General features: G+C 43.8%; 4 protein-coding genes across 4 annotated transcripts; 3 read left to right on the top strand and 1 right to left on the bottom strand.

Annotated features, from left to right (window-relative positions):
• Positions 1–11,671: 11,671 nt before the first annotated feature.
• Positions 11,672–12,661, top strand: MAS1 (MAS1 proto-oncogene, G protein-coupled receptor; the record flags this gene model as incomplete). Its single annotated transcript, XM_082480340.1, has 1 exon — positions 11,672–12,661. One exon carries the CDS (start codon positions 11,672–11,674, stop codon positions 12,659–12,661), a length of 990 nt encoding a protein of 329 aa, XP_082336466.1.
• A 15,248-nt stretch (positions 12,662–27,909) lies between these two features.
• Positions 27,910–90,069, top strand: IGF2R (insulin like growth factor 2 receptor; the record flags this gene model as incomplete). Its single annotated transcript, XM_082481140.1, is given in 49 exon segments — positions 27,910–27,918; positions 27,920–28,110; positions 36,067–36,200; positions 42,417–42,541; positions 44,243–44,341; positions 44,745–44,874; positions 47,319–47,439; positions 49,330–49,444; positions 50,974–51,136; positions 51,286–51,466; positions 52,747–52,850; positions 53,280–53,444; positions 53,746–53,886; positions 54,254–54,400; positions 55,305–55,436; positions 55,851–55,998; positions 57,221–57,398; positions 57,975–58,090; positions 58,512–58,677; positions 60,252–60,431; positions 61,478–61,579; positions 62,302–62,403; positions 63,067–63,241; positions 64,623–64,790; positions 65,850–65,993; positions 66,677–66,855; positions 67,220–67,307; positions 69,070–69,276; positions 69,663–69,793; positions 70,473–70,570; positions 71,398–71,534; positions 72,165–72,355; positions 73,014–73,140; positions 73,506–73,628; positions 74,634–74,896; positions 75,832–76,044; positions 76,961–77,110; positions 78,342–78,503; positions 79,018–79,225; positions 79,614–79,760; positions 80,224–80,458; positions 81,438–81,574; positions 82,595–82,709; positions 83,620–83,766; positions 85,197–85,381; positions 85,888–86,074; positions 87,165–87,329; positions 87,928–87,997; positions 88,424–90,069. Coding segments are annotated over 49 exon segments (7,503 nt in total). The 3' UTR covers positions 88,826–90,069.
• A 2,591-nt stretch (positions 90,070–92,660) lies between these two features.
• Positions 92,661–104,168, top strand: LOC309669584 (solute carrier family 22 member 2-like; the record flags this gene model as incomplete). The annotated part of the gene is made up of 11 exons (XM_082480303.1): positions 92,661–93,071; positions 95,258–95,361; positions 96,482–96,636; positions 98,814–98,982; positions 99,969–100,083; positions 100,189–100,295; positions 100,405–100,619; positions 101,056–101,164; positions 102,257–102,369; positions 103,458–103,557; positions 104,060–104,168. The coding sequence occupies 11 exons, from the start codon at positions 92,661–92,663 to the stop codon at positions 104,124–104,126; spliced, it is 1,665 nt and encodes a 554-aa protein (XP_082336429.1). The 3' UTR covers positions 104,127–104,168.
• A 4,552-nt stretch (positions 104,169–108,720) lies between these two features.
• LOC309670475 (solute carrier family 22 member 2-like) lies at positions 108,721–123,279 on the bottom strand (the record flags this gene model as incomplete). The annotated part of the gene is made up of 11 exons (XM_082481441.1): positions 108,721–108,787; positions 110,158–110,257; positions 111,240–111,352; positions 112,063–112,171; positions 114,066–114,280; positions 114,443–114,549; positions 115,098–115,212; positions 116,060–116,228; positions 117,456–117,610; positions 121,252–121,355; positions 122,869–123,279. 11 exons carry the CDS (start codon positions 123,277–123,279, stop codon positions 108,721–108,723), a joined length of 1,665 nt encoding a protein of 554 aa, XP_082337567.1.
• Positions 123,280–143,617: the final 20,338 nt, after the last annotated feature.

Here is a 143,617-nt window from a genome sequence, read left to right as displayed (position 1 = left end):
CAAATGCTGTTACCAAACCAGCCTATGAATAAAGAGGACAAGTCAATACTGTTTCTGGAAGCAAACTGATGACACAGCCAATATAGACGTTCACGCTGAAGCTTTGGCAAGAGTTACCACCATGTCGCTGTGGGAGCTAGAAATCCTGAACCTGGAGTCCTCAAGAGCAGCCTTAGTTTATGTGCAGGGGCTGAACTGTTACCTGGTTTACTGGCACTGATTTCCATGGCTTTGTGATGATTTACCACAGCTGAGCACCTTGTCCCATTTCTGTCGGTGGTATTAAGGGGAAAGTTGGAAAAAGTGGAAAAATAAAAAAAGCCAAGACCACTTGTTTTTACTGTAATAGAATCAAACTCTGTTCTTATTGTGTTAGTGAGGTTGGCGTGGTAGATTTATTCCTTGTATTTTTAATATTTATATTACTATGCTAGCTAAGCATCTCTCAGATTTGAAGTTATCCTCCCAGTGCTCCCATGTACTCCCATTGTGCAGAGGAGGAATTTTGATGAGGATGAGGAAGTCTGAGACAGAGTAAACACAGGCCTCATGATTTCTATCTTCAGAATCATTGTTTTGTACTCTTGCCACCCTTTAAAAATATCCTTTTGCAGAAAATATAGTGGCTTTGATATTTTAGGATTCTAGATCCACTCCGGGTATGCCTGATAGAAGCGGCAGTTCAGTGTTTTCATTCGGTGACCTTCTGGGTTTGTGCAGTAAACCTACTGCATGAGCTTGTTTTGCACTTGTGTTCAAACTGCATTACCTTGAAAAGTACAAATTATCTCTGAGTCTATATTTTGTCTTTGAAAAGAGATTAGTATTAGGAGCGGTTTAAAAATAATAGAAAAACTTTACTCAAAGGAAAATGTTTGGCTACTTGATGATTGAGATGAATGAGATTCTTCATTTTAAAAACTCAACATATGGGAAAAATCCTAAAGTATAAAGAAGTATTTCCCTTCTGAAAAGACGTTTTGATGCCCTGGTCCCTTTGATGATGTTCATCTCTGTCAGTCAGGTTCCCAATTGGACAGCAAGAGAAAAGAGAATTGTATTACAAAGTCCTATTCCATAGTGACTGCGGGAGGCTCAGTCCAATAAAGGAGAAATGAGACATGAGAAAATTGGGCTACAGTTTCCCTGCAGAACCACAATGCGATATCCACAATGAAATTTTGATTTTAAAATACTGAATTATTCCCTGGACTTTTAGACCACTTTCACAGTTCAGATGGAAATTCCTTTATTAAATCCTGGCATCATATAGCCAATACACAGCTCTTTCAGTCATGTCACTACAAAGCTCTTGTTGTTTACTGCGTATTATCTAATTACATCCACACACAGTAGTTACATTTGCAAGCATGCCATTAGACAACTTGTAAAGGTGTTGCCCTAAGGAGTCACAGACCTCTCCTGGACGAGTCCAAAGAGTGTTCAGAAAAGGTTGTCAACAATTCCTACGCCATCCACCTTGATTTTTTGAAGTACTGGTGCCTCCATACGTATCATCCTTTTAAGTAATTTTCCAATCCAAGGGATCCTCAGCACGGTAGCTACTTCTCTTGTGTAGCAGCAGAGGGCAGGGAGACAGGTGGACCACCAGACTTCAGCTGAAAAATCATGAGTGTTAGGTGAACCCAACGAAAGAGACTAAGGTTTCACAGTAACAGGCATCAAGGATTTTACTTAACCACCTATTCCTGTAGTGCAGAGAGCAAATGAAGAATAATGGCTAACTTCTGTGATAGGTTGGAAATGCATGTAGATTATGAATATGTGATACAGAATAAAAATAAAAAAGGGCAAAAGAAAGAAGACAGGCAGATTAGTACAATCAGGAGTAAGGATTATTTCATAGAATCATAGAGCGGTTTTGTTTGGAAGAGACCTTTAAGATCAAGTCCAACTGTTAACTTAGCACTGCCAAGTTACCACTAAACCATGTCCCTCAGCACTACATCTACATGTCTTTTAAATATGTCCAACAATTTCAGGGCAGTCTTTCTTACTAGGGCATGCACTTTACATAACTTAAGTCTGACCAGCAACTCTGTTTCAAGAAGGATTTGGACATCTGTTGATGGGAACAACACAGGTTGAAGGATAGAGCACCATGGTACTGACCCTTCTTTCATTATCAGTGACACAAAATGTCTTAGTCTATGAGAGGTAACTGGATATAATCACACCATCTTATCTCAACTTAAACAAAGTAAAAGCTAAATTTACTGGTTACTTGGCACTCAAACATTTTCTTCCAACCTTCTATCATGGGAAGCTCTGACTCATCTTTGTCACGCATCTCTCATTTTCTAATCTAACTTTTGCTTTGCACAACTAAAGCTAAAATGGTCTAAACTGCCTATGCTAGTTAACAATATATGCCAAGTTACTACTTCCATTCTTACCCTATTCTCTCCCCAATGGTTTCCTGTATTGTCTTACACATATAAAATGAAAATTAAGAATGAAAATACTGTTTCCTGTATTGTCTTACACTACCCAGCAGTGGTGGCCCTAATGCTGGTAGCTGGTGGGGCTGCCAGCAGGCAGGTGCAGTGTATTTTCTCTTTTCATGTGTGATGATGCTGGGTTTGGTGCTAGCATTTGTGCCATCAGTGACTGGCCCGAGAGGGAAATAAGACTCAGAATGATTTTAGCAAGGGTAGACTTCCCCTGGGCACAGACTCTACTGTCACCAAGGTATGAGCTGCTATCTGCTAATGCATGTTAGGACTAAAGGGTAGGTCTACGGACAGCTGAAGGGCCTCTGAAACCCAAGAAGAGAGGAGACCTCCTCACATTCAGCGTGGCTGAAGACAGGAACTGTCTGAATAAGCAATGCCAATTGCTCATGAAGAGGGAGATAGGGAACAGAATGTTGGTGAGGCTTTGCATGGGACTGACTGCTAATGGCTGAAGACTCAGATAGACAAAGTATAACCAAGAGCGGATCAGAGAACAGAAAGAAGTGAGGCTGGTTTGTGAGGAAATAAGACAGCTGCTCTGAACTTTATTAGGGCCCAGGTTCCCCCTCTTCCATGACTTGGTGCGAGGCAGGCAGAGAGCAGGAACGCATTTCCACTTGCAAAGGACACTTAATCTAAATCAATAGTTACAGAAATATGTTATAGAGATTCTTTGAGAGGTGAAGACTTGTGGGTTTTAGTAAAGATATGTATTCTTTTCCTTGCCCAAGTATACCTTTTGCATTCAGTTTTTATAACTTTAAAAATTTTATATTTTTTCCTTTCCCCCCCCTGAAAAACCACAGAAAGATGGGCAATAGGAAACCTTGTTCTTTTATATTAGTTCTTCCCAAGCTCACAGCATCACTAAGAGCTCCTCGCTTCCTGGTACTCTCCCTCCACTTCCCACCCCTCTCTAATTTGGGAAACTCCCTGCAATTGCTCTCTGGTTGCTTCTTCACTGGCACTGTGACAGGACACAGAGGTACAAGCTCAGATCCAGAACATCACGTGTGATGCACCCAGGCAGGTAAACGCAGCCACCTGGTATTGTATGAATGCATCTGTACAGCTTCTGTACCCAAACTGGCTGATTTCCCCTCTGGTTGTGGGGTTGCACAAGTGGAGCCAGCCTGGAGTTGTCCTCTCCCCCTGGCAGAATCGTTCCCAGGCAGCACACACCTCACCCTGGCACTGCGGAGCTGGAGCTCTGCTCCTCCTGCTGCGTGGCATTGCCCGTCAGTGCTGAGCCCTGGCACGCCACTGGAGCCATGCAGGTGGGAAAAAAGTAGGTGCATCTCAAGTCAGGAGCAGGAACATCTCCAAATCCTCCCATGCTCATGTGACAGTCAGTCCATGAAGTTACACGTCAACAATTCCTTTAATGTGCCGCTGGTTTGGGTAATGCGGTAATGGGCCAGACACCTCACTGTGCTTCCAGACATTTTCAGAGCCCTGCATGCTGTTTTTGGGCCCATCTACTCCTAGCTTTCTATCTGCTATTAACTACCCTTTTCTCATCAGCCTTTTCAGAGCAGAACCTAAAATGCATCCAAATCATCCAAAACCATCTCTGACAAAGAATAGAAAAGTAATCTGAAAATAGCTTTACCAAACTGTTTTAGGGGTCTGTGTAGTCCCACCAGTAACCATAAACTGCCCATCTCTCACTAGCCACCTTATTCTTACCCTAGATAAGGTTCTCCACAGGTTCTCAGAGTACACCTAGTTTTCAGGCCCTCTGCCACAGGCCCCACATCCACTTTTATAAACAACATGTAGTGGGTCTTAACCACCCAGAAAAAATATAATTAATTTACCCCTACCAACTTCAGTTGTCAATATCTCTCAGTAGGATTTCAGGTTTAAGCAGTAATCCTTGCTTTTGGAGATTGCTATTCCATGCTGTTCTCATAAAAACACAATCCTATGATTGCCAGGATTTTACAACTGCCTTATAACAACTGAGCAGCCACCAAGGAGTCTACATCCCAATCCTGATTCTGGACATAGTCTTCATAGAATCATAGAATGGTTTAGGTTGGAAGGGACCTTAAAGATCATCTAGTTCCACCCCCCCCTGCCATGGGCAGGGACACCTTTCACTAGACCAGGTTGCTCAAAGCCCCATCCAACCTGGCCTTGAACACTTCCAAGGATGGGGCCTCCAGAACTCGCCTGGGCAACCTGTTCCAGTGTCTCACCACCCTCACAGTAAAGAATTTCTTCCTAATACGCAATCTAAATCTACCCTCTTCCAGTTTAAAGCTATTACCCCTCATCCTATCCCTACATGCCTTTGTAAAAAGTCCCTCTCCAAACTCCTTGTAGCCCCCCTTCAGATACTGGAAAGCTGCTATAAGGTCTCCCCAGAGTCGAGTCTTGTCTTCTCTTCTTCTCTTCTCTTCTCTTCTCTTCTCTTCTCTTCTCTTCTCTTCTCTTCTCTTCTCTTCTCTTCTCTTCTCTTCTCTTCTCTTCTCTTCTCTTCTCTTCTCTTCTCTTCTCTTCTCTTCTCTTCTCTTCTCTTCTCTTCTCTTCTCTTCTCTTCTCTTCTCTTCTCCATACTGAACAACCCCAACTCTCTCAGCCTGTCTTCAGAGGAGAGGTGCTCTAACCTTCTGATCATCTTTGTGGCCCTCCTGTGGAACTCCTCCAACAGGTCCATGTCCTTCTTATGTTGAGGACTCCAGAGCTGGATGCAGTACTCCAGGTGGGGTCTCACCAGAGTGGAGTAAAGGGACAGAATCACCTCCCTCAACCTGCTGGCCACGCTTCTTTTCATGCAGCCCAGGATGTGGTTGGCTTTCTGGGCTGTGAGCACACATTGCCAGCTCACGCTGAGCTTCTCATTAACCAACAACCCCCCGAGTCCTTCTCCTCAGGGCTTTTCCCAATCCATTCTCTGCCCAGCCTGTATTTGTGCTTGGGATTGCCCCAGCCCATGTGCAGGACCTTGCACTTGGCCTTGTTGAACTTCATGAAGTTTGCATAGGCCCACCTCTCAAGCCTGTCCAGGTCCCTCTGCATGGCATCCTTCCCTCCAGCATGTTGATCACTCCACACAACTTGGTGTCATCGGCAAACTTGCTGAGGGTGCACTCCACCCCAACATGCATGTCACCAACAAAGATGTTAAGTACCAGTTCCAGTACTGACCCCTGAGGAACACCACTTGCCACTCAGACATGGAGCCGTTGACTGCAACCCTTTTGAGTGTGACTGTCCAGCCAGTTCCTTATCCACCAAGTGGTCCATTGGACAAATTCATGTCTCTCTAATTTAGAGACCAGGATGTCATGTGGAACAGTGTCAAATGTTTTGCACAAGTCCAGGTAGATGACATCTGTTGCTTTCCCTTTATCCACCAATGCTGTAATGCCATCTTAGAAGGTCACCAAATTTGACAGGCACAATTTGCCCTTAGTGAAGCTGTGTTGGCCACCAACCACCTCCTTATTTTCCATGTGCCTTAGCAGAGTTTCCAGGAGGATCTGCTCCATGATCTTGCTGGGCACAGAGGAGAGGCTGACCAGTCTGTAGTTCCCTGGGTTTTCTTTTGTACCCTTTTTAAAAATGGGGGTCATGTTTCCCCTTTTCCAGTCAGTGGGAACTTTCCAGTCTTGGATTGCCATGACTTCTCAAATATGATGGATAGTGACTTGACAACTTCATCCACAGATAAATCTCATCAGGTCCCATAGACTTGTGCACCTTCAGGTTCCTCAGATGGTCTCAAACCTGGTCTTCTCCTACAGTGGGCGGTACCTCATTCTTCCAGTCCCTGCCTTTGCCTTCTTTAACTTGGGTGGTGTTGTTAGAGCCCTTACCAGTGAAGACTGAAGCAAAAAAGTCGTTGAGTATCTCAGCCTTCTCCACATCCTGGGTGACCAGGTGTCCCGTTTCCTTAGTCCTCCTGTCTTCTTAGTCATAGAATCATAGAATCATAGAATCAGTGAGGTTGGAAGGGACCTTTGAGATCATCAAGTCCAACCATTAACCTACCCTGATAAAAACACCACCACTCCTAAACCATGTCCCTAAGCACCTCATCTACCCTTTTCTTAAACACCTCCAGGGATGGTGAATCCACCACCTCTCTGGGCAGCTTATTCCAATGTTTAATAACCCTTTCAGTGAAAAAATGCTTCCTAATATCCAATCTAAACCTGCCCTGACATAACTTGAACCCGTTTCCTCTTGTCCTATCACTTGTCGCCAGGGAGAAGAGGTCAGCTCCCATCTCTCTGCAACCTCCTTTCAGGTAGTTGTAGAGGGTGATAAGGTCTCCCCTCAGCCTCCTCTTCTCCAGGCTAAACAACCCCAGATCCCTCAGTCGTTCCTCATAAGGTTTGTCCTCCATTAGTCATTATCTTCTGTTTTCTTGAGTCTTAACTCCTACCGTAACCTTACTTTTAACTGTGGACAAATGATCCCTGCTGGCCTCAAAACTAGCTGGTGACACATACTTTCATCTTGCTTTGCAGAAGACAACAATAAATCCAGACCTCATGCCTGTTGCCTATATAACACAATCCACCGATTCCCACCTTTAGGGAACTGGGCATATGCTAGGATGATGGCTGACATGAGTAGGATAAAAGATGTCTAGGAAGTTCTGTGGTGGGTTTTGGGTTACAGTACCCTTAGCCCTAAGGTTTACCCTAAGCCTAACTCCTACTTTAATGATATTCTCATATCACCTATTGAGGAGTAACCATAAGTCCTTCTGGCTCTTCTAGTATCTGTAAGCCTTAATGGATCTTAAGACACTTATGACCTGTGCTTTTATCCCCATTGTGTCCCAGAGTCCTCTGTTTGCTCTCCATGGCATCCCAGAGCTCTCTGTTTGGGCTTTGGTCATCTTTCACCCCCTCAGATTTCCAGTGTGCCCCTCTATTAGTTGCTTGAGCCCAGCTCCTCAGTGCACACTCCTCCAAAACCTGAGCCCAACTCCTAACCTTTGTCTGAGCTGAATAATTATAGAATGAATTTCAGCTGGAAAGTCGTAATGACTGAATGACCATCAGGAAAAATTGCACAGCCTGAAAGTGCTGCCAAAACTCACCCCTTAGGGGTTTTTGTCATGGCTCGTGTAAGTATATAATTAGGAGATCTGACTCCCAGCTACACAGAGACTTTTTTATATACTGGCACCTGCATCAACCACATAAACCCCTCTAGTTTGGTTTATAAATCCTAGGTTGTTGAGTTTTGTTTAACAAATAAATTGTGAGTTCTTTTTGGGTTGCCTTCTGTTTGAAATTATTCAAAGGCTCAAAGCAAAATGATAAAAAGTAACACTGCTATCTTTGTACATACAGGATATTTGAAAGTGTTCATACATTCAATTTATATCCACTGCAAGGCTGCTCTGTCCCACCAGCTTAGTGTAGGAGAGAAAGTTTTTAGGACAAAATATCATTCATGTCACATCTTGCTCTGTATTCAGTTTAGATTGAAATTAACAGAGTATCTGTATTGTCCGTCATGTCTTTATTGTCGATACTAATTTCTAGTCCCAAGATCTGTTGGGGTTTGATGCTTTCTTATTGTAGTCCCCTTGTTCAATATCTGAATAGTTAAACTGATTCAGAAATAGTCCCTCCATCTCTTGGCAGCATCTGATATAAACACTCCAGCGGTGGGCAGGCGCGGAGTCCCCCTGTGCTATTCAACTTTCCTGTTACTCCTGAAGTCACCAAGGATAAATTGTGTTCGTGACCTATTCCCCTCAAGACCAGGTTTCACTGTGCTGCCCTGGCCATGTAGATGATGACTGACGGTGTCCCAGGGACCAGTGATGAAGGAGGTGCTCTGTGCATGTGACAGAGGTGCCAGAAACCACCCACCCCGTGAAGACACAGAGGCCAGGGCATCCCCCATTTCGGATTGCGTTTGCGCAGCAGACTGAGTGGGCTATGAACCCAGGTACATGGTCAATGTTGAAATGTTAACGTGTTCCTACAATGATTCTCCTCATTACTCACACATGTATCTCATTTTAAGGGAAAGGAACAGGTTTTTTCTTTTTCAGAAGTAGCTTGAAATTTTTGGTCCCATAGCTGTTGGACGTAAGGTAGATTACAGCTTAAGCCAACAAAAAGCAATTAGAAGTTGTTTTTATTTCACTCTGTTTCTTTCCTAACTTTATTCTGACCCTCCCTTTGGGGTCATTTATTTCTCACATCAGTTAGTACTTTCTCCCGTTTGGGGACTTGGTAGTTTTAGTGAAACATCTAAAGGAGAAGACCAAGCAAACTCTCTCCTTTTTTGGCTAAGAATGTTTGTTCTGCTAATATCTGAATATAAAAACAACCTAATACTTGGGGCAAAAGCAGGGGACATCCTCAGGGGACTTTTCAAAGAGTTTATCTGCTCCTAAGCCTATTTGAACTTTTCAGGCGAGACTGTTTAAATCTCAAGAACAGATTTTCACTTTGCATGGCTGTGGTTTTTTTTGGTAGAATAAGCTCAAGATACAGTTTTTACCAAGAGGAATAGATGTATGAGGCTAACAAAATTATGTGGCTATTTCCTTTCCTCTGTGGTTTCGTTCTTTCTGTTGTTTTTTTTTTTTTTTTTCATTCTGTGAATGACTTTTCTTCCCTTCTTTCCTTCCTTGTTCCTTCCTTCCTTCCTTCCTTCCTTCCTTCCTTCCTTCCTTCCTTCCTTCCTTCCTTCCTTCCTTCCTTCCTTCCTTCCTTCCTTCCTTCTCTTTCTTTTTTCTCACCTTCTTTTTCCTTTTTCTTTCTTTCTTTCTTTCTTTCTTTCTTTCTTTCTTTCTTTCTTCCTTTCTTTCTTTCTTTCTTTCTTTCTTTCTTTCTTTCTCTCTTTCTTTCTTTCTCTCTTTCTTTCTTCTCTATCATTCTCACTCTCTTCCTTTCTTGCTTTCCTGTTTTCTCATATTAAAAACCGGAAGACAAATTTACGAATCCACTTGCATTAATTTAGATGGCATTTGGTGGCACAATTCTAAATTGAGATTTTTCCTTCAGATCTTATCATCCCCAAATAGATTTCCTACTCACTTCGCGTTTGTTTGTTTAAACTATGTCTCTTGGTATTGTAGCAGCTCAGGACAACTTTCCATACACTGCCATTCAGTTCCCAGAAGAGTTAACTCCCAAGCTTTCAGCTAGATGACTTGCCAGTTACCGAGTGATGCCATTTGAAGCACAGCCTCAGATGATGTGCCTGGGGCCCTTTGCTTGGCATGCCTCAGACTTTTGGAGCAATGGGAGAACTGCACACTTCTTTTTGAGGGAGTCTACTTGCTCCCCCTCTTACCAAAGGCTAATGGTTGGCGAAGGTAACCTGCAGCTTCTTCAAGGAACTTCTGCAACAACTTCAGGGAAATCTGAACAGATCATGGATGTATCTGGAAGGAAAGGATTCTTTCCATTCTCATCTCTGAATGCTCTCACGTGGGAATGACCTTAGTAAGTCCAGAACTTTTTCCTCTTTGTTTTACTCTCCAAATACTCCATTTACAGAGAGATATGAATCAAGAACTTTCTGCAGTCTTTTCATACTTTGAGTCTTTCTTTCATACTTGAGTCTTTTCATGCTTTTTCCCCCCTTTCCTATTTGTTTTAACTCTTGAAGTAAGTAGCTTCTCCTCTCCTTTTCTCCTGTAAAGCTTTACTACACTTCCAGCAGCACAGTGTTTGAGCACCTTCCCTCTGCAGTTCTTGCAGAACACGGCTTTTGGGAGGCTTGCCACTCATTCTGGTCACTGCATTTACTTGTTGCATTCACACTCACTTCTCTACGACATTTCCAGCTATGTTGGTTCTTCCCTCCTACTGCGTCTCAGATGGTGGCACAGTCAACATGCAGGTGGGATCATCATTAACGTTTTTGTGCAGGTTTAAATGCCAGCAGGCCCTGAGGCTTCCCACGTAGTTTACTGAATGCTCTTTTTTAGACTGTGATATGCTGTCTTAAGAAGCAGTTTTGAACCCAGGAAACCCAGGGCTCAAGAGAGAAAATTTATGACTGGGGTGAATGGTTCTGTTTAAATAATCATTGCAAATGTCGCCCCAGTAAAACTTCTTTACCTTGCATTTGACGTTCTTAACCGCTTGAGGACATGGGTAAATTCTCATGATGGCTTGTTAATGAACAAGGCTGCTTATATGGATGAACCAAGTCAACTGGGCAGGCTTATTGCCAACACTTAGTCCCTGTTAACATCAGTAAATCAGCAAGGGTCCTGAATGTGACTCTATCATCACAGGGGCAGCCGGGAAGTTAACAGGGAAGGGGGCATGAAATGGTCCTATGAAAAGCCAATGCTGCTAATTCTTTGTTATGAGATAAAAGGAGACATACAAAAGGAGAACTTGTTCTGTAACTCAGCAAAACAACAGATAAAACCATTCTAACAATGGCAGGGAACCCGAACAACTATTTCTCCTCGTGACGGGTTGGATTTGTAATGTCTGCAGTTGTGTTAAGTGTTCCGAGTGTGTAAACATGGTTGAATTATGTTATGCTATGATAAGTGACACTTAAAGCTGGTAAAGAAATGACTGTCTCAAAACAGTGGCATTTCACTTTCCCCCCACCTCTGTACTTGGAGGTAACAGAATGCTGAGTAACTACATATTATTTTTACTTACTTAATTAAAGCCCTTCCTGGAGAAGTGACACTGGTACCATTTTTTTTTTTTTTTAAAAAAAACCAACCCAACTTATGAGCCAAATTAACTTGAAATACATATGTTTAACTTAAAATTGATGCCATTAGCTTCAACAGGAGCTAAATAGATCTGTCTGAGAACAATCTAGGGCTCTAACAAGAACACCAATGCTATCTGTGACCACTATATCATGAAACTTTGCAATACGATGGAGACATTGCTCCGCCAAGAGCTCTTCGAGGGTCTCCCTTCAGCTGTGGTTTAGTATTCATATGCTGAACCCCATAGAGACAAAAGCTCAGGATTTCTGCTAGCACGATGGGCTTAGCAATCTTTAACATTGTCAAGAGTAGTTCCAACTGGGTTTCAGCTAGCATCAATATATCAAAGCTGGTTTTCCTTTTGCTAAGGCTTTCAGATATGACCAGAAATTGAGGGTCCACAAAACAGAAAGAAAAGGGGGAGGGGAGGAGCACACAATGCTCACAGTATATTTTTATACATATTTGCAGAAGGAAGAGCTGTGCTATCCAAACTTGAGCTTTCCTCATGGATGAGTCAAACATAACGTTTCATCCCAGCGAAGGCACAGAGAACATCTCAATGCACAGAAACATTTCTACACAGGAAAGGGTCTGGGAGATATTGACCCCACTTTGGGTAATTATGATCATCTCCTTCCTGGGTTTTTGTGAAAATGGAATTGTCCTCTGGTGCCTCTGCTTCCAGATCAAAAGAAACCCATTCACTGCGTACATCACACACCTGTCCATTGCTGACATCTCCTTACTGCTTTGTACATTTATTCTGTCAATTGAGTACATTGCTGGTTTTGGATTCGCTTATGGCTTTTACTATTATATAACCACCACACTATCTATTGTCTTCCTTCTCGGATATAATACTGGTCTCTATCTCCTGACAGCCATCAGTATTGAGAGGTGTCTGTCTATTGTTTACCCCATCTGGTACCGATGCCGCAGGTCACAGCACCAATCGGCAATTGTGTGTGCAATTCTGTGGACTCTGTCTTTTCTGATGACAGTAGCCGAATACTTAACATGCAAAGATGACTCAACAAAGGAACAGTTCGACGATGGCAACCATTGCCAAGCACTGCTCATCTTCACATGGATCCTGACTTTCATGATCTTCATTCCTCTAATGATTCTGTCCAGCCTGATCTTGGTTATCAGGATTCATCGTAACTCCCTGAGACCTCATTCGTCAAAGCTCTACATCATCATTGTGGCCACAGTCATTGTCTTCCTGATCTTTGCCATGCCTATGAGGCTGTTGTATCTTCTGAATTACCACCACTGGTCGTCTTTGCTCAGCCAGCAGAACCACGTCACCGTTGTTCTCTCCACCGTTAACAGTAGCATCAACCCCCTTGTTTACTTCTTCGTAGGAAGCAGCAAGAAGAAGAGGTTCAAGGAGAGCCTCAAAGTGGTTCTTAGTAGAGCACTCGCTGATGGGTTGCGGCCGAGAAGCCAGGAAGTCGGCATGAGTTTGGATATAGCTGAAACAATTTTCTAAAGCTTAGGGGCTAAACTCTAGGGGCAAATAATTGGACTTGGAAGGTTTAATAACCCACTGCAAAACTAAAAGTATTTTTCTTCCATAGAACGTAAAAAGCGGTGAAATGGTACTGTTATCTTCGGTGGTTGAGCAATGGAAAAATATGACTAGAATAAAGATAACTTTTATTTGTATTTTCTTAATTATTCAAACACATGCTACATCCTGATGTGACTATGTCAGTCAAAGATACCACAGTGGAAAAGAGACAGGCCAACAGAGAATATAAAAAAAGGACACAGAAATATGTTATAAATAGTGTGACATTTATACAAGCACTGAGCACCCATAAATGCTATTGAAGTCATCAGGGCCTGTGTGTATTTGCATTTTTGAAAGTCAAACCCACTAAATGCAGGATTCACGTTACATACTGGGATTTGATTTCAACTGTTTCCAGCTTGTTTAAGTGCGCAAAAGAGCTGCTCCCTGGGGGAAACAGAGGAAGAAATCCACGTATGAGATTAAGTCCCCATACGTAGAATCATAGAATTATTGAGTGGTTAGAGTTAGAAGAGACCTTAAAGATCATCTAGTTCCACCCCCCTGCCATAGGCAGGGACACCTTCCACTAGACCAAGCATACAAACTCACAAACATATGGTGTAGCTTTGGTCTAGTGAGACATTTAAGTATATATTAAATGGTCAAGTTCCTCTGTGGTTAAGGGGCTACTTCAGAATGTGTTTTCAAAGTATATGTTGCGTAATTGTCAGTGACATCAACATTTCTCCGGGTTCTTGGATAATTCGGTACCTGACACATAAGAGAAGCTGGCAACATCGGGATGTTGTCAACTGACAGAGGGCTTTTGCCCTAATTATGAAGGGTGGGGCTGGCTTATCCCAAAAATGTCAGTGTTCCTGTAGGTTTAGTTATTCAAGGAGCCTATGAGAAAGTCAGCCCCAACGCTTGCTGTCCCAGCCACTTACTTAGTATTTAGCTGTTCTCTGGAGAATATATATTCCCTATATGGTCTCTCTGGTTTATAACAATCAGTTTTGGATAAATCGAAAAAAAGAAAGGTGCCTCACACAATGCACGACTGGGGCTATACCCTAGCCACACCATTCCAGCTGACTGCCTCCTTCTGTTGAATGCCAGGGTACCGGGGCTGGAATTTTGTGGAGTTTAATTCCCAGGGCTACTTGCCCAACTACAGCCAAGATGCAGAATGCAGAGGAAGACAACAGCAAGGAGGGGATGGGGCTAGGTCAGATTTATCACACAGACACAGAACATGGCGGGTCTGGGCACTTTCAAAGAGACATCTGGGAGATGCGTTTGCTTCTGGCCCCCACGGAGCTCCAAATTCAGCAGGAACTGAGACCTCCTGCCACAGGCAGAAGCAGCATTGTCAGCTTCCCGCCAAGTTTCCATTGGCACACTTAATAGCTAGCTGGGGAAAGAAAAATACAACCTACTCCTCCTTTGTTGAAAGATTGCCAGTCCTGGAATAAGGAAGATGGTAGGTTAAGACTGAGAATTGGATGGGAATTCACATAGAGAAGAGATCTCAGAAGGATAAATATTCCTTTTATGCACGTGCCCCTTTCTTCTTACATTAAAGTGTTGCAGTGTGTCACTCTAGAAGAGACTCAGGAAAAGGAAGAGGTTACCCTTATATCTTCCTAATTCCCTCACTCTGTCAAAACCTTTATCTATGACAGCCCCTCTACTTGTTCCAGTTTTTGTCCCAGCCCCTCTCTAGTCCCAGGCTAGTCACCTCTATCGATTCAGATGGAAGATCAGTGCAGGCTGCTTCTCCCTTACGGCAGTGATCTACTGTACTGCTGGGATGACAAATCAGCAGAGCAGATCCCCATTGCTGATGGTGAGTGCAGGATACGGCAAGCAGGTCCATGGACACCCTGGGAGGGTCAGGGGGAATGAGTGTCTGTGATGTCCACATACATGTGGCATGTGCGTGCATGCACCTGCTGGGGGCTGAGGGACTGTTGGGGAATTTGTCAACGCTGATAAATGCCATAAGCATGAATACTAGGGTAGATCTAGCTCAGAAAAAAACCAGACTCTTCTCTAAAGCCATTCCCTACCCTTACCTCAAGACCCTTTACAATAATCACATGCAGAACCAGAGAGAGGGGCAAAGTTGCAGAAGTATCTTCAAAACATGCTTCCGCTGTAATCACGCATGTAACCCAGTTCTCCCAAAGTGATTCAGGTGAGAAAAGGCATATTATTTACAGTGCTTAAACATACCCAGATTATTATGTCAGGTTTGGTTTCACGATCACTATGTGTGCAGCCACGGCGGTAGATCTGAAGAGGCAATAATATGCAGCAGGGAAATTTGGATGCTCATGAGCTGAACAGGTGCTCTAGGACTTTTAGCTTCTTACCCCTTTTCACCTGTGTCTGGCCATGCCCTCAAATGTTTCAGAATTTGGACAACTGTCCATAGATCAGTTCACAGACCAGACAAAATTAACATTCAACATGAGATGAAAATCCAGAAGGAAGAATAAGAATGAACAGCTAGCAGTTGAAAAATGATTAATATTTCCCAGTCCACAGATAAAAATATCTTAGGGATGTTCTTCTTTATCACAGTGCCTGATGACTCTTCTCTGTGCAGACAGGCTGCAGTACAAAGGGAACTGATAAGCATATTATTTCATGATTTAAAAAAATAAAAAAACAACAGGGAAAATGTGACACTTCATTTGTTGCACAACAAGAATGTGATTCTCCATCGGCTTACATTTTTAAAAACGATTTGCATCCGTGACAGAGGGTGAAATAACCCTGTGCGGATCAGGTGGTGTTAATAAGCACTTTGTAGTGGTGCACAACAGACAAGATTGTCTTGTGGGTAAAGTAGTAGCCATGGAGTTCAGAGGTCCAGATTCTGCTTTAATGCAGCTTGGCATTTAATTTTTCTGCCCCTCCCTTTCCTGCCTATAAAACGAGGATTATATTATTTTGTTTCCAGTGTTGTGCCTTGACATTTACACTATAGATACTTCAGAACATCAGCTAACTCTTGGTTATCTCTTGGAATGTCCAGGGCAATGACTCAACTTTGCTGTGCAGTGAAGACAAGGAATTGTTCATGTAAGAAATGCCTAGTATAGTGCTTACTTTATTAAAACTCTCTTTACCACACTTCTGTTCTACTTGAAATTCAACAAGGCCATGTGCAAGGGCCTGCACGTGGGTTGGGGCAATCCCATGCACAAATACAGGCTGGGTGGAGAATGGATTGAGAACAGCCCTGAAAAGGACTTGGGGGTGTTGGTTGATGAGAAGCTCCACGTGAGCTGTCAATGTGCGCTTGCAGCCCAGAAGGCCAACCACATCCTGGGCTGCATGAAAAGAAGTGTGGCCAGCAGGTCAAGGGAGGTGATTCTGCCTCTCTACTCCGCTCTGGTGAGACCCCACCTGGAGTACTGTGTCCAGCTCTGGAGTCCTCAGCACATGAAAGACCTGGACCTGTCGAGCAGGTCCAGAAGAGGGCCACGAGTATGATCCGAGGGCTGGAGCACCTCTTCTATGAGCACAGGCCGAGAGATTTGGGGTTGTTCAGCCTGGAGAAGAGAAGGCTTGGGGGAGACCTTGTAGCAGCTTTCCAGTACTTAAAGGGGGCCTAGAGGAAAGATGGGGAGGGACTTTTTATCAGGGAGTGTAGTAATAGGATGAGGTGTAACAGTTTTAAACTGAAACAAGGTACATTTAGATTGTGTATTAGGAAGAAATTCTTTACTGCGAGGGTGGTGAGACACTGGAACAGGTTGCCCAGGGAAGCTGTGGAGGCTCCATCCCTGGAAGGCCAGGTTGGATGGGGCTTGGATGGAGTAAACTGGTCTAGTGGAAGGTGTCCCTGCCCAGGGCGTGGGGGTTGGAACTAGATGACTTTTAAGGTCACTTCCTACTCTAACGATTCTATGATTCTATAATACTAATGAATGTTGTGGGATATAAACGTGTGGTCAGAAATGCAGAGGGGGAAGTCACCTCCCTCGGCACTGTACAGAGTATTTTTGCTGTCGTAGCTCCCCCCTGGGTATGGAGGATGACATGGAGAAGGTTACTGTATGGATTCAGGTCCAAAATGATGTGAAGAGTTTATGCAGCAGCTTTCCTCTATAACTCACAGACTTTGTGAATAACCCTTGTGACAGCAAGGGCAGAGGGGTGAGGAAGAACATACTGCCCAGGTTACTACTAGCCTGGAGCTTAGCCTGGGAAATCCTCTAAGGGAAGCCGAAATACTACCCAGTTGTACTGGTTGCTGACATAGAACAAAACCTCCCTTTGCTCCCTTTCCTAGCATGAGCACAATCCACGAGTGCACAGCATTTCCTGGTGTAATGCCTCAGGTCGCTTTCTGAGGGGAGGATAGGAAGGAGAGTTCAATTTCAGGGTCCTCCAAAAAATCCTAGCTAGATCTCCAGCAAGGTCCCAGATAATTTAATCCCCTGGGAGCCTGTGATGCTTGGCTCTGTATGCACCTGGGAGAGACTTCTTCCCAAGTCCTCCTGCTCTGCCAGTCTCAGGGGGAGGGTGGTTCACACACTGGCTTTTGCGAGCAGAGAGGTTCAGTATAAGGGATCACATATGACTCCTTGAGGTCCCTGTATCACAGATCCCTGATGAAATGATGCCCAGAGAGATTAGTTGAATCCTTAGCTGACTTTCATTCTCTCCATTCTGCAATTCTTTCCCTGCACTGCTTTCTTGACCTGCAAGAAAGCCCTTAGCCTGTTATGCTGGACCTGGGCTGTGTGTGTACTCCAGTCCTGGTGGTGGGGTGTGCACCCCTTCAGTACCTCCAGTGGGTACCAGGGTGAGAGACCCAGCTGAGTGCCCACCTCTCCTCCCCCAGCACTGCCTGGTTTCCAGCAGAAGAGACAGCTGCTGCCTGTGGCTTTCAGTTGCTCCTTTTGTTCAGGCAGTGGCATTCATGGCCTGCTGATATTGCTGTGATGATACCGGTCAGCAGAGGGTATTCTCAGATGGTACCCCAGTCAAGGGAAAGCAGAAAATTGGTGTCAGCTTCTGTGTAGCTGCCATAATATGCTGCCTGCCATGTGTGTGCTTTGCTGCCTCTCTTCCTAACTCCATGCAGAAATCATTCATTAAAACCCACTACTCAGAGCTTCAAGCTACCTACTCAACAGGAAGGCCAGTTTGATTTCCACTTGGTTGCTCAGGCGCTTATGTGATGTCCATGTAGAATTATTTTGCTTTTCTAGTTGATTCCTACAAGCCTAAGAGATGAAGCACCGGGATCCACATTCAAAGAAAAGTATTGTAGGTGCAAAACTCTGAAATCAGAGAAGAGGTACCGAAATGAGGTAGCCTGCGTGATTCTAATACTTCTGCCTTGCATATAATAATTCAATTTTTAATCATATGATTACAACCTATTTTTTTTTTCCTTACTGGACTCTTGCCTCATTAAATGCACAGACTGGACCTGCTGCTGGTATAGTAAATATTTCTAGAATAATTGCTTTAGTTGTTTAGTTGTTTTGGAAATATGGAGGGTAGGAAAGGAGAGAGAGCAGATGTGGCACTGTTCATCTGGCCCCAAATCCTATCTCCAGCAGTGGTCACAGGCAGATGCCTACAGAGAAGAAGAAACAGGGTAAACACATATCACGCTTCCCTCTTGTCCTCTCCAAGCCTTCAACAGTTTTCGGCTCAGAGACTTCCTGGTCTAGAAATCTTTGTATTTGGTAACTTTCAGTGGATTTCTCTTCAACAAATACATATGACCTCCACTGGAGGCCATACAAGTTTTTTGTGTCTTCAACACTCTGTTTCACAGTTTAATTAAATGTTTCCTGAAAAATATCCTCTTTTAGGTTGATTTGAACTGCCACTTCCTAGATATTTTAATGTCCCTTGTTCTTGCATTGGAAAAAACATCAGCAATCTGCTCTGACCAGCCTTTCTGTGCCACTTGTGATTTAACAGATTGCTTCTAACAGCTATTTCGCCCTCAGCTTCCTTTTTAAAAATAATTTCCTCATTTTTATGGAGCTCCCATCTTGACATTGAGTGCAATTGTATACAATTTGGTTGCTCCTGCAAGGATCTGGATGTATTATAGCAGCTACTGCCCCACCAATGTTTTGGCAGTGGCATTTTGAACCAGGTCCTTTACGCTACTTAGTCAAGTCAAGTCAGGGGATGCTTTTCTCCTCATGGGCCCCTGCACCAGCTGCTCCATGGAGAGTTGTTGACTACCTGAAACCGTCACCTTGGCCACATGCTCTGACATGACAGTCACTCTGCCTCGCATTACTGCCCTGTGCTCTGCCTTCACAGCATCTTTGATGTCCCTCAGCACCTTGGCTGGGCAGTCAGTGACACAAAACATAGAAAAAAAATGTATTTTTCTTATTCCAACTGGAATTTTAGTCCTTAGGTTTGAAATCTAGACTAACATGTTAGTTTGTTATAGTGATTTTTATCCTAAACTTTTTCCAATTTGCTATAATTATTCCACCACTAACACTGTCTACTTATCTTTATAGTTTGTACCTTAGTATTTCATGGTCACCCTGAAAGATTGTCCTCAAGGGTAGGAGAACTAAATTCGTACTTGGATTCTATCATTTTAACACCACTGAGCAAGAAGTGACACTAAGCAACTAATTTTGTTGGGTTTTTTTTTAGAGTTGGACAGAAAGTGTCTCTGTTATAGGAGTAACTTTAAGTATTTATTTATCCCTTTAAGAATTTACTTTATGACAAATATGGACCTTGACAATTGGACACTATAGCAAATAAATATTAATTTTAATGATAAATGGTAACAGATTGTTGAGTTAAAGAATAAATGAAAATATTTATAGAAGCAAGTATTTTTATGTATAAAGAGTCTACAAAGAGATGTAAAACTTTTAACAGCTATGTGCAGAAAATGGAGTGAACACCTTGGTGTTACTGTTCTGTCTCAGAACAAAAAAACATTTGCTTAAATGGATTGGAGGAGGGTGTTTTATGTTCTATGTTGTTGGTGGTCTATCTGGATTCATTTTTTGACTCAGAGTGACGTATGTGTTTCAGATATTACTTATTAATGTTATTTATAGGAAAAAAGTTCTCTTTATTACAAGTGGAGATTTTCAGATGAACACCTACTGTAAGCTCACTGAAGATACTCAATTACATACTACAGCAAAATGTAATTATTTTGGTGAAAATAAATATATACAACCAACAATTTTTGTTTTGGCTAACTGTGATTTTCTTTTTCCCTGGGCTTGGCCTGGAAGGGACCTGTCCCTAGCCAGGGGACAGGCTGGGCCAGTCAGACCAGTGCTGGAGCAATGAACGGTGTCTCTTGATAACCTTGGCACGGCTGAGGTCCTCTGCAAATATAGCTCTATTCTCTAACTATATTCTTCATTATCAGTTCTCTTTTGGTTCATTTATCTGTTAGCATATATCTCTTTGAGCACAACACTGGCCTCTGTTTCTTAGCAGCCTTTAGCGTTGAGAAACTTTTATCTGTACTTTTCACCATCCGGATTTGACATCACCTCCCAAAGCCCCACTTAGCCACTGCGTGTGCCACCCTGTGGGTCCCCCCTTGTTTAATCCCTGTAGCAGAAGACTTTAAGCCTACAGCACAGCTATTTTAAGTCCTTGGGCAGTCACAGCGAAATCTATGTCATGCATCTCTCATCTTTCTATCCATCCGGAGTTTCCCACTGTGTACTCCACTCACACTTCCCTTCAGTTTGATCTTTAGCATAAGACTTGTAAAATTCTGCAGAGATCAGATGCCTCCTACCCTGTCTCCTCAGTGACTGCAGCCATTACCTGCCTTTCTCACCATGCTCATGAGATTACGTACCTCCTGTAGCATTAGGATAACAAAACGCTTCCAGACAGACTGAACAAGCTTTCAGTACTGCTGCCCACCATCAAACACAGTATCAGTCCCCTCATAATTGCTTTGTGTGGAGCTGCAAGAAGAAAAGATGCAGAAAATCCCTCCAAGTAGTTTTACTGAAGGCTTCAAAGACAAATTAGTGCTGCCACGCCAGAGAGCAGCAGGTCCTCCAATATCTTTTTCAGAGCACATGCTCTGAGGCTCGAGTGCACATTAGAACACCATGAAGATGAAAGTTAAGGCAAATAATACACAGAGAAAATTATTTTCTCTCTTGTGTGGCACAAACCTTCCATCCTATTTTGGAGAGTACATGTTTTTTCCTAATATTACTTTATTTCAGCTGCTAAGGAAATAACTGTCTGGAAATATCAATATTTATCACTAGTAAATTTTCCATCACAGTGTTTATTCACTTCAGTAAGGCTGAACTGTAAGATTTCCTTCCCCATGATAACATTTATCATATTTTTAAATTTCATGTCAGTACATGAGAAAATAGCAGAAAAGTCTTAATGACAGTTGTCATTCCATGTCAATATCTGATGCATATTTCTTAGCACGTTCACTATCATATTTATATGTGTTCTGTTCATTTAACTCAGATTCTGACTAGAAAAAGGTAAGGAAAATCTGGATTACTTCCACTGACTCAGGTGTGGATATTACAGATTCAAAACAGCGCAGTTTAGAGTTCTCTTTCTTGTCTTGTGATCTACATGTGCAATCTATTATTATAATCTAATGTGAATCTTTAATTTGGCATTAGTCCTGTAATGTCTTAACTGGGCCTTCATATATACATTACCAGTGATAGTTATTTTTGTCTACCCTATCTCCTTCAGCAACTTGTGAATATATAACATATAGGGAAATGTGGTATCTATTATTAAAGAAACAGATTGATACTTTTCTTCTAAATGAGTAACCTTATTTCTTATTCTTCTACTTCAGATATCTTAAAATATTTTACAGACAAATATAATGGAAATAAAATGCATGTCTAGAAGACATTTAATATAGGCCTAAACATATTTATGAATGAGGCAATGAAAACAAATGTGTATAAATGGATGGAATATTCAAATAAGACAGGGTGATAGAAGAATCAACTGAATAAATTATACCACATATTTTAGTCCTCCACAAATAGCACATTATGCAAGAAATGTCTTCCGTAGCTTCTTTCCCTTGAGAGGAATACGAAGAAAGGAAATGTAGGTTGAGCGTTGGTGCTTTAAATGAAACTGATTTGGTCATTTCTCTGCTGTGTACGAAGTTTGCTAACTTAAGTGTGATGCTGAAGATGGCATTTTCATTTTAGTGTCCTTCAGTTACAAGGAAAAGAAGTCACACTACACAGGGCCAGGAAAAATGAAGCAAACCAGAAATTTATCAGCTACCTTGTGACAATCAAAATGGAACAGATGACAACTTATTGCCATACATAGCAGTAATGAATTACGTGAAATAACTCCTGAATTAGAAAAAAAAAGTTGCTTATTGTCTCACAATAAAAATACAACGTGATGGGGCACTAAGTCTTCCAGACGTAAGAAGTTTCATTTATTCACTTCAGGTCCACAAGAGATACCTGCAGGCTTTTGCCATGGCAAGTGGTCTTTACATCTCTTGTAGTAGCTTGCACATCTCACAGCAGAGGAACCACAACTGTTTTCAGCTACTGTAGGTGAGTGAGCAGGAGGCTATCTTTCCCCATTACCACATCCTTCTATGCTGAGCTGCAACTTAAACTGAGACAATCCTATTACGGATGAGGTCCCAGATGCAGGAAAGAGAAACGCTTCATCTCCAGAAGTTAAAAAGTGATTGGAAAAATCAAGTTACCAGACAGCAAAACATGATAGATTATCATATTTAGAAAGAGATGGTGTTATTTTTGGAGTACATGGTTAATGACAACAGATAACAGCCTGGGAGATTGCTGACAAATGTAAGTCAGGAGGGGGATAGAAGGAACTGTTAGAAAATAATTCTGAAATAACAAATACATCTGGGGACAATTTTGTTTCCCAAGCCTGTCTTACAAGTGGGGGCTGTGTTTGCTACCACTGCGCTTACATCTGCTGGTCTGACAGAATGCTCTCTGGGAACACAGCGAGGTCGGCATGAGCAGGTTCACGTTGCATGCCCGTCCAGTATTGGCACAGGTCACAGAACCAAAGGATGGTGGCTAGCTCAGATGGCTGTCAACAAGAGACCACAGAGACAAAAGCTCCTGGGAGAAGAATAGACCAAAGTGTGAAGAGTGTCACCGAAGTAAAAGTGCCTGGGACTGGGTAAAAAGGTTTAAAACACTGAAGAGTCTTTCACTCTACATTTACTCCCTTGGTAAGGTGCTTTGAGGTTAAATCATTAGAGATAAATTTCTCGTAGGTGCTTCAAATGAAACAAGATTAGCAGAGAAATCAAATCATACTCCTCTGACATAAAAAACTTGTGCTAGTGAAATTTCATTGTCTACCAATGAAAGTACCATTGGTTTACTCTGGTGAAGTGGTTTGTATTTTACAGTTCTTGCTCTACTCGGTATAACTCCACCAAGAAACCTAGGCCCTAGCTGGCGAATCAGAATTCATCGTTATAAAATATTGAGTTTTGACCCAAGCATAAATAGCCAAGAGTCATATTCCTTGAAAGGTAGACCAAAGATGTGAAAAGAGATGGTGGAATACAGAAAAGCTGCTACAGACTTGCTCAGGCAATGACTCAAGAACGGCCTTGACTATGGCCATCTTCTAATCTTCTAAGACACAGTACAAAACAGTGCCCTTTTCAGCACATACACTGAGTACAGCACGTAGGGACTTTCCCAACAAGACAAAGATTTCAAGTAAAGTCAATGCGTTTAGACAAAGTTGATATTCTTTCACAGTTTCATTGAACAATATCAGCTAGATTAGGAAATGTCATTAATTATCTCTCTAACTGCAGTGAGAAGCCTAAACCTCAGTCTGCGAAACAAGGTCATCGGGCACTGTTTTCCTCAACAGTCTTACTTTAAATTGTTATAAAGCAGGATAACTCATCATAGCAAATCAGGAGGTAACTCTTACCAAGTGCTTGCCTCCGAAAAATGCTACAGAGAAAAAAAACAGGGAAAAGTAGAAGCAGGACAGAAAAGGAAGTTAAAGGAATAGAAAGAATTAGAGAAACGGCAAAAGACTGAACAAGCAGCAAAAAGCACAAGGAGCATTCAGAAATAATGGCAACAGATGTAAGGTTAGGAAGACTAAACTTTAGGTGTAGGAAGCAAGTAAAAGGGAAGAAGAGAGAACCACCCAGTGAGCAGTGAACCTGTACTTTCTGAAGAACAGCAGAGCTCCACAGAAGAACCTTATGAAGTTTTCACAAGGTATAAAAAGAATTATTTTATTATGGTGTAGCTTACAGACAGCTAGAAATAAACTGTCTGGACCTCACTGCAGAGAGAATTTCCCCCAGTCAAATGTGAAAACAGCTCTGGATTCTGAAAGAGTTTTTGTTCCTATTTATCAAAAAGACAGAGATCAGATATGAGCGTTAACGGGAACTGAGATGATAACAGTAGAAACGAGCTGCCTCTCAGCCAGCCTGTACTGCAACAGCTGATACTGGCCACATGAAGCAAGAGCGTGAATGAGAAGAACATGAAATGATGTGACATTTGACACCTGGAAAGTTGCAAGGAAGAATCCTAGAGGACCTATGTGTTCATCACCTATTCATGATACCCTGCCTACTGAAAACCATCCATAACTTGGAAGCTTCAGCATGAGTTTCAGGTATACTGGGATTTACTGCACCATAACTAGCAGTCATCGTGCTGAGCCTCTCCCGAGGAAAAGGAAAAGGTAAGATTATGAGATTAAATTTCAAAATATTTTAACACTGTCCCATGGTATCCGGTTAGCTGAGATGCCAGTATCATTACACATGGGTGGTAAATATTTAAATTATTATTTATAAATGATACTCAGAATGAAACATTCCTGCCATTTGCAAAGCATAGTTTAGGATACAAAAATGACTGACACATAGCTTGCGCCAATTTCCGTGCATGTAGCTTCAAACATGGGAGAAATTCCATGGATCTTGAGAGAACCACTGGATCCCTAAGATTGTAAAAGTTAAGGGAAATATATAGGAAATGGAAACAGTCACAGGATTGGAGTCTGCATGCTTTGCATAGGATTGGAATCTGCGAACTTTTACTTTGTATTTTTATTTTAAAGTTATTTGTATTTACAATGTATATTTTGGTATTTATGCAGCTCCATAGCTATCCTTGGTGTGTTGCAACCAACTTTGATTCACTGTTAGGTTGATGCATATGTATTAGTACTGCAGATGAAAGTAGAATTTCTGGTTTTTTCCTTTCTAACTGGGATTGTTTTTCTGATGTTTCTATTTCTTTCCTTCTTGTTAGGTTACTGTTCACATACTTTTTTTCTGTATGCAAAGAAACTGCTCTGAAGTCTCTGAGCCTTGTGCAAACATAGGGGCCTGCACATACAAAGCAGCATGTGGAATGAAGAATGTAACTTGTATAAACTTCTTCATTCTTTTGTCAGTAAACAGCTTTGAATTAGCTCTTATCAGATAACTGAAATTAACTGTTCACACACTGCCAGGCCCTGACACTGCAGATCTTTATAGGCATTGTTAATGTTAGCAAGGTGAGCAGTCACATTGTCTTCAGTGGAGTCACTCACATGTTGAAATGTACACAAAGATCATCTCAGGAATAAAGCTGTTTGCAGAAACTCAGGTAGCTGATCAGACCAGAAGCTACAGTCATTCTGCCTGCACCGCTGTCTGCAGTGAATTTCCTGGTCAATACATTTTTAATTCAACTTGGTAAGCAGAGACAGAATTTACCAGTAAGTCTTATGTATTTGCACTGTTCTGTCTAGAGTGAGTGACGCTAGTACTGCCAGCAGGGCAGCAAAGTTTAAGAAACATAACCACAGAGGTAAGAGACTTGATATTCCTTTTGTCTAGTGCTTTTGTCTTCTTTTAAGCCTTTGAGTTCACACCATCAAGCTTGTCTTTAAACTATACAGGTTAGAGTCTTAAAAGCAGACAACTGGGATTCTTGAGTAATCAAATCTGGAGCTTTAAGCAATCCACTGAAGGCTAAAAGAACGAGAGTTGGCAATAACCCATCATATAGTAATAGAAAACTGCCAAGGACAACAGCATTTACCCAGTCCTTTTCATTACTTTTTTACTCAGGTTCTGAGCAAAGATAGATTGATTATTATTTCATGACACAACTCTCCTTCCAGCACAAAGATTGAAGGTCTTCCTCTCTTCATCAGCCGAGGACATTGCTATTAGGTCAGGCTCTGATAACTCTAAAAGCTAAGTTGCCACCACAGCTGAACAGACCAACCAATGTGGTCCCCTTTCGGCTCTACCTTCCTCCTCCTCCTCTCCTCTTGTACCAGGATTCATCGCTTCACTAAGCTGCTACAACTGCTGAGCCAGCAGAAGACTATTTTTTTTTTTTTTTTTTTTCAGGAGGTGATGTTTTTCTCTTGGACTCTTTACACAAGTACCAGCACATCTTGTGCAAGCAGACAGGCAGAGGGGACCAGAGGCCGAGGCCATGAGTGCGTGGCTAGTGGTGAGCTAGGCTTCAGCAGTAACTTCTGGCTTCTCTGCTCGGGTGAAATTTCACAGTAGCTAATGCTGATCTTACTCGGGGCCTCCTCCCCCCACAGCACCAGCCAAGCCTTCCTCTCCCACTTCTTGAGCTGGTGTTGGTGTTTTTACAGATACACAGTGAGCCATGTAAGTCAGGGGACTGATACCGCTGAAAACGCACACAGAACAATCACAATGCCATGTTAGTTTTCAGCCAGATCAGCACCTTTAACCAGCTAACTGCCCCGATGCAGAAGAACTAATGTTACTGGAAAGGAGGGAAGTGGAACACGTAACCAAGAGAAAGGCGGAGGAAAGGAGTAGATCATGGCAGCCTGGAATCAGGTTAAACTGCAATAGAGGCAGATCTTCAGTGCTGTCTTACTCCTTTGGATGTCAAGGAATGGGGCAAGAAAAATAGAAACTATTTCAGTTGCAGGCCTTTTGCATCTCTTTGTGCAAATGACTTATGTAAATCATTCATAATTAGTGATCAGAGTTTCTTCATGCAAATAAGACAGCTGTTTAATGACTGTAATTTTTATTTTTCTTTCACTCTCCCCACCTTTATGCCTCTTCCCACTCTCAAAGGTGCTTTTCTTCTTAACTGCAGTTTCATAAAAATGAAAAGCTAAGTCCCTCTTTTGAATCTTAAGCACCCCAGTTAAATTTTTCTAAATTCTGTAAATAATCTGTTGTACAAGCTCCGGGCCGGCTGGTTCTTCTCAGTAATCTAAAAGGCAGAGGTGGCAGGACAGTATCCTTCCCACTTCTCCCTGCCGGGGCTGCTGCCTTCTGCAAGCCTCCCCCCGCCCACCGTTTGAATCTGGGGATCGTTTCCACACCCCATCAGCAACCCTGCTGTAGTAATAATTCTTACAGCAACGCAACCAGCCACGTCGCTGCCATCGCCTCCTCAGTCTTCATCCCTAATGGGGTCTGGTCTCTCCCAAGACGTCACAGCACGTTTTGAGTGACTTATTTAAAACTCCACTTAACTTTGTTCCCAACAGTGTGTCTCCGACTCAGCCAGCCGCCGTGCCACCCACAGCGCATGTCACCGGCTGAGCCCCCGCACACCTAACCCCACCTGAGAGCCCGCCAGCAGGTAGCACGGCACAAGGCCTCCAGCCTCCCTCCCCACAGCACGACCCAGGAGAGGGACGACCCGTCCCCCGGTGTTGCCCGTGCAGCCGCCGAAGCCGACAGCAGCTCTGCGCCGCGCGGCCTCACACCACACCCGGTGGGACAGGGAGGGCAGGCAGCCCGGCACGCCCGTTTCCCGCTAGCGGCGGGCAGGTAGAGGCCGCACGGCCTGGCGGCAGCGGGGCCCACCGTGGGCGCTGGCGGCCCTGACGCCCCCGCCCCGGCCCTGATTGACAGTCACTGACTGACTGACTGGCCGGGCCGCACCACAGCGCTGCGGCCGCGTAACCGCCGTTCCCCTTCCGCCCTCCCCGCGCGCGCTCCCTCTCGCGGGGGCGGGGGCGGCGGCAGGTCGTCAGTGAGCGCGCCTCAGCACGTGCAGGGCCGGGAGTAGGGGGTGGGGTGGGGGGGGGCAGCGGGAGGCTCCACCCTCTCGGCGGTAGGGGAAGGGGCGCATCATGTGAGCGCCGCGCCCGCACATGACGGCGGTCACATGACCGACCGAGTGAGTGGGCGGGCGGAGGGGTGTCACATGACGTGCCCGCTGGTCGCCGGCGCTGCCTGACGTCCTGGGGCAGCCGCGTCCGCCCGGCCCGGTCCGGCCCATGGCAGCCACCGCACCCGCCGCGCTCGCCCCGCTCCTCCTCGTCCTCCTGTCGCTGCCCCTGCGGCCGGGGGGAGGCGGCGGGGCCTCCGCAGCGGCCCTGAGCGACGCCTACCGGGACCTGTGCAGGTGGGCAGCGGGGGGCGGCCGGCGGGACGGGACGGGACGAGACGGTGTACGCGCCAGCTGGCGAGAGCCTTCCCTCCCGCGGGGAAGGGCTGTAGCCGGCGGAGTGCGGGGCGAGGGGTCTGCCGGTGCCCGTGCTCGCTCCTGCCCTCCTCCGCGGGGCCGCCTGTGAGCGGGCGGGAGCTCAGCCCAGGGCGGGGGGCTCGGAGGGGCGGGCCGGGCCCCCTCCCCGGGGGGGCGGCGCGAGCGGGGCTTTTGGTCGCCCGTTCCGGTGAGGATCGGGCCGGGGAGCGCTGGGCGCGCAGGTGTTGCCAGGCGGAAGAGCGAGCTGGGTCTGTGGCGAGCGCGCCGCAGTGCTGTGGGAGGTCGGTGAAGCTGCGTGGGGTCTCCTCGGAGGGGGTGGGCTAAGGGGGGCCGGCGGCGTGGGGCAGTCTCCCGTGGGACCCCATCGCCTGTGACCGCCTGCGGATACAGGCAGCCTGCAGGTGAGAAGATGAAGGGACTCGCTCTGTTCAAGTTGCCTGTGGCCGAGGACTGCTGGCTTATGTCACTGTGTCCGTTCTAGTGTGAAAAAGCACGAAGTGTTTTGGAAGGGACGTCACTTGATACGCCTTTTTACTAATCATATCGCCGCATCCATTAAGTGACTTACAGGGGAGTTACAAAAGCTTTGAGAAATGAGAACTGCTGTGTGGAAATGGCACTATTCTTCATGTTTTGGCGTGTTCCTGCTCTGAATTCAGCCAGGAGTTTAGTCTGGCAATGATATCACGCTAGTCTTCATTTCTCTGGTGAGAAAATTCTATTCAGCCAGAATATGCTGTGGTACTTGTAGGAATACTTCATCCGGATGAATGGCATGGGGCGGGCACCAGTGTAACACAGTGAATGTGGCACTGAGGGCACAGGTTGGGTCACTGGAGGCAATGGGAACTCCTCTTGGTGGAATGTGGGGTATGAGAATGTTAAATGATGAAAAAGGGGAAAAGTAGGTTTGCTTGTGAGATTAGTCCATGAGGCTGGCAGAAAATGTTTTTGTCAGATCACCACCCTAATTGTAGAATTGAGGCAAAAATGAGAAACTATTTTATGGCTTCTGGAGGGAATTTAACTCCTTGGACTCTAATGTTTTTTTAAATAAACCCTACCCCAAATGACTTGATTCTCAAGCAGTTCCCTTTTTTTAGAATAGCATTAAGTCCTATCAGTGTATGTCTTGGTTTTGTTGCACTCTGGCTATCGGAATATTTGGGAGTGCCATTGAGAGACATGCAATCTCTTTTTGGATGCAAATTACTTAAGCTAGTTTCCTTTTGTTACTAGCAAGTGAAAAATAAATGTGAATAGATAGTGTAATTGGCAGTTTTCCTTTTAAGAAAAACTGCTTCAAAAACATGTGCTGTTGTGCCATGGTGGAGGAAAAAATGCTTTGAAGGACTTATGCCTAGTAATCTAGAATGAGTAATGGAAGAACAAAGAACTTTCAGTCTGACAGGTGGGAAGACCCCATGGAGATCGGTGGTGAAGTGTCATCTCGGGCACAGTTGCAGAAGAGCTACCAAGTGAGGTATGATACAGTTGGTAATGCAAACGCTTACACTACTGGCTGATGTCTCAGCCAAAAGATAGAACGTGGGTGTGCAGGACAAGTCCCTGACCAACTTATTTTTGCACTGCCTTGAGACAAGGTTTTGATTTGTTTTACAACTGTTAAGAAAACAGTGCCCTGACTTCTGTGTGGCCTGATAAGGCTGGTAAAGCTGCAGCAGCCTCCACGTCTGGTGTGTGAATGTCAAAAGGTGGGCAAGGAAGGAAAATGTTGGGGGTTAGAAGGGGCACTGACTGTCCCTTAAATAAGGGTAGGGCGATAGCCAAGTTAGGACAGCTGTCTTGCAGGGAGGAGGAAAAGTGTCAAAACTGGTTTGTGCAAGAACTGTGGCATGAGGCTACTTAAACTTGAGTTAGTGGTTTTCATTGCTTGTTTTGTGTAGCCTTACTGCTGGTATGCTCAGAGAGTCTGGGGAAAGAAGAAAAGCTTTTCTTCTCTGAAACTTTGTCAAACATCATGGCTTGTAGTGACTGGTTTCATCACGCTTTCTCCTTCTTTCTTGTGTGCTCAGACTGCTGTTGTGTGACTTGCAATTGGAATTCTCTTTTTATCCTCTGCATAGAGGTGTCTCCAGAATTGCTACAGTATGAGCACCTGGGAGAGAGTAAAGGGAACTGGTTGGACATCAGAAGTTACTAGCCAGTTTAGTCTCTTTCCTTGCTTTTCCTTCTTCCCGTTACATTTTTCATGTGACAACCCAGGAGAAAAATTCTGGAGTTAGAGTTAATTTTGTGAACTGTTCTTAAATCCATCTACTTTAAAAACAAAAGAAAGCTTGACAGTTTGGGTTCACCTTCCATGTAACATCAGGGAAGTTACTGTAAAACTTTCCTTCCCCTCTAAAAATTGCAGGAAATGTTTTGAGTGTGATGGCAGAGCAGCAAATACAAACTGCCTCCTCTGCCCCCTGTTTTGCCTGATAATCTACCCTGGATGAGAGATGATTTGATGGTAGGTAATGTTTTTGTCTATTGTGCAAGGATAGGAGTTGGTGTGTAACCTTTGTAATTTTTACACTTGTGAGTGGAAGGAAAACTCCTTAAACTATTGTATGGCACAGGATTGCTATTGTGCAGAATTTCCAATTTGGGGGTTGTAAGTCAAGTCTACGTTACATTTCATGCTTTAGTTTTAAATAACACAACTCATGCAGTTGGCTGTACGTACACTTTTGTTCATTCAAACGCTGTCATTTCAGCCTTTGTCGTGAAACCACAACTGTGCTCTTGCGTGCTGCTGGAAACCCTGGGTATAGCGTTCAGCTTAGCCTCGGTGAAGAAGCACGTGCTGAGTACAGAGAGGTGACCTTTAGGTGAACTTGCTCAGCTCTATTAAGTGCTTTGACATATTTAAGTGGGAGATGTCATAAATAAGTCATTACTGGACTTATTTGCATGTGTGCATGGCGGCTTCCCAGGAATGTGAAGCAACCATTAGAATGGCTTAAACGTGATTTCTCAGCACCTGAGCTTCCCATAGCTCTTGCGTACTTGAACTTCAAATTGCTGTCCCTTTTCTTATGTGTTCTGTAACGTGATGTAGTACATGGGGTTTAAAGTGTAGCATGAAAGGCCAAGTGTCTTTCGGATGGAGAAAGCTGAGCAGCTTGTGGCGTAACTGTAAGGCTATTGCGTATGATGCATATGCAAGAAAACTTGCCTGAAGACACGCGCTGCGTGATGGTTGGAAAAGGTGACAGGTAAGCTGGAGCAGAGCTAAGCATGAATAGGGATGCATTTAAAAGCTCTTGAAGCATAGCGATAGCTCTGTACCTTGTGCCATTCAAACTCTTATTTTCTGTAAGGAGAACTTGCTTTGACTTAGAGGTCTCTTTACTGTACATATTTGTGCTAAAATGTTAGCCACGTCTAATAGTGATTTCTGTGGCAAGTAGTGGATCTGAGCTGCTAGTTTCAAATTTGAAGTGGTCAGCTGGAAATTGTTCCTGAGCTTGCCTGCCTGTGATTGTGCTAGTTGAACTTTCTTTAAAAGAGAGCTTCATGTTTTAGTTTATTCTGCCATGTTTTCATAGCTGAGGAGCTGCTGAGGACAAAATCGTGTGGGTGCATAAGCGCATATGGATCAGCTTTCCAGCTCTGTGGTTGTAGGTTGCCTTGTCCTTCTGTGCAGCACCCCTTCACTGAAATGAGCCACCTCATTGCATTCACCAGAGAGCAAACACGTGTTTCCTTATAACTGTGTTTTATAGCTGTTAGGAGCAGGGTGTACTCTTCTTCCTAGCGGTCATCCCTCAGGTCAGAGTTTGGGAACCAGAACCTTGAGTGTGGTTGTGAGAATGGTAGCAATAGTCTTTCTGATGCTCTGTTACATTTGAAGTGGTTTGGTAGAGCTCAGACCTGGAAGTGGCTCTGGCATGGGGACGCACGTGCTGTGACAGCCATTAGCCATCAGCCATCTGCACCTCACCTGACTTCAATGCCTGAGCTACTGATTCACAAGGTAAACTAGACTTGCTTTTCCCTTTCTTGTGTTATTTTTTTTCCATGAGTTGCTTCTTCACTTTGTCAAAAAAAATGCAGAGTGCTCTTTTGATCTTACGACTTGCTGAAAAGTAGTTTGATCTTCGTTTTCATGCTGTCACTTCAGTGTCTTAAAAACAAAGCTGGGTAGCTGGAAAGGCTGACCTGCAGGCGAGGTTATTCCCAGTAACTCGTCTGGACCTTGCTTGCGCAACTGCTTTCGACAGGGGCCTGGCTCCCTGCCTCCCCAGGTGGGGAACTGGCCGGGCTCAGTCCCCTCTCTGCACACGTGTGCACGCACCTCTTGTTTTTGGCAAATTAATTTTGAGAGAGGGCAGTCCCTGGGTCCGGTGTGTGTTGGGCACTGGGGCCAGCAACACCAAGGGCAGGGGAGGAGAGCCTTCCCTGGGGGGGTTGATGTGAGGGTATCTTTCAGGCCTCTAACCGTGAGAGGTTGGGTGCAGGGATTGGGTTTACCTGGGAACAGGAGTCATGTTGTGTTTTCAGCAAAAGTAACTGTTGGACAGTTTTATTCATCTTAAACTGCACCAGAAATGGCTGCTTGAGTGGTGTTGTTGGCAAGGTAGCAGCTGTATTGAGCCCCCTGGACAGAGGGTGCATCACACCCCACCCCATGACTGAGGCTGTTGCTTTTTAGTACTGTTGGTATAACAACTCCCTAAACTAGCTCAACTGCATTGAATCTGGGATAGCTTATGCCCTTCAAACAAGATAACTTCGCCTGGCCCTGGCGAGGGGGTAATTACATGAGGCATCACCACTGGTGGTGGTGAATGCCAAGCAGCTGGAGGAAGCCGGTCTGCCGTGGCTCAGCCATGGTCAGGATGGGCAACGTGATTGCCAACAGATTGTTTCCATTATAGGATGCAGCGGAGAGGTCAGCTTGTATCTTATTGGAAAGTGGAGCACGTGCAACTTGAAACTATTCCCAGGCACTGATTTAATGCCAGGAGTCTTACTTGTGAGAGAAATAATTCTTGCTTTTACTGTGAAAGTGCATTTTGCATCTCTCTGAGAACAGCTGCTTAGGCTACATCCAGCCTGCTCTTACTCCCAATGAATAAATCCTGCCCTGTTCCTCCCATCTATTTAAAAAAAAAAGTCGCTTGAACTTCCTTGAAAGTAATACAACTCTGAAACTGCGTTAGATTTTTGTGTGCCACTGAAGTTGTGGTTTGAAACGTGATTAAACATGGGATTTCTTATTTCCTTTCTGTGGACTGGTTTGAAGGACTCCTCAGCCTTCCCTGTTCAGGGGCCTGTGAAAGGGCGGAGGGAAGGGCTGGCTTCAGGGACTGCTTTGCTTCTGTTCTGTAAGCTGCTCATCTTGTTTCTCTTTTGCTTCTGGCATGTGAGTGAGCTGACTTGAAGCTGTTGATTTCCTCTGTTTCATAACATGGAACTGGGAAAGCAAACCCCTTAATCTTTCACAGAGTGATAATTCTGTTGTGTTAAGGACTTAGATTCTCGTTCAGTTCACAAACAGATTTTAATTTGCAAGTTCTCTGGAAAAAAAAAACACACTGAAAAACACTCTAGCTTGATAAAACCTTTGCCTTAGTATTGTATGGTACCTTTTTGTCATCTTCCAAAACTAGTCAAAAAAGAGTACTGGAACACTTGGGAATTTTTCTGTGAAATGCTGACTTTCTGGGGCTTCATTGTGAAGAAATTGTATTTTAATTGAAATGTATTTTTCTCCTGGAGGGAAAAAACAGCTTTAGTCTTAATGTCTTGCTGATTTCAAAGCCCTTGAAGGTAGAGTCAGATTCTTCTAATTTTTTTGTGTGTGTGTGATTGTGTGTTGTCGTGCTTTCTTCTGTTCCTGAACTTTGGTTATTCTGTACTGTAGCTTAATTCTCATCATCATCCTGCATTGGGATTGTCTTTATCCACTTCAGAAATGCAAGAAACTGGCTCAGAGCACTGTCAGTGTGATTGTAAAATGTCATCTCTGCCTACTTATGAGGAAAGAATAATGACAAGTATTTGTCTAGTAGTGAGACACAGTCCTTGAATCTGATTAAAAAGTAATTTTATTGGTATTTTAGGTATGGCCTCAGTACCTGGTAAATTTTTATTTGAGCCTTTATATCCCAATATAATTAGGATATAAAGGTTTGTTTTTTTCAGTTCACAGAGAGAACTCCCTTGTAGCTGTCTCTAACTTGTTCCAGCCACTAGCAGACTGAAATTAATAAGGCTGATGTAGTATGAGGAAGCCAAGAACCTTGTAGTCAGTAATTAAATGGAAAAGTATGTGGCATCTTACTGCTGGCTCTTTGATTGGAGATGCGATGCACTGAATTTGAGAGGAATTCTCGGAGAATTCAAAATCTAGAGTAAAGTAGCTGAACTGCTGGTGCCCCTTCCTCACCCAGAGATTGGGCTTCAGAAGTGGAAAAAGAATGGGTTCTTCTCCTGGGGAGGTGTGTGGATCTGGGGTATCATAACATCAAGTGGTGCAACACCTATGAGCTGAAGGAAAACAAACCTTATGGGTGAAGCTTCTGGTCAGCTTCTAATTTCAGCTGACCAAGAGGAGTTGAGCCCCCTCGCTGGATTTGGTACTCGTCTGTAGATTAAGGCAAATGCTTCTACGGGTCGCATAGATGCATTAAACCTTGTGTGAGTTGTAAATAATGGGAATACTTAGTAAGTCACTGTGCTGTCCTCTGTTTTCTGTGATGACTCCGTATTAAATCCTACTGAAGTTCCCACCTGGGATAAAAGGGAAGCTGGAGAATCTCTCGTGCTGCAAAAATCAATACTGTCCAGGGGATTCAGGCTGCCCTTCTTCAGGGCCAGAAGAGGTGTAGCTGAGCCAAGCTGATGGCAAATGTTTACTGAGCTGTGCCTTTCGAACAGAGCTTGGCCAGAGCACTGCTGGTATGTCAGACTGTCTAAAGAGCTCCAGGCTCCAAATGCGCTGACCTGGGGCTGCCTCGAAACCGGGTGATGCTGTGTCATGCAGCTGACTACATCTCCCTGCAGTCTTAGTGCCCGCTGTGAGGGAAACGAATCCCTGCTCTACCTCTGAACTACACTGCATTTAATTTTTCTTTCTGTTCCTCTGATTTATTCCCCTTTGTATTTAGCCAGAGCTTCGTGTTCCTTTGTCAGTTTTTCAACAACTGGCTTTCTGATATGGCTGTGGCTAGCTAGTGTGATCTTTCACTGAGTCTCTTATGGATACCTCTGCTTGCTTTCCAGCTTCTGAAATTACCCTTCAGAAACTATCCTTTAAAAAAAAATAAAATATATATATATATATAAAATGGATAAAGGTGATAAAGGTGCAGCTCAGCCCTAGTGAGCATCATTAGCATCTCTCAGTCTGAATGTTGTGAGAATCTCAACCCCAATTTTGACTCCGAAGGTAGGTGGCTCCGCTCGGCTGCTGGCAGGCAGGATGTGGCTGGCTGTTCTATACCGCTTAGGCTTAGCACGCCTGCCAGTCTTGCTGGGTATTGATAAAGTGCAGTAGTGTGCAACCTGCCAAAGAGGTTTGAGAAGTTTATCAGGCTCTCAAGGAAAAAGGTTCACCACCTGTGATATACTTAGTCAGAGTGGCCTTCACAGAGATTTGAGGGTGAAGAATGGGCGGTTGGGTGTTCAAGAAAGGGGAAAATGGACCTGATAGATGTTCTTCAAGTGATTAAATCTGTTTTGTTCTTGTCCCTGATGCAGTAACAATTATTTCTGGTATTTACAGATATAGACCACGAATATGAAACTTGAGTTAGGGGTGCTCTTAGCTTTGTAACTTGGTTATTTCAGGGACTGGTGCCTAGAGGATGGCAGTGCAGGCAGTATGAATACTGACAGGCTTTTTTTTTTATTTTTCAGTTACACATGGGAAGCAATTGATACAGACAAACATGTGCTTTATAAAATAAACTTGTGTTTTGGTGTTGAAGACTGTGGAAGATCAAGTGCAGTCTGTGCATATGACATCAATAAGAAGAGCTATCTGTCTGTAGGTAAGTAAACAAGTGTCCTTCCTCGTAAGTAGTTCAGAGTCATGTTAATGGATGGTCTTATAACTATTGCAAACTTTGACATGTTAGCAAAGATTACTTTTTTTCCTTCACAGAACAGTGTAAAACCTTGTTGTGTTGTAGATTTACTGTGGAGACTTGGGAAAATGTGATCTGATTGCAGATAATCACCTCACAGGACAGTGAAACTTATCTTATGGTCTAGTTAACTTTAGTCTAGTGTGAAACTGTGCAAGACTATCTCAAGTAGAAATAAACACATTTACCTGTGGTGGGATATGCACTGTGTGCAACCTTGTTTGAAGCTTGATACTGAACACAGGATAAAGCTTGAGTTACAGCTTTAAACCACACCACAGCCTAGCCTAATGTTACATCAGCTCTTTGTTCAGGGTCAAGTTACTCTCTGTAATGAGATCTTGGAGTATTGCTAAGCTTCTGTGCTATTGTCTTTAAGTTATTACACACAGAAAGGAAGTCAATTACATGCAGTCCTCTGTTTTCAGTTACACTTGTCAAATCTGGTGACTGCTTCAGTAGTTCACAGATGTCCTTGGTATTCTGAGTAGTGGTGGACTTCTGCGTGCTGATCTAAATATGAAACTGGCATATTCCTATACACATGCTTGCACATGGCCTCATCAATCAGAAGCAGATTGCACTCTGAACAGTATTTGTGTGCTTATTTTCATGGATGCATATAGTTTTCAAGGTTGCTTCTGTGCTTCAGCTAATGAAACAATAATACATGAATACTGATGAGTTTTTCTGATAGTTGACTGTTACTTCTGATAGAATAAAGCAATAGCTTTCTAAAGAGTACTATCTCTTCAGACTGCCTCCTAGTTCTGCAGATCTGAAGTCTGAATTTAACATGCTTGCCAATCTTGCTTTCCATTGGCTGACAGCTCTTATGAGAAGCTATAAGTCTTCAGTAAAAGTGTTTGAGCATGAACTGCTGGAAGATGGTGAGAAGGAAGATGATTCTTGTCTGTGTGCAGATGCACAGCGGCTAGTTAGTCTCCATTCTCCCCACCCCTCTCCATTAACTGTAGAGATGCTTTGGTTTCAGGCTGTGGTCAATCAGTGCTTTTGAAACAAACTACTAGTGTTGTGACCCGGGCTTATAAAATCATTTGGTGCATGAATAAAAGTATATGTTGGTTCATGGCTGCAGTATATCCATGTAGTGCAGTATATCCAAGCTCCAGAGTTTTCTGGGATAACTGGTTAGATGCACGTGAGTTCAAACTGCAGTTGCATGTAGTAGCATCTTCTAGTCTGAGGAGCATGACATCTCAGTAGACCACATGATGCTGTTAATGTGTTTCTTTTCCAAAATGTATAGCAAGAATTTTGTTTCCTGCCAATGTGGATCTCAAGTCATACATGGTTGAGGTTTTGGTTGCCTGTGGATTACAAAAGGAAGCAGCAGCTGGGCATCTGTTTTAACCCTCTTTTTTTGAGTGAGACTAAATGTGGCAGGTTGAGGAAGCCTGTTCTCCCCAGGGAAGTGTGAGACCTAGAGGCTTGTGTAGGTTTTGTTCCACGCTCCTTGTGGAAAGAGGAAGGCGGAACAGAGCTCGGTGATGACCGCAAGCAGTATCAAATATTCCATTGTAAGCAAACCCCGAGTGTCTTGCTGCCTGACTGCTACTGGGTGGAAGAGGATTTGGCAACAATCATAACTTGGTCTTGCAGAGGCTGCTTGAACTGAATGTCAAGGGTTAGGCCCCAAACCCTGTTCAAGAAAGATATGTTTTTAACCACCCTGCGATAAATTAAGAAATCAAGGCAGTGTAGTTAAGGTATACTTTGAATTTTGCTTTGTTTTATTCATCAAATTGTCCAGGTTTTTTGTTTCATGGTAAGTCTGAGGCCTGCCATGCTTCGTCATATTGCCTCTAGTTGCATTGGAGCTTCAGCATTGTTGCAGATTTGAGATCATGCTAACGGATTATCAAGCCTCTTTGTCAAAAAAAAAAAAAAAAAAAAAAGAAAAGTCACTCTTATTAAGAAAAGAGGAATCTCCTTGATCCATGTCTAGGCAGCTGTAGACTCCCAGTGTAGGTAGATGCTAATTACCTGGAAGCTAAGCTGTATACCTGTCTTCAAGCAATCCAGCTGATATGAGATTATTTGTATGCCAAAGCTGAGTGCAGCTGAAGGGCTTTGATTTAGGGGAAGAAGGGCAATTTGTCAGCTGGTAAAACTTAAAGTTGTAAGACTTTTCAAATATGGGCTTAATCAGGTCTCTTCTTCATTCTTTCAGAAAGAAACTTTCACTGCAAACAATAGTTTTGCTTTTGAATATCAGCTATGCAAGAGGTCACAGCTATAGAGCTGGTTCTGTTTGTTGATCCAAGCTTTGATGGGGGTAAGGTTGTACACTCTGACTGTAATCAGTCTGTATCCGAGGGAAGCCTTGTGGCTAACATTAACTGTGTGTCAGTGTGATGTACCAGTGTTGGTGCTGAGACCCCAAAAGCCTCTCCTAGAAAAAGCTCTTCAGCTTCATTGGTTGACTTTAGAAATTTTCAAGGTGTAGGCAAATGCTTAGTTCTTGAACATCAGTGAGGATGGAAATGACGTGGTACTTATTTAACTTAGTGTGACACCTAGTGACTCGTGTGCCATTTAGCTGAACTACTACAGAAACTGCAAGCGGAATATTACCGTAGCTGTTTGTTAACCTGAGTGGTGAAATGTGCGCTTTGTCCAGCTGCAGTAGAAGCATGACGTGAAATGATAGCTGCTACCTAAAAGCCCCCTTCTTCTGGACAACCGGTTGGATATCTTCCATAATTGCCTTTCTCCTTCCAAACAGCTGAAGTCGATGAGTAAAAGGTGTTGTGGACAGTGCCTTTGGTACTGATTTAGCACAACTGTGTAACATCAAGTATCTGCTGCTAATTTTTGTGGCCTGTACTAGCTGATTTTAGTGTGTTACTTTGTGGAAGGAACGCACCTCTGAAGTCACGAAGACACATGAGTGATCGTTGAAGAGAGTGCTTGATGTTACGCAAAAGGTGGCTGCAGAACTGGTGCTCTGGAAGGAAGTTCACGGGAAGCTGATGGTGTGGGGGGATGGTTCATGAGACTACTTGCTCTGTAAGCAGTGGTGGGAAAGAGGCATGTGCCACTGAAGAGATTCTTGCTAAAACTTTTAGCAAGTTCCCAAACTAGTTTTAAGCATGCAGGGGGAGGAGGAGAGCATGCATATTGGCCTGAGGTAAACAAGATGTACTGGCTTAACTTGATTTTTCTTGAATATCACTTCAGCTGAGGAAATTGGAGTCAGCTCACACAGCCTTTAGAGCAATGTAGTGTGTTCTCAGTTGAGAGAAAACTAATGCTTACAGAGCATTGAGGCAAGTCCTCAGATGGTGCTGCTGTAAGTTCTGTGTTAAGTTGGGGCTTAAAACTGTGTACATTTGTAACCAGAGAGTTTTTAATCATGTGTGCATATAGGTACTATACACGGCTCTTTTGACTAGAAAGTTGTGTTGGCTTCCTTCTGCTAATGTAGGGAAAAAAAGAGGACGTTTTGCCAGCATCTTCTAAGCAATGATGTGATAAGTAGAAATCTTGCTCTCAGAGTAGCATGGAGCTCTTTGGTTTAAAAGGACTGCATAACGCCTTTTGTCAGCACCAGCGCTGGAACTCTTAAAACCTGAAAACAGCCTTTTGATAACAAGGGTGCCAGGAAACATAAAAGGCGTGAACCACTGACAGCCTCCAGGTGCCTGGAAGGTGGCACTGAACTGCAGTGGTAGTAACATGCTCCACCGTTGCAGGTTCTCAGTCTGTGCACATGCATGCATGTACAGGTTTAGTCTGCACTGCCATTCTTCTGGGCTGGCACATCTCCACTCTTGACCCTCCACCTTCTCAGGGGAAGGTATTGAAAGGTCTGTAATACTTGTCACCCTGGTTACGCAGGGAGTGCTGTGAATGGCTGCTTAGGTACGGGCACCTTAATGTGCCTTCCTGTAACGCATTTAGCGTTTAGGGTATTCCATCCCATCTGCCTCATGCTCAGTGTAAAAGCTGAGGGATCCAAGGGTCAGCTCTCTCTTTCTTCAATGGATGACATCTGAGGAGGACTCTGTTTGTTTGTCTGCCTTTGATCCCGATCCTGAATGCAGATCTGGAATCCAGTTCCCATCCATCACTGAGTCCACCCTGGGATTGCCCCAGTGCCAGCCAGTGTCATGATTGTCATCCTGGGAGCTTGATACGGTTTTGTATATATTTCATTATTTCTTTTTATTTTATTCTTAATATTTCCTTAAAGGAGTTTAGTTCCTTCTAAACTCAGAAGTCTCTTTTTCCCTCCTCTGCCTCTCTCTTTGAAGAGGGGCAGAGGGGAGCATCTGGGGTCCCCAGTAGCCTGTTTGGCCTAAAGCATGACACCACAGGTTCTTGTACCCTCTTCCTGCCCTGTTCACTTACTACTTCTCCTTTTGCTCTCAAGACTGTATTACTTGGGTGTAGTGTAGTTTCGCTTGCCTTGAGTAAGGAGATAACAGGCTGGGCAAAGTTCCAGCGAGTGTGTTTTTAAGATGAAACAACATCTGGCCTAGGCACAAAGCTGCTGTCTACAACGATTACAGACTTGACTTGCTTTCTCCCTGGTGTAGACATCAACAAAAATGGAAAGGGAGAAGCTGGTGAATACTTGCATTTTATAGCATTCTGTATGGTTCGGGCCAAAATCTTTGCAGAATTAAAATCTACTATCAAAAATGGACAGGGTGGAGTTGGCATGCTAGATCTAAGAAGGCTTGGGGCTTAGTGCTAACCAAAATAGGTTTGAGCAGGAACACTTCAGTGGCCTGAGCTGGTGCTTACTATGACTTGAAATGTGCTCCACCTTTCTCCTTCGTGTCAGCTGCTGTGGAGGAGGGGGATGCGCAGTGACGCAGCACTGACCCCAGCCTTCATGCAACATGCGAGCTGTGCTAAAGGGGGCAGGAGCTGCAAGGGGCCACATGCACTGAGGCAGGGCATCGGCGTTGGGTTTGCCTGCAGGCAGTGCCAGTACAATGGCTGTTCCCAGGTTCCAATGGGTTCTTTGTTAAGTGGACTTAAGATTAAGATGTAAGTAGAGCTGTCAATGTGCGCACAGAGCCCAGAAGGCCAACCGCATGCTGGGCTGCATCAAAAGCAGCGTGGCCAGCAGGTCGAGGGAGGTGATTCTGCCCCTCTACTCTGCTCGTGTGAGACCAGACCGGGAGTACTGTGTCCAGCTCTGGGATCCCAAGCACAAGAAAGACACGGACCTGTTGGAGTGGATCCAGAGGAGGGCTGCAAAAATGATCAGAGGGTTGGAACGCCTCTCCTTTGAGGACAGGCTGAGAGAGTTGGGGTTGTTCAGCCTGGAGAAGAGAAGGCTCTGGGGAGACCTTATTGCAGCCTTTCAGTACTTGAAGAGAGCTTATAAGAAAGATGGGGACAAACTTTTTAGGGCCTGTTGTGATAGGACAAGGGGTAATGGTTTTCAACTAAAGGAGGATAGATTTAGACTAGATATACAGAAGAATGTTTTTACGAGGGTGGTGAAACACTGACCCAGGTTGCTCAGAGAGGTGGTAGATGCTCCATCCCTGGAAGCGTTCAAGGTCAGGTTGGACAGGGCTCTCAGCAACCTGATCTAGTTGAAGATGTCCTTGCTCATTGCTGGGGGGTGGGACTAAACGACCTTTAAAGGTCCCTTCCAACCCAAACCATTCTATGATAGACTTTCTCTCGTATTGTGATGATGCTGTTTGTATAAATGGCTTAAAGGCTAAAAAGTTGACAAATAGAAGCTGGTGGAGGAAGGAGTGAATAGTGGTACTTGGAACTAGTTAGTAACAGTTTTCTGATGGAGTCCCTTGTTCCTAAGGCAGTGAGTAGTTTGTAGTGGCACCTGCTGGTGGGCTTCTTAACATTCAAAGTTTTGCTAAAAACCTTTGAGAAAGAAGTGTGATTAGAGATATCAAACACTATCTTAACTTGGATCTAGTCTTCCAAATTGCAAGAACTGCAAGGTCAGTTTTCAGTTGACTCTGTTCAAAGACTGTCTTCAAGTAGACTGGTATGTCTTATGCTGTTCAGTGCTTGAAATTAGAGCCTGTCTGTTGAGCTTCTGTGAAGGTGACGTATTGTGATAACCCTCCCTCACCCCCTTTTTTTTTTTTTTTTTAACCCTAGGTGACTTAAACTTGAAAACTTTTTCTAAAACTCTCCTGGAACTCAACACTACACAAAACTGCTTGCAGCAAGGCAGTCGGCACCAAATTCAAAGCAACATTAATTTCCTGTGTGGGAAAACACTGGTGAGTCTAAATCACGTGTTCTTATCTTCAATGGAAATGGCAAGTACTTCTAACTTGCTTTTTATGGATACTTGCTGTACTTGTGGAGGTACTAATTACTGAGCTTCATAGCTTAAGGAAGAGCCAGTTATGTTTTAGTACCAAATTAAGGCCATTATCTAGTATGGCTTTCAAAGTTCAGTCCCAGTAGAAAAACAATTGCAGCTCTGCAGCTTAGCTCTGATCACAGGCTCTTCTGGGTTTTTAATGTTTTTACAGGGATTGCAATGTAGTATTTCAATAGTGTAATATGGAGGAATGAGTCAACAGTGTACAGGGTGCTGTAACAATGAGAGCAATTGTTTAAATGCTGGCTGTGCCCAAGCTGTGGACCTAGCATGGCTGTTTAGTAGAACAACATTGAGGAAAATGACTGACCTCTGTTATGGGTCAGCATAGCTGACAACAGTAAGCCTTAGGTTTTGTCTGCCCGTAGCTGAACTAACAGTACTTATGTGTTCAGCTGGGCTTCTGGGGGAGTAGTTGTTTGTGAGAACCTGCTTAAAGCGTGAATGGAGATCCCCTAAAAGTTCCTAGGGGCCCTGTGTGTATGCAGTTTGCATGCTTTTGGGGTGACACCTTCCACACACTTAACTGATACCACAGCTTAGTGTTCTCAACAGACTGTGATCAGTTTACGTATTTGTATATCAGAGATAAGTATTTATTCATGCTGCTGTTGGCACTGATGATACTGTTGCGTACCCCCTCTTGGAAATCCAGCCAATTCAAACAAAGTGCCAGTTCAGCAGAGATCAGAATGCTTCCTGTTCTGTTTCAGCAGATGACTCTTTAAACTAAATTAAAAATTATTGCTCAACTCCAGCTATAACACCAGATCATAACGATCTTCAAACTTCTTCCAGTTAGTGTAGTTCTAACACCTACTCTTCATGTGACCTAGTAAAAGGATTTTGTAATAGTGTCTGGAACAACTTGTTTCCAGCACTTTTATGGCAGCCTTAAATGGGGAGGGAATCTGTTTAAATATGCTGAAGAGTTTCTAGCTGAGGTGATGGAGGGAGAATGGAAAAATCTGATTGTTGTCTCTCTTGAAGTAGAGACATCCAGTTGAGCATCCAGCCCTGAACTGTGATAGAACCCCCATCTTAAAATAGATACAAATGTGGATTAACATGAGCCTATAAAAATAAGTAGCTAAGACCAGAGGTACGCTATGTGTAGCAAAAGAGATTGCTAATCAGTCGTCTTTGTACGATCATACAGAGAACTGGTAAACCATGCGTTGCCTTGCTGTTCATCTATTTATACACATTTCTATTGGTGTTTTCTGTTCTAGTAACTAGATGTGACTGGTGCTTCTGCCAATATCAATTGGCATAGTGAGCACTTCTAAAAGATGTAGTACAATTACTGCATATTAGGACTGGCACATGTTAATTTGAGAATTGGTGCGTATGCAGACTGAGAAGGATTTGGCACCCTGTATCTTCCTGAGTTTACCAACAAAGCTGTTATTTAACAAACTTGCTGTTAACAAGTGCTATTAAGAAACTGTATGCCCTTGCTCTGTGACATGCTGTATTCTGTTTTTTTTTTTTTTTTTTTTAATCTCTTGGATTAACTTCTTGCTGTAAAATGTAATGTAAAATAAAACTGAAGTCTGTTTTCCAAAGAATTATTTTTTTCTCCTTTAAATAGGGTACCCCTGAATTTGTAACAGCAACAGAATGTGTGCACTATTTTGAATGGAGGACCTTTGTGGCTTGCAAGAAAGACTTGTTTAAACCTATGAAGGAGGTAACCTATGTACTATCCATGCAGAAGTTACTCTTCATACACCTTACAATTTTACTCTAACCACCTACCCCCACCCTGAACGAATCCCAACAACATCCATAGGCCTAACTCTTACATAGACATATAAAGCATCTATTGGAAGTGGGTGGAGCTGAGGGTTTTAAATAACTCTTCAACATTTTTTGTCATCTAGATGGTTGTATATAGCAAAACTCTTCTAAAAGCTACAGCAGAACAGTCTAACTTTGGATGCCTTATTTTAGTCAGCATGTCTAGCTTTCAGTATTTGAGCTTCCAGAAGTAAAACCTTTTCCACATATTAACCTGGCTTTATATATGCCTGTTCATGACTTCTCCCTACTTGTGTAGCGTGGATTGCATGTGTTTTTCGTTGTTGTTCTAGGTCCCTTGCTATGTGTTTGATGAAGATTTGAAGAAACATGACTTGAATCCTCTCATCCAAGTTTCAGGACACTACTTGGTGGATGATTCTGATGATGATTCCTTGTTCATAAACATCTGCAGGGACTTAGGTATGAATTCTTGCTTGTGTTACCTGTTGGTGTATAAATTTCTAGTAGTGTGGTTCTTTTCCAGTGCCTCAGTTGAAGTTGTCCTATGACCAGAGATTGGTATTTTAGGACTTGCGCTATTATTTCAAGCTACTTTTGATGACTTGAAGGCAGCTTTCTGTGAAGCCGAGTCTTACTCTCCAGCTATGGAGGTGTTCAGAGATATGCACCTTCTGGATGGGCAAGTACTGTTAGAAAAGTTGACTTAAACTGGACTGAGTGGAAGAGCTCAGCTTGTCTTGTAGCTGCTTCTGTTTTCTGCCAAATAGGACTGAGATGGTTCATAGCACTTCATGTGCTCTAAATTTATTACTTTGGGCTCTGGTTCAGGCTGTTGCTTAGTTCCAAGTGAGTGTCCAGAGATGCATCTAAAATAGTGTTTAGGTGCTTGGGTAAGTAATGGTGCACAGCTAGCACTTTTTCACGTCAGTTGGGAGCTATATATGTAAGGAATTAAACTAGTGAAATCACTCATTTGAAACTTGCTGAAAAGGCTAGTTTAGCTGTATACGCCAACTGTGTTTTTTACTCTACAGTTAGATATGTATTTTGTGCCCCTGCTAAGGTTTTAATACTTACAGTTTTAGTGGCAGGTCTATTCTTTTAAAAATACCATTAGTCTGAAATGTTTTGCTGGCAGCTTTGAATAAGTTGGTTTATAAGAAACAAAGGAGGGCAAACAAAACCTTCCCTGTGAGGAGGGGTTACCCATTACTTGAGTAATCTTCCCTCCCTGGGAAACTACAGGCCAGTCAGCCTCACCTCCATCCCTGGAAAGGTGATGGAACAGCTAATTCTGAATGTCATCTCTAAGCGTGTAGAGGAAGAGAAGGTTATTGGGAGTGGTCAGCATGGATTCACCAAGGGGAAATCATGCTTGACCACTCTAATAGCCATCTGTGATGGCATGACTGGCTGGGACAGAGCAGTGGATGTTGTCTGCCTCGACTTCAGCATGGCTTTTGACACGATCTCCCATTACACCCTCATAGGTAAGCTTAGGAAGCGTGGGTTAGGTGAGCAGACAGTGAGATGGATTGAGAACTGGCTGAATGGCAGAGCTCAGAGGGTTGTGATCAGCAGCACAGAGTCTAGTTGGAGGCCTGTAGGTAGCAGTGTTCCCCAGGGGTCAGTACTGGGTCCGGTCTTGTTCAACATACTCATCAACAACCTGGATCAGGGGACAGAGTGTACCATCAGCAAGTTTGCTGATGACAGAAAACTGGGAGGAGTGGCTGACACACCAGAAGGCTGTGGTGCCATTCAATGAGACCTGGACAGGCTGGAGAGTTGGGTGGAGAGGAACCTAATGAAGTTCAATAAAGGCAAGTGTGGGGTCCTGCACCTGTGGAGGAATAACCCCATGCAGCGGTACAGGTTAGGGACCTGGGAGTCCTGGTGGACAACAAGTTGCCCATGAGCCAGCAATGTGCCCTGGTGGCCAAGAAGGTCAGTGGCATCCTGGGGTGCATCAAGAAGAGTGTGGCCACAGCAGGTCGAGGGAGGTTATCCTCCCCTTCTACTCTGCCCTGGTGAGGCCACATCTGGAGTACTGTGTCCAGTTCTGGGCTCCCCAGTTCAAAAAAGACAAGGAACTACTGGAAAGAGTCCAGGAGAAGGCTATGAAGATGATCAAGGGACTGGAGCACCTCTCTTATGAGGAAAGGCTGAGAGACCTGGGTCTTTTTAGCCTGGAGAAGGGAAGACCAAGAGGGGATCTTGTCAATGCTTATCAATATCTAAAGGGCAGGTGTCAAGAGGATGGGGCCGGATTCTTTTCAGTGGTGCCCAGCGACAGGACAAAGGGTGATGGGCACAAACTGGAACATAGGAATTCCATCTCAACATGAGAAAAAACTTCTTTACTTTGAGGGTGATGGATCACTGGAACAGGGTGCCCAGGGAGGTTGTGGAGTCTCCTTCTCTGGAGATATTCAAAACAATCCTGGATGCATTCCTGTCCACCTGCTCTGGGTGAACCTGCTGTGGCAGGGGGGTTGGACTAGATGATCTCCAGAGGTCCCTTTCAACCCCTATCATTCTGTGATTCTGTGATCATTTTGGTGTGGTGGAAAAAAAAAATACTTGACACAATTCTAGAAGTTCTCAAAGCCTTATGCATTCAGCAGCTGTACTTGCAACTGGAAACTAGCTACAGCTGCTTTGGCAGGAAGGATGAATTTGCTGTCCAAAAACAGGGCAGCATGAACTTCCCCCTGTATCACAAGCACTTCAGGTTTTGTCTTGCCAATCTGATGTTTCAATGTAACCTGTTTTAAAGGTATTTTTAGAAATTGTAAAGCAATGAATGGTAAGCGAGCCCACAGATAAAATGGCAAGATACTTCAGGTATAGGAGGGCTTAGCAACTGAGTCTTATATTCTATGTTCTGTATTCTATAACAGGAATTTCAAGTGGAGAGACCAGAAACTGCCCAGCTGGTAGTGCTGCTTGCTTGTTACACAAGGGTCAGGCGTATGATGTTGGCCATCCACGGGAACAACTGAAACTTCATGACAAAGACAGGTATGTAATTTTTGTGGTGATACTTCTGTGAACACTTCTTAGTCATCTGGGCTGAAAAAAAGCAGTCTTGGTAACAGATGAATCTTCTAAAACTTAATATTGATACTACTTCAATTTTGAAGCATTGGCAGAAAAAAAATTCTTCAAATACTGGCAGGGCAGAGTCTTTCAGGCATCCTGTTGTACTGACATAACAGATCAATTTTTCTTCTTCGTTTTAAAGAATTGCAAAACTCTCAGATGCGAAGGATGGTTGCTGCTCTCTGCTCACAGGCAGAAGAGTGAGATCTGACCCCGTCTGCCTTCTGTCTGAGGGCCCACAGGATAAATGCACTTGGCACTCTGGGGGTTTACGCACTATATTTGGCTTGCTCTACTGCCCAGGAGTACTTTACAAGTTCATGGATGTTACCCTTCTCTCTTTTTGCATTAATGAATTCTTAATAGGAGAAATAGATAAGCACTGCAAGGCTTGTTGTTCCTGGTGGCAGCAGAGCTGGGATTAGGAGAATCTGTTTCCTTGATGCTGCCCCTGTTGTTTGCTGCCTTTGGTGCTGGAAGTAGTGTGAAAGGAAAACAAACAAACAAAACCAAAACTGTCGTACCCTTCCCCCCCCCCAAAAAATACAACCCCCAAAACCCCAAACCAAACCCCAACCCCCCCCCCCAAAACACACCAAACCCACCACCTAAACAACCCAATGGGGCTCAGGGGGCTTGCTTAACATGCCAGTCTTTCTGAGCTTCAGGTCATCTGAGCCTGCTTGCCTTGTCTGTAGGGTCAATAGTACCCTGCTGACACCTGCAGTATTCTTTCTACCTCAGATGCAAACCGAAGAAAACAAGTGGAATAAACCAGGTTAATAACAGGGTTGTTTCAGTGGCAGGGTTGTGGATTTTCTTTTGGCTTACAAATGAAGTTGTTAGTCCTTTGTTGCAGGGTTTTTCCCCAGCATGAAACAAGTGTGTGAGGTGTTCTGTAGCAAGGCAGAAGCTTACATCTGAGGAAGCACAAGCTTGTTCTCGTGTTAAAGTGCAACTAGTACTCTATAAAAGTGCGTGGTGAGAAAACTTGATCTTACCCCTGCTAGGATTGAAGAGCTTACCATTGCTTGAGGAAAATTCACTGTATGTGCTCAATCAGACTAGGGTGGCCTGGGAGGAGAGCAAGATGATTGTGTATGTGTCCAGGACAGTTAGAGGTGTGGCTAACCTGAAGCCAGGCTGTCACCCCTCTGAGCTGCTGTTTTCTGCCTGTTAGACTGTGTAGGGCAGTAATGCTTAGTTGGAAAGTTGTGTTGGTCTCCTCGTTTTCTCATCCAAGTTGTCTTTCTATTTGTTTCTCCCTGTCAGATAGTTACCATGTTTTGTTCTCCTGCTCCTGCCTTGTCTGATCTGTCCCAGTTGCCTTGCTTCTGTTAATTTGCTAATGAGTTCATCTTTTAATTCTGGGGGCAGAATGGAAAGAGATTATATGTATGGAGGTGGTAAAGTATAGAAATGTGGTAAAACATGAGTGGCTATTACTTCCAAAACTTGCAAGTGTCTATCGCATCTTCTCTCCAGCAGTTTGAGAGCAAAGTTAGAGTGTTGTCATGACTATCAGCCAAGGTCAATATGGGTTACAAGGCACTGAGCAGAGTCTTAACTGAGGTGCAGGTGGATGCTGTATGAAGTAATTTTGCTGGCACTGTCTTAATCTTTGTTTTGGTTAACTGTAAGATTAAAGGAATAAAGACCTCCATAAAAGTATCTTTCAGGAGCGGGTCTACTTTGGTATGTCCTGCCTGGGTATCTAGCAAAGGGCGGATGTCCTTTCAAAAATATCCTTCTTCTGTACAGTGTATAGTGTCTTAACTATATTTTTGGTTTGCCATTTTCTGTTTCTAGGCTGGTATTGAGTTATGAGAAAATATACAGTGATGACGAAAAGCCCGACTTCTGCCTAGGCCATAACCCAGCAGTGACGATCACTTTTGTGTGCCCATCAAAGAGGGGAGAAGAGGTAACTTTGCTGCTTTAGTTTGTTAAACAGTTGGTCTTTAACTTTTGTGTGCATTATCTTCTGTTTTTATTGAAGGCTGAAGGGAGCAGAAATTGTCCTAGTTTGCAGCTTGTGAAGAGCATAGGAATCTAAATAAATTCTAGAAGACTTTTTGAAGAGTATAAGAGATAAACAAGAACTTGAAACTTTCCCGGGGTGTGTTCTTTCTTGTTTTGGTGAATTGTTTAGTCCTTTCCTGGGTTCAAAGCTTTCCTCTGAAAACAGGGCAGAGTTATACAGTGTTAATTTTTGGCCCAGAGCTCTGCTTGCTGATGAGCACTCTTCCATCGTCAGTCAGCCTGGGCATGCTTACAACTGTTGCCTGTAACTTGTTTCTTTATTAACATGGCCTTCCTCAGGGGAAAAAATAGCTAGCAAGTGTCACTGTGTAACAAAAGTCTCTCATTTACTAAGTAGGCTCGTGTACTCCTGTTACCTGAAAGTAAAATCTGTACTGTTAAGTAGCAGCTCAGTTTTTGCAGGACGCAGTTTTAGCCTAGCTTCGGTGCAGTATGATGATCACTTTGATGTGACGCCAGCCACCCACAGCCCTTAAATTGGGCCATAGTGGCTATTGCTAATGCTCTGCTATTTTATATCATGATGCTTTTTGTTGCAGGTCAGTGAAGGAGGAGCTCTCCTCTGGCTAACTTTTGGTTTAATGTTTTGTCTCTCATATGACCTAGATAGGTACCATGCTTCATCCTCGTTGCTGCAGAAACAAACCATAGGCCTTTCTCTGCTGTTGCTTTGTAACACTTCACTACAGCTATGCACTAATGTAGTATGAATAGTATTGCTAATGTTACACGTGCCTGTAACTTACCTGATACTTTACCTGTGTATCCGCCTGGTTTAGTGGGTGGCAGAAATAAAGATTTATGAAACAAGGTGAGCTTCTAAATGTTTCACTTTAAAGTGAGGAAAAACAAGACTACTCCTCCTCCCAGAGGTGCAAAAATATTTCACTACAGAAAATGTGTCTGACCAAACTGTTGGCTAAAGAATTCTCAAATGTCTTTCAGTCCTGATTTGGACTGAGGGAATCGAAGTTGCTAAAACACCAGTGTCTAAGAGACTGCTCTGCCTTCGGAGAACACTGGATCTCTTCTCCCTTCTTTGAGGACTCCTCTGAAGCAAACACCATCCAAGCTGTGCTTAGCAGTTTGGGCTTATGTATCTCTGCTTTGCCAACATCTTAAGGGAAAGTGCCTTTTAACATACTATCACTGCTGCTGACCTTCTGCTAATGCCTGATACTTTACCTCTCTTTAGACTTCTACTTTGCCACGTCATTAATAAGAGCTGTTTTACTTTCTTTTCAACACCTATTTTTGAGAGGCATGAGACAATGTTTGCAGCTATTAAGCAATTTACAGGTGAAGTTAGTCATTACTGACCCTAAATGAATGTGATACTGTTGCTTTAAACATTCTATTTCAAAGAAGTCTCTGTACTTGTAATTTAAATTCTGTTCACTTCTCTATCAGAGTGCAGGTCCCAAACTCACGGCAAAAACAAATTGCCGGTATGAAGTGGAGTGGGTTACTGAGTATGCCTGTCACAGGGATTACCTGGAGAGTAAGACCTGTCTTCTGACTAATGAGCAACATGATATCTCCATTGATTTAAGACCACTGACTCAGCTTCCAGGTAAGCTTACTATTTTTCTTTTGTGGTGTGACTAGGCAGTTTTCCAGTTCCATGTCTGGAGACAGGAAAAATGTCCTGTATAGATACTTGGCTTTTTGCATCTGTTCTGTTGTGTTTTAGAACACTTTTTTTTTTTTTTCCTTATTTAGATTATGTCACACCATATTTTGCCAAAGATGACAAAGAGGAGTATTACTATTACTTGAATATATGCGGGAAAACAACTGCAGGTAACTGCAGGGACAGCACAGGATACACTTCATCTTGCCAAGTAAAATCTTCAAATAACCAGCAAAAAGTGGCAGGAAGATTTGAGAACCAAACCCTAAGGTGTGTAAGGGTTCTTTAGCCCTGTTAACTTGTCTGACTGACTGATCTTTTATTTCCTAATTTGATGCCCTTATTTGTCATGTAGGCAATATTTGATACAAAGCACAAGTGGTTTTGCTCAGTTTTGCATAGAAAAACATTAACAGTATACCAGGATAGCATTAGCGAATGAAGGAGCAGATGGGGTTGGTAGAAGCCACTGCCTAGACAGGGAAGAAACTTTCATCAACTTTGTTGTGAGAGTTGCAGGTTGTGCTGTGTCACCTCTTGCCCTCCTTGTGTTTTGCATGTAAAGTGGCATCAGGATTGGATGTTGTAGAAGCTGTCCTCAACAAGACGGCATCTCTGCTTCCTTTGCAAGAGCATGCATTAATCATATCCAAGACTACTAAGCCCAGGATTTTATGATTATTATTATTATTTTGGGTTTTTTTTTTTTTTTAAGAACTTCAGGATACGCAAGTGGCACACTGGGACAATAGTTTGCATGAGATTGCAAAGCAGAGATTGTTCACCTAGATATGGTCTTCCATTCTGTTTGTAAGCATGTGACAGACTTGTCGGGCTGATCTTCCAGGAAGTATGACTTCTTCCACCTGCAAAAATAGCCATTCAGTAAACTAATAGGAACAGATAGTCCACCTTTGGAGACAAGGAGGCTGAGGGGCAACTTCGTCGCTCTCTACAGCTTCCTGAGGAGGGGAAGTGGAGAAGGGAGGTGCTGAGCTTTTCTCCCTGGTGTCCAGTGATAGGATTTGTGGGAATAGTTCAAAGCTGTGCTGGAGGAGGTTTGGACTGGACTTTAGGAAGCGTTTCTTTATTGAGGGTGTCGTCAAACACTGGAACAGGCTTCCTAAAGAAGTGGTTGATGCCCAAAGCCTGTCAGTGTTTAAGAAGCATTTGGACAATGCTCTTGATATCATGCTTTAACTTTTGATCAGCTGTGAATTGGTAATGCAGTTGTACTAGAGGACTATTGTAGGTCCCTTCCAACTGAAATGGTCTATTGTAACTGAAAGCACATATATTCTATTCTATTCAAAGCTGGAATAGCTTTAGAGCATTCTTCAAACTTTATACACATTCATGAAAAGTAACCAGAAAAATCAGCGGATGCAAGCCTTTGTTGCAGTAGAAACAGTATTAGTGTTGACCAAGCATTTTTTTTCCCTTTGAGTGAGACAATTATTAAATAAACAAGAGTGTGGCTTCTGTTATGTGAAGAGCACTGTGTGACTGTCTGATGCCATGTTTCTCTCTAAAACTGACTTTTCACTCAGATATTCTGATGGGGATCTCACTTTAATTTATCCGAATGGGGATGCATGTAGTTCCGGCTTTCAGAGAATGACTGTCATAAACTTTGAGTGCAATGAAACAGCAGGTGAGTTTAACAAGCTTTGACTTTGCTCAGGGTTTGACTTCTGTGCTTGCTAGTAGACCTTATGTTCAAAGGAATGCATGCTTTGAGCCACAGCTAACGCAAGGAATAAATAGTTAGAGTAAGCACTAATTTCTATGGCTGGCACGATTGTTTTGTGCTGTGTAGTGGCACTGCTATTCTAAATTTACACTGGTGATCAAGAATATTGAGGTGTAAAGAGACTTATTTCTTAGCCAACTGTTGGGGAACCCACCCCCCCCAAACAAAAAACCAACCAAACAAAAAAACCAACCCAAACCACAAATGCAGGTCCTGTGCAGCAAAAGGATTTTTGTCTTCCTTGCTTATTGCCAGTCCTCAAGTCTCCTTGCTTTTCTCCTCTTCTCCCACTGGAAACCTAACATCTGTTTATCCATCTTCAATGTTAAGGAAATGATGGTAGAGGAACTCCAGTGTTTACTGGTGAAGTGGACTGCACGTATTTTTTTACTTGGGATACAAAATATGCATGTGTTAAAGAGAAAGAAGATCTCCTTTGCAGAGTTGCTGATAAGAAGAAACACTATGACTTGTCACCTCTGATCCGCAGTTCAGGTATGGCAATGAAAACTAGCTTTCAGTTGCTTTTGTCCTGAGTACACATGCGATTCTTTAGCTGAACATTAATCAGTTTTTTGCTATTCTTAGTGAATTTCTGGGTTACTGGTGTTCACTTCCCTCATCCCAAAAGGACTGAGTGCCATATGAAAGTAGCCATATCCATGACTATCTTGGTTGCTGTCACCTTAAGTGGTTTTATATGTGGGTCCTTTTTTGTGATAAAAGGTATTTTGGCATGGAGAGGCTAGAACAATTAAGCCAGGTGACTTGTTCTTAATGACCCCCTTTATTTCAGAGCTAGCCCAGAACTGGGAAGCTGTGGACAGCAGCTTTTTGGAGGTAGGGAGGAAGCGTTATTACATCAATGTCTGCCATAAAGTGCTGAAGAGAGGAGGAGCTTCCAGCTGCCCAGATGATGCTGCTATTTGCTCTGTAGGTGAGTCTTTTTGGTTGTTTGTGGTTTTGTTTTTGTTTTTTTAAAGGCTCCGAAGGTTTAGCACTTCCTCTGCAAATGGAGTTGGCTGCCCTGAGCACCTTCAGTTATTTGAGGAAAAAAAGCTTAGGAGCATATTGCTCTTGTGCTCCCAAAGACCATAGAAGAAATGATGGAAGTAGCCTGTTCTAGTTACACAATGGTATTACTCTCCTCCAGGGTTTGCAGCATGGTTTTGGTGAGGTTAAAAACAAACTCCTAATCACATGCTTTCTTAAGACTTTTCATTTGGCTAGTTAATATTCTCTTAATAGTGTAAACTTCACTTCTTCCCAGGGAAACAAAAGTGATGTATTTACTGTCTTTACAGATAAACAAAACAAGAGTAAGAATCTTGGAACATTTGTATCTTCTCCTAAAAAGGTTGGAGAAAATATTCAACTTATCTATTCAAACGGAGACAGCTGTGGTGTTAACAAAAAAATCAAAACTGTCATCACTCTAGTGTGCAGACCAGGTGAGAATATCCACACCCTGTTCTCTGATCCAGTTAAAACCTGGAGGTCATTTAATACACCCAGGCGTGAGTGCAGAATATTAGCATGTGCCTTTTGTCTTTTATTTCCTTCTATGCAAAAGCTGAAACTTTGCGGTTTATTTACTAGGATGATAGCAGTGTAATTGCAGGTATTTAGCTCTGTTCACCTTTTATACAAGTACTCTTTAAAAAGACCATTGAGTAAGTTTCTTGAACTAAGATTCTCCCAAACATGATGAAAGTGTGTTTAAAGCTCCAGAAGTACCTGGAAGCTATACAAAGGACTTTCTATCCCTAGATTTTCTTGATGGGAAAGACTGGTTCTGAACTGAGGTCGGATACTTTAACCTTCTTTTCTAATAAGTATGTTTTGTGTCTAAACTGCTTTCAGTTTAGAAAGGCAGAAGCATTTTCAGAAGCTGATGTTGTTCATCTCCATGTAATGGCCCACTATAACCATCTCCCAGGGAAATACAAAACCTGTATTCCTCTCCCTCAGCCTGAGGAAGCTGTATCCTCGAAGTGTGCTGGCTGTTAGGATTAGGTTAGGTTATGCGCTGCTTCCTAATAAAGCTGTTGCTTTGTAGCAAAACACCAGGTTTGCGTATCAAAGCAAACATTTGTTTTTTCAAGGAGTGCTAGTACTCAGAAACAGACTGAGCAGTGCATCTTCACCTCTGGGCTAAACTTATTCTGGGGAGGAGGATGCAAAGAATTTGTGCAAGGAATTTTTGGTTCTACTTTAGTCCTCGTTTTCAGGAGAGGTACTTTAACAGTTAATCTTGGTCTGCTGTCGGGGAGGAGTTAGTGTTCTGAGGCTTGAATTTGTAGTTCCTTTTGGCAGCCTGACTGTACGTGTAACACATTGCTCTTGTGATACCAGGTGATCTAGAAAGTGCTCCAATCTTGATGTCTGAGGGCGAATGTTCATATGCATTTGATTGGTATACTGCTGCTGCGTGTGTCCTGTCTAAAACTGAAGGAGATAACTGCCAAGTTTCTGATCCTCAGGCAGGTATGTATTTATGTTCAGCAAATTGAAAGGTCACGAGGGATAGAACTTGTGTCACAACACTGAGTCTTTGCACAAGAACAAATCGAGTTCAGCCTAAGTCTAACCAACCACAACATTTGAGCAGTGGAAGTGCATTTGAGTGTGGAAGATCAGAACAGCACAATGTTAATATTCTCTTAGTGTGTATGGAGGTAAACAGGTGTAACGTGCATTTTATTCTACTAAATATCTCTGTATAAGAAAACATGCTTTTAGTATGTCCAAATTGTTTCTGGAACAATAATTACATGGAAGGAGATGTATTTGGGGGAAACGAACTAGCTGTGTTTGGTACAGCATACATACTGGTAGAATCAAAACCTGGGAGACATGGCAGGGAAAAATTAAACTGATAGTTTATTCCTTCCCGATTAGGCTTCTCTTTTGATTTATCACCTCTGGCCAAGAACAATGGGCACTATATAGTTAATACTACTGAATACTTGTTTTACATAAGCATCTGTGGCAGTGTGCCGGATGAGTTGTGTCACACAAAATCAGCAGCATGCCAAATAACACAAAGGTGAGTAACTAGTTCTGTTGTTCGTAATAGAAGATCTCTTGTTGCATGATGTGTTGTCTATGTGTAGCAGTGAACAATTTGCATGTAAAATAATTACTCTGTTGCCTGTAATAGATTCAGGTAATTTGCATGTAAAATATTATTTGGTAGTGCAGTAATTATACTGCCAGCTCTTTCAAGCAAAGTGCACGCAGACAGACACACGTAATCTTGCTTGAGCTAGTTTTTGAGATTGAATGAGTGTGTCAATTGCTCCCCCTTATGTTTCCCATAGGGACTGTAAGCTGTAGATTAACTGCTGCAGCTGTATGAAGCCAACCCCCCAGTTTGGATTCAGGGTCAGCTAGGTTCCAAGAGCTGGCCTAAAGAAGCACTGCTGTGCTTGGGGTGGCTGCTGGCTGCCTTACACAGAGGTGGAACCCAGAGCTTGGATGTTGCGCTGTATTTCCATTACTGAAAGTGCTGCGCAGGCGCAGTCCCAGTGTCTACTGCTACTCTAACAGCATCATTGCCGTTATCTTCTACAAGCTATGTCTGAGATTGGTATCTGTACACTTCAGGTTCCAGATCAGCCTGTTGCCAGAGATGGGGTACAGTGTAAACACATGCAGCTGTACTTGAGCTGGCTCTATCTGAGTTATTCTCCAGCCAGAGAGTTCACTGCAGACACTAAAAACCTTCTTCAGGGGAAGGTGGTCAGGCTAGATCTGATAGAGCCAGTGTTAAGTCAGAGTAAAGAAACGTCCCTGAACCAAAGCTAGTCCCAAGCCAAGAGCATGAGAAGGCAGTTTTCGTCCCTGAGTGAGAAGATTTGCTCTTGTGCAGTGCTAGGTCTTCACTGTCCACATGTATTTGCGTGGAACCAGTCTGAGCCCCGCATTAGGGTGTCTGCAGTTTGAATTCTGATCTGGAGAACAGATACTTGATATTTCTGTCACTTCTCTGGAGAAGGACATATTGAAGTTTTCTGGTTATCTAAGCAAGGTACAACTTCCTTTCCTTTTCCAACAAGGATACCTGTTCATGTGTTAAGTTTCCTTTTGGCAGCATTCTATTCATCCCAGCTCACTTACTTACATTTGGGCAACCTTTCTTAATTCTTTTGTCTTATTGTGGTGTCTTCTATAAACTAACCTGTGTGCTTGCTACTTGTAAGACTTCTCTTAGGGAGAATTAATTTTTTCATACTGCTTAGTGTCAAAGCCCACTTTTTCTTTTCTAGTAAGGATCAGTTTTGGAGTCTTGGACTGCCCAGTTCCAAACTTTCATATTATGATGGTCTGATTCAGTTGACCTACAAAAATGGTACAGCATACAATGATGAGAAGAAAACACTGCGATCTACCCTTATAACTTTCCTGTGTGACCATCAGGCTGGAATAGGTCAGCCTGAATATCAGGTAAGAAGTTCTGTATGAAGAAGGGAAGGATCTCCATCCCAAAATCCTGACAATAATTGCTGCTAGGCCAGTGCAAGCACAGATTCATGGATGGAAATATCCAGTATCTATAAAGCAGACCAAAAGAAATAGTTATTTCTCTTGGTATGTCTGCCTCTTGTTGCAGCCGTAAAGCTTGTTTTCATCGTGGAACAGCAAGCTGTTCACCCGGATCCAGGTTCTTACTTCACTCTTCTCTAGTCTCCGGGCTGTATAGTTACTAGTGTTTTTGATGTATTTCTACCTGAAAAAAACAAACTGGCTGAGAACTAACAAGTGGTAGGACTGTGTCCTGTAACACAACAGACAGCAGTTAACATTGCTCTAGTTGCTCTGGTTCTGCTGTTTTGGGGAAGAGTATTTTTGGTGACCCAGTAAATGACAAGATCTACAGCAAAACAGACCTACACAAATCAGTCTGAGAAGGCATATCCCAAAACCAAGGGGAAATAACAAGCTTAACATATAAAGGAGTAGCTATGAGTCACAAAGTATTCTGCGTGGAAAGCCTCACTGATGTATTCTGCTGTTTCTTAGATAGAAGATAACTATACCTACAACTTCAGGTGGTACACTGAATATGCTTGTCCTGAAATGCCACTGGAATGTGTTGTGACTGATCCCAACACCATGGACCAATATGACTTGTCAAGGTAGGAAGGTAACCCATTACAACATAACTTGGCTATGTCTAGTTCAGTGTTCTGGCTGATAGCTTAGCATGGGATGAAGTTGCTTTCCTGTGTAGGCAGCACTAGAAACTTCATCTGTTGTGACAATCTTAACTGCGCATATCTTGAAATGAAGACAGTATTTCCCTCTAGTACATTGACTTGCCTCCTAAGATGTAAGTTGACTTTTGGGGATGGTTTTGCTTAATAAAAACTTACTGCTTTGTCAACTGCGTTCTACTTCCTAGGAGTGTTCTTTTTAATTGTAATGCTTGAAAATGAGGGGGAAAAGTTACTCTGAAATGCCTTGCAGTTGCTCTGTTTCTTGAGACTGATAGAGAAAGCTAGAGAGAACCTGTAAAGAACGTGTGTTCTTAGCAAAGAACTTTCTCTTCCTGCTCAGCTTAGCAAAATCTGAGAAGAGAGGTGAAAACTGGTATGCCATGGATAATTCAAGCCCCGGTGAACGCAAGAAGTACTACATAAATGTCTGTCGACCACTGATTGCTGTCCCAGGATGTGACCGGCGAGCATCTGTCTGTCAGATGGAATATCATCGGCACGATCATGTGAGTAGCCATCATCCCAGCTGAGAGCTGGTTTACAAAGTGAGTGAGATTAAGGGGTATTCAAGATAAACGCATGAATTCTGTCTTCTTCATGCAAAATACAGTGGTATTCTGTGTATCCATAACGCTGGAATAGTCATTGCAGAATTGTAGACCTCCTGTCCACCTCTTCAAAGACCAAAGCTTTAATTTTTACAAGTGTACCAACATTGCCTTTGACATGCGTGATTCTTTGTCCTGTGTTGCAGAGGCAGACAAACTGCATTTCTTCTGTGTAAACTGCAGAGAGTCTCAGACTGCTAGCATTGCTTTAGGAACAGGCTGCTCTCCTGCATAGTCTATCTTGCTTCTTGCTTGTTTTAGATTGAACTGTGGGAGAAATGTGTTTAAAGATTCTTTGTCTGCATGTATCCCCTGCCCCAAGCTTTCTTTGGCTTTGAGGAGTAGATAAGGTAGAAGTTGCAAAGTGTGTGTGTGTGTGTGAAATAATATATTAAAAAAAAAAAAAAAAGAGGTGGTGGTTATGGGCTTCTACTTCTGTATTTCCCCTGAAGTGTAACAATTTATCCTGGGACTGTTTGTGCTGACATGCTGGATGGATGCTTGGCCCAAGACCTGGCTTCAGTGCTGCTCAAAGCTGTAGGGAAAGTTGAACTAGAGGCTCACCAGCCTGTCCTAATTCCCTCTGTAAAATGGAGAGAACACCTTCCCTCCATGTTGTTGAAGAGGATGTCTGGGTGACTGAATGTGTACATCACCGTCATGGCACTTGAGCTAAATATTACTAGTACCCTGTGCTTGCGTTAGTCCTTCTTGTGTAAGGCTATTTTACATGTGGAGACACATTAAGGTTTTGTTACTTCATTGTTAAGACACTGGAGTAAAAAAGTAATCCCATTGGGTCAGCCTGCGAATGCAGAGGTTTGTTTTTTAAAAAGGGGGGGGGGGGGAGGGGGGCAAAAAAAAAGCTGAAATTGTTGTGGACAGAGCTGCTTTGGAGGTGTATTCTTCTGTTTGTTGCTGTCGCTAACTTAAAATAGCTTCTTAAAAATAGGAAACACCAGTTATCTTGCAGAAATGAAGACTAATTTGGGCCTTGGTAGTAGCACCTACTGTTGTTCTAATGCTCAGTTTCTGCTAGTGCTTTTTGGGCTTTGCTAAGCATGGCGGGTCCCTAAAGTAGATTCTAAGAATATCTGAAAATCTGGAGGCTTCCACATACTTTGTTTTAAAGATCTGTAAAACTTAAACTCTGCTTACTGTGCATGAGACAAAGGCCTCCCTAAATTCCGAAGATGTGTAACTGGTGAGATGAAGACAGCTGTTGTGAGGCACTACAGGCAACTTATTGTACTAAAAATAAAAGCAACAAAAGCCTAAACCATGCCTGGTTGTGAAACTTAAGTACAGAATGGGGGAGGAATTTAGGGGGATCTCTATACCCTTGTGATCTTCAAAACTCTCAAGATACCTACCACAATAATCTTGTATAGAGGTTATCTTCTTCTTTTTGACTGTATCTCTAACTCCTCACTTGAGTTTAGAATTGCTGATGTGCTTTTCTTTATTTCTAGGTTTCTTACTCTGAAGTCACCTCTATTAGTAATCTTGGTGTTGCCAGCAAAGAACTAGTAGTTGAGAGACCTGGACACATTTTTCTCACCTATGCAAATGGCTCTGTGTGCATTGATGCTGATGGAAAGAAAACTACTTATACCACCACCATCCACTTCATCTGTTCCAAGGGCACTCTTGTAAGGACAAATGATCTTTCGGTTGTTGTTCCATCATAGTAGGTTTTCTATCATATAATGTGAAGCGACATGAAGTTGTATCATGTATAGCAGATTCATGACAAAGGAGACTTCTTGAGGACTTAAAGTTGTAAAAACAAAGTTGACTTAGATGCTAGAGAAGTGTGTGTCTCAGTCTGAATATTGTATCATAAGCAAGAACTAGTTAACAACTAACAGCCTCAGTGGACAGTGATATTTCAGACTAGTCTAATTAGCATGAAATATACACAGGGACTTAAGACTGAGGAGTTATACATGCAAACACTGCAGACCCTCTTAAGAGGAAGAATATTGAAAAGTGTATCTTCAGACTTAGGTTCTACGTCCTCTGTATCTCGTTGATTCTAGAGGAGTCTTTAAATCTGTAAAACTTTTGCTGGTACAACTCCACATACTGAAGTTTAAGACCGAGGGGATCGTTAGACTGAAGCTTGCCTAGACTTGTTCTTGCTGGCTGGTGAATCTGCAGGTCTTGCTCCCCTTGCTCCCATGATCATCAGCCCAAGGTGTACGGTGAAAATCTGTTACTTCGAGCAGTTATGAACTGCTTTGCTTTTGCCTGAAAACACTGAAATGAAGCATGTATAATTAATACTCCTGGTACCTTGTTACCTCAGCTAACAGAGTTTTATGTTGCTAGATTTTTACCTTTTTCTTTTTTATAGTGGACTATGCATTATACCCCAAAACTCTTCAAAGCTTAGACTGAGACAAGGTCTGGTTATGCAAGTCTAGATTCAGTATTGAATTTAATCTGAATATTTGGATGTCAGAATCAGTTCTTTGCTAAAGCTTAATGACAGGCTAAGTGTTTAGCTAGACAAAGTTTTCAGTGGTGACCTTCAAAATAAAGAGGGGAGAGGGAAGTGGGGTGGGAATTGTGTGCATTTGTAGTGAAGTCTTCTAAAAGAACCTAACAGTTTCTCATAAAGTGGAAACTCTTAACATGAGAAGGTGTTGGCTGTTAAACTTATTCTGGTCTTCTCTCTGCAATCTGTTTACAGAGTAGCAGCCCACGGTTTATAGCTATTCAGGAATGCGTGGCCACGTTCTTATGGGAAACTGAGGCTGCTTGTCCAATCAAGGAAACAAAAGATGATTCTCAGGTGAGAGAGGGGGATGTAATTGTATTAATAGACTCAAATACTTTTTTTGTTTTCTAACACTTCTGGCTGCTGTGTTTAAGTGACTCTCAGAGCAGACTAACTACAGCGAAGTCTGAAGTTGATCATGATAGAGTCTTGGGATATTTTATTGCTTTCTTCTTGAAGTCTTCCTGAAAAGCGTAACTTCTGACCAAAGTATTCAAGTGCTTTCTCTAGAGAAAAACTTATTTGCTGTGGCACTGAATGTTTCATTCTCTTAAAAGGTTGCTAATAAAACTAAGTTTATATATAAGGATATATAATGTCCTTGTTTGTGTACAGATCAACAAATAAGTTTGGGTTTTTCTGTATATTGAGGTACTTAGGTGCTTCTACTTTACAGGTCTCAACATAAACACATTAGCGTGGGAAACAACCCTCAGTTAAAACTTCCTTGCTCTTAGCTAATCTGATAGATGTCATCAGTTAAATTGCACTTTGATATGTTGGTATGCGGCTGATGTCAATGGACAACTGCGCAAAAGAAATGGATGAAGTGTTGCTACTGCCAGAGCTGTATTCTGGTTGTCCAAATTAAGTTGCTGATTGGTACACAGGCTAGGAATATGTGTAAATCGCTACTTTGGCTCTTTAAATAAGTTAGAAGTAAAACTTGAAAAGAAGAAATGCAGAAGGAGAAAATAATGCTGTTGTAATGTTTGTTTGTTTGTTTGTTTTTCCAGTCCTGCTCTGTGCGAGATCCAAACACTGGCTTTCTGTTCAATCTGCAGCCATTAGCTTCTGGAAAAGGCTATATGGCTACTGGCATTGGGAAGAAGTTCTTGGTAAGAATTCTGACTGTACAATCTGTTGCTTATGGGTCCTGTTGTTGCATTTTCCAGTTTTGCTTAGTGAGCAAGTGGAACTTGACTCAATCCTTTTATGAAATTTGAGTTGGCAGGAAAGTACTGTGCTTGAGGGGAGGAATTGAAGATAACTTGATTAACCTCTGATAGTCTTAAAAGCATTGAACTTCTGGTTCTTAGCAAACATAAGGTAGCCACACTTTAGAGGCTATGCATGGCTTTCCAGTTATGGACACTGTTGCATAATACCAGTTTATCTTATGGTGCTGAAGAAATGGACAGTGGAAGCCTAGAGACAGATTTGATCTGTCCATATCAGTGTTCTTAATGTGATGTGCATGTATCAGTACTCCTAGGCTGTCCATAGGTACTACCATAGTGATTTTTAATCTAAGAATAAACTTGCTAAACAGCATTCTGTGCTTCTGGTGGGGATAATTCATGGACCCTGTAAGCTGAACATTAAGGATATTGTTCCTGTATTATGGTTGGTTGTCTTACAGTCTAGAAATGACAGACATTTCATGCCGTTTGAAATAGTTCTGGACAAGTGACTTTTACTGATGTAGAAATGGCTACGTGGACCTAATTTTTCTGATGCAGTTAATACTGTGTACACCCACATGTTTTCAAAACTTCTAGCTAAACATTTGTGGACCTATGCCAGACTGTGGTAAAATCAATGGCAAAATAGCTGCTGGATGTGAAGCAGAAAATCTGACATCGGTGAGGCTGGTGGAACTGGACAAGACCCTGTATCTGTCTGGTGAAGGGTTTCTAACTCTTACCTACAGAGGTCCTCTTCGTCTGCAATCAGGTGAGTTCAGGAAATATGCAGTGGAGATGGATGCTGATATTGTACAAACTTTCTGTGAATGGTCTTTGTTCCTCCCTTTGTTCATGTACTACAACCTGCTGGGCTTGGTGATCACTTAAACTAGTTCATATGAAAATTTTAGGAAGAAATCAAATCATGCAGAACGGTAATGGCTTGGTTTCCAGTAATAGATGTGCATTTCAAAAACTCCTGGAAGCAGACCAAATACAGTACAGGATTTTTTTCCTTGCTGAGTAGATGAAAAAATATTGCTGCTCACTAGAAGAAATGGATAGTCAAATTGGAAACAATTGTCAAACAAGCAAAATGAACTCTGGCTCTTTTTCTAAACGTATTCATTGCTTCAAGGTTCAGTTTAATGAATAATGTTCTCTAAAGTTGTTTCATACCTGAAAGATCATTTTTTTTGTAAGTTTATACTCTCTTAAATGGAAGTTCTTGAATAGGGGTTCTAGTACCTCATGTACTAGACCTACTTCATGAATTTAAGACTGTTTTGCAGATAAGACTAATGAAAAATGTATATCCAACTCCTGGATTTTATGTGATCTTCAACTGGACTGAAACTGAGTTTTCATAGAAAGGCATATGACACCTTAACAGCAAAAGGTTTTTAGGAAAACAGGATTTTGGATTCAGGAGCCTCAGATGATCCTGAATGTTCGTCCTCTGTACGAATTGCTATGTTGATATCTCTTATTTTCCCAGTTGTGATGGTTTCGTACCTAATATGCAATGGATAACAAGTGGTTGAGCTCTCATTTATTTTGCTTTGAGAGCTTCTACCATTCTGATAATACTAGGATACATTGATGACAAATACTATTTATTCCCTCCCTTCCCCCAATTCTACCATTTCTTGTGGGCTGTGGAAGGGAGGACTCAACAGAACTTAACATATGCTGCTTAAGTAGTATCAGTGTTACTTGTTCTGCAGTCACTATGCTGAACTTCTTACAAACAAAACCCCCCAAACCAGAATTTTGCTATCTGTGATGTAATTTAGAGGTTGCTGGTACAGCTGACTTGACATTTTACAGGTTTTCTGTTTCTTCAAATATATCATGTCAAAGACCTAGGAAGCCCAGTTCAGTGAAGGTAATGATGCTCTTGAAATGTGTCAAGGCATTCTGGTCCCCCATTTGGAGACGGCTGTGGCTGCTAAGCAATTTAGCACAGGTCTCTAAAGAAGGCTTGTGTGTTTCCAGTTAAATAAGCCCCCATAAACAATAAGGTAGTGTTTTCATTGAAGCGGTTAGCAATAAGAAGCTGATAGAAAATTTTGAAGTCAAGTGTTAGCTTGAACTTAAATTCAAATATTCCCAAGTGAACCAGCAGCAGATAAGTGTTTCTTTTACAGGAACATCAGACACGTTCACGGTGACTTTCATTTGTAATGATTCATATCCTGGAGAGCTTAAGTTTGTGCGTGAAGAGATAAACAGTGTGCTGAACATCCATGATACTTTTTTTGAGTTTCACACGGCTCTGGCCTGTGCTCCTGCTCCTGTAGATTGCCAGGTTACAGGTAAGTACCTGGAATTTGGGTGGACTCTGTCAAACAAATGTTGGAAGGATTAACTGAACAACAAACTTCAGAGGGCTTTAAGAATGCCTGTTGTGAAGACATTTGTAAGACTTGAAGTCTTCATAGAAGTAGAGAGGGAGAGGAGGTAAGTTGTTTGAAGCAGGCTTAACTTACGAAGACAGGCAAGAAGCGAATGTGGAACATAGTGGTATACGCAAGAAACAATTGCTTTGAAAACTTTTAATCCTTATCGTGGCTGGATGCTGCTTCAGCCCAGCTCTGAAGAAAATGGGTTACTTTGGTACCGGCCTCTGGAAAAATGCACCTGTGAATAGTGGAGTAGTTACTTGTGGGAAGTAACTGTCACGGGAACTGTTGTGGTTTAACCCCATCTGGCAGCGAGGACCATGCAGCTGCTCATGCAGTTCTCCCCCTTCCCCCTAAAAGGGGAGGGAGAAAAGGAGGGGAAAGGGAAAAGAAAAAAAACAACCTCATGGGTTGAAATAAAGACAGTTTAATAGAACAATAACAGAAAAGGAAAATAACAATAATAATAGTAATGACACAAGTCAGTCTCGCCACCCAGTGAACTGGTACCTTTCCAAACAGTGATGGCGGATTCTGGTTTCCCCGGCCAACCCCCATTGATATACCGAGCATGATGTCTATGGTACAGAATATTCCATTGGCCATTCCATTGTTCTGCCTATGCTCCTTCTCAGCTTCTAGGGGAAGCTGAAAAGAGTCCTTAAAGTATAAACAGAGCCTAGCAACAACTAAAACAACATGTATTATTGACATTCCTTTCACAGGAGTAATTAGAAAGAAAACTAACTCTTTCCCAGCTGAAACCAGGACAGGAACTCTGTTCTATGCTTGGTGTAGCATCTTTTTTTATGGAAACAGTACCTTCTCTCAAAGGATATCTAATGTGATTCTGAGAATTACTTTGAATTATGTGTACTCATAAGTGAAACTCGCATCATTTCAAACCCAATACCACTGCAAGTATCTAATAGATCATCTTTCAACTTACTGTATGTACCACATCTCTTTCAGATGCTGCTGGCAATGAGTATGACTTAAGTGACTTGAGCAAAGAGGGTGAACCATGGGTTGCTATAGACACTTCAAAGGAAGCAAAGAAGCGAACGTTTTTCTTGAATGTCTGCAAGCCTTTGCCCTATGTGCCTGGATGCCCTGGTAAGCCAAGTGGGAAGCATTTCTTAACTTGTGACTTCTGATGCGAGACCTTATATGCAAAATGACATTCCTGGTTATTTTAGTAGGATTTATTGAATCCTGCCCATTCAGTCACTGAACTTGCATAGACATGGGTGAGGTATGTCAAGGGTATAGTAAACAGACTTTCTCAAACTGAGAGCAGTCTTAATGCTCACCAGGACTTTTGCATTGAGATGCGTGGGAATGCATTTAGGAAAAATGCATTGAGGGCAGTATTTGACAGTGCCTTCTATTTTATTTTATTTTTAAAGAAGAAAGGAAAGTTAAATGCTGTTGAAGCCTCCAAACTGAACGAGTCCAGAATGAGAAGCTTATGCCATGTCTTATTGCACTTCTAGCCAATTTATTTAACCTGTTGCTGTAGTCTTCTATCAGTCTGTGGGAGCAGATAAGTTAGTATAGTTTAAAAGATTTCAGTGAATGCAGGACAGTAACTTGTTCTATTCCTCAAAGACTTTAGGTACACAATGTCTCTATTTATGAAAACACTTCTGTTGTGTTCTGCTTCAGGAGTTTGCGACAGTCTGATTTAATGCTCAAAGGTCTCTTTTAAAGCTACTCCATTATGTTGTTTTACAATAAAGTTAACTCTAGTCGTCAAAGCTTTGAGCTAAAATACAGGCTTTTGCTTTTTCCTGTAGGTGGTGCCATAGGATCTTGTGTGAAATACACTGACAGAAGCAAGAACCTTGGAGTCATTCAGATAAACCCGCAGGCAGCTACTGATGGGTCATTAAGCATTATTTACTTGAATGGTGACACGTGTAAAGATAAGCAACGTTATTCTACACGTATAATCTTCCAGTGTGATCAAACAATGGTAAATTTCTGTACCAATTGCTGTTAATGAGGATTTTAGAGCTTGGACTTATTCTAACAGAATAGACAGTGTTTATTCCTCTTGGAACGGAGAGGCTGGTTCTAAAAAGTAATTATCTTGTATACAGGCTTTTCCTTTTTCTCTCCTTACAACTGCTTTCCTGAGCCCGTAGAACACAACAGTGAACTCTGTGATGGAATTCTGTGAGCCACCAAAAGCAGCTCTTTGCTGAAAATGAGTACTGAAATTTGATAATAGATATCTTATACTGTGCAACTACAATTAAAAAGGATTCTGCATGTACATTTTGTGACTTGCAATGTAATTCTGAGTAAGCCTCCTTCTTATGGCTCTTTTTCTGTAGGGATCGCCGGTGTTTGAGCAAGAGGACGACTGTGAGTTCGTATTTGTTTGGAAAACGTTGGCAGCGTGTCCTGTTCACAAAGCAGAAGGTAAGTGTAGTTGTTTGAGCTTTAAAACATCAAACAAATCTGTACAAGAAGTAAATACTTAGTGAAGCTATGTTTGTTTCTTGCCCTGTGAACCTTCCTGTAAAAAGTGCCGGTTTGTGGAGGGATGTCTCTTCTGAGCTTTAAGCCAATTAGGAGTCACATCTAACATTAAAAGTGAAATTTAGAATGACAGGCAAATGTACTTCTCTATCTAGGGAAAGAAGATGAAGTATTAATGCTGTCTCTGATAAATCACAGTGCTACCTTGTTAAATCACAGGCAGACTTGCTAGTGTCTTGAAAATCTTAAAGCGTCAGGTTTCATGAGAGCACAGTTGATCCTATGCCTGGCAAGCTGTTCCCTGTCTCCTCACTGAAGACTGAAAGCTATCCTGTAAACTTGTCCTTGATAAACAATGGGGGAGAGGCCAGCAGGAGAGTATCAGAGTTTACAGTTGACTCCGGGATGTGCAGGAAAGAATCACAGGTTCTAGTTCTGGTACTAAGTTGCCTTTTAGATGGGAAGTTGAATGTGCAGGTATCTTCTCTGCCCTTGCAGGCTTTGTTTTGTAACTTTACGTAATGCCTTACAAAACATCCAGACTTCCTGTACAGGATCTGTCGCAACAGTCCTAGACATTGAAACTGCCAGTGATCTCCCGGCATAGGAGGAATGTTTACAAGCTACTGCTCTGTAGGACGCAATTACTGTGCAGGATGCCGGTGACAAGGGTTGTGGTTTTGAAGGGAGGGAAACTGACGGCTTGTCTTTAGCTCGATACTAACTTGTTGGATGATTGAGGGGAGTATAATAATCATGTGATACAATCTGCTGGCTTTTTTTAAAGCTTCGGAATATTGAGCAAAGGGTCACATTAAAACTGATCAGCAGCAAAGTTACTGATGTATATTGGCTGATGAGACTCATGAAACTACTTTTTTTTTTTTTTTTTTTTTTCCCCCAAACCTTTTCTGTATATATCTTGGTAGACTTGTAAGCTGTAGCTAGCATTTCCTATGATCAATTATTTCCTAACTCGGCAAACTTCATAGCTGTTAAAAGAAGATGCAAGACTGACATCTAGGACAACTCTTTCTTCGGCCTTGTGACCTCACTGTTCTTTCCAGATAATTAAGCAAGTGCTGGACTTAGTCTCTCTGGTTCTGTACTTAACCTTCAGCATGGCTGAAGAAAGAACCTGTGAGGCCACTTTGAGGTAGTTTTTGACCTACAGTGTGACTTTTTTGCATGTTGCTTTAGTGGCAGTTATAAAAGAAGTGTTCCATTTGTAGCTTAGTCTCGTAGTTGTAGATATTGGTGACTTGCCAAAACCAGCTGCTTCGCTGGACTAAAATGGTTCTTCAGTGTTGCTGCTATAAAGTGCCAGCTATTTATTTTTGTGGCCATAAGCCTTACTTGTCTTACTTGTCTTACTTATGGGCACAAGTTAGAACACAGGAAGTTCCGTTCAAATACACGGAAACAGTTCTTTACGGTTCGGGTGACAGAGCACTGGAACAGGCTGCCCAGGGAGGTTGTGGAGTCCCCTTCCCTGGAGATTTTCAAGACCCGCCTGGATGCAGTCCTGAGAAATGTGCTCTAGGCAATCCTGCTTTAGCAGGAGAGTTGGACTAGATGATCTCTAGAGGTCCCTTCCAACTCTGATAATTCTGTGATTCTGTGATTCTGTGATTGTCCTAAGTGTATTTGGCATGGCTCATAATATTAAACTATATTTTAAATTCTTAACTTCTCTTTAAAGGAGAGGATTGCCAGGTGAAAGATCCAAGGTATGGTCATGTTTATAACCTGAAGCCACTTTCCAATAAAGACATAAAAGTGAGTACAGATGAGTATGACTACTACTTCAGAGTTTGTGGAGAAATAACAGAACCTTGCAAACCAGAGACTCGCAACGTGTCATCGTGTCAAGTAAAGAAGATGGACAATGCTTTCAGAAAAGTAGCAGGTATACCACTTGATCGGAAGGAACTTACAGAATGGGAAGATTAACCAGGGTGTAACTGAAGCTACTATGTGGTACAAGAGGGGTTCTTGCTGATCTCCTACACCTTATGAGATAAAGCGCCCTACCACTCTTGCTTCATGTGCAAATAAAATGTCATGTATGTAGTTATCCTGACACACAATTAGGAATGAGTTCAACCCTACTGTACTGGAGTACAATAATTCAATAACTGGGTCACAGTTTTTAGAGTAAGGTTGAGGTCTTTCTATCAGTACTTTATTGTGCGTGTTAACCGCTGTGTAGGCAACCCTGTTGCCAGAGGCATTACTGCAGTCATGTGTATTTACTGGATTAGCTGTTTACTTTTCTCAACTCTTTGCTTCTAGGCTTGCTTACAGAAAAACTGACTTTCAAAAATGGTTTAATAATGATTAATTACACCAGTGGAGAAAAATGTCATAAAATATATGAACGATCAACTGCCATATTATTCTATTGTGACAAGACTACATCTGAGGTTAGTTTCAAAACATGTGCTTCCTGTATGTACTGTCTGCCAGAGTTGCCCTCTGTTTAGTGTGTGGGAAGCGTGAGGTGAAGAACATGAACTAGCTTCCTTCAAGGACTACCTAATCACTTACAGATTAGGCAGGAGACTGAAAGGTCCTGTGAGGTAATCAAAAAAGGAATGTTTTGAATTTCCTATTTATACAAGGTACCTTTGTCGTGCCCCGGGAAAGTCAGGGCATGTTGTTCCTTTTAGCAAAGCTCTCGGAGATGTTCTTCCAGAAATAACAGCCATTTCTTTGTAAGAAATAAAAGGTATGAGGATGAATCTGCAGGAAAGCAGGTATTACATGACCAGACCAAAATAAGCTGGTTACTTGCTTTTAGTATCTCTCTCTGTACTTGTGCTTTCCTTACTGTTCTTAAACAATGGTACCTACAGTTACTTTTGCTCTTCCCCTTATTTCATGGAAGAGGCAGAAGCTCCTAATGGCTGCCCTTTTATCAGAATTGTGCATGTGGATAAGCTCAGGTTTGAGAGAAGCCATGCTTTCAGCTGGTCAGGGGCATAGTGTGGCTCGAAGATAAGTACAAGTTCCAGGATCTTCTTGAAACAAGGCTGAGACATTTGGGTAGCTTCAGTGTGTCTAAACAAGAAAGTAAATTCCTTTTGTATTTTGTTCTTTCAGCCTGTATTTTTGAAGGAAACTCCAGATTGCACCTACATGTTTGAATGGCATACTCAGTATGCTTGTCCACCTGTTAAATCTACTGAGTGCTCCTATAAGTAAGTTGTTTCCACAAACTTAAAATGGAGCTGTATGATGACAGAAACAAATACAGCCTTATTGCAACTCCGTGTAATACTGCTGCTTTAGCTATTGTGTTTTGACTTAGTAACCAGCTAACGTGGCATTCAATGCAATGTATTTTAAGTAACTTTTGCAATTTGTACTTTCTAAAACCACCATCGCTGAAGAAAAATACTTTTTGATCTTCTTCTGGGGAGTAAGCTTAGTATCAAAGTAAACTGTTGGGTATGCAGTTATTGATGACTGATCTCTGAGTGTGTTGCTTCAAGTGTCTAGTTATTATTTAACCGGGTAATTTAAACAAGAATACAACTGCTGTGTGTTTGGAACTTCCACCAAACAGAGCTCCAGGAAAAAGTCATCTATTTCTGTCACAGCCAAGTATTAGCTCATTAAGATATGATAAGTGGGGTCAAATGTGGCTAATAATCTGCCCAGAGTTTTAACATCTGGCGTCATGATAGGTTTCTACCCTAAGGTTAAACATTCCACCATAATTAACTGTGCATTTGTGCTTGCTGTGCACTGAAAACCTACATACTTCAATGGAAAGTCAGAATTACTCTTGTATTGGCTGAGGGCTGACACATACAGTTACTGTGGGGACGGCTGGTGCAGTGATGTATCTCTGTACTGAATTTGAGGTTTGTAGGGAGCAATGAGTATCATGCAGAGTTCTTTTCCAGCATGATGCTCTGCCTGTAGAGTTATTAGGTTAAAAGTTACTGCATTAACTTCAGAATTATAATAACTTGCAGTTTTTTAAATTACTCTTAATTTGAATACTTTGTCTTTCTTACAGGGATGATGAAGGAAACTTCTATGACTTTTCATCTCTGACGCGGCATAGAGAGAATTGGGAGGCCATTGCTCTATCTGCTTCTGCACAGAAATACTATATTAATGTCTGCAAGCCCTTAGTACCATATGGTGCTGCACGTAAGAGCAAAATGAAAATAGATTCTCAATGTAGCTAGGGGAGGCAAGTGGTAGGACAGTACTACTGGTTTTTCAGAGTGAAAAATTTGCAAAGCAAAACGTGGAGACAGTAGTGTAATTTCAGTACCAGAGGGAAGGGTAGATTATGGGCCCGATTTTCCATCTGCTTGGCAGATAAGATTTATTAGCAGCTCTTTATTTCCTCTTAATACCTTCAGCTCTCTAGCTCTTCCATCCTTACCCGAAGTCTGCTATAGCTCTTAAAGATTATTTTAGTCTTTTGGCACAAGATGTTAACTTCAGAATTTTCTCTATGGCATTTTCTGACTGACTCCACACTTTGTGCAGTGGGAGACCCGGTAACAGACTCTAGCTTTCACCCTGTGTTGTAGTGGTACTTCCCCAGTCGTAGCTGCCACTACTCTCTGCATGACCTTGGGTGAAGTGAGGCAGTTGCTGCTGCTTGTGATTTTGGAGAAAAAAGCCCACCACAATTAATATGGTTTGGACAGTGGCTTGGAGATAGATCAGCCATGACATACCTGAAAGTATAGTAGTAGAATTTTATTCCAGGCAAGCAAGCCTTAATAACATTTGGAGTAATAACACAGTTTTTGTTCATCTGTATAGGTTCCTGCCCCTCTGATGCTGCTGCCTCCCTCATGGAGGGTGCAAAATGTACAAGTCTTGGGGAAGTGGCTGATGGTCCCCGGTGGGAAAATGGTATTTCTATTCTGAAATACATTAATGGGGACCAGTGTCCAGATAAAATTCGCAAGAAAACAACAGTATTGCGCCTCAAGTGTGATGAAAGCAAAATTGTAAGTGCACTCCTTCTGGCGGGGTTTTATGTTTTCATGAGTTGTTCATGCTACTGGATGTGTATGGAGAATGGTGGGCAGTTCTTGTCCATTCCCTAGTCATCTGTAGTTGGATAGGAGCCAGTCTTGTAAACAGACTGGCTTATAAATACTTGAACTTTAGATGATGAGTTTTTAAGAGATCTTTTTGTACAATCTGATAGCAAAGATTTTATCATCTGTAATAGCTGCAAATTGTTTGTTTGTGTCTTGAAGGTGAATGTATTGCAGGTTGGGAAGCATTTCAAGTAGTAAATAATGCTGTTGGCTGTGTAGTTCTTAACTCTTGCGCATCTGTATACCTTGCCATTAAGTACTCTTCTATTTGGTGAGATGTCTTACTGAGCCTCACTGTTTGGATTTTCTGTTGCCCAACCTTTAGTTCTTCTCTCATCAAATTTACTACTCCTGATAATGATTCTGTACTGTTGTGTATTTGAAATAGTCCCAGTTAAATAGGCTGTCCTTGGGTTAGTCCATTGGACCATGATGATCTGTTAAGTCCTAGGACTGGCATGTGAATTGGGCTCAGCCACAGGCTTCAGGGATAACCCCATGACACGAAATCTTGCAGTATCACTCTGTAGAGATGTTGCTTTCTCCACTGTTTCATGTTTAGGAATCGAAGCCAGAACTTATAACAGCCATTGAAGATTGTGAATACACTTTCTTATGGTTCACCGCTGCTGCGTGTCCTCTTAAAAGCAATGTGCAAAATGACTGCCGGGTAACCAATCCTGCAACAGGTAAGGAGGAGGCGTCAGGATTTTCTCTGTGGAAGAGGCTGCTGGAAGCAGCACTGCTGTGTTTGTGTTCTTGAGGGAATTAATTAGAAAAATGGTTAGTGACTAACAAGCTTTTTGGTGGGTAGAAACATCTTTTAAGGTACTGTAGTGTCCCTTGGAACATAAATAGTCTATAGTTCTGAAACTAGTTCTACCTCTAATTATTAATATAAATTAGTAACTGTTTGTCTCTCTAAGCTAGCGGGCCAGTAAAGGCTGGTTAACCTTCCTACTAAGTTAAGTTACTGAAAGCTTTTAATATAAAGAAATGTCTTGATTTTGAATCTGAAAAAAAAAAAGTAAATTATTGCATGATCTGCCCACAGGCCACCTCTTTGATTTGACGTCACTACAGCGAGAGTCTGGCTATACCATCAGTGATTCACACAACAGGAAAATAGAGTTGAATGTTTGCGCTGAAACTAAAAGTTCATGTGCTAATGGAGCTGGTAAGCATCTTATCCTCTCTGATTCTGTAATCACTGACAGTAGAGTACCCAAAGGAAAGACTTATGCTCAAGTTTACAGTAAAATGCAAGGGGCAGTTTTTACTGCAGATGTGAAAGGAGTGAAGAGAACAGCTGTGTGGCTGAATTGGCTAGGAAAAGATCCTAAAACTGGTTTAGGAAAGGAAGCAATATCAAACTCTATTCCTAAACTTACATGAGCTCACTTCCAGTCCAATCCCTTTAGGTCTGAATGGGCAGGTATTATTTTGGACTTGAGGGCAGGAGTGTAGATGCTTCTACTGCACGTCTTGGCTGTTGTGAAAAGGAAGAAGTTACAAGCTTCCAGCTAGAGTGAGCTGAGCACAAAGATTGCTCTCGTGATGTATTGCTGTAATGTATCTGCACTGAGCCTTGCGTCTGGACTTCAAACCCTTGCCAACCCTCTTTCTAGCTTTCTGTTTTATTTCGGATGCTTCTGAAACGTCAGTAGAAGTTAACTTGTATTTTAAGGTGCTTACTAGCAGGTTGAATTGCTAGCTCTTCTATCAAACTGAATGAGATAATATTTAACCATTGTAGATGCCAAAATAGGAGTATTGCTTGTGAAGTAAAATTTATTTTTGTGTAGTTAGAAGAAAATGCTGGATTTCTTTTAAGAGGCATCTTGATAAAATTATGTGTAATCTGGCTGACATTTTGTGTTCATATCTTGCTTTTTAGAGAAGTGGTAACCAACACTATGCTCTGTGATTGCTTAAATGTGTATAGATGCAGTACATTCTGCTGGTTAATGAAATATTAAAGATAGTATTTGGCCTTTGTTTCAGTGCAGTTCAGCTCAGTTTAATGGCAACTGTGGATGGTGTGAAAAAGCCTGTCTTTCACAGGAAAATTAAAGTGAGACTAAAATCTTACGTTTCCTGCTGTTCATGTTGTAAGGCGCAATTTTGAAAAGCAGTTATATCAGACTTGTTCTGTTTTGTTCATTTTTCTTTTTTACTTCAGCTGTCTGTATCACTGGTGGTCCAAAACCAATTAACGCTGGAAAACTGAGTAAAACTTTAACTTATGAAGATCAAGTGTTAAAGCTTGTCTATGAAGATGGAGATCCTTGCCCTGCAGACCCTGAACTGAAGCATAAAAGTTATTTTAGCTTTGTATGCAAGTCTGATGTTGGAGATGACAGTTGGCCTGTTTTTCTGTCTTTTGATGAGCAGACATGCACTAGTTACTTCTCTTGGCATACTTCCTTGGCTTGTGAGGAAGAGGTAAGAATTACTTCTACAGAAAACCCTTATGGGACTACATTTTGCAGGGAGGGAGGGAGGAGGCATAATAGCAGTGTATGTTTTAAATTCCTGGAGGGAAAGCTCTCTTCCTGTAGTACAGAACCCATGTTCGTGTAGAAGTTCTCAAATACTTCCTGACTTTATCAGCAGGGATGAACAATACTTGGCAAACTTCTGCTTCATGTGGTGAGCCAAGTTAAAACTTTAACACTTTAGAATAACCCCTTTGTGGAACCTACTTAGCTGCTTTTCTTTACAGCTCGAATGGAAGCCATAGGGCACCTTCTTGGAAGTTGATCATTAAGATCCTCCAATGCAACAGGCCAGCAGAGCTTAGGTTGATGATTATTTGTGCTGAATCCAAATGGGAATTTTGTTAGTTGCTCCTTATCTAATATCTAAACAAGTATAGACTTCCCAAATTCCAGGTAGGCTGTCAGTAAGCTTATGCACTTTCAGAATGCATAAAATAGGTGCTGAGGAAACACAGCGGTCAAGCCATCAACTTGCAATACAATAACTTTACGTTGTTATAAGCAAGCTCATTTATTGGAGACGGTCCAACGATGTGTTAGAGATGGGAAGAGGAAGGAACTGTAGGATCTACTGTTCTTGTGAAGACATAGTGACTATGTATGCTGGAGTATGCATGCCGGAGCTGTGTGTTTTGGTATTGTTCTGATATGGACTCCGTTCCATAAGAACGTTTAAATGATTGATGGTTTTCATATCCAGCTTGTAGGTGCTTAGTATCTATAGACAAACAAAAATTGTAACAAATGCTGCTTTACTTAAATCAAATTTGAAATGTTTAAATGCAGCCACGCTTCTGACCCTATGAAGGACAGGATGTTTGTCAATAAATCAAAGCAAGTAATAAAAGAATAAGAGCAATAAAATGTGCTTTCTTGTAGGTGAAGTGCTCAGTGTTGAATGGCAGTTCCATTATTGACCTGTCTCCTCTGATCCATCGCACTGGGTATTATGAGGCATTTGTGGACGAAGATGCAACAGATGTTTCTCCAGACTTCTATATCAACATTTGTGAGCCTCTCAATCCTATCAAAGATGTCAATTGCCCACCCGGAGCAGCTGTTTGCATGGTTCCTGTTAATGAATCGCCAATAGTAAGTACTATGCCTGGAATCACTGAAACGTGCATTTCCCTGCTAGTTTAAAACAGTATCACTGCCTAGAGACCTGATTTGAACAATGGGTTAAAGAAATGGAATACAAAATTAAAATCTACCCTGCAAAATTCCCTTTCATCGCTTTCCCCTACGAAGAAGCATTTTCCTGTCCTGAAACCCGGTGATTTTTTTTGGGTGTCAGGAGATTCTGTACTGTGACAAATATGAAAAATTACTACAGAGAACTTTTCATGTAGTGCTGTGTGCCAAATACAGAGACAGGGAAGCAGAATGCCTCTCAGTCTGCCATTCTGTGGCACGTAAATGACATGCTTGATCCCATGATAGCCTGTTGCAATATGAAGCAGGGTATATCCTTGCATGCCCCAAAATGCATTTAGTACTTTCATGTAAGGACTTGACAGCTGCATCAGTAGCAAGCCTGTGACAGAATATTGGTTAACTTCTGTTATTATATTGAGAGATGGAGGTTCTTATCTTTTGAGGTCTTGTTTGTGGGCTGTAGAAGGTGCACATAAAACATTGAGTTTATTTTCCATGAACTTCCACATTGATCTAGGGACCTTACGCCATTGTTAACACAAAACTATTTTCAAGTGATGTGTCGGTATTTTGGCCCAATGATTTAAAGAAGAATCTACCTGTAAGATGCAGAACCTCCCTGGCTTTTGGCAAGCTTAATCAAAGAGCGTGTTGAGCTGCTCAACTTGGGTTTTGTTATGAATGAAATCTAACTACTGTTCTTTGAATATAAAATGCAGTTTTGAAAAGTGCAATAGCTGTGCTTCCATGTAAACCAAGCAGATGAATCTGAATTGATCTGAATCTCTGAGCTGATCTGAAATCTAGTTGTGTCCCGTATGTCTCTTAATACATATTTTTGCTTGTGTAGGATATTGGTCGTGTTACTGAACCTCCCAAGTTAAATGAGGCAGTAAATGAAGTTTACATCACTTACAACAGCTCTACTCCTTGTCAGATAAACAACAAATTGAACTATACTTCTCTTATTGTATTTCACTGCAGCCAAGGAACTAGTCTGGTAAGACATCTATTACACTTGCGTTGATATTGGAGTGCAATGGGAAGTGAGTAGTAACCAGTGTTAGCTTTGTTTAAAACTAAATCAAGGATTTGTTTCTAGCACGTGAGGATGGACTTGTTTCAACAAGGAATATACTAAGTATTCATGCCCAGAGAGGTTGTTGAGGCCCCTTCCCTGGAGGTGTTCAAGGCCAGGCTGGATGGGGCCTTGGGCAACCTGGTCTAGTGGGAGGTGTCCCTGCCTATGGCAGGGGGGTTGGAACTCTATCTTCAAGGTCCTTTCCAACCTAAACCATTCTATGATTCTGTGATAAGTAGCTAAGAGTACAAATACTAAGTATTTGTATTCTTAACTAGGCAAAACTTCATAGAGCGCATGAACTTTAGACTTGAGAGTAGCAGGTTCTGATGATTTCAAGGATCAGATTCCACTGAAGTAATGTAGCGATAACTTATTGCTGACATTAAACTTAATGCTGTATTGTACCTTGTCGAGGTCCAAAAGCTTGTACTTGTACCAGAAGCTAACGTGAGAACCAGTGTAACTGTAAAGCTAATACTGTGAAGTGTTTCCCCTGTGTTGTAACCCTTTCAGTAGTCATACATAGCTTTAAAAATTTGTATTTAGTTACTTATGTTTTTATTTTGTGTTGACACCTGAACACTAAATTGAGGTTGCATGCTGGTGTGACTCTAACACTTGACTTTGAGTGCTGTAACAAACTGTAGGGAAGCACTTAGGTATGATGTTTGACAAACTAGAGCTTGTTGAACGTACCCAGTGGAACCGTTATCCATCAACATGGGGCTTGAACTGGAACTCTATTACACAGGCCATACTCATAAATTATGACAAAGGAGACAGCATTCTTTCTAAACCTCAACTCAGTGAACTTAATGTTCTCTACCATGGAGAAACACAGCGCTCACACTTCTGTTGCTGCTCGCAGCTAAGCTGAACACCAAAATCTCTAATTAATAAGAAAGCTTGTGTACTTCAATTACTGCTTTGATTGTTTTCCTGGAGCTAGGTAGAATGTACTTCACTTGTAGCTTTTTTAGTACTGGTTGTAATTTGAAGGCATGGTGTTTGTCCTACAGTCAGTGAAGTCTAGCCTAAGTAACAACCAAGGCTAACTGTTGGGGGGGTGAGGGGGGAAAATGCAGAAAGGACAAGAAAGTTTCCAAAAATTAAACCTAATGTATCTTGCTGTGTTCTTTGGTAACAGGGCAAGCCAAAGATGATAAGGAAACTTGACTGCAGTTATGTGTTTGAGTGGGAAACTCCAGTTGTGTGTCCTGATAAAGTGAAAACTTCAGGCTGCTCTGTGACTGATGAACAGCTACACTATACTTTTAACCTGACCAGTCTTTCTGGAAGACCATTCAAGGTAATGCCTTCTGGTGGTGTGACTTACTTGTTCATAACAATGGACAATTAATAAATATTTTAAAACTGTAGCAGGGGTTTCTTTTAAGCATCCTGGGGAGTGAGAGGAGACCAAAGCATGCGCTACAGCTGTGGTCAGTGTTGATATTCGTTTGCCCCTGACAGAGGAAATAATATTAAAGGGGATAACATTAGGTTTTTAACGTTTTGGAGAGGGAAATGAATGGATATACTGATGGAGAAAGAAAGGATAAGTCTTCACCTGTGGCAGAATCCTGAACATGAAGACAAGTGTGCTGACCAGACTATATCCTTGGTCCTGTGGGTGTACTTTATCTGCAGTTTTGCCATATTAAGGAGGGCCAGACTTGCGGGAGGAAAATAAGATTACTAATTTTGCATTACGCAAGTACTGCATGAGACTTGGTTTATAAAGCACTCGAGTGGTTCTTTGTAAGTATTGACTGTAGGCTCTGAGGCAGCCTTGTTTGTGATGCTTCTGGATGTCCGTACAGGTGTATTCTGGATCCCACAGTTACCACGTTGGCGTATGCAGTAAGGCAGCAGACTCTCCCCAGGGAAAATGTAAAGATGGGGCAGTGTGTCTGACATCTGAAAGTGGTACATCGTCTTTTGGAAACATAAAGGAAATGAAAATGGACTATAGCCACCAGGATGAAACGGTCATCTTGCAGTATACAGGAGGTGATCGGTGCCCTCCAGGTGAGACTGAAGCAGACCCGTTCTTTATGTAAAAACTTGTCAGCTTTTTTTACCCTTAAAATATGTGGGTTTGTAATAGGAGGGAAGCAACGTGATTTTTGCATACTTCAATATAAACATGTAGTTGTGTTAAATCACGCACACCATACATCAGCATGTTATGTCGTATAAGAGAGCACAACTCTTCTGTAGGCATGATCATAGCTAATTGTACACGACATCCTAGTTTTCCGATTGGGTTTAGACTCAATGTTTCAGTATTTCTGTTGTCTGCCTCTTTCAATGACTTCTCTTTAGTATTGAAGTACAGGCTTTGGATATGGTCCTGAATACGGTATGCCTACTATTCTACTGCATGTTATTAAGAGAATATACCTTTTCTTCTCAGTGACTGAAAAGGGAGAGCTTTGTGTGTTCCCCTTCAAGTACAAAGGGAAGACCTATGAGGAATGTATTACAGAAGGAAAGAATAGGCCGTGGTGTGCTACAACTGAAAACTACCAGGGAGATGGAAAGTGGGGATTTTGTGGTAATGGTAAGAACTTCCTATACTTCATGTGCAAGGATCTGAGCTAACACAGGGAGTTAGCCATTGTCAGGCTGGGCAAAAGATCTCTGGCGCAATACAGTGGAAACAAAGAGGTAGGAGCGGGCAAGACAAGAAATCTCTGGGACAAACCTGACTTTACTCAAGTGAGCAAGCAAAATACTTTTGAAATAAAAAGTTCATGCCTTTAAATCATGAGTACTCAAGTCATAAATGAAGACTTTGGAGATCGGTTGTTTTGGAAGGAACACTACTTTCTAAAAAGCATGAAAGCTAGCCTAGGGAATAGAATTGCTATGTAAAGCATTTGTGCCTTTTTGCTGTCTGAAGGAATACCTGATTAAAATTCTTGTTGATACTGCAAAATTGCTACACTAAAATCCATACATGCCTGAAAACCTTTTGCGAAGTACTTTGTCCTTTTTTTTTTTTCCAACCTTCCCCCTTATAGCAACTGCAAGAAGGGAATCTACCATTATCTTCACATGTGATGAAAATGCTGGTGTGGGGAGACCACACCTTCTGAGTGAAACACTTGGCTGTGCTGTGACATTTGAATGGAAGACTCAGGCTGTTTGTCCTCCCAAGAAGATGGAGTGCAAGTTTGTCCAAAAACACAGAACTTATGACCTGAGAATGCTCTCTTCCCTGACGGGATCATGGAACTTTTTCCACAATGGGAACTCGTGAGTAATGAGCAACTCCCAGGGAGCAGCTTGCTAATCAATACAGTTGAAGTTGTAATGTGGCGTAGTACTTCTGTTTCGTTTCTGTTCAGGGTCTGTTTAAATTGCAGACAGTGTCTTAAAACTGTTAATGCTTAACACTGCGTATAGACAGAAAAACAGAATGGAACCCATTTTATCTGAAGAGGATGAATAATTACTGTCTTCATCCTCACCCCTTCCCTCTATTGGTAACCCTCTTTAAAGGATTAATAAGTCTAAACTAAAAGCTTTTTAAAGCCTTTCTACTTAACTGCTATCTTGAAGTCACTGGGTAGTTTAAATGCAATTTTTTTGGTTCTTAATCATGTTGAGCAAAAATCTTAATGGCTTAGTTGCTGTCTTTTGACTCAAGTGTTTAAGTTTTTGTCTAAAGTTTAAGTAGGTTCCCCCCCCCCCCCCCCATTCCTCTAAGTATCAACTTTGAGGAAAATATGAATGGCAGGAAGTCATCAACCTTTCCAGCCTTCCCACTCCAATTAGCAAATAGAAATGAACTGGCAAGGATAAGAGCATCTGATTTTAAACATGATAGACCATGGAGTAACAAAACTATCATTTACCACCTTGCTACTAGTTTATCTGTTCTAATAAAACTTAACAGGTATATATATATCTCCAAAGAGATGCTGAATTTTGGATAGTACTGTAACCTTTATAGCTGAAAAAACTTTTGGGCATTTCTTGACACAGTTCTAATTTCTAGTTTGGACCCGGGTCAAAATTAACTAGTGAACTAATCAGAAAAACGGTCAAATTTTTTGCACAGAGTCATTTACTTGAAAATGATAGAAGTAATCTGCTAAACCTTAGTACATGCTTTATTCTGTCAGCTAATTTCTTTCAACCTGGCTAGCTTGAGGATTCTAAAGTTTATATCTCACTTTCAGTTTAGCCGAAGTTAATTTTAAGGAAGTTTTGTCTACAACGTTCTTTATAGGTATTATGTGAATCTCTGTCAGAGGGTACATGAGGGACCCACAGGCTGCCCTGAAAGAGCCAGTATTTGCAGGAAAAGCAACAATGGAGACGTTCAAGTTCTTGGACTTGTTCATACGCAGAAGCTGAATGTGACAGGTAGTTACTTTTGTTCCTGTAGAGAGCTAGCTATAGTGGTTCTTAAATTATGGTGAAGCCTTGATTTTGCAATATCTTTACCAGTGAATCTTCTGTTTAAAACAAAAAAATAGTAAATGCTACTATTAAAAGCGGTGTTTAAGCCATGAGAAAACATTGAAGAAAAGTGTTGTCATTAAAGCTGTAAGAAGCGAATTGTCCATCTGAACATCAAGAAACACTATTTTACAGCGAGGGTGACCGAGTGCTGGCACAGGTTGCCCAAAGAGGTTGTGGAGTCTCCTACCTAGGAGATATTTGAAAGCCATCTGGGCATGGTCCTGGGCAGCTGGCTCCAGGTGGCTGTGCTTGAGCAAGGGGTTTAGACCAGATGACTTCCAGAGGTCCCTTCCAACTTCAACCAGGCTGTGGTTCTGTAATTGTGGGAGAGGGAATTTTTTTTGGTCATCCTATTCTGAAAGACTTATTTTATGTCCAGTAACTCCTTCAATTAAAGCAGCGTGTGAAAGATGACTAATTGGCTTCACTCTTAAGAAAAGGAACGCAAAAAAATCTCAACCTTACTCAAGTTTTCAGTTTAAGGAGTATTTTTTAAATTGCTGCTGAGTTTGTGAAATTGAGGGGAATTTTGAATTCAGATAAAGACAATAGGATGTATTGTATTTGTTTATTGCGCGAGTTTGTTATAAATGGATAGCTTCATTTAGTCTTATGTTTAAAAAATGTTGTCTTAAATGTAAACATTTGTTATGACCACACTGGTGATCTGCACACAGTATGATGTAAATACAAAAGTGTTTGAGGAGTGATTTTTTTTTTTTTTTTTTTTTTTTTTTTTTTAATGATCATCAGTGTGAAGGCCTCAAATTAAAGAAGTGCTGTAATTAATATATGGTCTTTTAACTTCTAGAATTATTTTTTTTTCTGTTGGTCTAAAGTAATGGAGTCTGGAGAACGAGCAAAGGGAATTTCTGACAGCTGCTTACAAAAACCTTGAGTGTCACCATTTTTCTCTTTTAGGTGATACAGTGTATATTAGTTATTCCAGTGGGCAGGAATGTAGGAAAAACAAGAAAGTAACGACAATTATAGAACTGAAGTGTGCAAAAACAGTTGGCATGCCCGTGCTGCAGAGGTGAGTAACAAATTAACATACCACCGATCTTCATTCCTTTGTACCTCTTTAGTAAACTGTAAGTCTCAGGAAAGCAACTGTCCATTCTGTCGGACAGTCCCTAAAATAATCCTTGGTCTGTACTTGTAAGACATGGATCTTCCAGAGTTTCTGCAGCTGTTCACTTCCATGAACAATTGTATTCTGTATTTATCTTCAAATTTCTTGGCAAAAATTTAAGCATTCTACTTCCAAATTAGATCTGACAATGGCTGGGATGCTGTGGTTTTCAATGTCAGTTATAGTACAGCCACTCTTAACTTTGCTCAAAATCTATTTGGTAGAGTGCTTAGTCTAGATAAGTGATTGAGCTAATGAAACATGATTTATTGCTTCAATACAGATTATTTAACTAGAAGCTGTCCAAAGTGAGGTATGTATGCACAATCGCAAACATTAAGAAGGGTTGATGGCCTTTTGCTCAGTCTTGTTTTGGTTAACTGTGTACTGTTTGTAGAATTGAGAAGCTGAGCAAGATGCTCGGTATGAGTCAAAGAACTAAGCAGCAAAATCTGACTAGCTTACATTCCTTGTCCTAGTTAAATAATGTGCAGCACTTTAAACCTGCCAAGAGCAGCCTGACATGTTTATTAGCTAAAATACTTTGATAAAAGTATCTGATATGCTGTGTGTCTTCTGGAACTTTTGACGTAGGAATCTCTAGTGCAGCCAGGTCTTTCTAGGTCTTGGAACTGCAGAAAAGTACAATGCGACTCTTCAAGTAGCTTTTTTTTTAAGCGCTACTTGACTATTTTAGCTTACTATTAGCATGATGCTTAGGCAGGACATTCTCATGCATGGGTTCCCTTTTTCAAGATGCTAAGCACTTGTTGCTGTTTCCTGGAATCATGAGTTGTCTGTTATTTGGTAGGATCGATGAAGAAAACTGTGCTTACTACATCACTTGGGACACACGTGCAGCTTGCGCTGTGAAGCAGCAGGAGGTGGAGGTGGTGAATGGAACAGTTATTAATCCTGCAACTGGGAAAAACTTCTCTTTAGGGGATGTTTTTTACAAGTAAGTTAAAAAAAAAAAAAAAGACCAAAACCAACCAAACTAACTTCCCCCTCCCCCAAACATAACAAAACCCCAACAACAACCAACACCCATATCACCTTAGTCCTGTAGAACTGTACTGCAAGAAAAGAGCTTGGTGTGAATATTCTGTGTTGCCTTAACAGTTCATAGCTGTCCAGTGGAAATAGCACTGAATTTGCCTGGTACCAAAAACTGACTTGTAGGCCTGATCAATCACGCAGCTCACAGCTGGGCTTACAGCTTTGGGCATGTCCAGGTATACTCAAAGCCTGCATGTAACTCACCTTGATGTTAGATCTCTTCGCTGTGGGTTAGTGCTGTCTTCCTTAGTGTGTAGGCGTTAGTTCAGTGCCGGAGAACTTGATGTTTTTCACTCAGAGTACTCCTTGGCTTTTTATATAGCACCTTTTCCTGCTCAGATGATCCATATGGAAGTAGGAAACCATGCTTCAGAAGCCTTAGAAGTGAGGAAGGATAGCTCTGGAGGAATGGTTGAGCATGACTGAACTCAGGAGAGGGGAAGACCAGCAGTTACGCTGACTGTAGTACCCACTGCGCATAACTCTGGTCCAGAATCTCTTATAAAATGTCAGTGCTAGTGTTATGGAAGAAAGTCTGCCCATACTGGTGTTTTGGGAAGAATAAACTCTGCTTGTTGGGCACAAACCGTTGGTGTGTGGGATCGGAGTAACTGAGCTGAAGTGTTCTGAATAAACCTGCTGTGCAGATGTGGTGATAGCATTACAAGTATAGAGAAAAAATAAAAATCAAACAGGCCTGGATGAAGGAGGAGAGGAAGTCAGGACGAAAATAAAACTCGGTGTAATGTTGAGATTAAAGGCAAATCATATTTGAGCAAGCTCTGCCTTTGACCAGGTGGCTAGAACAAATAACTATGAATCTCAGAGCATTCTCACTTTGACCAGTAGTGTGAAAGGATACAGTTGTAAATAGTATTTAGCTAATACTTTTGGTAGAACTAGTTACCCTTCCGGAGAAGACAGCTAAGCTATGCTATTTATCATAGATACAGAGCACAGAATATGGTTCTTATGGTCAGTAGGCTAACTTGTGTATGAGCTGCTGGCTCATGCTTTTGTCTCCAGTTTATCTCAATCCTTTGGAGGTATTTACCTGTTCATACACCCATGGAGGGCAATATAACTAGAAAAGTTTGCTTTTTGTGCTTTCTTAGAAGGATTATATTTGTGTTAAATATCATCCTTATTTGTAATGTTCAGGGAGGAAGCCTCAGTCCTGCATCTTTACTGGTTGCTGAATCAGTCACTCCAACTTGCTCTAGAATCAACCAGTGGTAGCAGCTACTACTGTTGCCAGTCTTATGTCTTGGGAATAAACTAAATCTGTGAATTTAGACTTAAGGATAGACCTGCCCTCTGTTTCCTCAGGTTGTACACGGCTTCTGGTGACATACGGACAAATGGTGATAAATACATATATGAAATTCAGCTTTCTGGTATAAGAAACTCAAGTTTCCCAGAATGCTCTGGAGCAAACATCTGCCAGGTTAAAACGAATGAACGTCGCTTTCGGAGAATTGGTTCTGCCAGAAAAGCTAAATATTATGTTAAGGGTAAGTACTTGCTCAATAGCCAGGATTACTTGATACTCTATGTGAATTGCTTCTTCAGAAAATGGTTCTTGTTTCACACCATTTCTGTACTACCACTACATAGTACCATTTCTGTGAAGGTATCCAGAGTCTGTCTAGCAGAACTTAGGTTGGTGTTTTTCCTTATTGTGTAAGCTCAGTTGCAAGTGTGGCCTTAATAGGGTTTGGGCTTGACACTTGTTGAAAGACGTTGGTAGAAACAATGCAAGATAGAAGACTTGGTCTCCTGTTTTCCTCTGTGCGTGTGCTGCATAAGCAATGGTCTCCTTTAGCTACGTTTTCTTATGAAGACCTTAGCCTGCTGTTCCATAGCAACTGGTAGGATCAGCCACGTGAAAGTATAAGCTCACCTGCAAATACTGCAAAGTGTAAGCTGTTACTGTAGAACAAATACATAACTTTCCCGCGTCTGGTGTTAGAGTGTTCTCAAGAAAGTAGTAAACTATAAGGTTTTCTTCTTGTTGTAGATGATGACTTGGATGTCATATTTTCATCAGACTCCAGATGTGGTAAAGATAAATCAAAGTTTGTGTCTTCAACCGTTTTCTTCCACTGCAGTCCACAAGTAAAGGAAGGCATCCCTGAATTCCTTCATGAGACAGCAGATTGCCAGTATTTATTTACCTGGTACACAGCTGCTGTGTGTCCATTGATGTGAGTAGTTAACCATTTTCTGAAAGCAGCTCTTGTCACCACTTCTCAGCTAAAGGCTTTTTTGTGTTTGTTTATCACAGTAATTGTGAAAAAATGGAAAGCTAACAAAGCAGTAGACTCATGGGCAGATGGAACTGGTATTTGTGTATGTAATGTTTGGCACACAACCGCTAAAACGCTTGCCAAGTTGATCTGGACCTAAAGCTGTTAGTTTGCATGGGAAATGGAGAGACATGGTGGAATTTAATATTATTGTTCTCACTAAGTAAAACCTACTGTAGGTAACAGAACGTGCTGTTTCATGTTACTGGGAGGAGTAACCAGTATTTGGGTAAGGTTTTTTGTCCTTCTTGCCTTACTGTCTGGAAAACTTCAAAGCCACATGAAAGACTGGCCTTCCCCTCTGTCTGCCTACTTCTTTAGGCTGGAGTGAAAATCATTACAGGTCTTAGAGGAATAATGAGGTATTTCTGCAGTTAATTATGATCAGCTTATCGACAGATCCAAAGAGAAGTAATGAGGTGACTGCAAAAGCAGAGTGACCCTATCTGGGTGCTTACCGGCATTCTTGACACGTAGGCAGCCTCACTGGGAAGAATGGTGTGACTACTTCTAGGACTGTTCACTTTCTAGCTGCTAGCTTGAAAACACAGAAAAACTGCGTATTTTGACTTAAGCAGGCAATTAGCTGTTGAGGTCTGTGTAGTGCTGTAGTCAGCTGGAAGGTAAATAACTTACAGCTTTTGCAGATTGCTGAGGTGCAGGTTTAGTTCTAAAATAGCAGCTTTGTGTGGATAGCTGCTGCTGTGTAAACTCTAGAGTGCTTAATCATGCACTTTAGTCCTTACTGCAATCAGTTTTATGCACTCTTGGAAAGCATACCAGGATATAGGCAGAGTACATACACTTTTATTTTTTCAGTGATTTTTACTTAGAATGAAATCTCCTGAATTCAGTTCTTTATAGCTGACAGGTAGGACTGACAGGATGGTGTGGCATGTTTAATTTCTTTGAATCTGCTGTTTCTAATCCAGTTTGCAACTAGTTAATAGATCTTACTCATCCTGTTCTTCCCAATTTATCTTATTAGATCAACCAATGATCCAGGAAGCAACGAGCACCAGACTGATCAGGAGGCCCAAGTACATAAAGGCCTTTCAAGGAGAAGTCAGGCTGTTGGTGCTGTGCTGAGTGTCCTCCTGGTTGTTCTCACGGCATGCCTAATAATCTTGCTGTTTTACAAAAAAGAGAGGAGGTAAGAAATGATTGGGAGGCTTCAGAAGTTTCTTTAGGAGAACTTGTTTTCCTCAGGGAAAGGGGAGTAGTGAACTTTAGAGATTTAAGTTCTGCTTTTCAGTTGGCAGCATCAGCTGTCAAACCGCTGGGTTTTTTTGAATTCCCCGTTACTGTCTGGAGGTCCATGTAAAGAAGGCTGGAGTGCACAGCTGAATTTGGCTAGTCTCTGTTGTGGACAATTCCTAATTAAGGAGGATAAAACAATGTGACAAATCCCTCTCCTTTTATGTTGTCAAACCAGAACCATACAGCTGCAGCAGGGAACAAGTGCAAGTTCAGCTGATTTTTCTGCTTTCCAGACAATTTTTGTGGGTTTTGGTTTTTTTTTTTTTTTTTTTTTCTCCCCTTAAACATAAAAGCCAGAGGTGTTTGGGAACAGAAGCTTCACCCTGAAGTTGTGGTAAGGGGGAAGATGGACATCATGGACTAGATTTTGTTAGAGTAGTTCAGGCTCAAGTGTCACTATGCGATAGAATGCAGCTTGCTTGGTGAAATTCTTTGTGTTGATAAAAGTCCAGTGAAGAAAAGTGTGGGCTAATATTCTTCCTCCTCTTTAGGGAAATTGTAATGAACAAGATAACGAACTGCTGCAGAAGAACATCTGGTGTTTCCTACAAATACACAAAGGTAATACAGCAGCAAAATAAAAAAATTTTCTTGTTAAGTTTTATTAATATGAAGCTCTTATTAATAAACCAACCCCCTTAATGCCTAGTTCTCTCGGTGCATGAAAGCCATACAGCATGGCTTCAGGAAAGCCACGTAGTTGAGATATCCACATTTATATTGTGAAATGGGAAAGGAAGATAAGGTTGAAGAAATGAAGAGCCGTCCATAAATAGCCAAATAACACATAAATGTACAGAAAGAGAAAGAAGTCTGTTTCAGACATAGTGAAAAGCGATAGTAACAGCATGCTATTGCAGTATTACTGTCTTATGACGGAGTTAAACTCATGTGGTGTGGGGGTCTGACAACCGGGGGAGATCGGCATGTGGCAGAGTCTAGAGTGGTGTATGCAGTCTCCTCTTGCATTTTTTTTTTTTCTTGCAGATAAACAGTGAAGAAGAAGCTAATGAGAATGAAACAGAGTGGCTTATGGAGGAAGTTGCAGCACCAAATCAAAGAACAGCAAAAGGAGGGCAGGAGAACGGTCACATTACTACCAAGTCTGTTACGTCTGAAGCCTTTACCTCTCTCCATGTGGATGACCTGGACAGTGAGGATGAAGTATTAACCATTCCAGATGTAAAGATTCAGACAGGAAGAGGACTAGACAAGAGCAAGCACCCACAAAAGAAGCCACTCAGTCTTGGAAGTGATGACAAAGCTTATTTGCTGAATGGGGGAAAGGAAAGAAAAGCAAAAGCCAAACCAGGCCAGCAGCAGGCACAGAACTCTACAAATACAGTATTGTTTCATGATGATAGTGATGAGGACTTGTTGAATGTTTAATAACCCCTCTTGTGCCTAATCAAATATATAGAGAGAGATTATATATAACAGGACAACATTTCCAACCAAATATGAGGACTTCAGCCTGAAAGATTTTTCTGAATTTTGCCTTTAACAAGAAACCATTGAAAAGGGAAGAAGAGAAAGATTTCTTGGTTGTTTACAATGATCTGTTCAGTCATGACTGGATTTCTAACATCCAGTTGGCTGAGTTATTTGACTCTCTGTAGCCAGGACACTTTTTTTAAGCCTCAGCATAGATGGTAAATGCTTGCTTAGAAAAGGGAAACCTTTGAAAAGAAAGGATTAAGGCTCAATGAAGCCCCTGGCTCCTGAGACTCAAGTTACCTGACTACTAGCATTTTATCTCCTTGTATTTATTGATCCTCACTACTCAGGTTTGCTTAATAGCGTGTTCTTCCTGCCGGCAGGGTATTATTCTATGGGTTCACCCATCATAAGACAAGGAAAAAATATAACTTTTGTGTGTCGGGATGATTTGATGTAAATTTTGGAACTGGTCTAATTTATCCTGTGAATTTGAATATCCATTCTAATTTAAACAGATCATTGGTTCAGAGGTATTGACTGAAAGGTACAACTGTATAGCTTTAGCCTGAAATGGTTGCTGTTCTTTGCATGATATTTTTTTGGTACTGGTCATATGACTGACTTCATCAGTATTTGCCTAAGCAGCTGACAAGCACCCAAAGATTCTTTTTTCCTAGATTATGGCTGGACTAGGCCAACTGCACAGGGAACCAGAGTTTTCAAGGACATAGAGGCAGAATTCCTATAATACAATCTGCACTGCCCAGTTTGTCATCACCAAGAAAAGCCCAACAACTAGAGGAGCCCTAGTTGGCACAGTACCTCTCTAGTATTAATTACAAGAAAGAAAACTTGGGCCAATGTTTTTCTGATAGCTTAAGTTCTAGCTCTTATGCTGTGGTCCTGGCCATGGTCATTGATTTGAAATGTTGCTGGCAATGAATGCAAGTCAAATTTCGTCTAGCAGTCTTGCTCTTCTCCAGGTGTTTCCTAAATTAAATTACGAGCAATGATAGGGTTTCAAAGCATCTTACAAGTACACGCGTTAGTCAGAATTTTTTGAAACTTCTCATTGTTCCTTTTGGCTGGCTTACTCAGTTTCAACAATGGTTTCTTTTTATAAAAACTCCGTTTTGAATCAAAATAGTGTAATATAAAGTATTCAGCAATTTCAATAAAAGATATGAAGTGGATATTCCAAATCCCACACCTCAAGCCTGGAATCTTCCTTACACTAGTTTGCAATGTTGCTCATCAACCTGGTGATACCCTCTTTTGCTGTGATGGCTAATATCTTAGTTGCATCACTCAAAACGAGAAACAATGTTTGATGACAAAGATCAGAATCTATAGGTAAGCCCCAGTGGTGTATTCTTTCTTTTATCAGACTTGGCTTTTTTTTCCTCTTGTATTGTTACCAGTGAAGCTGTAAATCTGTTCGGTTAAAGCTGTATCTTGTCATACTTAAAACAAAAGCGGCGTTTTTTTATATTTAGCATTAAGTTAATTTGGGGGAATGAGAGGCTTGACAGTTTAGTTTTATACTGCCAGTTACCATTGCAACAGTTCTGTCAATGAATGTTGAAGAATGCTGCTTCCCGTCCCCAAGTCTTTAAGGCTGGCTTCTTGGAGTTGTTTAATCCATGAACTGCTGCGTGAAATGACTTCCCAGGTATTAAGGCATAACACTGCACAGTCTCTTCATTGTGGCTGTGCATAATGAGGCTTAGGTAGAACAGGGGTACTCTGCCTGGGGGTGCTTGTCTGAGCGACATCGATGACATATTGCTAATATGCAGCTGATAGTGGTGCATGACTTGCAACTATTACCTGCTTTTTATCGAGGCGTTTGTAGGTGGGCTGTCTGAATCTTACCTTGTTCAGGGCTGGATGCACGACTTGCGTCACCCAACTAATTTTCCAGTGGAATACGAGCATAGGGAGGACCAGAGGTGTACGTATAAGTGGCCGGGCTGGGAGCAGAAACCCTGCTGGTCAACAGCATGATTCCCTGGGAAGAGAGCCTCTAAGAGAGCCTCTAAGACAGCCACTCGCATGGCACAGTGCCACCCAGCCCCTGCCTGGACTGCAGAGAGGGCGGTGGGAAGCCAGGAAAGAGGCCCAGTCTGGATCAAACTTTTTTTTCTTTTTTTTAGTTCATGTGGAACTTATGCATGCCGTTGCCAACTGGTGAAACAGAACAGCTAGGAGCGAAGGGACCTGAGGGGTTTTGGCTGTGCTTTTAAGGTACAGCCTAATAGCGTTTAACTTCACCCACTTCCCAGGCAGGCTTTGATTTCGGTTTCCTTGACCTTGGCTGACTGCACACCTCCCCCTGCTGAGGGGGGCTGCGGGGGCAGGCGGTGAGCCCGATGGCTGCTGTGCACTCGTGTGTCGCCGTCCCCCTCCCCAGCTCCACGTGGAGCCCCTGCAGCCCCGGTGGCGAATGTCTGCTGTGGGGTGGTGCTGTGCTGGGTTTGGGATAACACAGCTGTAAGTGGCTGCAGGAGGGGAGTTTGTGTTACCTTGCTTCAGCTGTTCCTGCCTGAGAAGAGAAGGTAGGAGAGGGAGGGGGCAAGTCTGTGTGATGCAGGGAATGATCTTGGGGTGATGCTCCACAGAGTAGCTTTCGTAGCTGGTTAGGCCACTGTTGCTCTGATGGGCAGCGAGACCACGTGAAGAACTGGTTCTGTTTCTGTTCCTGGGCCAGAATGGCCTTCTAAGCTCTGGGCTTTTTTTTTTTTTTTTTTTTAATGTATTTAGAGGAGGCCTTTATTTTTATTTTTTTTGCCTGGTTGCCTAAACCGTGCAAGTCACTTTTCAGACCATTTTTTCACTTTTTTCCATCTTTAAGATGTTACCTTCACTTATGCTTTTCTTTCTGGTGGAAGCAGATGTTGTTAGCAAAAGGTGTGGGAGTAGCAGGTGTCTATCCGTAAACAGCAGGAAGTATCATTGGATATATATTGGTTATCAATATAACTGGATTTTTGTGGGGGTGCCCTGCCAAGAATTCTACCTAAAGTCTTACAGGTCTTCTACAGTAAGAAATAGATGATTTGGCCATAAGTATTTTATCTTATGGCTTCCCAAAGTTATTCCCAGTGTGTAATTCCTTAGCGAATGCTTCTTAATCGTTTTTTGTATCACTGCAAAAATATGGTCAGGTGAAAATTGTGTTCCCTGATGTAGGCGGGAGAGGTTTTCCTTGGAAATGGAGAAGTGCGGAGTGTAAGGGTGGCTGCAGGGGTGGAACATACGTGATACTGGAGTTTGCGGAAAAGCTCTTCCTTTACCATTACATGTAGAGACGCTTCCATTTCACAGTGTACTTGCCTGTTCTTTATAGAACCTGATTGATAAGCCTCGCTCACATGTGGTGCCCGCCAACTGCTACACTAAACTTTTCACTTTCTTGGACATTGGTGGAATTTTCCATCTATACTTGCTCCTTAAAATGCCTCTTCTTTGAGGAGCTGTTTTGGCTAATAAAAAAACCTCCACAACCAACCAACCTGAAGTGCTGTGGCTACTGGGGGCTTTTCTGGAGAAAAAGAACATATGTGCTCTGACAGGGGTTAAATACAAATTCTCCCTGGGTGAATAAAGGTCTGATTTCAAATGAAACCTAAAAAATAAAGCTTGCAACATGTAGTTTAATAATTTATGGAGTTAGTCTTGACTTTTGGTCAAATGTCTTTGTTACTTAAATAGCTTTGCTGCCAACTAAATATACCAGTGCTGCAGAGAAGACCTAGATGAGGTTTGTGATTTTGATGCCAAAATGCCAACCCTAGATGACATTTTGGAGAGCGTTGGAGAATTTGACAGGTTCCAGAAGCAAACTTTCTTTGTCCTGTGTTTGCTTTCTGCTGCCTTCACTCCGGTGTATGTGGGTGTCGTCTTCTTCGGGTTCACCCCCGAGCATCGCTGCTTCAGCCCCGGGGTGGCTGAGCTGAGCCAGCGGTGTGGCTGGAGCCTGGAGGAGCAGCTGAATCACACGGTTCCTGAGTGGGGTGGCCATGGGGCCAGTTTCAGCAGCCGCTGCAGGAGGTACGAGGTGGACTGGAACACGACAGGCATCAGCTGCACCGACCCCCTCGGCAGCCTCGTGGGCAACCGGAGCGCTGTCCCCCTCGGTCCCTGCCATGACGGCTGGGTTTACGACTCCCTGGGGACCTCTCTCGTGACTGAGGTAAAAACAAATATCCCCCTTCTCTTGCCCCCTCAGTTACAGACAAGCTGAGGAACGTGGGAGAGGGTTGGTGGAGCTTAGGCTGTGTGAAAATGCCGCCTGCTTACCTGGACGAGGGGATCCTCTGGCTGCGAGCTGTCCTCGCTGTGAAGCATTGCCTTGGCTGCTCGGGAGGCTTATATCTCCAGCTGGGGAGCAAAGCATAATTCGGCAAATAAATCCCCAGGTAGATAAAGTCCAGTTCTGCATGAAACTCCCGTCGCACGAGAGGTGGGATTGGCGGAGGTGTGTAAACAGTGCCCGTGGGGGAGCAGCGGCTTGCAGCACTGCAAACAAAACTGGCCTGTCCCTGAGTGGGCACGCTGCACAGACCTCCCCATCTTCCGGGGATAAGTGGCCAAATGTGGATGTCTTGATTTCTTCTCTTTTTTTTTTTTTTTTTTTTTTTTTTTTTTTAATGAAGAAAGTACTTTAAAGTTTGTTTTGAATGTAGTTAAATCACTATGGGTGGGTGGGTGGGTGGGAGAAGGTAATCACCTCCTACAATTAAACAGCTTAATTCAGGAATAAATTGCAGAAAATCTGACAGCTGTTTTGTGTTGTCAGAAGACATGTGAATAAACTGAAAATGGTATTTAAGCTACTTGAGATACTTTAGGGGTTTAGGTGCTTTAACTTTAAAAACAAATCAGTATCTGGGATGACAAACTTAATTTTGTCATAGAAAGTTCCACCAAAGTTTTAAAGATGGTGGAAGTCATGATTCTTTCCCCCATATCTAACACAAACACAGGAACAGGTAAATTCCGTGCTCTAGCAACTTCAGCATTTATAGTTTTCTAAGAGGTTGGAGCTAGATCTTAGGTGGTATACTGTAAGTGTACTTCTTTCAGCAATGTTATGGACTGTGTGAAATTAAAGTGAGAAGTGAGACACCTCAAGTGGAGGGTGACCCAGGACTTCTACAAAGCTGCAGCGCAGCAGGCACATCTCACTGCAAAAGGCTCCGGCAGATGCTGTGTTCCAAATGCTCCCACCATGATCTCTCAAGACTGTGGGAAGCTGAAAACTTGCAGTCTGTGTGGATTCGTGCAGTCACACTCCCACATCAGTCATCTTCCCCTTTCTTCTGAGGGGGTGTAAGGCTGCTTCCTTCACAGGATAACCAGAAACGTCACATGCCCCTCTGCGTTTTGTCAATGTGTTTTGCTTCTGGATGTGACTATTTCCGTGAAGGCTCTTGGGCTGTGTTATGTTGTCCCTTGCTCTGGCAGCTAAGCAAGGGAAAGAACACCGCAGAGTAGAGCGGTGGTAGAGGAAAAAATTTACACATGGAAGAATATCCTCATGGGAAGCCCCGCAGAGCATCAGGAGAGTATCTAGTTTTATGTTGATTAAAGATGCATAGCTTTAAATAAACCCAGCTACCAGTAGGATGGGAAGGGATCCTCAGTCACGTTAGGACAGCTTTTTAAAATAACTCCAGTAGCTCTTATGTATATCTACTTAAGATAAGAGAACTAAGGCCAGATGGCAAATATATGTGCTACCTGTGTGGTATAAAGCCTGGCCCTATATACAAAATACCTGGTCTCCGGACATGTTAGGCTGTAGGACGATTTAGTTGAGCAAAAGGCCAGAGCAGAGAGAAAATGCTGTGGCCTCAGGGGCAGGTGCAGATACCTCCACCCACCTTCCTTCAGGGAGCTGGTGCTGCATGGGAGGCAGGACAAGGCAGGCTTCTTTGAGCATCTAGGGTACCTTTAGTGAAGCCATCACCCTTAGTCCCGAGGGGCCTGCAGGCCTTACCTGAGGCAACCAGAACTGTTTAGAAGTGTTCACCATCAGCCACAAAAAAAGCTGTTTGAAAAGCCAAGGGTGGTCACCATGTCCATGCTGATTTGATCAACAAGGCCTGACACTAATTAGAGTCCCTATCTTGGCCGGTAATAACTCAGTGATGTTCTTTCCAGTAATGGGAGATGAGATGTGAATGGGAAATACCAGAAAACTGCTCAAGGGCTTGATCCTGTTTTTAATGTTGGACACTTAGTTAAGTCAGTAGGGTTTCTGGGTGCTGATAAAATGGTCATTGACCCAGAAGCAAATTTAAATCTTTAACTGAAGTGAAGGAAACTTGTAGACGTGAGCCAGCTCCTCGTTTCTAACTGTGCTTGCTCCTTTAGTTCAACCTGGTGTGTGAGGACTCCTGGAAGCTGGACCTCTTTCAGTCTTCTGTGAACGCTGGGTTTTTTATTGGCTCCATAAACATTGGCTACATAGCAGACAGGTATGTGCGGGCTGACAGCAAAACCCTCTGACCTCCCTTATCAGTGTTCAGCAGCTAGGTTTAGATAAAGGCAGGGAAAGGTTGTGCAACTGCTGTCATCTCTGCTCTTCTCAAAATAAGGTCAACCGCCTGGATGTTCAGTCATGGTATGAGGAGCGAATGCTCTGTCTCTTAGGTCATACCTGGTGGTTTGCACAAATCTCCTGCTTGGCAAGTCCTGCAGAGCCCATGAGGGCTATTTTGGGCCTGTACACCCCAAACACCCTACTGTGCTACACCAGAGCCCTGGGGTGTTAACTGAAGCTTGGAAATGACAGTTTAGAGCCCCCACTTGATCTGTTACGCTGTGTGTGGCTGCAGCTTGGAAACACCTTGCTTCCTTTGGAGAAGCTCTGAAATAGCAGACGCAGAGATGGCCAGATAAGTACATCAGCAGCCCCTGTGAAAAAGCAGAAATCCCCGTGTCCCGGCATCTTCAGCTCCCTGTTTAGAGCCAGTGAGGCAGCTGCCCTAGCCCAGGTGGCTGGGGTTGAAAAGAAACAAATGTCAGTGTTTGAAGGCCTTTTTCCCCCTCCCCCTTGTTCCCCTCCTGCCTAGGACTGCTAGTACAGCAGGCTCTGAGTTGCTCCAGCTGTGAAATGCAGCCCACTTGCAACAGGATCCATACATATTAGATTTTTGGAGATTAAGGTTGTGGTATATAAATCTTTTATGAATCTGGTGCACGCAGACATATCAGAATCATAATATTAACCCATATTTATTTTTCACCCCCACTGTAAAAAAAAAATAATAAAATAATAAAAAAAAAATTGCTAAGCTGCCTGTTCTGAAATTCAGGCCTAACAGTCACAGGCAAAATAAAAAAACTTGGGAAATTTTTCTTTTACCTGAAAGCCGTTGTGGAATTGCAGAACATTTGGCACAGTACTTTTTCAGGGAATAGAAAGTCAGATAAGTGAGTAACGGGCTAAGAATAAAAGTCAGTATGTATCTATCCTTTGTATAGCAAAGTTGAATTTTTTTTTTTTTTTAAAGATGCACAAAGCTCTTACTAGTTTAAAACACTTGTGTTTTCATGACTAGTGTTTTGCTTTACACGTATTATATTCCAATCCAGGTTTGGTCGTAAATGTTGCCTCTTAAATACAATTCTTGCAAAAGTTATCTGTGGAATCCTTCTGGTCTTCGTGCCCACCTACTTGTGGATAGTCATCCTCCGGTTCTTGCAAGGGCTGGTCAGCAAAGGCTGCTGGACCGCAGGCTACATCCTGGGTGAGTTCAGACCTCTCCCCAGGAGCAAGGCTGGCTGCAAAATATGAAAGGGGGGGGGGGGGGGGGGGGAAGATACCAACCCACAACAAAAACCCCAAAACCTCGAACAAAAGCTATTTAAAAAATGCTGTTTAAAAAAGTGTTTTATCAAGGAGTTTTCTCCTTCTTTGACTTCTCAGGATTTTTTTCAAGCACTGTCATTAGGAATAAGCAACAGTAGCCTTCAAAGCTCAAGCAAGCGGTGGTATATGAGGACTGTTACCTCAAGATAGGCTTTCCCCTATGGTGCAGCTCCCCTTTGCACATCTGGGCTCCTCTCCCTCCCCTCTGTCACTGGCTGGAGAAGGCGACAGCCCTGGGGCAGACCACAGCTGCTCCAGCCCCGTTGCAGGCGGGGTGATGACAGAGCAGGCCATTAAAGAAGTAGGCAGAGGGTGGGGAACATTGAAGGCATTTTTATGACACAAAGAGCATTAAAGGGCAAACAGAGGCTTTACAGCCTAAAAATAACCGAAGAACAATATGTACTTGCTGAGGAAAAGACAAGCTGTTTTGGTGTCTGTGCACTTGTCTGAGTGGTGGCCATCCCGGGGGATTGCAGAGCGATGCGAGGAGCCGGGCTGAGCTGATGCCTCTCCCAGCGCTTTGCACAGGTCAGGTCTGGTGGTGAAGCACGGCTCCGTGGCAGCAGGGTTGTGGCCAGCTCAGGACCACTTTCTGGTGTGTGGTGGAGCTGTCTGGGACTTCTCAGGCTTCTCTGGTTTGGAGTTCAGGGTCTTGTCAAAAATACCCAACAACAAACAATCACCAAAGCAGCAAACTAAATATTCTAAATGCTGCCCAATAGAGCCTTATCTGGATTAAGATGTCAGGTGGCTCTACCAAATAGCTCCGAGTGATCCAGTTCACTGTGATAGTGGGAAAAAAATGTAAATGTTAACACCCTAAACTTCTATTAAGTCTTTTCGTGGGGACATCTTGCTAATGCAGTTATCCAGATGTCTGGTATAAATAAAACAAAAACATCTAGCCCACAGTCCAGACCATCTTCTGCCAAGACACGATTGTTCCTTCCTGTGCATATTCTAGATGCCTGCTTGGCCTCTTAAATCTTTTCTGTGCACAAATGAAATCTCCATCACCTCTTCTGGGGAACTTTATGCCATTTTAGAGCATAAAATCCCTATCAGGACAATGACTTGCCCTATCCTGATATTTTCCCTCAGTTACACCTCGTTACTTCTGGATTCTCCTTGAAACTCTCCCATGAGAGAGAAGTTGCCCAGAATCAGTCCCAAAGCCCTTTTAAACATGTATTGTCTCCCTAAGGGTGGCCAATTCTGAATGCCTGGGGAAGGGTACAAGGACAGAGCAACCTTGTCACGCTCTCCTGGGACACTTCTCTACCCTTCAGCTCCTTTTGGCTCAGTCCTACTGAGCCTGAGGAGACGTCTTTGTGCATCGTTTGGCCAAGCAGTATTAGCTAATCCGTGGCCCCAAAACACAGCACTTCCTTCAGCTGCGAAATAACTGCTTTCTGTTCTTTTTTTAATTGGGGTGTTTTCTTGAAATCATACGACCGGATGCAAAATTTGGAGTGTGCTTGTGCCTGCCTGCTGGGATTGTTACTTTTAGCTCTGTATCAACAAGACTTAACCTGTGGGTCTATCCTGTGATGTGCGGTTGAGTCATGAAGCCATCCAGACCAGGCAGCTGTATGCCGTCCTGTGGTACAAGCATTTCTTATATACACAGAGTGAGATGCAGGCTGAAAGGCTGCACTTAGAAAATGAAATATGATGTTTTGTTATTGGGTTAGAGACATTATGTATGTTGGCGTTAGATTTTACAATATCCATCTGTGCCTTTCGAGGAATGTTTGATTTACTCTGAGATTTCTACGACAGAGGACAGCACTGGATGCCTTAGGCCAGTGTAAGAGCAGGAGCAGTGTTTTCTCTCTGCTGAGAGCTTGGATGACAGATAAGCAAATGTTCTTCTGTGAGCACCAGGGGATTTTAGTCCTGAGGCTTTATTCCAGGAAGACCAGGATTACCGAGACCGTTCCTTCAGGGCATTAACGCAGCATTGGTCTTCCAGCATCCTGGCAGAGCAAATTGCTGCAATGAGTGGTCATGGCTGAGCTCTCATTCACCTGTCTCTGTATGTGTTTGCAGTGACAGAAGTCGTCGGTCCGCAGTACCGGAGGACGGTGGGCATCCTCTACCAGGCAGCCTTCTCCGTTGGGCTCCTGGTCTTTGATGCCATCGCTTACGCCATCCCTCACTGGCGGTGGCTGCAGCTCACCGTCACCCTGCCAAGCTGCTTCTTCCTGCTCTACTACTGGTAAATGGGCTTTTGTTGTACCTCTACCCACCACGCAAAAAACAGCTGCTTCTGCCTTCCAGGGCTTGATACTGAGGGAGATTTGGCACTGCTTTTCGGCTGTGTGTGCTTCTTAGTGCAAAGAAGAGATACACAGCAAAAAGGAGAGGGAAATAGGACCCCTCAGCCACTGAAACTTCATTGCATCTTAGCCTGTCTGCTGCCCTGACCTCTGTTTAAAAGAAAGACCACTTTGAAAAACACTGGGGGCGAGTCGTTTAATATCCTATATTATCTTCATTAAGCATTCTATAAAGGAAAAGAAATGCCTTGGCGCAGTTTAGTGGATCTTGCACTGAAAAGATGGTTATTGAGAGATTTTTGAATGCTGACATAATTGCAAAAGGTTGTTTACATGTTCTTTTAAGGAAGAAAAGTTGCAGCTTTCTGTGGTCCAACCTAAAGAAGGCATGTGGGTTGACCTTTATTTTGAATTCTCTCCTTTCTTTGATTGATATTTTTCAGTTTGAGTACTTTGATTTGAGAACTTGTCTGGATGGGTCGAGAGGATAGGAATAGTAGAAAGAGATTCATTGTCCATTTTTATGAATTGGTAAGCCAGTTCTAGCTTGTTTACTTCTTCTTAACCTGTGATGGCACAACTGGAAAATAATCCCAGTGCCACAGTTTGTGGTGAACAGGCTGAAAAAAATGATAGCGCTGCTCTCGCTCAAATCCCTTCCCTGATTTATCTTTAGTAAACTCATCTCTGACTAAAACCTCTACCATAACTGCTGCTCTTCCCATTTCAGCAGCAGGATATACTACTTTTCCTGATGGGGGTGGGGAGGGGGCAATGGGGAAACACGCACAAAACCCCCCAAACAAACAAAGAAAAAACCCACCTGCCTCTATTCAACCAAAGCCCTCTCTCCACAGTCTCCATACATGGAAGCACTATGTGAGCTTTATGTTTTGGTATATAATAACATCCACTTGCATTGTAGGTGCCTCCCAGAGTCTCCCAGGTGGTTGATCTCTCAAGGAAAAAATGACAAAGCTATGAAAATTGTCAGTGATATGGCTAAAAAAAATCGGAAAAAGATGCCTTCACATTTTGAGGTGAGCTCAGGGTTTGCTCATGCATGTAAGCAAGCATCATGACAGTCCCTTCCATCGGTTCCTTCCAGCAGAAACTTACCGTACTTTGTACTGGCTCTTCTGCAGGATATTAAATTTGAAGAGGAAGATGGCGGAAAGCAGAGTCCTTCACTCATTGACCTTGTCAGGACACCACAGATGAGAAAAAACACATTCATTTTGATGTACAACTGGTAAGAAGATCATGTTGGAGAGCTGGTTTTGGAGCTCTGGTTACAAAGGCTTCGGCAGGACACAGACCTCGGTCCTCTGACTAACGAAGCTGGGATGCTCTTTGCCTAGGTTCACGAGCTCTGTCCTCTACCAGGGGCTCATCATGCACATGGGAGTAGCTGCTGGGAACATGTATCTGGATTTCCTCTATTCTGCGCTTGTTGAGTTCCCAGCTGCCTTCATCATCATTGTCACCATTGACCGTGTTGGCCGTCGCTACCCCTGGGCTGCGGCAAACCTGGTGGCTGGGGCTGCCTGCCTTGTCACAGCCCTGATCCCAGAGGGTGAGTCACCTGCATGGGGACATGTGGTGGCTGCATACACTGGTGTCGCCCCCTGGGAACAGGACCCACCTCTCCCTCCCTTTGCCTGGGGTCCAGCCCCCAGGTCTGCAAACCCACACCTGCTGTAGGGTGCTGCCTCCCTGATTTTAGTAGTGGTCCTCCTGCTGAAGTGTAATGAGGTTGATTTGTAGCACTGACAATAATAAATCTCAAAGCACCTGGGGTCTCCTGTGCCGCTCTGGGAGCGTCCCCATGCCACAGCTCATGCGGTGCTGGGTGTTCCCATTCCCTCATTCACACGGGTGAAACAAGGCCCCTTAAAAACATCAAAAGATATGGGATCAGAGGTCCCCCCTAAAATAACACTGGTGTATTAACTAAGTCCTGCTCAATCGCTGGGATACTTCTAAAGGTGTTGAATGCATTTTATTTGCAGACATACATTGGCTAAAAGTGATTGCTGCTTGCATTGGGAGAATGGGAATCACAATGGCGTTTGAAATGGTTTGCTTTGTAAACACTGAACTGTATCCGACATACATCAGGTAGGTGCATCCTCCTCCCCGTTGGCATTTGGCCTGGAAACAAATAGTTGAGTCCATTACTCAGGGACATAATGAGTAGTTACATTTTATGCCAAACTGAGTTATCCTCAAATGCTTCAGAACTACACAGGTGCTGCTGAACATAAAGTAGGTGGAGCATAAGTAAAATGCTTTAAATTCATGAAGACCACAAACATACTTTAAAGCAGATGAAAACTCATGTGACTGAAATAAAGGTAAAAGTGGAGACGACCAGGGTGGATGAGGGTTCTGAAGTCCCACATAATGCTTGCGTTTGTATTTTGTTTCAAACAAGATAACTTTGAAATGGATCAGTCCAGAGTGGAGTCTGCTCTGAAGAATGTGTGTTAACTCAAGCCCTTCACCTTCGGACTGGATTTTTTTCCCTATCTGTAGGCGTGCTGTAGGGTGAATAGCTCAGATATAGATATGTCCGCTGCAGAAATTTCTGCATCCTGGGAGTTAATTCTTCTTCAAAGCTGCTTCTTTCTACCCAGCGACTCTAGGCCATGGCCTGCAGAGATGTCTGCACTGACCAAATGAATTTTACTCGTCCTTTCTTCACCGGGGAGACACTGATTATAAGAAGCTACACAACATATGAAATTATGAGACTCTATTATTCTAATTTCTCTAGCCATAATGAATACAGTGGAGTTTTAAATTTTATTAATGGTGTATAGCAAACAGAAGAATCGTTTGCCACCCCTTGCACTAGGTCACCTCAGATGCACTGAAGCTAATGCTTTTACATTTCTACTGTATCCGGAGACTTCCCTCAGAGACTTTGGGCCTGATTCTCTTCTATCTTTAACCTTAGGAATTTGGTTACACCTGTGAAAATACAGATATACTCTCCTGTTCCTATTTGCTAAACTTCTTATTCTCGCAACACTTAGGTCTAAATAACTCCTGGATGTGCCCACCAGTGGAAAACTAGGACTTTGCAAACTACTTTGGCGTTTTGTGGTCTGCTGAACTGCATGCCCTGTGCAAGGGTCAGAACTGTGATCCGTGCCCTTCCATCTACAGTACTGTGATGCTAACGTGATCCCTTTGCTGTTGAACCAGGAACCTCGGTGTGATGGTCTGTTCCTCCTTGTGTGATGTTGGTGGAGTCATTGTCCCATTCATTGTATACAGACTGGTGGAAGTCTGGCATGATCTGCCCCTGATAGTCTTCAGTAAGTGCCACCTTATCTCCTTACTGGCTGCTCCTGGGGTTCAGCAGTGGGGCCCCAGTTTCAAAAGGAGGGAAAAGCAGCTGAGGCTGTTGCCTCGAATTCAGCAGAAGCCCCTTCCTGTCTACAAAAGCCATAGCCTTCAGTTTACAACAACCTGGAGTTTGTTTACGCATTCGTGTCTCCTTTGGCCTTATGATTGTTCCTTGTGCTTTAAAGGAAGCCAGAGGTGAATACAAGTTGAAGAGATGGAAAAGAGCTGAGCAATGTTTTAATGTTTTGAAGGGACTAATATTTTGATGAATTCAAATCGGATCAATTACTGCTCTCCAGTGAGGTATTTTTTCTCAGTCCAGGAGCCAAGACCTAGAATTTCACATAATTGCCTGTTTAATGGTGTACAAGTGTGGCTGTTACACTTTAGCTTTTCTGACAGTCTGTTAAATGGCTGTTCTCCAGCTCTTTGGAAAGAGGTTGGTAAATAAATGCAAGATGAGTGTTTGCAGACTAGCGACCTGAACTCTCAGGTCAGGGTCTGAAAAACTTTTCTGACTCTTTAGATCAGCACACTATTTATAGAAAAATGGCTTGAATGGCAACACGCAGTTTTTAACAGAAAACATGTTTAGGAGGGTGCTTGGTAGATTTAAAATATAGACACCAAATACGTACAAAGTGGGTAAAAGAAATTATCAGTGGAGAAGTTAACCCCATTACATAGGAGAGAATACATGGTGTATGTATTTTCTAAATTTTGTTATGTAAATAGCAGAAAAATTGAATCAGTTTCCTGGCAAATGCTCAGACTAGAAAGGGTTCTTTCGTCTTTACAGTTGTCTGTCCAGCCTGAGATGTTGTAGTTCAGTGCAAAATTCACAACTGAACTTGGCTTATTGCTGTCTCCACGTGGCTGCCACATCTTCCAGAGGTGGCACGCTGGTTTTGCATATAGAGCCTTGAGGTGCACATCTTATATGAAGAACAAAATAAAATGCCATTTGAGTCCTTTTGTGCCAGGCAGTAGAAGGTGGTGTATATGCTGGAAATTGGTATATGCTAACAGGCTCTTTGTGCATCTGTTCGATTCGAAGCTGTTCTTGGTTTGATTGCGGGTGGATTGGTGTTGCTTCTGCCTGAAACTAAAGGAAGAGTTTTGCCTGAGACTGTTGAAGATGTTGAAAACTTTCACCGGTGAGTCAGGATGGTGAACTCTTAACAGCTTTCGCTTGAAATTGTGTAAAATCCCTGCTCCTTGGGGAAGCCCAGGGGTTACTTGGCTGCCTCCCATGCTTCCAAGAAGTTGCTAGTTAATTCCCAGACTCTAGCTGGAGGGATTTTCTTTTTACCGCTTGTCTACCTACACATCTGAAAACAAGCAGCATAGGCCTTTACTGTCCTGTGAATAGCTGCACTAAGCTCTCAAACATGCTGCATCACCATTGTAAATGTTATTTGTGCATAAAAACCCTAACTGATCTTGTGCAACAGAGAAGGGCATTCTTGATAGCTGTTACTTATGTGGCGAGTGAAGCACAAGTATCAACTGAGGCGCCAGAGCAAATCTAAAGGTTTTGAGGATTAACTGCTCATTTTCTCTGGGGAAGAGGCGGGGAAGAGGCAGGGCAAGTGAAGAACTTGAAGTTAAGTTGAACGCCATTCCTGGTTTGCTGCTCATGTTTTGTTATTCTTGCAGGCAAAGTGCTCCAAAGGCCAAAAAGATCTATCTCCATGTCCAAACATCCGAAGTAGCACATGACTGAAGAAGGCATAACTGTCTCTGGGCAGCCTGCTTTAAGAAACTAGCATAGAAAGGCAAATTAGAATAAATACTCTCTCCTGTCTTCCCTCTTTTTTTGTCTGCCTGTCCTTTATTTACAATGTTGGGTGCTTCTGTCTGGATTGTCCCTATTGATGCATAGCTGCATCCCTCTCTGTACACTGTGATATAAATACGTTTCAGAGCTGGGAACTTTTTGTACCAGCTGTGTGGACCTCAACATGGGGCAGATCTTAACTTGGGGATAGCGGGGTCTATCCCAACAAAAGTTTATAAGTCTCTGCGAAGCCAGACTTTGTTTTGTAGGGGCAGGATAATAAAACAGAGGTTTACTTCTGTTATGGAGCTGAGATGACTACAAACCTCATACAGTCTTGGTACAATTTATAACATAGTTGCGCAGATTTTTCTTTTGCTGGCCTTTACATGTTATGGTGCTCACGTGAGCCCATGTGCCTGTACAGTAACCCTTATTGGGGATTTTATTTGCTATCCTCAAACTCACAAAGATGGGCACATGGCAACTCCAGAGCTTGAAAAGGGGTGCATGGGAGAAAGACTCATAGTTCTTCATAAAGTAATAGTCTTACTCAGTTTTCAATGTGTAACCGCTAAATATTCTTGTTTTAATATCATCTTCGTAGACCATAATCTATACCTTTTTTTTCTGGTACAAAACTGTCTTCCGAAGCCTCCATAGCATTATAAATGTGCGCATGCACAGACACGCAGGATTTTATTAAAAATATTATGTTGAGACTCCAGTCAGGGTGGGAAAAGCATTACAGCTGCCAGGGGACTGAGAACCCACCAGTGTTCTGCTCCATTGGAGGCTTAGGATGGGGCTGGGGCCAGGACAGAGATGTAACTCTGTGTTTGGAGGGGGCAGCTCTGCAGGGGCACCTCTTTGGAGTGAACTGGGCTCAGGCTTAGGGACCTGCAGGGCTCTGAGCTGGGATTTGGCCGGGGTCCTGTGCCTTGGGGAGGATTGGGGAAAGGCTGGGTCTGCCGAGAAATATCCATCACCTTTCACAGTTTTCCTAGTCCTTCCCAGTTAGCAACCGTAACGGTCTTGTGGTTGCAAAGGGAAACAGGCACAACGGTACTGTCGCTCCCCTCCACTTCTTCTGTCTTGTTGGTCCCTAGCGCTTGTGGGGAATGCTGGTTTTTCAATAAGGATGCTGTATGCAGGGCACAAGATACTGCTGCCATTCAACAGCCATCTGCAGGGAGAGAGCATCCAGCTGAGCAAAGTGCTGCTGGACTCTGGCAGGCAGTGTGCTGTTGCCCCAGGATTGCTTCCCGGTGTGGCAGTACGGTGATTGTGCCCTTGCTTTCAACTGGCCTGAGCCCCAGTTAATGTTCAGTGTTGCTGTGAGGGCCTCAAAGGCGGGGAAGCATGTCGTCCAGTGAAGCAGGGCCATGATGAAGTTGCTCTGAAAAGGTAAGGGCAGATCTGGAGTGATGTGACTTTGGCCCAGGCAGTTGCAAAACTAATATTTACTTCAGGGTAAGAGAGGAATAATGCAGTCCTGAGACAAACAAGAGGGGCAGTGGGGATGTAATGATGTGCCCTGCGGAGCTGGTGTCCTGCTGTGATTGCGGAGATGTCTCTGCTCTGCAACAAAACAAATCTGGCAGAACAGCTGTCTTTATTACAGTTCATTGACTTAAAACCTGTTGAAAACTCTGTGCAGAAAGAAAAACGGGGGAGGAGGCAAGAAGTCAAGCAAAACAAATACAGGGATGAATAAATGAGTAACTACAAAAGCTGACTTTTAAGACCCTAACCCATCACACTGGCATTTCTTCCATAGGCACTGCAACTGCCACACAAGGAGCTGCAGATGTGGCAGGCTCTGGTGTGCCTTTGCTCTGCAGTCACCTACAAGTTGTATCAGGATTTGCTTCTGGTGGTGCCTTAATGAACACAAGGGCGAATGTGCTTCATTGATTTCCTTGCCGGTCAATTCATGTATTACTTCCTGGAGTTGGGTAGTCAATGAAACATGTCAAATCTGGTCCAGCTGCACATGGCTGCTTTCAAAATGCAGAGAGCTTTTGTGTCCTGGGCGCGTGGTAGGAGTGGATCTCCTCCAGGGTATGAGACAAGCTGTCTAACATCCTGCCAGCTTCCCTTCCCATTAATAGCAGCTGAAGCTTGTCTGCTTCTGGGGCTGCTGGACTGTAACCAGCTCAGTGGCAGTGCTGTCCCTGGAGCTTGGGAGGGAGCGCTTTGGGGCCCAACTGCTGGCTGGCTCAGGCAACACAGGGAGCACCTGGACATGGCTGTGTCCTGGTTAATGAAAGCGAGACTGGCCTTTTAAGAAGAACTTGTCCCCTCCCCAACTACTTAAAACAATGGTATGAGGACTGTGCTGAAAGAGAACATAAAAACTCAATGTTTCAGGGTACCCACCAACCTTCAATAAGTGGGTTTTGGAAATAATTGCTCTTTACCTTTACAAGGTTTCTGGTACTGTCTGACAGCACTGGTTGCAGATGTGGTCCAGGGTGGCACTTTCTAAGGACTGTTCTTGTCTTCTGCTGTTGCTGTCAGCACACCCAAACACCACCATGCCACAATAGCTGCTCTTTGGAGACTCCGGTGCTAATTTTATCTTATGAAATGTGGCCACAGACTTCTTGTCTGCAAGCTGTAATCTTAAAATGGTTGTTTTGTCAAGGTGTTCTTGTGTGTATGTGCTTATGAATTGGCAGAAAATCACATCCTACAGTCCAGTACAAAGCTCATGTGTTTTCCAGCTCCCCTGTTTATTGTGTGATCAAAACAATGCATGTGCTAGATTTTATTTGCAACTTCCTCCAATCCTATCCCTACTGTATGGCACTGTGTCATCTACATTCTGTAAATGTTTTTAAAATACGAAGAAGCTGGGCCTCTTCCCAGAACTGGGACTGGTCAGGAGACAAACCCAAATCCAGAGAATACGCACAAGTTGATGACTATGATGTGAATCACATTTTAAGTGCTTCCCAAGGGCTGTGGAGAGGTCCCTTCAACCTTCAAAAACACTAGAGCAGTGATTTTCCAGCATGTTATTGAGGGAGATTTACTCAGAAAGCCATATCCTTTATTTGGCTCATCTTTCCCCCCTCCCGCCTCAGTCTTTACAGCTGTTTCGAAGTTTGGCTGTGCAAAACCCCAAACTCATGGCATTAGGAAAACACTCATGCATAAACACAAACATGAATTTTCTTTCATGTGTAGGGCACTGTGATCTGTTATTGTTCATGCCACTCCTAGCGGGTGTCTATGATGGGGCTTTCTCCCCCTGCCCTGTCACTGGTCCCTTAATGATGTATATGCACGCAGCCTCCCACATCATGAGGCTTTGCTGCCTCCAACTCCTCTTTGCCTTCCTTTTTGTCTTCCAGCTTGCCAAATATCTGGTGAAATTCTAAGATGCCAGAGCTTAAGTCCAGTCTGGGTTTAGAAGTAATTATTTTTTGTACTTATTTCTCTGGAAGAAGAAGAGCAAACTGGGAGGGAAGAGGGGAGCCTCTGGGTGCCCTGGGCTCCCCAAGCATGGTCTGCAGTGGCGGTGCTCGCTGCTGGGCAGCAGGAGCTGTCTCATGAAGCTGACCTGCTGGGTGTCAGGAGCCATAGACTGACTGATAGTATCAAGATTTTAAAAGGGGTGTAGGGGCAGTTGTGACAGTAAATCAGTTACTGTCTACATGCTTGCTTTTGTGCAGAATCAGTTGTAACTTGGAGGAGGTGAGCTGAGCTCATGAATGCACTCCTGCTGTAAGTGAGCAGCCTGAGGAGATTTTTAGTTTTATCACAAGCAGAAGAAAGTGTTCCTTCATGAGTTTCCCACTCACACTGTATGAGTTGCTGCTACCAGATGCCCTGGGATACCAGAAGCATGAATGTGTTCAGAAGGCAGAAATCCAGGCAGACAACCTCTAGCTTGGGAAGTCCCCAAGCCATAGAGTACTGGCAGCTGGGAGAGTGCAATGGGGGAAAGATCACTGTGTTGGCCTGGCTCATCCCCTGCATGTGGGATCGAGGGCTGTGCTTGCTATGAACCCTCTGCTGGCCCCCTTCTGCCTCCCTGCCTTAAGAAAGCCAGATATGGGGCAAAATGGGTCCTTGAAGCGTGTCCAAAGAAGGGCAACAAAATTGGTGAAGCAGCTAGAGCACAAGTCTTATGAGGAGCAGCTGAGGGACTGGGGTTGTTCAGTCTGGAGAAAAGGACGCTCGGGGAGACCTTCTTGCTCTCTACAACTACCTGAAAGGAGGTTGTAGTGAGGTGGGGGTCGGTATCTTCTCCCAAGTCACAAGCAATAATACAAGAGGAAATGGCCTGAAGTTGCGCCAGGGAACGTTTAGATTGCATATTAGGAAAAAATTCTTCTCCGAAAGGGTTATCAAACATTGGAACAGGCTGCCCAGGGAAATGGTTGAGTCACCTTCCCTGAAGGTATTTAAAAGATGTGTGGATGTGGTGCTTAGGGACATGGTTTAGTGGTAGACTTGGCAGTGCTATGTTAACCGGTCAACTTGATGATCTTAAAGGTCTTTTCCAACCTAGACGATTCTATGATTCTTACTTGGGGGCAGCTTCGGAGGTCAGAACATGGAGATAAATCATTTTTTCTTTGCTTCTCTCTTGCCTGTGGAAGGAAAGGTGAAAAGGCAGATGATGCTCCTGGTGGCTAGTAGCATGATCCACCAAATAATCCATATGCTTACATTCATTGAAAACTAGGTTTAATGGCTGTCTCACTGGCAATTTTTCAAATGAAGTTATATTATTTTGAAGAGCAGCAGAATAAGGAGTAAATTGGAGGCTATCTCTGGCCTTGTTGCAGCTGCTCTGCTGTCTGGAAATCCTAACATAATGGTAGCACTAGTAACTTTAACTCTGGCATTTCCTACTGTAAAAATTATTATTCTAGGTGGTTTCTAAAGTAATGCCTGGGGTTGTGGCTGCGTGTATGGACTTCCTAACTTTTTCTAGAGGCAACATCTCCATGCTTTACCCTGTGCTATGTTGCTAACCCTCTCTGGCCAGGCTGGCTTGTCTCTTTTGGCTCCATATCAGCTTCAGTAAATCTGAGCGGCTCCTTCAGCGCCTGTGGAGCTCTACCCTCACCCTGGGAGCTGCTCTAGCAGGTGCAAGTCGTGCCAGAAGGAGAAAGCACTGAAATCACAGGACATTCCCTGCTTTGCTCCCCAAATTTAAAACCACACTTCAGCCAGTTTTGTCCCCATCGAATGTCAGCATCTCTGGGAACATCATCGGTCCCCTTGCTGGCCCAGTTGTGTATGGGGGGTGAGACCGGGGTCGTGAGCACCCCTGGGCATGGGGGGTGCACATGGCAGGCATGGATGCATAGATGGGACTGTTAAATTTTCGGGAGGATGGTGTGACCAAGGGTCATGTTTCCTGGGTCTACTTTGCACAGGTATGACAGCCAACTTGAGTAGGGTTTCCATGCCATCAACCTGCTCGCCTTTCCCTGAGGAGCCGTGCCTTTCTCCCTCTGCCTCACCTTCCCCAGGCAGGTAGGATGTTCTGAATGAGCTGCTGAAAGCTCATACCACCATGCCAAGGTGCTCTCCTGCTCAAAAGCTACCTTTGGCTGCTGGCAGCAGCCGGTTGTGGCAAGGAGGACGCATTTCCCCATGCTGAAAGACACTTGTCAAGGCAGAGCGGCTGTAAGCACTGCTTAAGGAGCCACCAAAGCCCAGATCAATGCTTTTCAGATGGCCTGTGAAACTGCCCTCCATGCCTTCTCTTCCTGTCTGGCTCCCGCATTAAGTATTAATGGATTCTGGTCAGATCATACAGGAGGACCCAGAGCCTGATATTGCTACCGGCAATGAGTTACCCACCAGCTATCCACTGTATTTACATGTCTACAACAAAACCCAACAGATTCTCAGAGAAGTACAATAAATGTTTGGTTTTTTTTTTAGCAGATTTTGCAGATGTAAAGGAGAGTTTTTCTGCTCTGCATGAGGATGCTTAATGCCATACCTGTGCAGATTTTCGGCGTCTTCGATTGTCTCAGGCAGAGCCTTTCCCTTCATCTCAGGTAGGAGCAAAACCAAGCCGCCGTCAATTAAAATAATCACAGCTGCAAACACAGAACAAGGATCACAAAGGCAACGCAATGGTCATGCCCAAATTTAATTCCAAGTCACTAGTTCTCATTGAGACACAGCTGCCCCAACGATTGAATAAGGACTTCTCAAAGTGATAATAATGCTTGGCTTTTTATCTATGTGATTCTCATTTTTCAGAGTAATAGTTGATGTTTCTGAGGTGCATCTGAGGCCTGGAAAGCCATCCTGGGCCACAGACTCACAGGTGGTCTGGCTCCCTTGCTTTGTGCACAAAATCCAAAGGAAACAGGTTTTGGCTGTGGTTGTCCAGCAGGTACGGGATTAAGGGTGACACTAGCTAGCTGTCATTCCCACTTTTGGTTAGATTAGGACATGCACCAAAGGTTGCTACCTGCCCACCTGGCCAATTTCACCTTCTGATTAGTTTTAGACCCTGTTATGACCATGGTCAGGGCAGACGGTGCGTGCAGGCACACCGATTTGAATGCGTGTAGTAGCAGATGTTCAAAGCAGCCCATTTTTTAGGATAACAGCCTTAACATTAGGGCTGACATGCTGCTTTGCCATCCTAAATTACCATGGGATCCTTGACAGAATGGGCCCCCTGAGGTGCCAGCAAGAGGTGGAGCAGCCCGCTTGTATAGGGAGACACGAGGCCATCCTGCTCAGACCTCAGATCCTGTAACCATCCTGCAGATGAGAGGGGAAGAACCCAAAGGCATTCCTCCCTTGGGAAGGGCTCAGCAGGAAGAAGTCAAAGCTTGAAAGAGCTGTCCCAAAAACATGGGATCCCCTCTGCTGCAGGAAGGGCTAAGGGGTGACTTTGCTACAGCTTCCAAACACCCAGATGAAACAGACTTACCAAGCTGTATCTTACATGTGTACACGCGTATATATACATCTCTCTAAATGTCTTTTTTAAAGGCAGGACATAGATCACCAAACTCATCCATCTAGGCTGTGGCCAACTGATCCGTGTCGCAGCTCTCTTACCAAAGACGACCAGGGGCAGCTCGTGCCAGAGCTCCGCGAGTCTGTACACAAGGAAGGGTGTTATGATCCCACCAAGGTCGCACATGGACGAGCAGACGAGGACTCCCAGGTTCCTGCAAAGCCCAAGCACACACACGTGCACGCACATGCCCACACACACGTCACCAGCTCTGCCCCATCCAGCTCTGCACCCCAGCACCCTGGCAGGACCCACAAGGGTTCTCCCACCCCTGCTGCCAGGATGAGCAGGTCAGCACTTGGTCCAGGGGATTTGCAGCTGACGGGAGGAGGGATGGGCCATGAGCCGCAAAAAGGAAAAGACAGAAAAGGGCTTAGAAAGGCCTGGCCCCCACTGTGGTGAACATAATCAAGTGAGCACAGACAGAGCATTCTCCCGTGGAGAAATACCACGAGATGAAATAGGTGAGGAGGGAGAGAGTTAGACAAGACATTAGACATTAAGACTAGACCTGTATTAGAGTAGAGATGTTAATGAGCATTTGACTTCTGGTTCACTGAACTGCAGTAGCAGGGGAACCTGGAGGGTGTCTGGAAAAGTTTCTACACATCCCCTCAGAAACCTCCTGCCTCAGTGTTGGGGGAAGGTGCTTTGGCCAGGGAAGGGGGTGGTTTTCTGCTGCACCACCCGGCAGCTCACCTGCACCTTTGCAAGGTGTATTTTATAGATGCAAGCTCCTTTTCTGGGGCAGTGCATGAGCCACAGGATGCCCAGCTGCATCCACAGCCTTGAGGTGGCCTCTCACGGCCTCTCCCAGAGAAACACCCAGAGCTGTTACCAACCAACAGAAGATGGTGCACTTACCTGAGAAATGTTGGGTACAGCTCAGGATTTACCACGCAAATAATTTCGTAGCACATTGTAATTCCCATCCTGCCCAAGCAAGCTGCACTCATTTTAAGCCAATAAAGAGCTGGAAAGACATTGTGCACGTTAAGGTTGGAATACAAAACTACATTTTTTTCTGCTCTTGACATAAAACAGCATTAAAGATTTAATCTAAGGAAACGGTAAGTTTGCTGTCATGAAAAGTCAAAAGGACAGCATGTGATGGTGTTCCATTTCACTCAATAAGTATTTATAATGCAATTGTCTTGTGATTCAAGCAAATAACCAAGACTTGAGACTTTGCTAGGTTGCTGTCGCAGAGAGAAGAAATCAATGATACAAACTAGTTTGGGTTATCCAGTCCATTAACCAGAAGTTTAGGCAAGAACCCGTTTCTTGCTTGCAGTAAAACTAATCGGAGGGCAGCTGTGTTGTTTGGTAGTTGAAATCTGCTTATCAGCAAGATACTCCGTGCTTTTGCACAGAGGCTTCTGATGGCTTTCAGGCTGGGACAAGTTTGTGTTGCCTCTCTGTCTCTCGGTGCGTGCTCTCCAATTGCTTTCACATCTGGAGCTACAGATGTTTGCTGCAAATAAATGAATATCCCAGCCCTGCACGTAGAGTCAGTCCAGGACACCTCTGTGTGCCACATAGGCTTTTAGATCCCAAGCTGACCTTGGATCATGGCTTCAGATGTTTCAGCTATTAGCACACTTGGAGCATTGAGTTTCTCCCTCATTTAGCCAGCTGGGGGGTGCATCAAGCCCTGGGCAGTATTTTATTGACCCATGGCTGCCTCCCCAGAGCCCAGACACCAGCCACTGGGGTACGGGGCTTGCAGCAATTGCAGCTGTGGTAGTCCCAGGGCCATCCCTGCCTCCCCACCGGGGCTCTGCCTGCCACATTGCCCCCACAGAGCTGTCCTGGGTGAAAAATAGCTCTTTTCTGGAGGGTTGGACTTTGGGATATGGGCTCTGAAGGTGGCTTAGCTCGGGGCTAGCAGTGCTGACATAGGCAAGCGGGAAGGGCTGGGGTCTCTGCTGGCGGGTGCTGCTGCCGAGCCCGGCAGGGTGTTAAACCATGGGCTGAGCCGGGTCGGCAGCAGCAGCGTCTTCACCAGCCATGCCTGTCCCCAGTGCAAGGCGCTCACCCACGTCCTGGCACAGGCTGCAGGGCTGAGGGACTCCCACCCCTGCGCTCCCCCAGCAAAGCCCAGTGGTCCCTGGCATAGCTCCTGCCCTCCCCAGGCACCTGCTAAATCCAGTTTCCATTGTCTGGACGCTTTGGGTTTTTTGCCTATGACATTTTTCTGCAACATTTTATGGTTTTGTCCTTGTCCCCCCGTGAACTGATAGTTGTTTGGCACTGTTATGTCTGTGGTTTCGGTCTAGTTGTATTCCATAAAGAAAAAGGAAAGATGTTTCATTCGTTGGCCCTTAAGGGAGACGTTGCTTTGAGGCTATGGCCTTGGACCAAACAATTAGCTAAACAAAAGCCAAGTGCTTGTCACTGTGGTTGCTCAACATCCTACATTCATGGCAGCAGCACTGTTGATGGCAGAAAGCTCTTACTGTACCCAGATGGTGTTTAAGTGTGTGCGTATGCCCATACATTTGTCCTTTTTTGAAACAGAAAACACGGGGATCTTTGGATGAAATCCCGGAATCGTGCATTCAAATCTACATTTTAGGCCAGACAAAAATTGTGGACTTAATGTAGCACACTTCATGATCTAACACCTGAAGACTTGCCATCTGATTTGATGCCATTTTGGAAATTTAATTCACCCCATTTCTCCAGCCTCTCATCAGCTGGTAGAAATGCTGATGGGGGACATACATGAGCTTTTATGGTATTGGTCTTCATTGGATCACAGTACTGACATGGGCCAGGTCAGCAAGGATTGTTGTCCATCTTCCAGGGCAATAACCAAGAGACAGGGAGAGAATCAACTGATGGAGGAGGTTTGCGTGACTCACTGTCTGGGACTAATGCTGTAACGAGGCAAGCAACACCCGTCATCACGTTTGCTGCAGCCCAGGGGTAGCGACGGCCAACGCGATCCAGTGTTAGCATGAGGATGAAGGCGGCTGGGAACTCGAAGAGAGCTGAATAGAGGAAATCCAGATAGATGTTCCCAGCAGCTATTCCCATGTGCATGATGAGCCCCTGGTAGAGGACAGAGCTCGTGAACCTGTGCAGAGAACAGGGTGCAAATGAAGCCACTTTGAGAGACAGTTTACGCAAAGAACTGAGATTTGCAGCTGGTCACGAATAAAACAGGCTTAAATCAATGATGACGATTTAGGGCAGGGAATGACACACCTCCATTTGGGCTGCAACAGCCTTCCCTTACCAACTGTACATCAAAATGAACGTGTGTTTTCTGATCTGAGGTGTCCTGACCAGGTCTAGAAATGAAGGTTTCAGTTTTTCTCCATCTTCTTCTTCAGAGTTGAGATTCTGGGAGCGCAAGCAACAGAAGGACAAGAGATTACAGAGGGCAGGGAACAGGGTGGTGAGAACTGCAATGAATGTTTTCCTCTGGATTAATGGGAGGATGAGGGTTTTCATTTGCCAGTTAAGTAACTGAGGGAAAATTAACTTCTCCAATGTTTTGGGGAAAAGAAACATGAAAATTTATTTAGACACTCTTCGTGTCTCTGTAGCCGTGTGTATCACACTGTTGCATGGCATGAAGCAGCATTTAAAAACGGATAATAAATAAGGATGTTCTGGAATTTTCAGTCATGAGATTTGGTGAGTTTACTGTTAATTGGTACTACTTAAAGGACAATTTTTTCTTGTCTACTGGCTATTTTTGCAAGCCATAAATGCTCTGCAAGGGTCCTAAGCAGTCAGAGAGAAGAAAACTCACTTGCCTTTGCTTTAGGGAACTGCAGCGCTTTTGATCACCATTCTGCTCTCTACTCCAAACCCATAACAATCCTAAATTCATAACATTATTTTCCCTGAAGTTTGCATACACTCAGCAAATGCAGTGCAGTCACCTGGAAAGAGAGTGGTAGCTTCTTCTTATTTCCCTTGGCGATGCGCTTAATAACTTCCATAGCTTTGTCATTTTGCTTTCGAGCTATTAGCCACCTGGGAGACTCAGGCAGACACCTGCAACACACATAAGCATGACAGCTATGGGGAAGCAGAAGGCACGTTACTGCTACGCCGAAAATTAAAATGGAACTGAGTTTCTCAAACTAGGATCCTATGGTGTGTCAAATATCCATGGGCTGTATTGAACTCACTGGTAGCTGTGGCTGTCAATGATTGCACTCCGATTCGTGCTCCTCTTGAATGACAACATAGCCTGATTTTTTTTTTTTTTTTTTTTTTTTTTTAAGGTTAAAACCAGTTTATCATAGTTTGGAAATACTAGTCTGAGATAAATTCTCTTGACATGTTTTAGAGGTGGCTAATAGTTTGTGGATATAAAAAAGAAGAGCTGTAAACCTGATCCTTAAGCTCTCCCGTGTTAAAAATAACCTTTTAAAAAAAGACCAAACAAAAAAACCGTCCTGAATCTGTTCCCTGATTTGGTTATGGAATTTTCTAAGGAGCATTTTCACTCAATTTTTTAACAAATACTCAACAAAAGTCTGTTGATTGCATTAAAAAAAAAGGTAATTGTAATCAATGAGTAGAAAACCTCACTTCTCACAGTAAATCAAGTACTGTTCAAGAAATAAGGATTTACTATTTTGTGATGGATGGCAAGGACTCCAAACACAGAAGCATCACAACATGTTGCAGGTAGTCCCTTGCTCTTAGGTGACTCAGACTAAACCCTTGGGCAGAGGGAATGGAAAAATGCCAGATCTCATCCGATATCATCTTGGAAATCCTACGTGTAGTGCTACGGCCGATCCCTACCGAGATGCTGCAGCTCTCAGGTACAGTCCACTGTTTTCATTGTTGTGGCTCAGTGTTGCTGGGAGCTGTAAGAGCGGGCACTTACCAATAGTAGAGCAGGAAGAAGAAACTGGGCAGAGTGACCGCGAGCTGGAGCCACCTCCAGTGCGGAAGTGCATAAGCCAGGGCTGTGAGGACGAGGAGTCCCAGGGTGAAGGCAAGCTGGTAAATGATGCCCACTGACCTCCGGTAGTTTGAGCCAACAAATTCTGCAACTGCAAAGACAAGTTTTAGGAGCAAAAGTAAATTGCCAGCTAAAACCACGCGGAGTCCCTGTGCTTAGCCGTGCCCTTGTGTCGTGGTGCGCGGGTGTGGGTTTGGATGGGAAAGAAAAGCATGTCCGGGTCTGTGGTGTAAATCACAGGGAAAGTTCCAACCCTTCCTCCTCCGCTGGTCAGCTGGGGACTTGGCCCCTGCGCCTTCAAGGGTGTCAGGACCTTATGAGGTCTTTCCCTTATGAGGAAAGACTGAGGGAGCTGGGTCTCTTTAGTTTGGAGAAGAGGAGACTGAGGGGTGATCTTATTAGCGTTTATAAATATATAAAGGGGGAATGTCATGAGGATGGAGCCAGGCTCTTCTCAGTAGCAACCAATGATAGGACAAGGGGTAATGGATTCAAGCTGGAACACAAGAGGTTCCACTTAAATTTGAGAAGAAACTTCTTCTCAGTGAGGGTGACAGAGCACTGGAACAGGCTGCCCAGGGAGGTTGTGGAGTCTCCTTCTCTGGAGACATTCAAAACTCGCCTGGACGCCTTCCTGTGCAACCTCATCTAGGTGTTCCTGCTCCGACAGGGGGATTGGACTAGATGATCTTTTGAGGTCCCTTCCAATCCCTAGCATACTGTGATACTGTGATACTGTAACCTTGCCCATCAACATGGGACAAAGGTTGCTTTCTTCCTCCCACTCCTTCTAGCTAAGAACTAAATGGGAAATAAAATAAACAGCTCTCACTTGCTTGCCTCCATCTCCTCCTCCCATATGGCTTGGGAATAGAGCCTCCCTACCCGCCAAGCATGTGAAACAGCACAGCAAAAAATGGGTTTGGCACCAGGGCTGTGAAACACAAGTGTTATCTCTCACAGCACCACTTGCTGCCTTTCCCAGAAAAATGTCATACATCTTTGCAGTGTTTTCAATTAGTTATTGTCCCTAGACCTTGTCCTTCCTTTTCGGTGTGTGCCTTTCCAGGTGCAAACACTCTCTAGTTTTCAGAGCTGCCTCCTAATTATCCCATTGATGTCTACAAGCTGGTGCAAGCTTGGGCTATAAACACCTGCATTTAAGCAAAGAGGTGCAGTTTGGGTGTAAATAGCTCAGTGTCACCATCTGCTCTTGTTACACACAGTTCCTTAAAAATCGCATGGCACCAGTGTGGGTCAGCCCTGCAGCTAAACCGGGGGTTCCTGCCCAGAGAGTGTAACTGCAAGCTGCCGTAACTGAGGACGTAGCCTGTCAGCCAGCCCCCCTTGCTGACCAGTCCCTGTATCAGCCGGAAGATCACCGTCCAGGTGTAGCTCGGCGCAAAGGCCATGAGAACCCCCGAGACCGCATTGATGAGGACTGTGACCAGGAGGCAGAGTTTGCGGCCAAATCTGCAGAGGGAAAGAAGAAAAGAGAAAAGAGAAGCTCAGCTGCTGGCAGGGTAGAGTGGCGAACCAAAGGGTTTGAAGAGGCTAGAGATGGTCCCCGTCCTCCTATTCTATGTTCATTTTGAGTAGGAGTCTGTATCTGCTATTCCCATTGCAAGAATTTTCATCTCAATGGAAACTCAGGGGACTCCTCTGACCTGTGTTTTCAGGTCGTTGCTCACTTCTGGTTAATGACTTTGCTAATGAGTTCAAGAAATGCTCTGATACAGCTCTTCAGCCCATCTTTCAAAGCTGCAATAGCTTTTTAATGGGGATCTTGTTCGATAACTGTAATCACCTATTTTCTCATCGACTTTGACTGACTATTGAGCTCTTCTTGAAGAGGGTTTTATTCATCACTGTTATTTGTCATTTCCTGTGACTCACTGATAGTCAGAAATAAATTGTTTCCAAAAGAATCAAGCTTAATGGAACACTGGAAAGGCATTTGTTTTCTAGCTGACAGATATATATTCAGTTAGAAGTATGATTTATAAACCCCATTTAATTAGTAATTGTCCACTCACAAAAATAGCATGATAATAGATGCCAGCCAAAATAAATGTCTTCTGTTCTCCATAATAACATCAGCAGATCCCATCGCTCAAACTTGCTTCCTGTCATGAGCCTGACATACAGACATTTTTGACTTGCCTTAAAGTCCAGCCCAAGAGAGCCTCATCAGACCACAAGAGGGGCCCTCTCCTGCAAAGGCCCTTTCCCAGTGCCTCAGCTTTGAATGGCAGAGGTGCAAGTGCTGCATGTCAGCGTGGACCTCGGGAGCTGTCTGGGGCAGCAGGCGTGCCATTTCCAAGGCAGTTATGACTCTCAAATGTCAAAGTCAGCACCTGGGTGGGTGCCCAGAAACCGATCAAGTAAATGAGTAGGTCTAATCCCTCAGAGAGAAGTACATTTCGAAAGAGCTTATGAAATCTCCCCTGAAGGACCTAAAATGTTTGCAGGAATTATTATGTTTGCAGGATCTTATTAGCGTTTATAAATATATAAAGGGGGAATGTCATGAGGATGGAGCCAGGCTCTTCTCAGTAGCAACCAATGATAGGACAAGGGGTAATGGATTCAAGCTGGAACACAAGAGGTTCCACTTAAATTTGAGAAGAAACTTCTCAGTGAGGGTGACAGAGCACTGGAACAGGCTGCCCAGGGAGGTTGTGGAGTCTCCTTCTCTGGAGACATTCAAAACTCGCCTGGACGCCTTCCTGTGCAACCTCATCTAGGTGTTCCTGCTCCGACAGGGGGATTGGACTAGATGATCTTTTGAGGTCCCTTCCAATCCCTAGCATACTGTGATACTGTGATACTGTAATTGTCCCAAGTACGGTGGGTTGCAGCAATCTCACGCAGGGGAAAACCAGTGCTCCAGCTGTACTCAGGCCATCTGACAGGAAGAGGATGGGTACCTCAAATCCAGGAAACACAAAATTCATGGGACTTTTCCTATTTCCTCTACTAACTTTGAGGCTTTGGGGATTGTTTTTGCCCTAAACACATCTCTAAGCATAGGATTTTGTTTTGCTTTTGGGTGCTTGCAGTGCTTTAGGACCATGGTGAACTGGGGCAGGAAGGCAGAAAGCAGAGCAGTAGAAAAACCCTTGATGCATGACATGCGCGTGCATTATCTTAGCAGCAATGATATTCTATTCCTTCACATATTTTCATACTTTTGCTTGATAATAAGCTTTGGTAAAAAGATGCTTCAATATTTTGTTATGGAGAGAAAGCACTTCAGAGATGTGGGTTTGGGAGCTCTAGTTTCTGTTGGTTTGCACAGCCATACGCTGCCAAGAAATGCCTTTGCCAGTGAACATTATTGTTTAATCCATCTCTGTGCTGAAAAGGTGATCTGAAGACTGGTGCCTCTGATGGTCACGAGATCTGCTCACTGCTGTTTCATGTCCTGTTGTGCCTGGATGAGCGGCTCATATGTATCCCCTCCTTTGCTCCCAGTGAGCTGTGCATCATTATCTGAGCATCAGTTCTGGGAAAAAGGACAGAATACTTTCAAATTCACTAGAAGACTGGCCAGAAAACAAGAATTCAAGTTCAAGGTGAAGAGAAGATGAGAAGTTGACATACATTTCTGATGCAAAAAAGAAACCAAGATCTTTCAAGATGCGTGTGAAGAAAAGCAAAAATTAGCATAGGTGTGTCAACCTTTGTTCTTCAAATCAGACAGAGGATTCCAGCCCAGGACTGAAGATTGCATGTAGGATCTTTGTGGTACTGCTGTAGCCATTTGATGTCTTCCACCTGAGAGAGCTTTCTGCCAAAGCTGTAGCCACACACAAGATGTGGCCAGAAAAAATTACTTTGAAAAATCACTATCTTCTGATAACAAATCCCTTTAAGCAGAAAGCTTCCAACGTGGTCTTGTTCACTGACAGTAAGATAATGGTTTACTGAGCACTGGAAAGTGGTCTGTCCAATCCGTCCATAGGTGAGCTTCTTCACAAGCAGGTTTGTCTGTGTGGAGGGACAGGTTGGGGTTAGCTGGGTCTGTGGCAGCCACTTTCCCCACAAACATGGCGTACACAACCTAACTGACAATGTGTTTGCCTGCAACAAAACATGGGAGTGGGAACCAGTGAGACAAACACAGTCCCATCCTTATTTTGTGACACTGCAGAAGTACTATGGGGGATGGCTGTGCCCCTTCCTGTACAGCTTCCCCCGTAGAGAAGAGGGAAAGTGAAGAGAACGGTGGCAATATCTGTCCAACAGAGATGATTCTGAGGCCTAATCAGCATGGGAGGAAAAGGCTATTGCCCATCAGTGCTCTTGTATGTTCTCAGAATACAAGGAAAAAAAAACATTTCTCCAAGACAGACCAACTCTACAGAAGGCTTGTTTACCCCATGTTACCGTCACCTCTCCAAATTCCAGTCTTAGCCGCTCTTACCATTTTACTGAAAATCTTGGTAAACACACAGGAAAGCCAGTGACAAAGCATTAGATTTGCTTAGAGTCTAACCCCCCAAAAAACTCAGTGGGCAGATCTATGGCATGATGACATTGTAACAGAAAAGAGGAGCTGAGGGATAATAAGGTCTAGATCTGGCTACATACAGTGCCAGCTGACAAAAAGGGGAACCAAAGAAAATGTAAGAAGGAGCAACTTCTTCTATTTCTGTATCTGAGAAAATTCTATTTTGAAACCGATTTATGTCCATCTGGATGCTGTTAAAATTAATGTGAAACAAATTTATCATGAAGACGGGCAATTAGCTCTTGGTGCGTGAGTTAAAATTTCATCTCAAACTCTGAGCTCTCATTGCAGTTTGCCACTGTGAAAGAAAACAAAATCTCTTTACTTGTGAATGTGCAGATTCCCCATGGAGCCACTGACTGGCTGTAACATTAGAGCAACACCATAGCATTTCCATGGATTCCTGGATCACAACAGCCTTTGAAAGCCAGGACTTAGGAACCACCATCTACACCTTTGTAAGTGATACACGGGCCTTTTGGATCAAGGTTTAAATGCATTAATTTCCTCTTTGAATCATCATTGTTGTTCAGCAACATGCAGAAAGCAGATAACCAGAGGAAACAGTTCATCTCACACCTGTTTACATACTACCTACCTGTCTGCTATGTAGCCAATGCTCATGGAGCCAATAAAAAACCCAGCGTTCACACACGACTGGAAGAGGTCCAGCTTCCAGGCATCCTCACACACCAGGTTAAACTGCAAGGGCAACCACAGTCAGATGAGCAGGAACATTCAATACAAACCATGGCTTTCTGAGGATGGATAATGGAAGGAAATCAATGACAAACAACTAGAAAACAAACTCCAGAAAAGAAACCCTCTAATCTCTCAAACTGACATCTGCAATACATCTTGTCCAGATTTTCCCAAACTTCATGGAAAAGTTACACCCTGGAAAATGATTGCACAATGACACACGAGGAGAGTGAGAAAAGGAGAGGAACTTTGAATGAACAAATTAAAAAGTTCAAAAAAATCTCACCCCCTCCTCCCACCCATCTGCTTGAAAATTGGAGGATGCTTGGAACATCGCTTCCAGCCTTCTCAGATGCCAAGGCCTCTCTCTAACCGTGTTTTATCTTGCTGCATGAAAGCAGTGCCAGGCATGAGAGGTGGCAGGGCTGCCATGAGCCCTGCTGGAGAGGAGCCAAGAGATGTCTGTCCCACTCCTCATTAGCACTGGCACCACGCCCAGGATGTGGTTGATTTTTCTCTGCAGTGAACTGGTACTCTGTAACTTGCTCGTGATTTACAATTAACAGGTTACCAACCCGCACCCAGTGAGGGGACAAGGGCATACTGGTGTTAACTTCTCTACAGCTGGAAATATTCATTCAGGTGTAACTAGACTTCAGCCCAGAAAGAAGCATGAATGTATTTGGCTGCTTATTGAACCTCTTTCTAACACAGACAAGTTTGCTGGGGCCATACCAACCAGCTCAGATCAGTTTCGCTGGCTTGACCGATGCAGAGGACAACTGGGAGTGCTCTTCTCTGCCCCAACCTGTCTGTCCCAAGAGAAAGTGAGGTGGAATTGCTTTGTAATGGTAGTGATAGCGAAGCAAGGGAATATGTATATTCTGCCTGAGGAAGTTGTAAAGTATCTAGCATCGCAGTTTTTTAAGAACAGGTTACAGAAACATCTGCTAGGTATGGTTTAGGTATAGTTAATACAGATTTGGGACTGGAGGAGAAGTAGAAGTTCTCTCTGGAAGTCCTTCCTATGCTTCAGATGACTGTAGTGGCTTTTAGATTGTTGTACTGGTCTGCACAGTTTTTCACTTTCTAAACTATCTGGTTTAGGTAGTGTAAGTTGGAAGAAAAGACCATTGCTGTTGCTAACTCATTATCTGACATAATTTAGCCCTGTCTTCTACTTTGTATTCATTGCATGTGAGTATGTTTAGATTATCACCAAAATGTGCAATTCCTCAGTTTGGGCTACGGGGTGCTACTCTCACTTCGGAGACTGAAATACTGAATTATGAGAATAGCCGTTGTCTGATTGATGATAAGCTTGTATTGTTATCCTCCCAGGAAAAGCCATCATTTCCCATTATTTACCCATATAAATCTTTGCTCTAAGTCCCTAGCGAGTCCTGATATTCACTATTTATCAGCAGTCAGGCTCAGGCTGTGCCCCAAAAGCGATCTTCTTGGTTCAAGGTGTGTAAGCAAGAGTAATTTTGCTGGACAAACTGTGTCTTACCTCAGTCACAAGAGAGGTCCCCAGGGAGTCATAGACCCAGCCGTCATGGCAGGGACCGAGGGGGACAGTGCTCTGGTTGCCCATGAGGCTGCCGAGGGGGTTGGTGCAGCTGATGCCCGTCGCGTTCCAGTCCACCTCGTACCTCCTGCAGCGGCTGCTGAAACTGGCCCCATGGCCACCCCACTCGGGAACAGTGTGATTCAGCTGCTCCTCCAGGCTCCAGCCACACCGCTGGCTCAGCTCAGCCACCCCGGGGCTGAAGCAGTGATGCTCGGGGGTGAATCCCAGGAAAAAAATCCCCACATAAATGGGAACAAAGGCAGCAGAAAGCAGACATAAGACAAAGAGGGCTTGTTTCTGAAAGAAGTCATATTCTCCGATCTGCTCTAAAATGTCATCCAGGGTTGGCATCTTTGTATGTTGCAACTCATTAAAGTATCTGACTTAGATGCTTTCCAGGGCTTTGCCCTTCACTGCATGCTTAAATAACAGCCAAAGTGTTTGCTCAAACCTCACAAACGAATAATTAATTAACTTTGTCAATTGTCAAGCCATGCATCGCAACCTTTGTTTCTCAAATACCATTTCTAAACAAACTTTGTCTCTTTTTTTTTGCCTCTGTTGTTATTTCAATTTGTATATGACACGCTTGAAATACAAGAGCTGATGTCTTAGATTATGACCCTTTCAGTCTGTCACTGAAAGTCTACCAGTGCACAGTATGAGGTAGGTGATAATTCCTTTGTCCAGTATTTTCAGAGGCCATAAATATTATGAAAGCAATGTTGTCCTCTCTCTCATATATATATTCAACCGAAGAACTTTATACTCAAAATTATTCTGGATATGGATGACTACTTGCATGATGCTTTGGGAAGGCAGAAGACAACACAGAGAAGCCACAACAGGGCAGATTTCTTTTAGGCACCTAATAGTTAAAGAATAGTGTTGTGCCCCAAATAGGAAGCAGACCAGTGGCTGCAGTATGAATTGGTTCTTTGGAGTCAGAGGTGCCCAGACCAAATTTGCAGGTGTTCAAACATGGTATTGTGTTCATATGCCAGTTATGCCTCGCACCCGAGGAGCTGAGAGTGGCCTCGAGACCCATCACCAGCCGTACCGTGCCCACCCTGCCCTCTGCCTCCTGCTCTGCACCCTGGGAAGGCAGTGGGCAGAGGCTGCCATAAACCACAGCCCCATCTCATGAACACTTTATAACTATTTCAAGTGAATTTATTAGACAATGTTAACGTGTGGATGTGTGCTTAAGCAACGGAGACATCCTCAGCCTCATTTACGGAGGGGGATGATTTATGTCATGTTCCCATAGCCGTGGTTGTGTAAGGTCGTTTCATGTTCCCCGTTTGCCTGCCCTGTAAATAATGTACTTGTGTCGAATAATGCAAGCAATGTTGGAGGACTGGAAGAGGTTCAGTTCAGCTGAACATCAAAAGTGTGGATTTGGACAAAAACCACCTATGGGCAAAGGTTTCTGCCTGCAAATTTTCTGCAGATAGGTTTTATTACTCCTCTTTCTGAGCCATTCTGTAATAACTTTGTAGCTTGTTTAGTGCTTCTGAAGGGAATCCCTGAGCAGGCTGCTGTCACTCAGTTAATTTCCCCCTGAGGAGCACTCAGTGACCTCTCTGAGTTTTATGAAGCACAAAACTAAACAATGAACCTTGGAGGAAAAGTGAGGTGATAAGTAACGTGGTATTTTAAAGGGCTATTATTAACAAGCCCTGATGAGTTACAATGACCAGCATACCTAGGAACTGTCATGAATCACAAATGGGACTGCTACTTTGCAATAAACATCTTTCGCAGCCAAGAAGAGACCAGACCTTTGACCGCTTACAACTAAACTGTTTACCTATCTCTGTTCAGGTCTGGTTTACATCAAGAAGGAATGGGCTATTCCCCCCATTAATGCTCTAGGAGCTCACCGCACCAGCAGCTTTTAAACCTCGCACCCGCCTGCACACAGACTGCTCAGCCAGTGCACATATTTGACGCATTTGTTAACAGCTAAAACCTGGGTTGGCCAAACCTGAATTACATGCAACAAGAAGTGCATAAAGTATCCTGGAAATCTGCTTTACTCCCTTTCCTGATTCTGCCTAGTGTAGTTTCATGCTGGGGAGAGTGAGAAGGAAGACCGATGCGAGTATTGTGTTCATATGCCAGTTATGCTGGCAGAAGGTTGTACCTCTGCTTTTGAGGCAGATGATTGATGTTCTTTCTCTTGGAAAACCTCCAGTGTCACTTGAGTGTTCTCTTGTATTGCCAGTAAGCAAAGCATTGTCCTACAGTGGGAGTGACCACTGAGTAGCTTCAGATATTGCATGATGTCCAGAGGTTTTTGTTATTGACATCTGAGCTGCCCTCGAATATCCTGACAAGACTCCCTCCTGTGTACGGCAACACCAGTCTTAGGGGAACTGAGCCATCCATCCCTCCAACATAAGGGCGTGTGACTCTTGTCACCTGGACACACCTGAGTGTGTTCCTGGGATCTCTTGAAGATGTTTTGCAGCAGGGTTTTTTCCCATTTCACTGTGGACAGAGCAGGGAGTAAGCATGCATGCAGTTCTGCCGGTGAATCTGAGTGCATGTGAAGTGAGGTGACAGTTTGCCAGGGTGACATCCATACTGAGAAACTAAACAGGACGGTGTACGGGCTCAAGCACTGTCCCATATCTAGCCTATTTAATCTTTACTGCCCTCCCTAATACTGTTTTGCCTGATTCCTGTTACCACAGTCCTCACAATGCCCAGGCAGGTTTGGGCTGGTGATGCCGGACAGGCTGTTTCTGGTAGGCAGAAGGGAAAAGATCACTCTGATTGGGAACACTGTATACAGATGTGAGCCATACCATGGCCCATGCCTCCAGCAATAAAAAATGGGCCTGCCTGTTTTATTTATTAGCACAGATGCAGTACATCAACCAGCATATAACGCGTAAGGCAGCCAGAGGAGCAGCTTAAACAAAGCCAAAGTGTCTCTGTTAGCAGAGGGCATCTGTGCCTCCAAGAGAAGACCCATATTGCCCTGCAGTGGCAAGTTCATGAAACTCTCAGCTGGGACAGGTTTACTGCATATAATCAATAATCCCTTCAGTTTACAGTAGTGAAGCATTACCATGAATGCTTTAAAACATGTCGCCCTTCCAAAAGCTGGGGTAGGCATTCCTGTACTCTGACCTTCCTGAGCTTTAGATGTATGCTCACAAGGTTGGGTGAAATGTGAACAAAGCGAAGCCTAAAACACTGCTGAAAAAAATTTACAGATACAAGACAGATCTGATCCACCCATAAAAACAATACGTGCTGATCATGATAGTATATATAACTCTTTGCTCTCAAACAATAGCCCTGATTCAAAGATCTGAAAGTGTCTTCTAATGAAATCGCTCCTGAAGACCAAGAGACCGAGGCAGATAGACCTAACAGGCTAGCTCTTCAGAGATACTGGTTTTCAGGTCTTTGAGAGTTCAGGTTAAAATGATTTACTAGAGGTGCCTCAGATAGGCATTTCTATTCAGGTGCTTCCTGAGATGGTCTCCTAAGCATTTCTGCACTGAATTCTTTCTAGTGAGTCATTCGTTCATCCACACCATTTAGTAATGATTTTGGTTAGGTGCTTACTTATGTGTATGGACCTTATCATACCTCTGTTTCCTGTGAGTATAACAAAGGCGTAGAAGTTTAACAGGGAGCTTTGGGTGTGATGCTGTCTGCCATAACCATGTGCTACCATGGACCTGAGCAGGACATACTATGTTCAGAGGAATGCGGTGGAGAATCACTGGAAACATCCAAACAGTAAGTCATACTTGCACTGGGCTTCACTGTCCGTATATTAGGATGCAGGCACATAAGACAGGGTGAGCCAGTTGATATGTTGGTGCAAAGGTCCCACTCCCCATCCCCTTTCCTATGGTCCATTCTAGCACTTGTTGGTCCTATACTCCATGAATTAAGTCAACTTGCTAAGTAGGCAGAGGCTGATCCTAGCAATTATCTGGGTAGATTTATCCTGCAGTCGTAGGGGCTCGGTGAAGGGATGAGGACAACCAGCACAGGGGAAGGGAGAGGACCACATGTCTGGGAACGCTGGGAGAAGGAAGCTGGAAAGGAGAGGCAAGAAGCAGGATGCCCTTCTTGTAGTGACAGGGAGACCAGGTGTCTTGTAACTTATTGTAGGGCTTCACATGAACTAATGTCAGCCACATAAAAGCTGAGCATCTAGACTGAGCTAGTTGTCTACGCCTGTTGTCCAGGCCTGTCCAGTCAAGAGAGAAGGACAGGTATCTCCTGTTATATATCCAGATGTATAGCAGGAGCCTACAGTGGTGGTTAATATCAGATCTATGCACCCAAAGCTGTTAATAGCAGTTGGAACACCACACAGCTAATCTGGACAAGGTGTTGACACATGGAGACATTTCTGACAAATTAACCAGGGCATAAAGTGCTGAGCACACGATGGGGTTGACTGCGGGTGACCAGACAACACCTGACCTCACGTGAATCCTGCTGGGAGAAAGGTGCCCATCAAAAAGTGTTAAAGCAAATTTGGACTGCCAAAGAGTCTGTGATACACTAGTGCTTTTTGTCATGGGACAGCTCTGAGAGCTAGATATCTAAAAGCTGACTATAGAGGGAGCCTACACACCTTGTTTTTAGGCTGCTCAAGTTATTTCAAACAACACGTGTTTGCACTTGGTATTTATTTGCACCATGAGAACGCATTTTATAACTGAAAGAAACAAAGTGTACTTTATGGTTGGCTCACATACTACTAACACATTTTTCTTAGATGATAATCACACTATGTTTGGCAAAAACCCACTAGCTTTTGATTATTTGCCTCTAGATCCAAAAGTCACAGCTTGAGCTCATTTCCTCGTTGAACACTAATTACCACTTAGTATTGTGCAACCCAGGAATATCTCCCTTGATGACAACGACAGCTCAGTGCACAGCCCTCGCTCCTTGGCTTTTGCTGTGGCATAGAGCATGACGCGTTGCTGGGATTTGCTCTCTGAACGTTTCACTTCTACAGTTACAAGGTGGCATGGCTTTTGTCAAGGGTGGGAGCGCTGTTGAGCCTCTGTGCCACTGGTATTTGGGACCATGAGCTGCCCAAGTGCTGTGTGAGGAGCTGCTTAGGCTGGGGCGAGGGATGCTCGAGCTGCCTGGGGAAAGGGAATTGGCCCTGGAGCAGCTTGGCTTGTTGTGAACCTGTGCCATGGTCCCCAGGGTCCTGCTGCTTTGCTCTGATTTCCCAAGGAGATGGCAAAGTCACCCCACAATGCGTCTGGGGTTTGCACAGCCGCTCTTATCAAAGGGAGCAGAGATAACAGGTTACCAAGGGGAGCAAAGGCAGTTCAGGCAGCCCTGAACTACCCGTGCAAAGCCTGGAGGGTGTGCTAGGCACTTCAGGAAAAACACGCAGGTTTTGTTAAATGCTGGTCAGAGCTTTTTCCCCCAGCCTGCTCAACCATCCAGTTCACAAAACTCCTCCCAGAGCTGCCTGGAGGGGGTGACTACATCCAGCAGCAGCAGAGCTGAGACTGGACCTGGCCAGACCAGCCTTCCCAGCTCTGGGGTGGTACAGCACAGGTGGTCCACAGTTACCCTTGTGTCTCAACCCAGCCTGCTGTCACCGCCACTGATGCGACTGGGAAGCACACGGTTCCCAGGGCTTCAGCTTCCTGGTGAGCGGCCATGTACGGCTGGAAAGAGCAAGCCCCATCCCAAAGACTTGCAGTTGGAATCCTAGGTTTGTCATTTCTTTTGTGTAGGTGAACTGCTGATACCCGCTTGTAAGGGCAGCAGGACTTGACATGAGATGAGCAATGCAAACAGTACAGGTATTACACAGCTAGATCCTACATGAGGGACTCTACAAACAAGTGAGGATGGATTGAACCCGGGGACAAAGGCTGCAGCATAATATATGTTTCTGATGGTGGCAAAGATAGGTTTTGCTGTCAGAGACAACACAGTGGGTAACTGCAACTGTAGTTACCTGGCCAGGGCTGAGGCAGAATCTACTTCACCATTCTCAGCCTGGGCATAGTCACTTCTGGGGTGGTTTAAACATATTTGATTTCTTCTCTCCCACATATAGATGCTCCTATTGAACTTACAGTCCTGCAAGAGTGGGAGCTGCTCTGTGTCTTCAATAAGAGGGAAGGGGCAAGTTAAGTAGGCTGCAGGTGAAGCACAGCTTAAAGGAAGCCTGTGATTTTGAAAGGGAAGAAGAAAAAACATAGGAAAAAGCAAACTGGCAAGTAGCAACCAGGTTTGCTGTCAGGACAGCCAAAAGACACTGGTGTTTCTACAAAGACTGAGAACTTGCCCTGTTCAGCAAGACTTTAATACATAGCTAATTGCAAGCATTTAATTTTACAGTAAGGTCTTGTGGTGTGATTGCTTAATTGATTACTAGATTGCACAGATTAGTCATGTACTTACTGCTGTGCTGAGGCAGGGTATCACAGCTGCCCAGCATGATGTGAGGTATGGAGCCACCCGCGGCACCTCACCCCAGCTCAGAGCAGGGGCAAAAGTGGTGGCAGGGGGTGAGGCTGCCCTGCCTGCAGGGATCCGAGTGGGGGATGCCCCCTTCCCACCTCTGCAGGACTCTGCTCCCAGTGCTGCTGCCCTGAGCAGCCTGGGGTGGAGAGCCAAGGTAACAAGGGAGCAGCACGTCCCACCACTATTTCCAGCATCATGGGGCCCTATATCCCTGCTTTCTGGAGCTCTGCCCTGGCCTGTGCCTTTCTCCACCTCTACACAGTAAGGACAGCACCTACCCAATGGGGTCTCATGGGGAGAGAGAGAAGGGGGTGCTTCTCTGTGGGACGGGTGGCTGCATGGATGACAGGGTGACCCTCTGTCTCATCAGACAAGACTGCACTGGGGCAAAGTGTCCTGACCCCAGGAAGATGGAGAGGAACAGAAAGGCATGGGGAGAGACTGCTCTTGTCCTTCAAGACCAATTGGTCCTCTTCGAAGACCCCAAACTCACCTCTCCACTGTGCCTCAACCTGCAGCAGACCCCTCTGACTCCTCCTGCAGCCTCTGTCCTTGGCCTGACCCCTGCTGAAATCCCATTTGATCCTTGAGGCAGCAAAATATCATGACCTGGAGCTCTGGGTTGTCTCAAGCCAGCCCTAATAGAACAGAGTGTAGTATTACATTATGAGACCTGATTTTCTGAATTTTTGACAGCCCTGCTCCTCATGTATCTGTTAGGATGCAGCTGTTAGGATCGCTGGTGTGAATGCGGTCTAAAGAGAGCCAGGCAATTACAGAATCCTCCACCCACACCATGCCGGAAGACTTCAGCTTCAGTGTCATTATGCAGATTATTCTTGGATTTTCTGTATGGTCCTCAGTTAAAGCACCATTTTAGCACGTCTGTGAAATGAGTAAACTCACCCATCTTTTCTGGTGTGGTTATAAAGTGCTTTTCACGTGGCAGAAGGCCTGGGATCAGACACACAGCACTCATTATTAAAATGAGCAGTGACACGGTTAAAACCACCCTAGAAAAATGGTAATTGGGGATCAATCAGTGCCACAGATTTAGTGAAAGACTTTTTGCCTCTGACTTTGAGTATATTTTTTCTGAATGCAAAAGGAGTTCAAATATATTCTGCAAGTTTAAGTCTTGGGAGAGTTAAGTATCATATGCACACAGCTGTGATGCAGTTTGGCAGTGTTTGTTTACACAATTGCTATTAGCCCTGATATTTATGCTTCTAAAAGGGCTTTCTGCTCAGCAGGGGATGAAACTATTGCTTCTGTTCAAATTGCTTGTAAAAACCAGCCCTTTTGTAGCTGAGAAACGGCACATTTGTCTGTGCGCTTCTGTGTTCAGGTCTGCTGCCTCTGACACTGTACAGGTGCAAGCGAGGTGCTGCCCCAGTAAAGGAGGAGGTATCCAACACTACTTGTCAGGGCAGGTGCTCTTAAAGCTTCCCTTCTGGAGAAGCTGAGAACACCCACTCTTAAGTTTAATTTCCATATCTTAGCTTGTGTTGTAAATTTCTGAGTTTCAATATCTTGTCATTTGGTTTTATGAACATTTGGGCCGCTGTCTACACTTCTGGGAGACAATGAAACATACTGATAACGCATAATCCAGTTGCAGCTACAAATGAGATACTGCAAACGATCTCTCAGGGTTTGCAAGGATAAAGAAAGCTGCCAAGGAGCAATGGCAAGAAGGCATCAGTAGTTTAAATCCAAAGGGAACACACAGATCCAACATTCATGGGCAAGCAGATGGCCTTTGGTAGAGAATTGGGGCTGAATGCTACAGACCCATGATAAATGCAGACAGCCCTGCCTCACTTTATCTCCAGGACTGCTGAAATTTCAGTGGGACTAACTAGACCAAAAGAGGCTGGTCAGAGAAGTAGGGAGTCAGATTCAAGGGCAAGGAAACTAGCTAGCAGGCAAGGTTGAAGCCAAACATATATCATGTGGAATAGGACTTAGGAAATAGAGACCGATGTTTTCTGGTTGAGTCTTCCCCCGCAGTGGCTAATTGTCCTGCTGTGCTGCCCAGCAGGCTTCGGTGCTCCCCGCCCCGCTGCAGTAAGAGCCTCAATAACTGCCTCCAGTGTCAGAAATGAGGCAGTGGGTGGATACTGGTGGCGGAAGAAGCAATGAGACAGTGATGGTCACCATCAGATATCCTGTTTGGGGAAGTGGTAGGTAAGAAGAAGTTGCCCACATGCTTCAGTGAGGTCATGCTGTTACCCTTGACCATCCGTAGGATTGGTCGCCTCTTCAACAAGCAGCTTTTGAAGTGAAATAGCCATGGGAAAGCCTAGCCACTTTACAGCTAAGGGAGTGGGTGGAACGAGATTGTTGGACTTCGTACTCTGAATGGATGAACCACAAATGCAGCACGGGGGCACTGTTGGGCTGGAGCGGGTCTGCCCTTGGGTTGGGAGGAATTGGATAAGTGAAGGCAGGGGAGCTCCCCGCAGAAGAGCTCTTCTTGGAGGACTGGAACTAAGTCACTGAGCTCCCTGCAGAAGAGCCCTTCTTGGTGGACTGAAATTAAGGCACTGAGTCAAGCATGTTAATTAAGTGACTGCGGAAGCTCAGCCTTTAAGTCAAATAAAGATAAAAACAAGGACAAAGTGCAGGAAGCATTCACAGAAGGAGCCACAAATTCAAGTACGGGAACAGCAGCGTGTCCCTGTGTGTGTGTATGTGGGTGTGTGTGTGTGCAGGGAGGGTCTTGTGTTACTCATCAGATGGATGAACAGCCACCTCACAGCCTTCGTGGCATGCAAACAGCGCTGGTCCCACTCTGGTTTCCCAAGACTGAGGCGGCAGAGCTGGCAGCATGGGCAGTTTTACAGTGCACAGGCTGTTCTCCAGGGAGGTATTTTGGATTGAGTGACCTTGTAAAACGTATGTCCTGACTCTCCTATGGAGCAAGCTGTCCATTCAGTACAAGAGGTTCCCAATAACTTCTGAGTTATTGGGCTGCTCCCATAACAAGAGTAAGTGGACTGTGGGTGCACTAGGAAATTGTGAGCCTAAATCATCATTAGTTATATCTCCATAAGTCCCTAAAAGTGGAAGTGGGTGGGCAGGGTGGTTAGTCATACCTGTGGGGAGCATCCAGGTGAGTGACTATTCTTAGTCATATGTACAATAAAGTATGTGCTGTTACATACATTTTTGGGCCAGGCTGTAGCTGCATCACAGCAATGTTAATATTTAACTGCATCTGCCCCTCAGGTACAGCAGAAGATGTGGTGATGTCAGCTTTTCCACCTGATTTCAGGGTACGTCTCTGCTGCGACCTGCAGCAGAATTGTCCCACATCAGCAACACCAGTGCTGATTCCCAGGTCACACAGCACACAAAGCTGACCTGAATCGCCTGGAGGAAAACACATGTTTCTGTTGAATTTGTGCACATGACATAGGGACTATGCCAGCTTTATGCTTTTACATCAGTTTCAAGGCTGGACCAAGGATGACAGGTTATACCCAAACTAGCAGACAGTTGAGGACCTCTGCTAGCACAGATACTGCTAGGAGATCTCTTCAATACTTTCTGGACAAACCATGATCAGCTGAGCACGTTTATGCCAGTTCAATGTTTTGCATCATTTTTACCCAGCACTAGGAGCCTTACAGCCATACTGGCCAGAGCCTCCGTGCCTGCCGTTGCTCCTGGTAGTGCATGGACACTCCTGTGCATCAGGCACGTCTGGTGTCCGGGATATGTGTAGCTTCATATCTTGAGAAACACTGTTTTCTTGAATTCCACAGGCACAAGAGGAATAGCAGATAGAAATACAGCTACCGAGGGCCATACCCAGCCAGAGAGAGAATTTCCTTCAATGAGTTTGGACAGGGTAGGTCTGACTGGGTACGTACTTCCCAGCAGAGACTCCTTTCCGGACTGGTCCCAGAGCAGAGGTACTCTGCAGTGGTTCACACGGAGGTGTTCTGCTGGCCTGATCCATGCTGCCAATGGGCTGCAGGGCCCTGCCCAATGCAAAACAAATCTGACAGTTACCAAGCAGGAAAAAAATACACTGCAGAATCCCAAACTCTGATCTTATCAAGAACATCCTGTAACACTTGTGTGTGCTCTTAGATAATTACAGGTGGCAACTGTTAAGAGAAATGCTTTTAAGTAAGTCAGGTGACAGCGTGCAAGAACTTTGTTTGAACTTCTGTCTGCTCTGTGGTTACCTTGGGGTTTCCAGGCACAGTGAAGTCTATGAAAAAATAAACTTGAAAAAATAATCTTAAAGAATTACCCTCTCTATCTGTTAAATAAAACTCCCGCATAGCAAGTGAGAAGCTGAAAAACGTCTGAAAAATTTCAGAAGCTCCCAAGAAATGAGCCGAGGTTTTCTAAGCAGTTGCCAGGAGTGACTGGCGATGCAGGCTGCGTGCAGGGGAGTGGGAACGCCACGTCCCCATGGATGCCCTATGCGGGTGGTGGCTATATTAGTTCTGCATTAACAGTCAGCAATGCTGTTTCTCAGCGTTGCTAATCTGTACCTGAGAGTGACAGCCACTGGACAAGCAGTTGTGCTTCCCCTCATTCCTGTGGCCACTTTTGATCCCCTCCAGGGGACGAGAACTCCCTGCTCCCACAGCATGGCAGCCGGCAGGAGCCCACACCCGGTTTGTACCCTCGGCACCACGGTGACACCCGGTGATGCAAACCCCTGCTCTTGCCCTCACAGCTCCCTGTGAGTTCAGGGTGTGATGTGATGAAGGTTTTGGTGCTAGAAAGACGTAACTTGGTGCCAGCTGGGCTGGCGACCATGTGCACAGGACCTTGCGCAGGGTTTTCTGGCCATGCCTGCATGTCCTCGTTTTGCTCCTTGATCCTGGGGTCACACTGCCCATGTGTTGTGTCCCCATTCGAGCTCAGTGCCTTGCATTCCTGCTTCTTCTGGAAAAACTCCTCGTGATGGAGTTTTTCTGGCCAGGGACCTTTGCCTCAGGCCTTGTCTTGCATCAGGCCTCTGCACAAAAACTGTCACCTGGGCTGCCCCTCAGGACCAGCTTGTGCCACCTGGACATGACTGGGCCCAGCCACTGCCTGCTGCCACCGCCAGCCACTGGTGCGGCACCACTGAACTTCACCCAGCCTCAGCAAAAGTCTCACACACACACACATAAACACATGTATACACATACAGAGTGTTGGTTTATTCCTCCGAGAAAAATGAGTGGTAAGGGGGAGCCCACTTCCACCAGGAAAGCATCAGCTATATGCCTGACCTCAGCCACCATGACACGGACACCACAGCAGCAGACAGTAAGATGCTGCAGCTTCCCTGCAGCACCTCTGATGTCATTTTTTCCTGCCTGGGAGGCCAACTTCTACTGAAAAACTGCATGCAGTGACAGTGCTGGAGAGATGCTGTGGACACTTGTAGTTTTGGTGAAGACAGACTTTTTCAACCCTGAGGTCATGGCTTGGCACCATAATGCTGACAGAACTGCCTACTGAGCTGTTCCCAGAGAGGACCGAGGGACAAGAATGTCTCCTGCCTCCTTAGCCCACCAGGAAGCCCTTCTCATCTCCAGCCCTTTGGTGAGGGTCTAACCCAGGCCCTGTTCCTGTTGGGAGTCTTCAGAGGTGGTTTCAAAGCTCACTCAGCTTCTCTATGGTTACTCTATGGCTGCAAAGCATGGGAGGAGTTCAAGGATGCAGCAGCAGGGAAAAGGGCCCCTGGACACCAGCATGAGCTGTGTTGGTGAGCTGTTGGTGATGTGGCTGCTGTGGCTCTGGGCTTGGTGGTACAGTGATGCCTCTGTCCTCACTCGCTTGCGTAGGCTTACAGCAGGAGATGGAAGCAATGCCAAATGCACAGCCAGGTGTCCAGAGTGGCCACCACTTTCTTCCCCGTCCCTGCTTCCTGACTGGTCCCAGCTCATCCAAGTCTCCTTGGGGCCAGCAGAGCTGTGGGGCCACTAGAGGAACTCAGCAGCTCTCCCACAGGGACCTGGCCCTGCACAGTGATTGTGCCAACTAACCTGTTTCCTCTCCTTTCCATCTGTGCTTGCTTTGCACACCTTTCCATTTTCCCAGCTCACATGGGTTCACAGTGTTTTAAACAGATCTTTGCTCCACAAGCTGCTCTTTGCTCTCAGCAAGGCGTCCAACGGTCAAACCCACCTGCAGGCAGGGAGAGAGTCAGAGGCAGCAACAAATGCCAGTCTGGGACAAGAAGACACTGAGGAAGCCTGGTGAGAGTGAGCAGAGCCAGCCAGCCACCCTGCACCGCAGCAAACCAGCAGCAGACAATGCCGTTCTTCTCCCAAGCTCTTTCCCATTACTATCCTCATCGCCTCCCAAACAGACTGTCCTGTTTGCCCTTAACTCTCTGCCCCCAGTTTTGCTGGTTTTACAGTGGTATCTGGTATCTGTGGTATGATAGCATACTGCTTGCCTTTCATCATATACTTAATGTTTCTACTTTCTGTCATTTCTCATGTTGTTACCTTATAATTTCTCATGCAGTTATTTTGTTTGTGTAGGTACAGGTCAGGGTTGGCCTTTTGCCTGCATGCCTCAACAGAGCAATCAAGCCGTGGCAGCCTGGAGGTGAGTGTGGCTTAGTCTAGCTCAGGTTTTGTTCACGTAACCATCTCTATGGGCAGCGTGGGGGTTAGACCCAATGCCTGGTGAACAAAACTGGCTTGGTACCACCACAGCATGCAAATGACATTAATAATTTCGTTATTTGGCACTACTGCAGTGTTTTGCAAACACACATGGTATTTTCTGACAAAAGCATAAGAAAGCAGAGCTGAAGTTAAGCAAATCCAGCCTGACTTTGTTTCCCAGCAGCAGCGAGGGGAATGGCTTCGCACAGCTAAGGTAGGCTGCAGTTGCTTGGAGCTTTGCAGGGAAAAGAAAACACAGAATCCTCACAAACTGGTTGAGGTTGGAAGGCACCTCTGAAGGTCATCTGGTTCAACCTCCCCCTGCTCAGGCAGGGCCACCTATAACAGGTTGCCCAGGACCAGATGGGTCTTGAATACCTCCAAGATGGAGACTCCACAACCTCTCTGGTCAGCCTGTGCTAGTGCTTGGTCACCCTCACAGTAAAATCCTGATGTTCAGAGGGAACTTCCTGTATTTCAGTTTGTGCCCATTGCCTCCTAAAACATCCTTCTTAAGAACATCCTTTAATCCCCTCCAGGCAAAAATTCTGCAGCCTCTGTACACAGAAGGGTAGACACAGCCTGAGTCAATAAATCTCTGAAAAATCTTGGCACAGTATAAACTAACAGGGATCACAGCTGGAACTGTGACAAGGTCCTAGGCTTCCTTATGTAGGTCACAAGGCCAGTGTTTCCCCCTGGACTGATGGCTTTATGGAACAGGAGAGTAACAGGAAAAGGGATTTCTCATATTGTACACAGTGTTTTTTGAGTTTATTGATTTGTCCAGGACAAGACTGGAATTGCCTGAAAGTTTCATCCCCAGAGGAGGGAAAATTGAGGCAGAACAGAATAAAATGAGAATAAAGCATGATGTGATGGGACAAGCAAGGGAGAAACTTCCCTGAATACAGAAAAATCGGCAAAGGATTAGCTGGGAAGACCATGGACTTCCAGAAGATAAACAAATTACTTCCTTGATGAAAGCTGACATACTGCTTAGCTAGTGCCACCCCTCTGAGCAAAAGCTGTTACCAGGAAAAAAGTGAAAGAGGTATTCCAGGTGGTTTAGAATAAATTGCCATTTTAATTATATTGCTGAAAGAAAGGCAGAGAGAGAGTTTTTCCCATATTAGTTGTACCAAGGCTACTCTGTCTGGTACAAAATCGTCAGCCAACCCTTTGGAAAAAAATTGTGAAGAGGATATAGGTCAGTGAAGGTGCCTTTAAGATCCCACCAAGCTGGGATGAGGGCTGGAAGAGTGACAGCCAGGACCTGCAAAGCACGAGGCAGCCTTCCTCTGGTGCACAAACTGCTCCGACGCGTGCATCACCTGTCACCCCTGCTCCACCAGCCTGTGCAGGATGGGCAGCGGGGCTGGGACGGGCTTCGGTCCCCTTCACCCCCGCGGGAAGGCGGTGAGGCCCTCAGCTCTGCTGAAGATGAGGAGAGGACAAGGTCCATGCTTGTGCCTGCTCACTGTGCAGGAGCATAAACGTCTCCTTGGCTCTGCTGGCCCAGGCGTGGTTTGCTGCCGTACACAGTGCTGGAGGGGGGTAGTCATTTGAGGGGCCAGGGCCGTGCCAGCAGCTGAGCTGATGCATATATGGAAATGATATGGTAACACTGCTGTTTTCGTTTATTAAACAAACCCAAAGTAAATCCCTTTTGCTTTTCTTCAGCTATCATTTTGCTAAAAATACCATATGAACTAATCCTCTAAATAACCTTTTCATAAAGCTCATCTTTGGATTAGTCTCCTAAATCTAAGTTTCAAGGAGCTGGCAGTTAGTCCAGTAACTGCTTGTTCACTGAAACTAGTCCATTCCCTGTCTCATTTCAGCATGGAGGAGCAGATAGGTGGGACTGGAAGTACTAGCTGCCTGCAGGACTGATGGTGGGCCTGCCCCCAGGGAAGGCCACCAGCCATGGCAGTGTATGGCACTGCCCCAGACTTTCCAAGACCTCCCCAGTTCCCTATTCCAGTGCAGTTGGCCAGTGTGGAGCTTGCACGGGGCTGGACCTGTGATCCCATGCCTTGTCTGTGGTTGATGAAGCCCCAGCACTTGGCTACTGCATGGCTACAAGGGCTGAGCCAAGGAATGCACGCTTTTTGCTGCCAAGGGAAGCAACCTCACAGTAGGAAGAACAGGCTTTTGCAGATGATGCCTTCCAGTTCCTGGTGCCCAGGGTTTTCCACTTGCTGCCATATCTTGCATCATGGTGACACTGCCAGGGTCCAACGGTCTGAGTTTCCTGATCACTGCTCTCCCCTTACATAGGGTCCCCTGTTAAGGCATGGGTTTGGTCTGCAGACCCTGATGACTTAAAGCTCAGCCTGGAACTACAGCGACCATCTCAGAGACTCTTTCTGGCACCTACATTATTTTGGCTGGTCCAGCTTCCCAAGAGGCAGGTGTTAGTCTTTCCATCCAGTCACTGCAGGATTGCTTTATGGGAAAATGGATACAAATGGTGCAACCTTTTCAGGCACACTCAGCTTGAACAGGCCTTTGTTTCAGCTCATCTGGTTGCTCAGGATTTTGGGATCTCAGACCAATCTAAACAATTCCTTGATTTTCAAATGTTTGTTGAATCATTCTTGCTTTGTGTCTCCATATCAGATATTTACGTTTTTGTATTTTTTCCTTAAATACACTTAGAAACATTTACCAGGGAAGGGAAAATATCACAAATCCTGTTTAATAAGTATACTGACATTTAAAAGCAAATAAGCATTAAAACAACTGAAAGTACTGAGCAATAGAAGTACCCTGTGGTAGGTCCACATATCCAAAATTGCCCATTTTAAGTAGTGTGCTAAGTGCTGCATCGTAAGCAGCAAGGCCCAGCATAGTGGCCTGATGAAAGTGACCTGATCCCTCTTCCTATTAATAAAGCATGCTAATCAAGCAAGAGGTGAGAACCCAGATGTAAAGAATTCCTTTGGGTTGGTATTGTGCAGTTAGGACAAAGGACACAATGTTATAGCAGAGACAGATAAACTACAAAACCAGAGTCAACTATAAATAGATTGTTACCGCTAAGGGCTTCCAAAAACAACTACAGAGAGATTAGAGAAAGGCACTGAGGAATTCCTAGTTCCCATCCATCCTTCCAGGATGACTCGGACTTTTGCTGGTGCGTTTGGAGTGTGCTGGGTCTCTGCTGTGGCTCTGAATTTACCCTGCTCCTGCAACCTTTTTTATTTTCTGCCGAGCTGTATCTTGGTTCTTTTTCATTGGTGGTAAAAAAAAAAATAAAATTGTTATTATCTTGGAAATCCAGAAACAGGGATTTGCTGAGACTAACTAATTTTTCACATAAATATGAGGTGTATATTAATTCTCCCATGTGGAATGTGATCAGCTAGGTATTCAGGCTCATGGGGTATTTTGAAGCTGAATTGTCTTCTATGTTGAGTCATGCAGCTTCTACCCAAAGCTGTCCATAAGACGGACAGTGGTGATCTAGAAGAATCACTCTATTACCTTCTTCTCACACGTATGAATGCCAGCATTTTTGTTACGCTGACCAGCTTGGTGGTCTTCAAAAATCCTGAGAGTTCTCAGCAATAGAAATAATGCAATAGAAATGCCACAAAAAAAAAGCTTGTTGGGAATATTTGGTATAACAGCAAAGTGAGAAATGGTATGAAAGTATGTAAAAAAGACTAATGTTAGAAACTCTGCAAAGGTTTTTGCAGGTTTGGGGTTTTTTTTATTTATTATTTTTTTAATGAAAGTCTCACTTCAGAAACAGTGAGGGAACCAGGCAGCTAGCGAGAGGCACTCCCAGAAATCTTCATTACACTGATACCCTCCTTGATATGGTTTAAAAATTTCACACTTACTCTAAAACTGGGCTGGAAACTTTCATACGAAGCCCTTTTCTTAGTATTTAGAAATGTTTGCTTCCAAACTTGGTGGAAACTGAGTCACTGGGGAGGGATGTGCAACCATGAAAAATCACGAACAGACCCAATGTGATTTCCCTCATCTTTCCAGGCAGGACTTGAGGCAGGTGCAGCTGAGAGAGAAAGCAAACTTGCGATTCACGGATGTCTGATAACATGGGAGGACTTTTTTGTTTTTTCAGGCCTTTACACCCATCTCTGGAAATATTCCTATTCATTCCGTTGTGTAAAATAGCCTTTGGTGAACTCGGCTTGTCTTATCTCGTGGCCGAAACGCTCGGTCATTTGAAGTCATTAACAAGTGTCCTGACAAACTGGCTGTGGGATTATGGCATATTTATCTGAACAGGAAGGCAGAGCCCAGTGCTGACTCTCTGATTCTGCCAGAGTGATTGGATGAAGAGGAAAAGGATGAGGGAAGCCACATACAGACTATAAAAATGTATATGTAGGAACCCCTTTTCCTCTGGCTGCCTTTCCTTCAGCTGGCCTTGGAGAAGGCTTCACCTGATGAGCCCTTTTGGTTCCTCCGTCTGTCTCAGATACTGAGCTGAAATCCTGACGAGCAGGTGTTCCCAGATGTGCTTGGAGAGCCACAGGTTTCTGCTGCTTTCCCTGAGTAGGATTAAAGTCAGTGGGGAACAGACACAGGCTATCTGTGGGCTCCCAAATGTGTGGCACCTGATCATCTCTGACAGGCAAAGAGGAACAGTGTGCAAGTGCCATGGTGGCGAAAAAGCACTGCGTTTGGGTAAGAAAACACAGACTCACCAGTATCCCATTTGCCTTGTGGCAGAGGACGCTTTGCCCCCAGAAAGAGCCCGTGCAAGGAGAGGTGTGGGACAGCGGGGAGGGAGCCCCTGCTGATGGCTGTGGTGGGGATGAGCCTGCAGGAGCCCCAGGGTGTGCCGGCACCTAAACCCCGTGTGCCCCCCAGCCTCTGCACCAGTGCAGCAGGAGGAAAACCTGAGGGTGTGAGAAGGAGCACAGGCTGTGGGTGGAGGATGGCATCCTCCCCTGCTCTCTGTTTTTCACCTACATGTGCTCAAAACGACAAAGAGATGGGCTGTGTCTAGTGTAGTCACTACTGGTCTGGTTTGGTTTTTTTTTTCCCTCTCCTGTGAGGAGAGAAACAGGAGCTTTCCTTTCACTCTTGGCTTTTTTTTTTTTTTCCTTGTTTGGATTTTCCCTTCTTTCCCCATGTCCCCATTTCCCCCTGCTGTTTCAGCTGCTGTCCCAGCAATGAGTACAGATCCCCCTGGTTGTTGTACTCTACAGTTCCTAGAACTACATTTATTTATATTTGTTCTTGGAACCAAGATGGTAAAAATAGCCTAAAGGCCATGGAAATAGTGAGGGAGGGGAGTATAATGCATTGTGCATTGCTTTCATGGATTGCCAAAAGGTGGAAACCCTGTTGATTGGAATTGACTTTTCCCATGTCTCAAAGTTAGCCTACAGCTCCCTAAGTTGATCTGGAGGCCTGGGAAAGGACATACTTCATTGAGTAGAGTTGCCACCTTTTGGAAAGCAAAAAAGGAAATCTGGAAGAAAAGAATGGGGAGATAAAAGAAGATGAAAGTGGGCGGTGGGAGGAAGAAGAAAGATTAATAAAGTGAAGGGAAAAAAGCAACAGGAACAAAAACCAAAACACAAGAACTGTCAGAGAAAAAGCTGCATGTAATTTAGTGTCCTGACTTGGAATGTGATTGTACCATGTGTGGGAGAGGGGAGTGTAAACATCTCCAATTGCCCCATGAAAAGGTCTCGCTCTGATCTCAAAACCCCCACTACTTAATGTCCAAAACTGAGCTTTCCATATATCCTTTCCAGCCTGGTTTCTTAACTAGTTATGTTGTAACACCGTGAGTCCTATGAACATGTGGTACTTCTGGGGCTGGCATCAGGCTTCTGCACTCCAGCATGGAAGAGCAATGATTTTTGCACGGGAGAGCTAAACCTGCAGGATGCAGCTGTGGGGTGCGTGAAAGGTGAAGTGAGTGGTGAAGAATGACGAAGGGCCCCGCCATCTTCTGCTGTGAACCAAGCTTTGCTGTTAAGATCTGCGCAACACACTTTGAGCTACTACTGCCTGGGTCTTTGTGGCAGTCTCTGCTGTGGGGTCACCGGTTAGCGGAGGTACAGATAATCCCCAAATGTGGGGCTGTGGGCATCCCTGCCCCTTCTTCTGGCGCAGAGAGCTGGAGAAAAGACTGGTGTAGGCAGTCTCCTGGCCTGAGGATGATGTGATACTGCAGGGTCCGCACCCCTTCTGCTTAGGGCTATCTAGTCTATAGCAGATTTGTCTGGGGGACAAATATTTGGTGCGGTATGAGGCTGCATCAAGGAGTGAGAGAACAGGCAGGGTGGATGATTGCTGCTCAAGCATGTTCCCAGGCCCTCTTTTATTTAACAAGAGGCATGTGTCTGCAGGAGACCAAAACCTAGGTCCTGCCTTTCTGCATAACTTTATCACAGAAACAGTGCTGTTGTGTAGGATGGTGCCCTCAGGTGTCTGCAAACTGGCTGATGTCACTGCCCCACTGCTTATAGTGTCCCAAAGAAGGACTTTGAGGTTTTTAAGTGTTTGTCTGAAGCACTGGCAAAGGTTATCCAGGCTGTCACATTAAAATTGTAACTTTGCAGGATTCAGCCAGAGTAGCTATTGATCCAAATGTCTCATGCTGTCACCCAGACGTGTATAAAATGGTAGTCTAGTGCCATGAGAGTACAGGGAGTGTATGTGTCTTCCCCTCTAGACTACATAGTTTTCATTCTGTTTCTGAAATAGCTGTGACATTTGGGCTTCTAATCAGAGCTCCAACTGAAGATGCTCATGATTGTAATTTATTTGTACTTCTCTCTCTTTCTCTCTGCTCCCCTTTCATCACCACGTCTGCCTCTGCTCTTTCCCTGGCTTGCTGCCTTCCCACTCTCCCCCCCTCCCTTTCTGTTTTCTCTGCATCTATTTTTACTGCTTCTGTCTTCTTCATCAGTCAACATCTTCCCTGGCTCGTTCTTCCCTTGCTTCTTTCCCAGTATCAAAGAGCATAATTTTTTACTGTATGTATAGGATAAAATGTTTAAAATGCTGGTTTGACCCTGAGCTCTGTCCTCAAAGATTTAAAGGCATTCTTTCAAGAGGTTACAGTTGCAGGCTTTGTATACAAACCCATCGTCTTCCCGTCCTTAGATGTGTTTAGCTCTCACAGCATGTGGAGCTGAAGTTCCAGGAAAACCTCAGGGAAGCTGGGAATTGCTTGCTGTAGAATAAATGCACTTATGCACGCTCTCATGCATCTGTCTCTGGGATATTTTAGATTTCTTTGATGAACTGTAGTCTTGCAGCACAATGATATGGTGGCAAATATTGATAAGCCATTTTTGGACAGAGAAATGAAAACACGGGTGAACACTAAGGAACCAAGGTCACTTTGACATCATCTATGACAGGCAGTTGAACTGATTTTACTGAATGAATCTTCGCCTGTATCACCAGCAGTGTAACTGTGAGGTATGTTAGGAAGACTCCCAGACATTCATGCTGATCTCTCTCAGCTGCCAGGTTTTCTGGTTTCGGGTCTGGCAGACTGTGATGCACATGCTGTGCATGACAAGAGCACAATGGATGAGATGTGTGAA

Source organism: Vanellus vanellus (genome assembly GCF_965231255.1).
Source record: "Vanellus vanellus genome assembly, chromosome: 3".
NCBI lineage: Eukaryota > Metazoa > Chordata > Aves > Charadriiformes > Charadriidae > Vanellus > Vanellus vanellus.
The sequence above is the reverse complement of the archived record's forward strand: the minus strand, read 5'-3'. Positions and strand labels throughout refer to the sequence as shown.